General features: G+C 34.0%; 9 protein-coding genes and 1 pseudogene across 15 annotated transcripts in view; 6 read left to right on the forward strand and 4 right to left on the reverse strand.

Moving 5' to 3' along the window:
- Positions 1–2103, reverse strand: part of LOC115953979 (protein WUSCHEL-like) — a 2166-nt gene extending 63 nt beyond the window's left edge. Inside the window, exons 1-3 of the mRNA XM_031071818.1 lie at positions 1344–2103; positions 1098–1192; positions 1–494 (exon numbers count right to left, since the gene is read on the reverse strand). The exon at positions 1–494 is cut by the window's left edge and continues 63 nt beyond it. Coding sequence (XP_030927678.1) covers positions 99–494; positions 1098–1192; positions 1344–1743 — 891 coding nt within the window. The 5' untranslated portion in view covers positions 1744–2103 and the 3' untranslated portion in view covers positions 1–98. The remainder of the gene's footprint in view (positions 495–1097; positions 1193–1343) is intronic.
- A 15159-nt stretch (positions 2104–17262) lies between these two features.
- Positions 17263–18467, forward strand: LOC115951817. Its single transcript, XM_031068960.1, has 2 exons — positions 17263–17611; positions 17710–18467. Exons 1-2 carry the CDS (start codon positions 17263–17265, stop codon positions 18465–18467), a joined length of 1107 nt encoding a protein of 368 aa, XP_030924820.1.
- Positions 18468–18470: 3 nt separating this feature from the next.
- On the forward strand, positions 18471–19530 carry LOC115951818. Its single transcript, XM_031068961.1, has 2 exons — positions 18471–18826; positions 18930–19530. Exons 1-2 carry the CDS (start codon positions 18471–18473, stop codon positions 19528–19530), a joined length of 957 nt encoding a protein of 318 aa, XP_030924821.1.
- A 2083-nt stretch (positions 19531–21613) lies between these two features.
- Positions 21614–25509, forward strand: LOC115953549 (50S ribosomal protein L22, chloroplastic-like). 2 transcript variants are annotated; one of them, XM_031071276.1, is made up of 7 exons: positions 21614–21781; positions 22124–22300; positions 22559–22650; positions 23097–23264; positions 24209–24319; positions 24868–24934; positions 25007–25509. In XM_031071276.1, exons 2-7 carry the CDS (start codon positions 22180–22182, stop codon positions 25291–25293), a joined length of 846 nt encoding a protein of 281 aa, XP_030927136.1. In that variant the 5' UTR covers positions 21614–21781; positions 22124–22179; the 3' UTR covers positions 25294–25509. The 2 variants fall into 2 exon arrangements, with proteins under 2 accessions (XP_030927136.1, XP_030927137.1); XM_031071277.1 differs by having other exon boundaries at positions 21615–21781; positions 22568–22650.
- A 1850-nt stretch (positions 25510–27359) lies between these two features.
- On the reverse strand, positions 27360–30042 carry LOC115953550 (dihydroneopterin aldolase 1-like). Of its 2 annotated transcripts, none has more exons than XM_031071278.1 (3): positions 29812–30042; positions 28465–28669; positions 27360–27879 (listed from the first exon to the last, which is right to left on the reverse strand). In XM_031071278.1, exons 1-3 carry the CDS (start codon positions 29828–29830, stop codon positions 27675–27677), a joined length of 429 nt encoding a protein of 142 aa, XP_030927138.1. In that variant the 5' UTR covers positions 29831–30042; the 3' UTR covers positions 27360–27674. The 2 variants fall into 2 exon arrangements, with proteins under 2 accessions (XP_030927138.1, XP_030927139.1); XM_031071279.1 differs by lacking the exon at positions 29812–30042 and adding an exon at positions 29459–29680.
- Positions 30043–34685: 4643 nt separating this feature from the next.
- On the reverse strand, positions 34686–53221 carry LOC115952307 (ubiquitin carboxyl-terminal hydrolase 8-like). Its single transcript, XM_031069411.1, has 13 exons — positions 52807–53221; positions 51797–52003; positions 46077–46215; positions 43747–43806; positions 43549–43644; positions 40825–41181; positions 40571–40711; positions 40310–40480; positions 39357–39614; positions 38921–39066; positions 37502–38029; positions 37000–37273; positions 34686–35668 (listed from the first exon to the last, which is right to left on the reverse strand). The coding sequence occupies exons 1-13, from the start codon at positions 53154–53156 to the stop codon at positions 35552–35554; spliced, it is 2844 nt and encodes a 947-aa protein (XP_030925271.1). The 5' UTR covers positions 53157–53221; the 3' UTR covers positions 34686–35551.
- Positions 53222–58178: 4957 nt separating this feature from the next.
- Positions 58179–68369, forward strand: LOC115951819 (annotated as a pseudogene).
- Positions 68370–71988: 3619 nt separating this feature from the next.
- LOC115953848 (pentatricopeptide repeat-containing protein At3g61360) lies at positions 71989–76399 on the reverse strand. 2 transcript variants are annotated; one of them, XM_031071666.1, is made up of 2 exons: positions 76107–76399; positions 71989–73680 (listed from the first exon to the last, which is right to left on the reverse strand). In XM_031071666.1, the coding sequence occupies exon 2, from the start codon at positions 73592–73594 to the stop codon at positions 72047–72049; it is 1548 nt and encodes a 515-aa protein (XP_030927526.1). In that variant the 5' UTR covers positions 73595–73680; positions 76107–76399; the 3' UTR covers positions 71989–72046. The 2 variants fall into 2 exon arrangements, with proteins under 2 accessions (XP_030927526.1, XP_030927527.1); XM_031071667.1 differs by lacking the exon at positions 76107–76399 and adding an exon at positions 74773–75889.
- Positions 76400–76604: 205 nt separating this feature from the next.
- On the forward strand, positions 76605–93826 carry LOC115953847 (nucleolar MIF4G domain-containing protein 1). Of its 3 annotated transcripts, none has more exons than XM_031071665.1 (14): positions 76605–76744; positions 76820–76950; positions 77233–77327; positions 77434–78253; positions 78335–78402; positions 78860–78942; positions 82696–82795; positions 82953–83038; positions 83830–83912; positions 84218–84345; positions 84436–84537; positions 90959–91252; positions 91539–91664; positions 93410–93491. In XM_031071665.1, coding segments are annotated over exons 2-14 (1992 nt in total). In that variant the 5' UTR covers positions 76605–76744; positions 76820–76949; the 3' UTR covers positions 93416–93491. The 3 variants fall into 3 exon arrangements, with proteins under 3 accessions (XP_030927525.1, XP_030927523.1, XP_030927524.1); XM_031071663.1 differs by having other exon boundaries at positions 76606–76744; positions 93298–93826; XM_031071664.1 differs by having other exon boundaries at positions 76606–76744; positions 76825–76950; positions 93298–93826.
- Positions 93827–101195: 7369 nt separating this feature from the next.
- On the forward strand, positions 101196–114156 carry LOC115951351 (U11/U12 small nuclear ribonucleoprotein 48 kDa protein). Of its 2 annotated transcripts, none has more exons than XM_031068565.1 (5): positions 101196–102415; positions 105254–105365; positions 106525–106632; positions 109952–110952; positions 111056–114156. In XM_031068565.1, exons 1-4 carry the CDS (start codon positions 101460–101462, stop codon positions 110852–110854), a joined length of 2079 nt encoding a protein of 692 aa, XP_030924425.1. In that variant the 5' UTR covers positions 101196–101459; the 3' UTR covers positions 110855–110952; positions 111056–114156. The 2 variants fall into 2 exon arrangements, with proteins under 2 accessions (XP_030924425.1, XP_030924426.1); XM_031068566.1 differs by having other exon boundaries at positions 113697–114156.
- Positions 114157–144179: the final 30023 nt, after the last annotated feature.

Raw genomic sequence — 144179 nt, forward strand, 5'->3', positions numbered from 1 at the left:
ACCCTTAATTAGCAATTTAGCATAGACATTGGCAAAGCCAAGTACGTACATAGTAGCAAATAAAGAAAACAAACAGTAATAACTTTGGTGGGTCTAATCTAATGGTAGGGTGAAGATCTGTGAGAGTAGGAGTTGAGGCTAAGCTCGAGGGAAGTACGAGACCCATTGATTCCATCATCTGCAGAGCGATAACAGGTGGTGTAGTTGTACCCATTATTGGTGGTGTAAGGGTTCATGTTACAGAAGCCATTGATGTCTTCAGCATGCATGGGGAACAGTGGGAGAGTTTCTTTCTCACCTTCTTCTTCTTCTTCTTCTTCTTCTTCTTCATCATCATCATCTTCTTGTACTCCTAAGTTTTCTTCCATTAATCTTCTCTTATCAAAGAGGGTACTGTAGGATGAAGAATAGGGATCAACCCCTACACATCCAAAGTTTTGCCCAATAGATCCACCAACACCACCATTGTTACCTCCATTTGATATTGAGCAGTCCTGTTTGAGACAAATATGCATTAAAGAGAAGAGTCTTAAAAAGGCTAGCAAGAGAGAGAGATATATATAAATATATATATATATATATATATATATAAGATTATAAAAGGACTCTAATAAATAGAAAAGTTGCTACTTTTTTTCAAAATATATTACCATTTTAACTATAGTCTTAGTGCACTGCATTGTTTTTTCCTCTGATTAGTTTAGCCCAAAATGAAATTGATTTCTCTTCTTGAAAGCTTTAATTTTTTACCGTTTTATAAGAAGGAAACTGAATAGATATTCTTCTTTTTATAGATATTTTAAGGGTCTGAAGAAGGATTGTCTAGCTTGTCTCTCCCTTTTATTGAAACCAGATACCAAAAGATGCTGTCTTGTATAGTACTTGGGTAGATCAAACTTGCACTATATATATATGATCCACATGGTCTCAAGTTTTAATTATGTCGGTTTCTTGCCATTTCTATATGTTGCAACTTGCAAAAGAGATGATTTAAACTACAAGAACTTGTATAACTCTGAAAAAAAAAAAAAACCCTTAATAACTCAGTTAACCAATTTCATCATAAGGGACAAAGTGCCAAACCAATAGATACTTACCCTAAAGCTTTTCTCCATAATCACCGATCCATATCCATAATTCCCCATATGCCCAACAGAAATCACCCCAGATGATGAAGATGAAGCAGAGACCCCTGCAAACCACACCCACATCACAGAAAATCAACCACAAATAACTAGTAAAAAAGGTTCACCCACAAAAAGAGACCTTTCAAACTAAAATAGGATATGAAAAAAAAATTATATATATATGGAGAATAATATATAAAGTAGTGGCTGGTTCACCAGAGGTTATGTTGGGCAAGGGGTACTTGGCGTGAATGGATTCTTCAGGTGTACTATTCCAATTAGTGTTACCAACCCCAACTCCAACCCCTCTTTGCATGGGCACATCAGAATTTAACCTTTTCTTCTGCCTTTCACGAGCTTTGTGGTTCTGAAACCAATAAAAGACATTCTTGCCTTCAATCTTGCCGTACTGTCTGAGTCTAGCTGAGATCCTCTGAATCTGCTCAGCACTTGGGGACCTAACTCCATTGTTGTAGTAAAGGTCTTTGAGAATTCTTATCTGGTCAGTTGTGGGAGTCCAGCGTGTACTGCTTGTCCTGCATAGATATCCCCCTTTTCCACTGCTACCATCCTCGTTTTGTGCTTGTTGTTGTTGCTGTTGATTTTGAGGTTCCATTAGATTTCAAACAAAGAACAAAACAAAGAGAAGCAAACAAAAGAAAGAGTAGAGAGAGAGAGAGAGAGAGAGAGAAAAGTAGGTGAGAGTGAGAGTGAGAGTGAGAGTATAAGTAAGAGTGCATGAAATGGTGAGATGGGGTGATGGGGTTTTAATAGTGAAGAAAGCAAAGGTGGGCACATGGAGAGGAAATCAGAATAATATCTGGGAGAGAAGGACTGAAGTTGACAGACAAGGGTTCATAAAAAGGGTAGGGACAAAAGATGGCTTAGAAAGGGAGGGTATCAGTGGAATTACTTGAATGAAAAGGCATGTCCAGGTATGAAACTTAATTATGATGCACTTTAATGTTGATGTGTGCGTATGAGAGAGATAGATAGAGAGAAGTGAAATGTAAGAATATAAGGAATGAAATGATATATTGGATGGAAAGAAAGAAAGAAGATAGACTTTTGAATGAATGAATGAATGGGCAATGTATGTGATTTTCTTCTTTTATGTTGGAGATATTCTAGTTTTTTTTACCAGGCCCAAAAGCCAGATATTCTTGTACTTACGTTCTCTCTCTCTCTCTCTCTCTCTCTCTCTTTTTTTTTTTTTTTTTTTTGCTGAGTTATTCTTGTACTTACTTATGAGTGACATAGAACTGTAAATGACTTTGATGATGAACTCCCTTTAAATTACATTACATGGTCCCAAACTATGCATGAGGCTTTTCTATTAGGGCTTCTGTTTTTTTGTTCTGTTACCCTATCTTAAGCTCGTATCCTCTCTAGGAATTTCAGGAATTCGAGCTTTTTCCTGGTTTTACTATTGAGGCAATTGGGGGATTACCTAGCGGTAGCTGCAGTGGAAGGCTATCTGTATGGAAAGTACAGCCTTGAAATTAAATAATTGTATAGTGCCCCCCCAAAAAAAAAATGGTATAGTGAGCTTTCATTTGCCGAAAAATGAAGTAACTTTCACTATCCCTAGGGCCACTTTTTCCTGAAAAAGCAGTTCTGGAATACTATGCTCAATGTCTATAAAAAAAAATAAGCTAAAAATGCAAAACTGACTTTCTAACTTTCATAGTTTTTCATTTCAGTCCTCTAACTTTTATTTTTGTCAATTCAGTCCTCTAACTTTCAATTTTTTATCAATTCAAGGCTCCGTTACTGCTCAATTACTGTTTCCATCAAAACCACTAAAACAATGCCTTTTTGCTTGTGGTTTTTTTTTTTTTTTAATTCGGAATTAAAATAAGAAAAATCAGGAAAAAAAAAAAAAAAAAAACATTAAGGCTGAAAATTAAAAATCATCATTCTGCTACACTGAAAAATCATCGTTCTGCACAAAATGAACAAGAGGTCGAATCATCATCATCCAAAAAAGAATAACCACTATGCTCAAAATCAACCTCAATCCAAGAAGAACTAGGAACAGTGGGTAGCTCAGGTTCATCCACGCCGGCGAGAAAGGGATGATCCAAAAGCATCTTAGCCGTGAACTTGAACATGGGTTTCCTCACAAGACAGCCTTCAAGAAATCCCTTACCTCCTTCAAAATCCCACTTGGAATTTTGGGCAATACGCGCTCATTGCCTATAACCCCCAAAAGCTCCTCTGTATCCAACTCTTCCTCTCTATCCCAAGGAGATTTCCCAGTAAGCATTTCACACACCACACACCACACACCCAAAAGCCCAAATATCATATTTTGGGTCTTGCACACTCTCAATCACAGTTTCAGGTCTTGTAGTATCGATTTCACGTAGTGCTTAACATCGGACTCAGGCAATCCAGACCCACCAGATTTTGGAGTATAGGGATTCTAGGTCTCAATCTCTGCAAATCGGTCTTCATCAGAACTCAATATTTCGGTCTCAATCTCATACTCGGTCTCTCTCTCTCAGTCCGACTCAATTTCTCTCTCAATCGAACTCAATCCCTTAATGTTTTTTTAAAAAAATAAATAAATAAAAATAAATAAACTAAATAAAATAAAATAAAACCACAAGCAAAACGGCATTGTTTTAGTGGTTCTGACGACAGCAGTAACGGAGCCTTGAATTGACAAAAAATTGAAAGTTAGAGGACTAAATTGACAAAAATGAAAGTTAGATGACTGAAATGAAAAACTGTGAAAGTTAGAGAGTCAGTTCTATATTTTTGCCAAAAATAACTTGAATTCTATCAATTAACAAATCTAAATTTGGATTACCAAAAAAAAAAAAAAAATCTAAATTTGAAAGAAAAGTCAAGTTCAAGTCCATGAGGACCATGACATGCATGTTATATCCACCTGGTCAAATTCAATATGTGTCCACTAATTGTAGCTAAATTACAAGTCTTCAATGGAATTTAATTTAGGACAAAGTTTAACTATAAAATTGGTTGTAACCTAAAACTACAATTTTACTCAATACATTTTTATTGGAGGTAAATTTTGATAAATCCATCATTGGATTATATCTTCTTCTTATATCCTCTATGCTTGCAAAACTTCTAGAAAATTAAAGATCAATAGTTATGTCATCAATAAATTGTTTAAATTGCAAGTTTTTGTGATTTAAAATTATACATAAAATATAAACTTATAGATTATATAATAAATAAAATTCAATTGACGAAAAATTTGACATGTGTGTTATGGCTGTAAAGAACAGACAATTTAACGGTTAAATTTTCAAAATATGTAGTAATATTTATTTTATAACTAAATTTTGTCCATGACAATATGCTCTAAAGTAAGCAAATTTTCTTTTGAGATCTAACTAGTTCTCAAGGTGCCACGATTAGAGCACTCAAAAAAAAAAAAAAAAAAAGTTGCCACGGCGAGCGTGGAGTTACTAGAGTATGCCAGTTTGGGTTATTACTTATTAATGACGCATATATGGCATTCTTTTTCAACATGTTAACATGACAGCCAATTATTGGATAGTTTTATTGGTTTTTAGTAGGAAAATGATACTGTAATACTTAATCATAGGATTTTAGAGATAAATGATAAACTTTTGTTCTCTTCATTGGAAGTTCATTGGGGTTATAGGTTATGGCAAAGATTTTTTGGGAAATCAAAGTCATGGTTTCAGTTGTTTTTTCGTGTGTGTAAAGGTGTGTACATTAATGTATGTGTAATACACACATCATACTTTAGGTTTGTTCTATAATGTTTAATTGTTTTTTTGTTTTTTAATCTTAAGCCAACATTGTAATAGACAAGACTCCTTATTTAAGGATAAAAACCATTACTAGTTAAATTAATTGAAATCCATTTACCATTTTCCATGGTATAAAATTGTAAAATCCAAATCTATTATGATGCAATAAAGATTTTATTAATCAAATTATCTGATATTCACGAATAATTACCAAGTTTCACTCGTAATTTTTTTTTTTCAATAGTAGCTTACACATGAACATCATCACATTATATTTTTGAAATTTTGGATGTTTGGATGGATCAAAGATAAATACAAAATAGATAATTGTTACCATTGTTCAAATTTTCTAATTTTGACTTTGATAAATTTTTTTTGGTGTAGAAGCAAATGATTTTTTCTTGATGTGGAAGAAATATTTTTTCTATGTATGAAACCAAAGTTCCTTCTTGAAAAAGTAATTGCATGAATATGTGGGTTTGTGAGGTTTGGTTAAAGGTGGTTGTAACCCAGAGAGTGAATTTTGATTGGCACTACCCATAGACGTAGACTTAGAATTGACTGAACCATGATAAATATTGTTATCCTGTGCCATGTAGTTGTTTTATTTTATTGTTCATCAAAATTAAGTTTCGCTAATACCAAATTACATTTAAATAGTATAAGAATTCAAGATTGATCTTAGTAAGAAGGTGACGTTTGTTACATACATGCAATTGATTTGAGACCAAATTTTACTTTAGTCATGAAACAACAATTGTCTTCTTGAAAGAAAGCTTGTTTGGATTAGCTCTAACTTCTAATTTAGTAAAATGACAATCAAACTTGGATCATGATCTAACATTAATACTAGGAACTCTAATTTGATTCTCATCTCAGATTTCATTCCTAATTATGAATTATCACCTTTAATCTTTCTCCTCCGGTCTTCATGATTCATGATCTCATGGGGAGTTTCCATTAGTATAATAAAGAATTTCCTCAAAGTATAGGAAGTGTAACAGAAATCCACCAATAATTGAGGACAAAGGTGCAATAAGAAAAAAAATCAGAGTCATGATTGCCTCTAGTCCTTTATGCTAAGAGCACGCGTCCCAAAAATAAATGCGAAAGCCTTTAATAGGGGGGTTGTCACGGTTTCTGGAGGTTCTACTTCTATCTAGGTTTGAGATCAATCATCAAAAGCTTCATCATTCTTTGCCCTTTCCCACTGCCGCTTTGTATTGTACCCTTTCCAATTCCCAAACAAACACAGCTAGCTCCAATGACCCATAATTCCTTCTCTTCTCTCTTTATTTTTCCTTTTCCCCTCTATAATTCAGTGAGACAACAAATCAGCAGCTTTGAAATCAAATGAAAGATTGGACACCAATTTAATCAAATGAAAGATTTATAGCAGTTATCCTATCCCTAGTTACTAGTGCTATACTACAAGATAATGAGCCTAGGTACTAGAGATAAATTCTAAAGCTGTTGATCAAAAACTTTTTTTTAAATAAAAGATAGAGTAATGGCAGAAATGTTTTCAATTTAAAAGAAAATAATTTGTACAAGAATTTTGTAGTTTAATTCACACTTCTTTATGCACAATGTGTTTGGAGTATAAGAGTGGAAATGTTCTAGTTGTGAGATTAACAGCATATTGTTACTATCTTTAAAAAAAAAAAAAAAAAAATTGAGATAAAGTGAGTTGAATGTTAATTTTATAAGTGTTTAAGGGACTATTTGGATTTGTTGTTTCCATAACTCATAACTCTGTTTACATAACACATAACTTAAAAATGGTGGGATTCATGTCTGAGAAGTCCGTTTGGATTTTGTTTCCAGTTTTTTTTTCCATCACTCAATTCTCTGATTTTTGAGTGATGAGTTATGGAAACTGAAAACACATTTTAGGTGTTTTCAATTTTCAAAACTCAATTTTCAATGGCATTTTCATAATTAAACCCACATACATGGGACCCACTATCAGTGCAAAGTCACATCAAGTGCACCTTTTTCTTCTTCTTTCTTTTTCTTTCTTTCTTTCTTCTTCACAGACTCACTCCAACAGCCCTTTTTTTCTTCTTCTTCATTCTTTTTCTTTCTTTTCTTCTTCACAGAAACACCAAATATACTTTATAAAAAAAAAAAACACATTGGTAACAATTTCTCAAACCTAGAAAATCAAACCCATAAACACTTGAGTTAGATCATACACACTAACACAGAAACACAAACCCACAAACATGTTCACCATGGGTCTGACTCCATAGCCGCCGCTGCTTCACAATTTCACAAACCCACAACATCCTTCGTGGTTGCCACCCTCTCCCTCGCCGCCGCTGCTCCACAATTTCACAAGCTTGACCTCCCTCGTCGCAACTGTTCTAGAGAAAGACGAAGGGAAAAAAAAATAAAAATGGAGAACAATCACTTCGATTTCATGAGCTCGACCTCCCCGCCACAGCTGTTCCAAAGAAAGGCGAAGGGAGGGAAAAAAAAAAAAAAAAAAAAAAAGGAGAGGCAGGTTGATTTCACAAGCTTGACCTCCCGATCCCACAGCTATTCCAGAGAAAGACAAAGGGGGAAAAAAAAGGAGAGAAAAGTCTTCTTTGGGTCAGTGTGTGGGACTCACAAACAGTTGAAAAATATTGAGTGATGATAAGTCAGTGATGGTGCCAAATAGACTTCGTGTAGGGAGTTAGGGTATTTTAAGTGATAAGTGATGAGTGACGAAAATTGAGTGAGGAGTGATGAGTGATGAAAAAAAAATCCAAACAGGGCCTAAGTCAACTTAAGAGTTACTCCAATGATTTGTAACTTAATTGGAATTTCCATATACAAAGTGTCTGTGAATTTAAGGAGAAAAGAGTTCAAGTTACGAAATTAGTAGTATATTATAAATTTATAACTATCTCAAAAAATAAATGGTTGGCTTAAGGTATAAAGAAGAAGATTTTATTATAGATAAACTCTTTTAAAAACATATTGACATGCCATTTAATTTAAAAAATTTGTGTTTCAACTTCAACATTAAAGATAAGAATAATTTAAATATCCTAATTCATTTTGAAACCACACTTCCCTTATTAGAGTATAAGAGCATTCACATTAGAAGTGTTAAAATAGATAAAAGGTTGTTTTAGTACCTCAAACACCAAAATATGTACTACATTAAAGGTGTTAAAGCTAGAAAAAATTAGCAACTAGCTATAATAATCAGTTGCTACTATTTTGTTTCTCTCTCTCTCTATGTACTACATTAAAGGTGTTAAAGCTAGAAAAATTTAGCAACTAGCTATAATAGTCAGTTGCTACTATTTTGTTTTTCTCTCTCTTTCTTTCTCTGTCTCTCTCTCTCTCTCTCTCTCAGGAGTGGAGCTATGTACATGGGTGTGCCCCCTAAAATTTTGAAAATATATATATATATATATATATATATATAATTATTTTAATGTTTTCAAAATTTAGCTTACAAAAATAAGAGCCCCCCCCCCCCCCCACCCCCAATTATTTGAATTAGTCCAATAATTCTCTTAAAAAATAATTGGTTTAATAGTTATAGGGACATAACTTTATTTTTCGCAATTTTATTTTTTATTGTAAAATGTGCTCTTATATATGTTAAATATTTGATAAAATTTGGCACCAAACATGTTTGATCTATCTTTTTTAACTCATTATGTGGCAATTAACAAGTCATTGATTCATTAAAAAAATCTTGCCACTAAAACTACATATGTAATGTCTCTTTAATTACCACATAATGGATTAGAGCAAGATAGTTTCAAATATGTTTAGAACCTAACTTATTCCTCCAAGTTTTGGATCATTCATGTTTTTTAAAATTTCATTAGTTCAATTGAAAGTTTTTTTTTTTTTTCTTACTTTAGTATTAAATTTGATAATTTGTATCGAAAATGAAACTTTTTAAAATCTTCACTATGAAAATGGTAAATATGAATTTTATTTTATGAAAAATCATCATCAAACATAATTTTGATTGAAAATACTAAACTTTTTTTTTTTTTGATGTGTGTATATATATAACTTATCAAATAAAAAAGTGTGTGTATAATAAAAAAGTGTGTGTGTGTGTGTGTGTGTGTGTGTGTAATAAAAAAGTGTGTGTGTGCATGCACGCATGTGTGTATATATGTGTGTGGAGGTTGTCTTAATAAATATATTAGTGCCGCAACTTGGCCCCCCCAAATAAGAATTCCTCTCTCTCTCTCTCTCTCTCTCTCTCTCTCTCTCTCTCTCTCTCTCTCTCTCTCTCTCTCTCTCTCTCTCTCTCTGGGTGTGTTTGTGTGTCTCTGTGTTAGTTTGTATGTGTGGGTGTGTTTGTGTGTAACAGAGGAAAAGGAGAGGAGAAGTCTAAGCTCGTTTTGCAGATAGAGAAGAGAGAAAAAAAGAAGTGAAATTGTAAAATTAATAAAATAATAGAATACACAACTATAGTAACTATGTATATTTAAACAGTTAATATAGCAAATGTGTAAATATCATGGTTTTCAAAACTAAAAACAAAGAATCGAAAAGGAAACTGCTTATCGATTCTCTAGTCTGACCAGGGTCAAACCAATGGTTGAACTGATAATGTCATAATTAATATAATTTAAACTATTTAAATAATTTTATATGAATTTTAAAATTTCATAAATTATACTAAGAAAAAAAAAATAGAAAGATTTTTTTTGGCATAATGCTTTTCTTTTTTTTTAATTAGTAATTGCTGACAAAGTATAGTTTGCAATACAGGTTTTATATTTTGGTTTTTATAAATAATAGTTCAATCGTTTAACTTTTAACTATTTATTCAAAAAAAAAAAAAAAAACTAAACTATAAGTAAAAACAAAACCAAAATAAATAGATGGGGATGGTCTAATCGTCATTGATCAACTTTTAGACTTTGAATTTGTAGTCTCTCTCTCTCTCTCTCTTATCCAAAATCCTGAGATGCTTACCTCATAAGAGGATTGCAAAGCCGCAGTGGTACACTCCCAATTCTCACGGGTAATCATCCTCATTGCCCTTATTTTCTTCCCCCAAATCTCTTTAAACACATCACAGTATCATTTCCATATCTCTCTTTCTCTTTCTCTCTCTACTAGACTGCTAGTTCTCTCTCTCTCTCTCTCTCTCTCTCTCTCTCTCTCTCTCTCTCTCTCTTATTTTCCTTTTGCTTGCTGTCTTTACCAAGTCTAAGACTAAGATAATGACCGTATAGAGCAAACCCTAGCCACAAGTTTTGCTTTCTTTGTTTTCTTCTTTTCACCCCCCACCCTTTAATTTTATTTATTTATATTTTATATGCGGTTTTGAGGATTAAGATCAATAGTTTTATATCAGCCATGGATTAAATCTAATGCTCAGGATATTGGCACGTGTCATATGTCCACGCTGGCGATTTGCATGCTTCCAATTTCTGCCATTTCTCTTCTTCAGCTTCCCAGAAAAACTCTCTCTGCATGGCCCAATATCCATGGCTTCAACTAGTCCCACACCACCACCGCCACCACTGGAGCTCTCTCTCTTCTCATTGCTCCCACACCATTGCCCACTGGTGGCAACTGGGTCCCCCCTCTCTCTCTTTCTCAAATATCTCTCTCTTTATTTTTCTTTTTGTTTCAGTTTTACTAATTATTTTGATGACTAGAGCTGTATGATTTTGCTTGCTTGGGTTTGAAAAAAGGGTACGGCAATTTGCTGTGATTGAAGTTCTGTTTGAAGGTGATCAGAGCTTGTGTGTAAATATTTGTTGTTGTAGTGTTCTAGCTTTTGTTTGGGAATGGAGTTTACAGACTTGGTTGATGTCAAAATGGCTTTTGATAATGAGTATGTGTTTAATGTGTTATTGAGTGTGAGTGAAATTTGTATTCTCGAGTGTGATTAAATTAGTCTAAACGCATAGAGTAGTTGGGGATATTATACAATCCTCTGGTGGACGACTCTCACTTATTTAAAATTGTTGAAACAGTAATTAGTTTCTAGTTTAAAAAATTTCTAACTCAATAATTTTAAACAGCTGAAATCCTTTTAGTAGAATGACGGACCATGTCACTTGTTCACCATAAGGACTTTATAATTTCTAGAGTAGTTGAGAGTGCAAATTTGGGTAAGCTTTGTGTATTAATCTGGGTAAGTGTGCTTAAATTATTGTAAACAAATCCATTAATATTTTTATATATTTGTTAGTGCATGCCCTTGGGTAAGTTGTAATAAAATATACAACGGGCAAAAATTCACTTAAATTAGATGGTGCTAGCACTTTAATCAATTGTGTTCTCATATTTAATTTGTTTTTGGCAACTACACTTTAGTAAACCAAAAGAAAAATTAATACTTAACAAATGAAGAGAATGGTCAAATTTTAAAATCATTCCTACCATCCCATGGGTCAAAAGAAAACAAAAACAAAATTATATTGAATTGCACACGTTGCTCAGCCATAATAACAAGAATTTTATTAAAATAAACACTTTAATTACAAGGTCATAATAATATTATAATTGACAATAAATAACTTTTTCAACCCTCACAATACATATTTTCATTAGAAAAGAGGGAAAAAAAAGTCTTTGTGTGCTTAAAGATCAACTTGTTGAAAACTTCGACTTCGTAGCAATGGTACATTCTAAAACTTGCCTGTGTAGAACTTGTCCATCTGTCAAGGACAGGAGAAGAAGGGACACAAGTTAAAAGCTTCATAGTCATGAAAATCTACCAATTATGTATTTATGTTGATAATTTTTTTTTTTTTAAAAGAATTTCAACCTTTGGCGTCCGCTTCTTATAATAGCTCTTTATTATCAGACCAAAACACCAATCAGTTTTTGGTGTAGGCTGAGATTGAACCCTAGATCTTTTATACAACCATCAGAAATTTTACCAATTGAGCTAACTAGAACCCATTATGTTGATAACTTGGTAACTAATAAGAGTGAAGTCATTAAAGTATAATAAGGATTAACACCAAATTTCATAAAAGTACTAACCATCATGGGCATAAGAAAATTAGTTTCAAAGCAAAGTAATGAGCTATGGAGGTTGTCAGTCCAGTTGTGGAAGTACTGCAAGTTAAAAAGAAAAATCATGTAACCAAAGTTACTAAAAATTAAATCCATAAGGACTAACATTACAAATAACAAACTTCATGGCCAATAATCTACATATGTAGCTGGGGATGCCACGGGAAGTGAAAATCTGAAAAAAGTCAATTTTGATTTGTATAATTTTGAATTTGAAAATCTGTACAACCCAAGTGACACTCAATATGGATCATTCAAGACAACAAAAGCATGTATTTTTTAACGGGTTTGGTTTACCTCCAATACTTTTTTAACTGGACATGTCCTTTTATTTTAAATATACAATTGCAAGTAATAATGAGTTTTAATCTCCACATTTTATTTAGTTAGTATGTGATATGACAGTCTCTCATTAAAATAAAAGGAGATTCCAGTTAAAAAAGTACTGAAGGTAAGCCAAACCTTTTTTTAACAACCCGTCTACAAGAAGTCTTTAAAGTCAAATTTGCATAATTACCCCCCAATGCAAGTTAAAAACTCTATTTAGTTTCTTCTTTAAGTATCATGTCTACAAGAAGTTAGATGTTAGATGCAACTACTAACTATTGAAAGCATGTTTTTTTAACTTGTGATGAAATATATGTTGTCAATTTTAATTTGTATAATTTTGAATTTGAAAATCTGTACAACCCAAATGACACTCAATATGGCTCATTCAAGACAACAAAAGCATGTATTTTTTAACAACCCGTCTACAAGAAGTCTTTAAAGTCAAATTTGCATAATTACCCCCCAACGCAAGTTAAAAACTCTATTTAGTTTCTTCTTTAAGTATCATGTCTACAAGAAGTTGGATGTTAGATGCAGCTGCTAACTATTGAAAGTATGCTTTTTTTAACAACTTTTGATGAAATATATGTTGTCAAAATTTTTTCCACAAAAGTCTTTCTCAATGTGTTGCACATTCATTTTTTGGTCAAACGCTTAAACAGCTCCACAAGATTCGAACTTTCATCATTAAGAACCTAATAATAATCCATTGAATGCAAATTTACAAAGATTTAAGCATTTTTATACAATAGACAAAAAATGCAGGCAATATAAGAACTTAATTTTAATTAAAACTCATAAAATTCCAAACTTAGAACTCATAATAAGCATAATTTTGTAATCATTACATTTCCCATTACCCAAAAACACACTAACAAAACCATATTATTAGATCCTTCACATAAGCATTATTCAACCATATTATAGATTTTGATCTGGTCTTCTATAGGGTAAATTTGAAAGTATGTGTTTGATGATTGAATCAAATTTCTTGATATAAATATGTAGTTTATAAATTTTATTTATATAAGTTAGATTATATATCTTTCTACTGTCTTATGCTTCTTTCTTAAAAAAAAAAAAAACAGTTGTGTGTAGCTCTGTGGATTTCAAAGCAAAAAGTTTCTATGTACTTTGATTAGTTGAACTTGGACATTGAAGCTCAAGATATGTATATGTATGAATACCTCCATCTTTGAGACTTTATTAATTTTTCATGTCTCTCCTCTTTTGGATAATGATTTAAAGGAACATAGAGGATCTACATTTTTTCACGTCATTATATATAAATATTCTAGAGTTATTATAATTTATTTATTTATTTTTCAATGGTTAGATTTACAGTAACAACCATGTTATATATATTTATATGAATTTAATCCGTGCATTGTACGGATTACATTTTAGTGATAATATTAAATAATACTAATAAAATTGATATCAATAATGGTTTATGATAGCTCAATTGATTAAGTCTCAACTTGGTTGAGAATGATTATTTTACACAACTACTCTCGAGAGGCAAACCAAATAGCTCATTGCACAAAGGAAGCAAAGAATGTGGTTGATTTTTCAGTTGGTTATAGGAAGCACCATGCTATCTTAATAGTTAGCTTAAGATGTAGCAATCATAGCTCAAAAAATAAAAATAAAATAAAAATAGCTCAGTTGGCCTCTTTTCATTGAATAAAAGACATTAATTATAATCTCACTTACACTAAAATGAAATCAATTAATGTCTTGGTATGATGGTAAAGAAAAATTATCATGAAATAACTACCACAAGTTTAAATCCAATTATATCTCTATATAAATAAAATGGTATCAATAATTAATGAAAATATACAAGAAAATCATTTAGTCTTAATACTAAATTGAGAAAATGAAAATTGAGATAGAAGACTCAAGAATGTATTTTTACTTTTTTAGTACTTTTCCAAATACCAATTGTTTAAGAGAAGTGTTACGTCCACAACATTTTCAAAACAAATTATAGGTGGGTAAGTTGTTATTGGTTCTAATTTAAACCAACCACTGAAATTATTTTTTTTATCCACTGATAACAACCATAATAACTTGTCACTTATAATTTATTATGAAAATATTATGAATTTTTTAAAGACAAATAAAAAAATACTATTAAATTTGACAAGATAAAGATTTAAAATTTTGGGCTAAATTTACAATTACTAGTCCTCTCCAATATCTGTTGTGTTGGGTTTCATTATTATATGGCCGACCCGTCAATATGCCCATTTTTGGGTTGGATTCCCGGGTCGGTTCAAACGCACCCACTCTGCCTAGGACCTTAGGCTTATGCAGTTTTTCATTCTTTGCGAAAGCTCAAAAGGACTGTTCAGAGTTCACTGCTGTTCATTCAAGTAAATCTCACGTGCTCACTCTCTGTTTGGTTCTCGGGAAACCCCAGGAAAATAAGGAAAAGAAAATTACTGGGTAAATATCACTTTCTTATATGGTACTGACTTTGAGTGAGTTTGAGCTGATTACTCATTCCTTTTCCAGGTTTAGATTTAGGAAAGAGTTTAATTGCTTTTGGCTTTTGATTGTTCCGAGAAGTTGTTGGTAGTACTTTTAAATTTTTGAGAAGCTTGAAATCTGAGTGAGAAAGTGCATATTTTTGTGAATGTAAGAACAAACTCAGTTTATAAAACCCTTGTGGGTTTAAGGGTTAGGAGGGTTTATGTTCAGAAATACACAACTTTTGTTTTGTACTGTTTTTTTAATGTAAAATATGTTTCTCCAAATGGGTTGGTCCTAAAATGAACTATTTGATTTGAACTGAAATGTAGTCTATTATGGACCAACATTTCAATTGGGTTATTGAAAATTTGGATATTTTATGTAAAAAATTGAATGACTAGTGTTTTGTGCATTGTTGTGCTCAAGGGCGGTCCTAGACATTTTGGGGCCTAAGGAGAGAACTAAAAATGTATGTGTATGTGTATATGTGTTTATGTATGTGTGTGTATGAGTGTGTATGTATATGTGTATGTTTATGTGTGTGTATGTGTATGTTTGTTTATGTTTATGTTTATGTGTATGTGCATGTGCATGTGTATTTATGTTTATATTCATTATGTTTATGTATGTGTGTATATTTATGTATGTGTATGTGTATGTTTATGTGTGTGTAGGTGGATATTTATGTTTATGTTTATGTGTATGTGCATGTGTGTTTATGTTTATGTTCATTTATGTTTATGCATGTTCTATGTATGTGTATATGTTTATATTTATAAATATAAATATAAACATAAACACACATACACATAAACATACATAAACATACACAAAAACAAACAAACATAAACACACATACACATAAACATGCATAAACAAAAATAAATAAAAACAAACAAACATAAACACACACACATAAATATAAACATACATAGACATAAGCACAGATACAGACTGAGAAAAATTAAACCCTCATATAGACTGGAAAAAATTGCAAACTAACACCAATCTTTAAACAATTTCGTTAGTTATTTTGATGTGCTAAATCGAGCATTTATGTGTGTTTATGTTTATATGTAAGTTTATGTGTGTGTATGTTTACGTTTCTGTGAGTTTATACGTGTTTATGTGTATGTGTGTTTATGTTTATGTGTATGTATGTTTATGTGTATGTGCATATGTGTTTATCTTTATGTTCATTTATGTTTATACATGTTTATGTATGTGTGTATATTTATGTATGTTTATATTTATAAACATAAATATAAACATAAACATAAACGCACATACACATAAACATACATGAACACAAATACAAACAAATATACACAAAAACAAACAAATACAAACAAACATACACATAAACACACATAAACAAACATAAACAAAAACAAACACACATACACATAAACACACATACATAAACATAAATATACATAAACATAAACACACATACAGACTGAGAAAAATTAAACCCTCATATAAACTGGAAAAATTAAACTCTCATACCAATTCTCAAATAATTTCGTTAGTTACTTTGGTGTACTAAACCGAGCCTTTATGTGTGTTTATGTTTATATTTAAGTTTATGTGTGTGTATGTTTACGTTTATGTGAGTTTATACATATTTATGTGTATGTGTATTTATATTTATGTATATGTATATTTATGTGTATGTGTATGTATGTTTATGTGTATTTGTATATGTATGTTTATGTATGTATGTGTATGTATTTATGCGTGCTTATGTATGTGTATGTGTATGTGTAGGTTTCTTTGTCTTTTTCTAGGCTGCATCGACATGCCATTTTTGGCGTCATGTTGATGTCCGACACGTGTCGGACACCGGAACGGGATGACGCGCCAGATTTTGGTGTCCGGTGGTGTCCCTTTTTCTTTTTCTTTTTCTTTTTTTTTTTTTTTTTTTTTTGACATGGCGCCGAGCGTGTTCTGACGCGACCAACACACCAGCATAAAAAAATAAATAAAAAAATAAAAAATAAAAATAAAAATCACAGATTTTGACAGGTGGACTTACCAATACTGTTGATTCTGTGATAACCCTAAAACAATAAAGCATATTTACAGTCTAAAAATTGAAAGTTGAAACCACACATCTCAACTCTCAAGTTCTTCTCAACAGTCAACCCACCCTCCCTCTGTCGCTGTCGTTGCCTTCTATCTCTCGCCGGAGTTAGATCGGGCCGATCGACGAGCTCCGACGTCGACGCCGTGCCCTCTGTCCCTTCCGATCTCTATCTCTCTCGGCGCGGATAACAGGTCCAATTCTCTTCTTTGTTCTCTCTCTGTTTTCTTTTTCTTTTTCTTTCTTTCTTTCAGATGTTAATTTTGATGAATGGGTGGGTGTACTGTTACTTATTTATAACGCATTTTGTTTGTTTTTTTTAACTGCTATTGTGGCCTGTCGGTGCCCTCTGTCCTTTTTTTTTTTTTAATTAGTTATAACTTATAATTTATAAATTTGTTTTTGTGTGTCCTGTTATAGTTTTATTTATTTATTGAAGTTAAATATTGTAGGTGATTTTACTAAAATGAATACTGAAAATGAAAGTGAGAAATCATCAGCTGAGATAGCTACTACTCCTCTATGGAAATATGTTACTAGGTTAGAAAAAGTAAGTGTTGGTGGTGGGAATGTTTCTTTCAAATGTAATTATTGTGAAAAAACTTTCAAGGGGTCTTATTCAAGGGTGAAGGCACACTTGTTAAAACTGCCTAAGTTTGGAATACAAGCATGTGCCAAGGTTGGAGATGAGTATCATGATGAAATGCAGAAATTAGAAGATGTGTTTGAGGAATCTTCGCGTAGATTGAAGAAGCCTAAGCTAGTATCTTTACCAACTGATTCTCCTACTAGTCTTAATTTAGGCAGTAGGGAGAGTAGTACAGCTACAAGTCATCCCATTTTTCCAAAAAAAAAGGGGTTGTGAATTCTCCTTTGGAGAGGGCTTTTAACAATCAATGTCAAGAGCAATTAGATTCTCTTATTGCTAGGACATTTTATTCTACTGGTTTACCCTTTCACTTTGCTAAGAACCCGTATTGGATTGAGATGATCAAGTTTGCAGCTAATAATAATTTAGTGGGCTATATTCCTCCGAGTTACAATAAATTAAGAACAACTTTGTTGCAAAAAGAGAGGGCACATATTGAGAAGTTGTTGAGGTCAATTAAAGACACTTGGAAAGAAAAGGGTTTAAGTATTGTAAGTGATGGATGGACAGATGTACAAAAAAGGCCACTTATCAATTTTATGGCTACATCACAGAAAGTGCCACTTTTTATCAAATCCATTGATGGTACCAAAGAGTACAAAGATAAGCACTTCATTGCTGACTTGCTTCTAAAGGTCATTGGTGAGGTTGGGCATCAACATGTTGTCCAAATTATTACTGATAATACGTCTGTTATGAAGGCTGCAGGATCTATTGTTGAAGCTAAATATCCACATATATTTTGGTCACCTTGTGTTGTGAATACCCTCAATTTGGCTTTGAAGAATATATGTGCACCTAAGTACTCTTTGCAGAATGAGGTTGCATATAATGAATGTAACTGGATTGCACAAGTTTCAGATGAGGCAACTTTCATTCGTATTTTCATCACAAATCATTCTATGAGATTAGCAATTTTTAATTCATATTCCCCTTTGAAGTTACTTGCTGTTGCTGAAACACGATTTGCTTCAATAATCATCATGCTTAAAAGATTGTTTCAAGTAAAACAAAATCTTTGAAATATGGTCGTTAGTGAGGAATGGATGTCATATAAAGAAGATGATGTAGGAAAAGCTCAAACTGTGAGGGATTATGTTTTGAATGATTTGTGGTGGGACAAGGTTGCATATATTCTGAGATTCACAAAACCTATTTATGAGATGCTTCGAGTGGCTGACACGGATGCACCTATTCTCTATAAGGTGTATGAAATGTGGGATTCCATGATAGAAAATGTGAAGAAAGAAATATACCGGCATGAAGGCAAGGAAGACTATGAGGAGTCTCCATTCTATGATGTGGTACACAATATACTCATTGAACGATGGACTAAAAATTGCACACCACTTCATTGCCTAGCCCACTCCTTGAATCCGAAGTGATTTTTCTATCTCTTTAATCTTTTCGTTTATATTCTTTAGGCATTTCCAAATAAATAAACTAAACTCATTAGTTGTACTTATTTATTTGCTTTTAACTAGGTATTATACTAGTCAATGGATTGAGGAAGTCAGAGGTCGTGTTGCGCCATATAAGGATGCTGAAATTTCAATGGAGAGAAACAAGTGCCTTAAAAGGATCTTTCCTGATCCTGATGATTGGCAGAATGCTATTATGGAGTTTGATTTGTTTTCAGCATTTAAGACTTATGATGAGGATAACATGGAGGATAGGTGGAAATTCGATCCAATGCTTTGGTGGTCAACTTATGGGTCTAGTTTACCACTGCTTCAAACTTTAGCTCTAAAGCTTCTTGAACAGCCTTGCTCATCATCATGTGCTGAGAGGAATTGGAGTACATATGGCTTCATCCATTGTATGAGGAGGAATAGAATTACTCCTAAACGTGCTGAAGATTTAGTGTTTGTTCATTATAATCTTCGACTTCTTTCAAGGGGGAGGCCCGAGTACACTATAGGAGAATCTAAGAAGTGGGACATTGGTGGTGATAATTGGGATGAACCATTTGGAGGACCTGGGTTGTTTGAGATTGCTTATCTCACACTAGATGAGCCAGAGATGAAGACAAGTATTGTTGAGAATAATGACTATGTTGATGACGATGATGTTGTTGTTCTGTGATAATCTTGAAAGTTTAAAACTTGTTATCCTTTTATGTTTTTAGTTTGATGTTGAACTTGTTATCCTTTTATGGTTTGTACTCTAAACATTTTATGTGTATTATTGTACTACTTTGGGTGTTAGTTTACTTATTTGTAGTTCTTACATAATTTGAATTCTAGACATAAATGTATTTTATGTCTAAAAATATTTAAAAATGTGCCTAAATATAAAATTTAATTAATTATTTAACCATCGTGTCGCTACTGTGTCGTGTCCTTATTTTTCAAAAAATTTCGTATTCCCGTGTCCGTGTCCGTGTAACATATGTCATTTTCAAATTCAGGTGCAATACCCTGATACAATTGTAATTAATGGCTGAGATTAAAAGTTGAAAAAACAACTTTCAATCTCAACCATTAAATAAAATATATTAAAGGAGAGTTAAAAAGTTAAAAAAAAAAAGAGTAAGAAATGTAAAAAAATACCTACGACAGTGCACTTGATCTCAGTCCGTCTTTCTTCTCTCACCATTTTTCTTTTCTTCTTTTTTACGCGATGCTTTGTTCTTCTTCCTTTTATTTCTCTTTATACGTCACCTAGGCTAACAGGAGAGGAGTGAGGGAAAACCACGTCAAGAAAGGAAATCGAAAATTGTGCTGTTGAGCCAAAGACTATGAAAATCTCTTCCTCTCAACTCAGACGATCCTCTTAGGTGAAATTGTTGCTCACGAGGCTTCACCGGATTATGGTGTGTGATTTTTGGTTATTTATTTATTTATTTGAGATTATGAAGCAAATAGTTTTTATATTTTGCTTACCCTTTCTATTTTCTGAAAACATTTTTCTGGGAAATACCATTTTTTTTTGTTTTGCTTTCAGTCTATCATTCTTGCTTGTGGTATGTGTTTGATTAATTTGGATATAAAATTAGTTTAACAAGATGATTCTTCTTCTATAATATAATAACAAAACCAATATATGTTTTTTTAACGGTGGGTTTTCATTTTGTGGGTTTTGTGCTTTGATTTCGGTGGGGTGTGATTTGATTTGTGATTTGGTGGGCTTCTGGGTTTTTGTTGCGATTTGATTTTGGCTGGGTTTTAGCCGTGGTGGTGGTCGTGATTTGATTTTGGCTGGGTTTCGGCAGTGGTGTGTGATTGGAGGTGATGAGCTTGAAAACTCTGGCCATAGAGGTTTAGAAGGAGAGCTTGGTGGTCAGCCATGGAGCATGGTGTGACGTGGGTTGAGGCAGAGAGAGGATGAGAGGGAAACAGGGGCGGCCCTAGACATTTTGGGGCCTAAGGCGAGAACTAAAAATTGGGCCTTTTTTATACTTATATATTAATTAACTTAATGTTTATTTAATATTTTTATATTATATTTTTCATCATTATTTTCATTTTCTTCTAAATTATTTTGAAGTTCATTATCAAGATTTGTTGTATTGCAAAATTGAACATCATTTTCTTCTAAATTATTTTAGTGAATTTCTTGCTCATTTGTGATATTTTCATCTAAATTTTGTGTTATATTTTGTTTATTACTAATAACAAATTTATCCATTGATCCTTTTTGAAACTCAATTAATTAATTAATTAATTTTGTTTTAAGTTTTTCATATCCAGATGCATATTTTCTAGTATACATTTCTAATCAAACAATATATTTATAAAGACTAAAATAAAAAATAACTTTCAAGTGTAGAGCAAATGAGAAATAGAACCTGATTTATATAAAAAGTATTGTTGTAGTTTTACTAAATAATAACAAGTTTTTAGTAATCTCAACCTGCATAAATTAAAAAAAAAAAAAATTAAGCACAAGCATAACAAAAATTTAAGCACAGCCATAACACTGACACAAGATTTATTAATAAGACCCACCCACAAAAAAAAAAAAAAAAAAAAAAAAAAAAAAAAAAAAAAAAAAAAACCTATCTATAACCAAAAAAAAAAAATGCAGGCTTTTTAAAAAAAAAAAGGAAAAAACTTGAAGGCCCAAACTTAACGCCCAGTCCAGGGAGGGTCCAGGCAGCCATAATCATAAACTGATAAGTGATAAACAAATTTACAAAACCATCCAGGGACAGGGAGGGCCCAAATCAACAAAGTTATCTTAAGTTCTTAACAAAAAAAATGGCCCAAATACCTGAACCTCAGAACCTGATACGGTGAGGTGAGCAGTTGATTCTTGAGAGAGGCGGAGAGCAGAGAATCAGAGAGAGGCTGAGGACAGACTGAACAGTGGAGACTGGAGACTAGAGAGAAAGGTAAAATTTTTAGGGTTTTGAGTGGATTTATTTGTTTTGATTTGTGGTTAATCTCTTAGTTAGACCGGATTTGTTGTTTATCTGGTTGATTTTTGGTCAATGATTTTGTTTAGAACCAATGTTTAATAGGATTTACCAAAAATTTTGCTTTTTTGGTTAAAAGGATGTGCCAGATTATTTTTGTAATTCATTTGAAACTAAATCCTCTACTACCCGGTTGGTTCTTTTCTAAAATTTTGGGACTTGGGGCCTTAGGCAGTTGCCTAACTCGCCTAAAGGAAGGGCCGGCCCTGGTTGTGCTCTTGATTTTGACTGTCTAATTGTGCTACTTTTTCCTTGCAGATAATTTGATATTCTTCTAGCAGAAGATTTTGTTAGTTGAATTAGCTTTTGTGGTCATGGTGGGCTGGCAGAGACACATACACTTTGTACTTAGTCGTGTTGGGAAAAGAGTGGAACATAGTTACAATTTATCTGCCAACTTTTCTTCTTCTCGCTTAGAATCTTCTTTTTCACCAGGTTAGTCTCAGATTTTCCTGGGTGGAAATTTTTTTTTGTCATATATGAAGTTTAAATTGAAATTTAAACCTTTAGTAACAAAAAATGTCAAGTAGAATTTTTCTTTTTTCAATGTTGCAACTGCCATTTACAACCAAGTTGTGTGCTTGAAATCTCTTTTCCTATTGTTGTTGTCTTCGGAATCATATTTATTTCAATGGCTATCAGTGTTTTTTGGCATATTACAACTCAAATTTGAGGACTGAATAGCACAGGCAGCTTTTGCAGGTGAATTAACTTATCTTCAGAGACTATGGAGACCCCCTTCTGCAAACATCTCAAGGCCCTTTTATCAGTATTTTCAACAATTGGTATTGCTAACTTATCCTTGCCTTATTGTTTCCCCCTGAATCTTGAACATTTTCCTTTTTGAGTTCCTCACTTGTCCTCTAGTTTAGTAAAGTTCTTGTTTTTATTGTATGTAGCATGAATATTTTATAAGAGAAGCTGTGTACCATGGCACACCTCCAACACACCTGGGCATATATTGTAAACCATTTGCATTGTCTAGAATTCTAAAGTAAATTTTGTCACAATGTGTGTGTACCTGAGGCACTTCCTACTTGATGGGACCAATCTTGAACAATACCTCTGAATTTGTTGTTCAGTGTATTGGCAATTCTTTTTATCAGTGGAAATTATTAGACTCAAGAAGAGTTGATGCCAAACATTCTCCTTCAACTTAATTGATTGTATGTTTGTGTTTGTATATATACTTTTTACTATCATTATTAATTTAAATCTCTTACTGATCCAGGGAATTTCCAGTTCGAGGAAGTTACTAGCAGAATCATCTGAGGAAAAAGCCATTCCATCTCCATTGACTCCTGTATTGGCAATAAATAGTGGAAAAAGCGAAGACCAGAACCAGAAAGTTGTCTCTAAGCCTTCAAAAGTTCAAGCTATATTGAAGGGCATTAAACAGGTATGAGATACCACATTTTTTTTGCATCGGTCAGTCTCTTCTGGGAATATTTATGGGACAATTGAATATCTAATTCATTTTGGTTTCAGTCTTATGTGATCATTAGAGCCATTAAAATTATTATATTGCTTTTGATTCAGTCTTTCCGATAAGTACTTATCAGGATAGAAACAAATGACTATGTTTGTACTTTATAATTGGTGAATAAAGTAATCTAAATGTAACACTAAGGTTTTGAGTGTTCAAATGCTGCACAATTTTATGATTCAGTTACCATGAATGCCTAAACATCTCCCATTGTAATGAGAGAGGGGGTTTAGAACAACTTACTAAGATTTACTTGTCAAAAAACAACTTACTAAGATTTCATCGTAAGATCTGGCCCAATTACACTCCACATTGATGTCATCAAGCCAAAGCCCTGGGACACTTTGCAAGATATGTTATTCCCATAGTGGGATATGGTAGCATTTATTTGTTGTTTTGGTCAATACTAAAGCCCCGGTTTAGCATATGAAGTAACAGACCTATGACTATGAACATTCTTATACATAACATCTTTCTTGCTTCTTCTTTTTTAACTGATACTACTGTAAGAATTCAGAGAACAAAAGGGAGATGCATTTAAATAAGGGGAACAAAAAGTCAGAAATAATTGGGTTAAAACCTATGATAATTTAAGTAATCCCTATTACTGCACCGTAGTCAGCTGTTAATTATCCTAGCAGTTGAAATTTTATTATTTCATTTTTAACCAAACTTTAGTTGCTTGAAAAGGATGATATAAAAGCTTATGTGTGTGTTGAATCAGATTTTTGTTAGTGCAGTTTAGACATTAAACATAAAGGATTTCTTGGAATGGACATTGAATATGTGTTTACTCTGTTGCACCTGAATGGCATCTGTTTAAGTTTGATATGCCCCTTAACTTAATGCGTTTTCAGAGTCCAAAAAAGGTCAATTTGGTTGCTGCATTAGTTCGTGGGATGCGAGTTGAGGATGCACTGTTGCAGTTGCAAGTAACAGTAAAGCGAGCAGCAAAAACTGTGTATCAGGTTATACAAGCACTCTACACTGTCAACATTACCAATTAGAAAGGGTTATAGTATCTTCATTCATAAATCTCTCTCTCTCTCTTTCTGTTTTTTATTTTTTATTGTGCATTTTCTGGTACCAGGATCTGGACTTAGTTTTCCTTGTAATTCTTTCTTAAAGATGTCATGCAAATTGTTGTTTATCATCATATAAATGATTTAGCACATGCCAATGAGCTCTACCCTAACTGTCACCTCCTAACCTACTAAGTGCTACTTGGAGAGTGAGGTTGTGAGTTCAAGATCAATCAAATGCATGTGTAACTCACTAATTAAAAAAAAAGATTTAGTACTTGGGTTTTCTTGCTTGTTTTAGTGCTGGGGTTTTGAAATGACATAAATCTATTTGATTTATGTCATAATGCTTATGACTTTCACAAGATAATATCCTGAAACTTGGTACCTGAGTCTTGAAGGTGTGTTAGAGGTACCATAGAAGGAAGAACCTTTTTTTTTTCTTTAAATGAATTGCCAATTTACATTATGTGATAAGAATTTGTTATCTGCAGGTTATCCACTCAGCCCGAGCAAATGCAACTCATAACCATGGATTGGATCTAGACCGTCTCCTTGTTGGTAAATGATGCAAGTGAAATTCTTCTCTTTATTTTATTTTAGCTTGCTTATTTTGCACTCTCTTTCATACAGCTGAGGCATTTGTTGGGAAGGGGTTCTATAGAAAAAGAGTTTCCTATCATGCTAAAGGAAAATGTGGAGTCAAAGAGAGACCCGAGTGCCGACTAACAGTGGTAGTGAGGGAGATGACTGCTGAAGAGGAGGCCGAGATAGCTAGACTTAGAGTCCACAACTTCCGCAAGCTTACTAAGCGAGAAAGGCGGCTTGTACCTCATAAGCTTATTGAGACGACTTCTATCTGGAATCGCAAAGGCAAAGGCAAAGCCAACAGTCATGAACCAAGTGGTATGGCTACATGAACCAGCTTTACTAACATGTGCCACAATCTAAAAGAAAGTTCTGTAGAAGTGTTGAGAGAAGAGTCTTCCTATGTCTGCACTGCAGTGGAAATTGTCTTGTAGAAGTGTTGAAGCAAACTTTTTGCAGTCAGATAATATTTACATTGAAACATTTTTATTTTAATTGTGTCCTATTTCAAGAATGAAAGTTTAAATCCACCAAGCCCTTTGATACTACTTCTGAGTTTTTATCTCTCATTTTCTGTTGCTTAGGCTAATACAGTTCATGGTCGAGTAAACCAATACTTGGATACCAGTTGACAGGGTCCATCAAGCTTGGCTGAAATTGCAATTGGGTATCACATGAAAGCTGTGATAACTCTTAAGGGAATTGTATGAAACACGATTGTGGTCCTTAAACTATAAATAATAGAAGACTTCAATTTAATTCTTTGTTCCAGTTTAGTGCTTGGAAGTTTAAAAATGCTTCGACATGACTCTTATTATATCTTATATGGCTATTATTCGAATTATAATTGTTAATGTAGTAGACTATTTTTTGTATAGATCTTTTTTCACACGACTTTATAATGTTAACACATGTATACAATTAATATATATATATATATATATATATATATATATCATATTAGCAATTACACATTCTTTAGAGCATTCTCATCAAGCCTCCTAAATGCTATAAATCCTATTTTTAAGCAGCTAAACCCAAAAAACACTCTCCATCAAAACTGGTAAATGCTATAAAATTTACAATCCTGCTACAGTGCGTTCTCAAAAAATTGTAGCTGTATTGTAAAATAAAAAATGGTTTTTTATTCACCAACGGCTTTTTCTCATTTCTCACTCTTTCCTCTCTCACTTCTTTCATCTCTGTTCTCTCTTCTCTCTTCTCTCTTCTCTCTCTGTGGTTCATGATCCATTGTGCTCGTCGCCGATCTCTCTGCTCTCAGTCACTCGATCTCTCTCCTCTTTGTCCGCAACGTCGCCAGGTCGCTGATGGTGGCTAAGATTTGGTCCGATTTTGGGTTTTGTAGTGTTGTCTTCAAATCTTTGGTGGTGGATGTTGTTGTTTTTCTGGGTTTTGTGGTGAAACTGTGGTCTCCGTCGGTCACCGATTTTGGGTTTTGTGGATGCTATTGTTTTCTAGGTTTTGTGGTGAATCTCTGTGGGTCTCCGTTGGTTTTTCTGCATCTGCTAGTGTTTTTTTTTTTTTTTTTTTTTTTTTTTTTTTAGTGGTGGTGGTTGGGATGGATATGGGTTTGCTAGGTTGAGATGGAAGAGTATGAGTTTGTTGGATAGATAGGTGGGTATGGGAGGTTAGTGTTTTTTCCCGGTGGTGGTTGATGGGGTGGGTATGGGTTTGCTACGTTGAGATGGTCAAGTTTGCTGGGTTGAGAGTGACAGAGAGGAAGAGAGAGAAAGAAATATAATTGAAGAATAAAGAAATAATAAAAAAAGAATATTTAAATGAAATGGTAAAAAATATAAAATGTTTGATGTTGGGAGTATTGTAAAATGAGTTGTTAAAAGCTAAAATTTTGGGTTTTGAGGTTGTATATGCTAAAAATTTTACTCACCTTGATGGGAATGCTCTAAGCCAGGTTGTGCTAAACTGAAAAGCTATCAATACTGGGGCTCATCCTCTGAAGCTTCCTAGAACAGCCCGGCCAAACATCGTGAGCCCATGGACACCTCCACAGGCTATGAACCACTGCATCCTCCTCCTGCCTACAAATTTCTCATAATGCATCGTTGGTTATCTTTCTACGGCACAATTAAGTCTAGACAGTTAAAATATTTCGGCAATCATTTTTTTTACCCCATTGAGGAAGGAGATTTGGACTTGATTCTCTCCTTGAAGAAGACTAAATGATGTCATTGAGCTACAAGGTTTTTTTTTGTTTACCATATTTTGGCAATCTTAATTGAGCATCTTTTCCATGTTTTTTTAATTTTTATTACTGGATATGTGTCTTTTCTATGCTGTATGCAAATGATAATGAGTTATAATTAACTGCATACCAATACAATACCAACTTTCATTCATGTAAAGCGCAATCCCGTTAAAATCTAGATACATTTCCCAATCCCACGTACGTATGATCTCTTATAGAAAACTGATCCAAATGTTGGTGCCAGGAACTGCGAGACAAGGGACTAGATAAATTCCAAGGTGGAGGCCAAGTAAACAAAGAATGAAAGAAAATACATAAAATTTAGGTAGGCACTAAGAAAGAACTGCAACCTCATAAATCAATTGCTAGCACCAATTCAAACTCAGGCAAGAAATTTTAAGCAACACATGCAACATCCCCCTCTATTTTTTTCAGGTCTCAAAAAGGGAGTCGGGGACAAAGGGAAACTGTGTATAAATAATGAGTTCAGTTTGATGCATCTACACTTCTGTATCTAAGAATCTCAACACCCAAGTAGTCAACAGAACCAGGAACAGCAACATGAGGCTTTCCAACTTTCACACGAATAGCAGAGATCTGGGGGTGCTTCGTAAAAGTGGCAGACGCAATGCGTTGAGCCACTGACTCTAGAAGATTCTGAGCAGGTCCTTCCACAATTTCTTCAACTATTCTGCATTTCACCAATTCAAACTATCAAATGTGATCTCGTATCAAACAGGGCATGCATAATGTCACGCCCCAAACCAATTAAAGGTTTAGTGCATAGAAAACTACAACCCCAAAGCTCCTGTAAATTAACATTCCAATACATTTGAGGGTTTTTGCTTTGATGAAAAAAAAAAAAATCCCTACAGTTTCTCTTGGTGGTTCGTTTTCTCATATTTTGGACCCTTTTGGGTTTGAGGTGTGACACATTACCTACACAGATAGCTCATAGAATGAAAATATTCATCATAAGCTACAATTACTATTATCTATTAAACCACCTATATTATGCAAGTTAGTTTTGTTAGATATTCGCTAATCATATACGATCTCAGCCTTATTATTGCAGTTGCCATAAAAATTTACGAAATTACGAAATTACAAAGTTGGTTTTATTAAATTAGAAAGTTGGTTTCTTTAAATTACGAAAATTAAGATGAAATTCTTCCAATCAAAGCAAATTAAAAAAGAAAAAGAAAAAGAAAAATGAGAGAGTATGACAAGTCACGGTTCAAGGTATTATAAATGAAGGTGTACAATTGTGGCTTACCGGTAAATATCAGTATAACTAATAGTATCTGACAAGCAATCAGATTTACCAGCCTGCCGAAGGTCCAACCAGGCATCAACATCCACCAAGAACTTCTGACCCAGCGTCCTTTCCTCTGGCTTCACCCCATGATACCCATGCAACTTCAACCCCCTCAATATGAGTTTGTCTCCCTTTGCTATTGCAACAACATCCATCCTTGCTCCTGTCAGAGTCATTATTCATTAGGCATACACTTGAAAGGGTGGAATGGAACGATGACTTGAAGCACCAAACTAAACATGTATAATTCAGGGGAACTACATAGATGCTTAAAAAAAATATGATTTCCTATAACAACACTGATTTCTTATGATCAAACATTATAACATCAGTAAAAAAAGCATTCAATTACACATTCTTTTGATGCAATTCGACATCTATAGTCTTAACATCACAGTTCATATATGTATTGGTTTCATCAATCTGTTCATGTGTATCATAGAAGAGGTAAAATTCAACCTATAATTGTGTATAACTATGACTCACCAAAATCGACAGCACCACAACATCAATATCTAAAAGAAGCATTCAATTACACATTCTTTTGATGCAATTCGACATCTATAGTCTTAACATCACAGTTCATATATGTATTGGTTTCATCAACCTGTTCATGTGTATCATAGAAGAGGTAAAATTCAACCTATAATTGTATATAACTATGACTGACCAAAATCGACAGCACCACAACATCAATATCTAAAAGAAGTTAATCCTGCATCATGGTATACCTCACATAGAACATTCCAAATTTCCAAACTTAAAAAAAAAAATTCTATGAAATATATTTTATCAAGGGAACTTGATTCACAGGGAGAATAAAAGACCCTACAGTGTTAGAAAAAACGAAATTATGAATTAAAAAAAAAAAAATCACAAAAAAAAATTTTCATTTTGCCAAATGGAAGCACATCAAACTAAACATGAACTATGAACTTCAACATCGAAAGACCTCTGAGACAGCTCTTTGCATGAAAGAACCGAACTTTCAATTATCAAACCAAACTTTTCTGACACCCATATAAAGTTAAGAATTCTAAACACTCTTTTCTTTAAATTCTTTCTCTTTTTTTGTCCCCTAATGACACACTGAAGCTAAATGTTCCCAAAGCAATAAATATTTTCCGAAAAACAAAGAAAAAAACAAAACCATCAAGAATTCACAAGACTACACTCGCTCTAACAACTAGAACAAGCAAAAAATCACAACTTTGTAACTGAGATTCGCATCAAATGTGAAGGAAGCAATTCAATAAAATTAAAAATTTTAAAAAAAAATCCAAGAAACTATGAAAAAAAATTTACCGCTACTGGGTTTTTGCATGACTAAAATTCTCGCGATAACTGCTAAGCAGGCGCTGGAAAATTTTGCAGTACTGAGAAAGTGAGAGAAACAGTTATAGACCAATCTATGTTATAAAAAAGGTAACTAGAGGATTACATTTGTGCCAAATATGTACAATTGATATTAAACACATTCATGAATTCTTAAAACTGGTGGATACACAAAATGTTAACTTTGATTAATGCATAATGACACATATCATATTCTGTAACTTCTTTCATCTCTTTTTTTATAACAATAACTTCTTTCATCTATTTGGTATAATATTCATTTATTTGCTATGATATTGTTGCCTGTCAAAAAAAAATTTCTATGTGTCAACAATAAATAACCATTCATTTTTTTTAGAAGAAAATAATCATTCATTTATGAGTGAAGTATTCAAAAGTAATTCATTTAAGAGTGACTTAATATATTATTTAATGTTAATAACCATTTTTGTCATGTTTACTCTCAAAACATTAAATATATTTTATTATAAACATTTTTTCATAATTATATTTCCTAATTACAATAAAATTTTAGCAATACATTAATTTCCTAATTATTATAAACATTTTTGTCATAATTATGATTAAAGTTTAGCAATACATTAATTTCTTTCCATTTAAACCAAACAATTTCTTCTAATTTCCTATTTTTGATCACACACATTTTGTATAGTTTTGAAATAGGGATGGCAATGGGGCGGGGTGAGGCCGAAGGATGGGTTCTTCGTCCCTGCCTTGCATGGTTTTATCTTGGCCCATCCCTGCCCCGCCCCACATGACGGGAAAAACTTTCTCACCCCATCCCTGCCCCTTAGGGCCCCACAAAACCCCACCACATCCCGTAAAACTCTACTTTTTGTTAATTTGCCCTACAACTAATACAATTTTTTTTAGTGAAACCTATTTCATTAATAAAAATATATTTAAAATTACAACTAAATTTATCCCATTAAAGCAAATCAATTTTTAGAAAAATTGAGTAATGTATCAAAGTATTTAACAAAACAATCACAAAAAAAATCTCATAGTATAACACATAATAAAATAAAAGCAGACAACCCACATTGGGTAAATTAAAATAAGCTAATATTGATATGTTTGTTTAAATAGTAGGGTTTTAGGGTATGAAAAATTTATAATTATAACCCTTAACAACATGGGGCGGGGACAGGGAGGGGCAGGCCGAGATGGGTCTAAAAAGTCTAAACCCATCCCCACCCCGTCCTATGGTGCAAGGCTAAAATCTTGCCCCATCTCTGCCCCACTACCATTGCAAGGTGGAGAAAACCCAAGCGGGGAAGAGCGGGTTAAGTGAGGCGAGGCAAAATTGTCATCCCTATTTGGAAGTATGCATAATTAGACCACTACACACCCTTAGCGTGATAGTCACTCTACAAGTATAAGTGTTAAGTTTCAAATCTTCAAGAGTGAGTTTCACACACAAATACACTTACATTAAAGTATGCAATTAGATACATTTTATAATTCTTACATAAGCTAAATATGGTCACTATTATATTTTGTTAACTTTTAAAAAAATTCTTTTGTAGAAAATGCAAATTTTTCATGTTTATGTATTTTATTCTAGGAAAAAAGTATTATTTTACTTCTAGACATAATTTTTGTGATTGTGATGCAATAAATTACAAATTAAGTTTGTTAATTATAGTTTTTGAAATATTTTATTCTTGAATTATCTTACTCATTCAAAATAGTACTGCATCTTTTAAATGATAAGGTTCTTTAAAAGAAAAAGGGAAAAAAATAATAAATAAATAAATTTAAACTAAAAATTCAATATGCTATAGAATTCTTATATTTAAAAAAGATATAATTCTTTTTTTTAATGGAAAAAGAAATATTTTTTTTATTAAAAGTGGTATCACATTTAATTCTTTAGATACATTTTATAATTTTTACAAAAGCTAAATATGGTCATTATTATATTTTATTAACTTTTAAAAAATTCTTTAGTAGAAAATGCAAATTTCTCATGTTTATGTATTTTATTCTAGGAAAAAAGTATTATTTTACTTCTAGACTTAATCTTAATTTTTGTTGTTGTGATGCAATAAATTACAAATTAAGTTTGTTAATTATAGTTTTTGAAATATTTTATTCTTAAATTATCTTACTCATTCAAAATATATATACTCCATCTTTTAAATGATAAGGTTCTTTAGAAGAAAAAAAAAAAAAAGAGAGAGAGAGAGAAATGTCTAGTTGTCTTAAAATAAATAAAAAATTTAAAACTAAAAATTCAATATGATATAGAATTCAAATATTTAAAAAAGAAATAATTCCTTTTTTTTATGGAAAAAGAAATAATTCTTATTGAAAATGGTATCACATTTAATATAAAAACTAACAAAACCCTCATTGTTGCCATGAGTAATAAATACTTGCATAAAAATTAAGAAATTGATTTAACACATGACACAAAATTACCTTATTAAAACTCAAAAGTAGAAAAAGTTTTGTATTTACCTTATTCTTATTATATGGAAATTATGTTTGAAAATTCTTCAAAATTAGTGAAATTAAACTAAAATGTACTTATTACTTAGCAGACTTTGTTTGTCATTGGGGACTTGGAAGGTGGTCAAGTGGTTGATGCAAATGATTTATTGGGTCAGTGCTACCATTCAACACTTAAGCTCGACTTTCGATTTAGTTGGGAAGTATACCACTTCCTTAAACGTATAATAGTCATTGATGTTTATATAGATCACTCTACATTTGCATGAGCATGGTTGGAAATGATTTATATTCGTTGAAGAGAGCCCATTTGTGTCTTCTTGCTTCGTGAGCAACTGAGCCATGCATGCATGCATGCACACCTGTCAGTAGTCTCCATGAGAATTTGATCTTAAAGCCACCTCTTGCTGGCTACATGGTCTACTGGTTCTCTTCAAAGTGCCAGAGCCCATTGTTTGTTTCACGTGGACTTGGATACAGAATTATGAGTAAGAGAAGTCAATTCATTCAGGCTTAGGTCTGGAGGATTAATATTCATATTTTAATATTGACCAAGGCCTTTGCTCCCAGGCGCTACAAATATCAGCTTCATGCTTAAAGACAAACATAAATGTGGTCTTATCTACTACTACTACATTAACTTCTACTTCATTTGTTAGGTTCCAAGCTTTAGTAAGAATGTCTTTGACAAGCCAGCAAGAAAAGTTTTTAGATGACAAAATCTTACCTACTAACGTTAATTTGGAGCTTTTTGAAGAGCATGAGGCCCACATCGACAGTGATTCTAACCTTATTTCAATCTGGTCTCTCCTAGAAGTCCAAAACAATGATGGTTTTATATATATATATATATATATATATAGAGAGAGAGAGAGAGAGAGAGAGAGACACAGAGAGAGAGAGAGAGAGAGGGATTGTAAGGAATGGATTTGGACGACCCAAGTCCACTAAAAACAGTGAAGGTCAGCCTAATAAAGCCCAAAACAATATATTTGTAAAAGAGTGGATTTTATAAGCAAACTACAAAATCATGTAAGTTCAAGTTGATAGAAGTAGATGCACAATTTCAATAAAACGTCTTCCTCAAGTCAATCCGAGTACAATATGTTCTTATATTAATCAAGTTGTTTCCGTTTACAAAGTGTTTTTCTCTCTCTTTTCTTTTTTCTCAATCTTGCATGTCCGTTTTTCATGAAGGCAACTTCCTTATATAGTTCCCCCCAATACATCTCAGCCTTCCACCTGTTCAACTTCTAGAAACTCCTTTGGATGCTTGTCCCATCAAGGTCTCTTTGGAGATAATAGGAAGGGCTGTGAGCTAGAAAAATACTGTTAAGGTGTCATTTCTCCATAAATGCAGTCAGTTCAATTGGCATAGTGCATTTAATGTGGTGGTGACAGTCACCTTCACAAATATTTCTTCCTTTTGTTACTGATACGGTTCTGTTACTTTCCCTGGAGCTCATCCTTCTAGAGTGGTTGACTTCCTAAAGTGCTCCTGAGTTGCCTTTGTTCCTCAGGAACCTCAGTTACCACATTGAACTCCTCTTTCCTCTTCAGCCTTTCGAACCGTGTACGTATGTATCTTTTAGCCATCCTCGAGTATTTGATCATCCTTGAACAGGGGCCGCAGCCCCAAAAAAAGGTGCTCGGATCACCTACCACCCCCCCTCCCCCCCCCCCCCCCCACACACACACATATATATATATATATATTAGGAGAGAACACACACACACACACACACACACACATATATATATATATATATATATTAGGAGAGAAGATGATAATGATTTTATTAATTTTGTATATCTAACTTTATGATTTTACACTTTTGGGAAGCTCTATTACAACAAGACTTGTTGATACCGTTTAACGAGGGGCATCAGAATTCAACATCATAAATATTAAATAAAACACCGCATGCATATTCTTCTCTAACCTGCTGCAAACCATGTTTGTGATCAAACTGGAGAGCTCTAATCAATACACTAAAGCCATGACTTGAAGAAGAGAATCTCCATACGGAGCAGTCATTCACCTTCTGAGAAACCACCCGCACCTCCAACACTCCATCAAGATTAAGCTTGAATAGGAGGTTGCCCCTTCGCAAAAACTAGACCCCTTGTTATCAATTTTGTTGCTTGTGATTTGATAAAATTAGTTGCACATCTTGCTGCTCGACTAGATTTTTCAAGTTCCATTCCTATGAAACTAGAGCATAGTTAATTATGTTAATATTAATCAAATTCAACTGGATGCTTTTTAGAGGAGGAATTAAATGAACTTGTGAAGGGGTTTAGAAACCTCAATGTTTTTATAATTCCTCCAATTTGGCAAATTTGGAATGGAAGAGATTCAAGTATAATGAATTTTTAGAAAAAATTCAATTTACATCCCTTTAAGGCCGTGCTTGTTTTGGCGTAACAGTGTTAAGGTAGGTTGACAAGCTAAAATATTACAGAATCAATCCCTTTCCCAATCTAAAAGCCCATCTCTAAAATCAATTCTATACATTTTCTGGTCAGCCTTTCCCATCAATAATGCCAAAAGGTGTTTGTTTATATACAGTCTTATCAGCCTTCCCCTCTAGTAAACAAACAATGAACATTTATTTGAGTCTGCAGGAGACTTCCTTGGAAAGTTACCCCATCAAGTCGTCACATAGCTTGCATTGTTGCACTTATTCCCGGCACATGTATTTGGTTCACCATAGCAAGGTTAGTGAAATGTAGCTTCGAAGTAGAAAGCCCCTAACAGCTTCATAAGGATGGTTTGTTGTAACTTCTATAACTTGATGTACAGTGCCAAGACTTCAATTGTCAACCCATGATACTAAATATTTTTTAACTATTATAATTTAAACAAATGCAGGAAACAAAATATGTACCCAATAAATTTTATTAAGTGATATACTTATGGGGAAGCTCTTCCATCTTAAAATTGATGGGTCTATCAAGAATTCCCTCTGTATGAACTATGAAGCATATGTACATTTAACGACAAAGCAGTTGAAATATTCTACCCCAGTCCAATGGCGCCCATTTGAAGCTGTACAGTAAAATCCTTTGTCCTTTGTTCATTTCCTCTATGTGTATCCTCTCCAATTCCAAGCTGTAAGCAAAATGAGGATGCTCCCAAAAATAACTACAAAATGGTTTGGGAGAAAAAGAAGGTAATGCTTGGCCGAACCTGTTTTGCAAATTGTTGCAACTGTACAATTATGTTGGATTATACATCTGGGACTCTCCTGTAGAAAAGAACATAAGCAGCAGAGGTCTTTATCCTGTCTTCACTGACAGGATCAACCTTCTCATCATCAAACTCATACCACATTCCATATCCAAGCTGCATAGGAACAAAGAGAATTAGAGCACCTATAGTATATAGAAATCATGAGTATAATAGAAAAGATATAAAGATGTTCCTGCAAGCAATGTAAAATCTAAGTGCTTTACAGAATTGTTGAGTTAAAAATCCCCAGATTCTCACTAATATTTAGCTTGTATCTTTATTTTATGACATTTAAGCCACTCCCATATCAAGTAAGTTCACAAAAATCAACAAAGTCAAAATTGTAATGGGATATACATGTGATGGAAGGGGTACAAGATGGGTTACCATTCCTACAGAAATGAAACATTAAAGAAAAGACTACACACACACACACACACACACACACACATGTATATATATATATAACTTTCATTCAGATACCAACAAATAAATTCAGCAATTACGTAGGAAGATTAACCACAACACTACTAGGAAACCATACGTTTAGCACACTAATTATACATCATATGATATGTTATCAATGCATTTTCAATTTAATTATAGGCTAAAATGCAAAACTTACCCTCTTAAGTTTCTTCAGAATTCATTTTAATCCTCTAACTTTGCTTTCATTCATTTCAGTCCTCTAAGTTTTAGATTTATTCAATTAAGGACTTTTGTAAACTTTGGTTAAAAATTTTTGAAAAAAAATATCTAGAAAATATTCTTCAATCATTAATTGAATTTTTTTTAATTTAAAAACCTATAAGAAAAATTTTAAAAATTGGAAAATTAACCACAACATATAATAAAAGTTGATGGAAAAGTCTTAATTGAATAATCTTGAAAGTTAAAGAACTAAAATGAACGAAAGCAATGTTAAAGGACTGAAATAAATTTTGGTGAAACATAGAGGGTGAGTTTTGCATTTTAGCCTTAATTATATAACAGAACTAACTTTTTGGTGTTACCACTTACCCTCTATGACAACCCCCCATAGCACAAATTTTCATCACAAAATTACAGTTGATAATCTTGATACCAAGCTAAAAAAGGATCTGTGACTCTCCATTAAACCAGTACTCCCTGAACTTACAATGTTGCCGACTCCACCTTAACACTGGAACTTGCAACTTATTTCAAGTAATGGCATAGATAGCATGTCAAAAATAGTTTTCATTTCAGGATAACAGATTGGACGGGGGACTGTCCTCCACTATGATGAATACCACATCAAATTGAATTTATTTAAGTCAAGTAACTCTGGACTAGCATCCAAATTTTCTCCAATAATCCCATATTTAGAACATTACACTGATTCCAAACAACAAATTCCTAAATAAAAGGTACGTATCAGCAGGCAATCGAGTAAAAATTCCTACACTAAAAGAAACACCACTTACATTAATAGATGCTGTATAGTGACCGCCACCCAGACCTCCATAGTGATTACTAATTGCATACAGTATGTAATGATTAGAAAACTGGCTATTCTTGTGGGCAATGTAGGTTGAGAAATCCAGATAATCAACTGGGAAGTCAACAAATGTTTCTAGCTTGTTCTTAAAATATCGGTTGTATGAGAACCTCTTCAAATGAATAACAAGAATCTCAGGCAATCTCCAAAGATCTAGCTTTTTTATTGCTTGTCGAGGCTCCTTGCAGCTAGGGCAGTACCTACAAATATACACAGTTGCAAAGTAATTAGCAAGATGAAAGTGACAACTTGATTTTTATATGAAAAACATTAGTCAAAGAACTATAGTGATGGCATAAGGACCAAAACCACTTCAAGCACCTTAAAGCTCTAAAAAACACTTTCTTTCCCACTCGTCAAATTAAGTCAAGAATGACCGGCAACAAGCAAAAAAAATTTAGAGACGAAAAATGAGAATAAGCACCAACCACATATCTTCTGGTCCTAAAGGTTCTTCCTTCAAGAAGGCTTCAAGGCATTTGTACAGAGAAACAGACTCTTGAGGCCTCTTCATGAACGTCTGAGGCTTAAAGACCTCTGGAAATGAGCTAAGAATGCACGTATCGTACTTATCAATCATCTTATCTGACCATACAACATGCACCTCCAACTCCTTTGCCAAACCTGAAACTTGAAATGGCTCATCCATCTTTATCTCAGTAGAAAATGGTCCTATCTGGAATTGGAAGTCAGTACCCAAATGTGTCTCATCCAATGTTTCACTGTCTGAGCCGGCATCTGTATCCAAAACTGTAGGGCTAGTGGCATCCAACATATCAGAATCTTCATTGCCAGAACTTCCTTCCTCATCATCATAGTCATTTAATACATCTTCAATGGGCATTAAAAATGGATTGAGTAATTGCAAAAACTTTTTGCGAATATCAGATCCACAAGAAAGATCAGGCAACCTTGCCACCAGTGGAATACCAAACATCTTCAATTTATAAGGCCAACTGCAAACAGACCATATGGATAATTTCATTTATCATTATATACAACCCACAAATTTACATAGCAGCAACCTTACATATTGTCTTACAAATATAACATGTTGAACCTAAACATTTATATGCATATGGCAAGACATTGATGACCATGATTGTGATACATGTCCCATGGAACAGTTAGTTAAAAGCCTCCAAATATTTCAGCAATTACCCAAAAAATCTATTGTGCAGCTCAATGATTAACAACACTTGCAAATGAAAAACTACTATATTTGTTAAAAAGAATAATTATTATAGAAAGCTGCCAAGATGACAGTGCACAGATATTGAGCAGTAAGATACAAGAACAACAGATGTATTATAACATCTAATTTGAAATATAGAATGTTTAGAGAAAATATTTCTTAGAGAGAGAGAGAGAGAGTAAAGATGTATCATTTGTTTGCCATATCCTTATATACTTACAACCTATAAGGGCGCACCCTTTTTCTTTAAACTATGAAAGCATTTACAGTATACAACATAAATTACAAAAATTCTATAATCAACATCCTAATTTATCAACTAATTTGATAATTTTTGGACAAAATAATGAATAGTGGACATTGTAAATGAACTCAAATATGGATAGTAGAGAGTCTGGAAATGCACTTGAGAGACTTATCATAATGAAATCTATCTAATGCATTCCAGATGTTTCAGTTGTCACACACATTATCTGATGTCACTCATTGAGTTATAACACTTGCCACAATTTCTTAAACATGAAAGGAAAGGGAGAAAAGAAGGCACAGAATATAGAATATTGCAGAAAAATCAAATTGAAGTCATAATTTGTTATACAAATGCAACCATAAAAAGCCTCAACAACCATAATAAGAATTTAACTTAACTTACTGCTCAATTTTTTTATGCTTGAAGACAACCAAGGGGGATTTCTCACAATCTTTTGGTAACCGATAAGCAACAAGTTTGTCATCATCTCTGATCAAGGCTATCAAACCAGATGGCTCCAGCCAACTCAACATACGATTCATGTATACCTACAATTCACTCCACAAGGTCAGAGTTCAAAGAAATTTCCACCAACACAACACAAAGGTCATATGAGGTCAGGCACTGTGATAGGTCCCCGTATCATCTCAGTTTGCAATGTTACTTTGAAAAACTTAAGTTACACTACAAAAGCCAGTAGGAATTTCACTCAAGTCATCTAAATAATTGGTGGCAGATCCCACACCAATACTGAGTGCACAGGATAGACATAAGGGTGACTATTTTTTTGTTAGTAACTCACACACTAATACTCAAAAACATATATGCAGTAACAAACCTCAGCCACTAACAGGGTTTCATCATCTCTTAAAGAACATGCAGCACTTAAGGCCAAGATAAGATCCGTGAGCTTCCCACAATCTGGTACAGTTATGGTATAAGTAGATGGTAGTGTAATCCCATCAGCGCTCATGACTGTCAATGTCATAGTCCGCATAACTGTTGAAGGTAATGGCAGCGATAGGTACATAAATGGATCAAATGTGACAGAAACCTTCTTGCAAAGAGGGCAAATCAGTGTTGACCGAAACTGACCCTATAATGTAAGAAAAACAAAGCCAATTATTTTAAAATAAGCGTCGTTTATCCTATAAGCTTTCTTGTTATTAAAAAAAATCAACAACAAATAATTAAATACAGATGCAACTCTATCTCATCCTACAAAATAATCAAAAGCTCTAACCACTTTCCACATTTAGCCATAAGAGGGCATTTATCATATTAGCATCAAAGACTTCCAAGTAAGAAGAATGCCATACTATTAAGTACTACCTCTGTTCCATATTGTTGGTCATGTTTAGAAGATCCAACTTTTAAAAGGAGCATCATTTAATGCTTTTTCTTTTAGTTTAAAAAGTACATATTTCCAAAACTACCCTCATTGATTTAAACTCTAGTGAAAGAATAGTTGACTTTTAAATAAGTACAAGGTAAATTTGCAAAATTTATTTCGTGCAATTTCTATTTGATTTGTTTGTATTTGTTTCAAGTACAGCCTGTTCCTCATCATGAACAAGATGTACTTTTTTTTTAATGAAAATATCTATTACCTATCACACAAAAAAAAAAAAAAATTTCGAAGCGGCCTACATTTTGGGACAACCCAAAATGAGGGGACCAACAATTTGGAACAGAGCAAGTACTGTCACATGTAAAAATGAAAAACTATACATAACTAGAAATCAGAATTTTCCAATCCATGCAAAATGGCGACCTCCTATAACAACTCACTTGGCAAGAATCAACAATGATGGAGTCATTACGAGCAAGGTGATTCTTCCAATGTTCCTCTGCTGCTTCCTCATCTGGACGGTCCTCTAAGCCCTTAGCTTCGATATACGGCTTGCATTTAACACGATTTAAATCTTCATGGAGTCCATCCAACAAAAAAGCAAGAAATTCCTAGATCATAGACATTTTTCTAATATTATGGAAATATTTCTTACACGACACAATAATAAAAATAATTTAAAGAAAAATAATTACACTAACTTGGGAATCATGCTGATTATAGCCACTGAATTGAGGAGCAAAATTAGCAAGTTTTGACTTGAACATCCTTGGAGCCACAGGCCGAGCTCCCGGAGCCCATAGCTTCCTTAATAAATCTCCAAATGCTAAAGCAAGCTCCCCCTGAACAAACATATTTAACAAGAGACGAGGTTCAGAAAAAAGCAAAGATGCTAATTTAAGACAACGCAACTAAATAAAAAGACTGCATATAACATAAATATAAATGTGCGTACTTTCATTCCCAATGGATTATCGTAATTTATCTCTTTTGGGTAGTCTCCAAGGAAATAATCAACAAGCTCTGGGGTATGCACCAAGCACTGGATGGCACTGTTCATGAAACAAGTATTCCCAAGATTTTGTAATCCTGTCAAGCCCAAGGAAGCAGCTCCCCTATAGCTACCACCACTTTGTGAAGAACTAGTTAAAGTTAATAAAGAGCCTACTTTGTCAGTGCTCCCATTCATCTTAAGAGACCCACTGCAAAAGGGAACTTCCATTTTGGACTGTACTAGAGCCATCTCATTATTCCTCTCATCTATACCCCTTAGAGTATCTGAAAACCCATAGACTTGCAATTCAAGAAGAATCTGCATGGCCAACATGCAACAAATGAGCAAATATATTGACTAAGCAATTGGATTTTCATGAAGAACTTAAATAAATTTAAAACATGGAGTTAAAACTCATATTTACAGAATATTTTTACTGCAACAGTTACATAAGAGAATTGTTAAGTATAGACCAAGCTCTAAGGCAATCAATCTAACACCCTTTTCAAGCCCATGTTTTAAACTGGTAAATAACAAGCAACTATGAAATTAATGAGGCAAACTGCCAGTAAGATTACTAATTTAGAATGTAATTTGTAAATAATCAAACATTATCAACTTATTTCAACTGCATTAAACAGCCTCTATGTTTTATTAACAAAATAGGTATATTAACTCTTTGGTCATGTAATTTTTTATAATCTGTAAGACCTATTAATACAAAGTCAAAATGACTGATGGAGGGCACTTTATCGCATTTAAACTAACTGTTGATGCACGCATGGAACACTGAACCTTGGGCCCATTCTATTTGAGATTATAACAAAATTACCAACAGTTCCATTCAAAAAATTCAAACATGATCACCCATAATGGAATAAAAACCTCCAAAGACAAGATAAGTAGATCATTTTTTTTTTCTTTTTATTAGTTGAGCAAGATTAGAATGTTCTCCCCCATATGATTGTAAAATATAAGCAGTTGTGATGAGAAAGCATCTCCCAGAAAATACAAATGCGTCTAGATCCTTTCCTCACAAGATACTCATCCATAACCATTATGACATCAAGGAGCAAACAAAGTGCAACTAAACAAGTCCATAAGCTATTAAGTGTTGTATTCACATATATCTTTGTTGATAATTTTTATGCAGAAACAAGCAAAAGATGCTAAATGATAATTACACAAAATGACTCTTAAAGAAGGATCTCCTCCTGAATCCTGAGGAGGCCAGCAACTAAAACTAAAGAATCAAGAAGGTCCACATCATGACCAGACCATTTGAAAGCCTCTTTAAGATCAGATATTCATCTTCTAAAGGATTGGTCTATAGTGATATTCTTGTCCTGATATCAGTATTCCACACATTAATAAACACAAAGCAAGAAGAATTTCTCCACAAAAACCACACACACACACACACACACACACACACACACACATATATATATATATATTTGGTTTGAAATAAAACCTAAAGATCCTGATTCAGAAATTAGTAGTCTTATTTTTCCCCAAATACATATTTGGGAAGGAAAACAAGCAAAGCAGGATGCTTAATGGAGATGTAAAATCCAAAACCCCCTAAGGCACATTAAAATCCAAATTGGAAGGAAACCACCCCCTCCCAAAAACAAAACGTCCAAGACTCAATTCAACATTACATCAATTCTTGAAAATCTGGAACACAATATGGTAGGCACACACACGCATACTAATTTTTAATTGAAAATATTATTTACAAACAGTAAAAGGCATAAACAGGTACAAATAATAGAACTAATTTTAAACCTCTATATAACAAAAGAACACAATTATCCATGTTTGACATTTATAGAGACTTGTACTATGCCCGTGAAAGTGACGTGTTAGCAAAAGATCATATGTAAACTAAAAAAAAAAACTTAAGTTACCTGGTGTAATAGCATCATGTAAAACCAGGTGTTTATCAAAATTAAAAAAATTTAATACATGATTAAAACTATTTAAAATAATGAGTGAAACTTATTTTGAATTTCTTCTTTTGACAGGCAATATACTATTTTTGCTTGCAATAAGTGGGTGTGGGGGATTTGAACCCAGGTTCTCTCAATAGAGAGAATGCAAACAAGCTACAAGGCTCTAGGCTTGAAACTTAGTAAGAGTTTCACACATACTAAATTATCTTTACTGATTTTAGCGTATTAATAGTGAGCCACATGGCAAAAGCATATCATACAACATGTGATGCTTACATTGAATCACATAACTTAAGCACAAATGCCTAACACAGCCCCTAGCAGTATTCAGGGGTTATATATAAAAACTCTTACTTGTCCTAGTATTAGAATTCCTAGTAACTTGGAACCAAAGAAAATAAACCTAAGATACTTAGGATCTCCTAGAATATTATGGACTCAATTAAATTACCAAATGCCCAGAAAGTATAAATTTGCCACTGAATATAATATTGACTATAACTAATAACATTGAAGCCCAAATAAAAAAGACTGTTTTAACCCTAAAAGACTCATACCTAGACCTTTAAAACCACCCAACTATCACTTCAATTGGACTTCACATGGGACCCCATACAATAATTCTTGAATAGGCGAATTTGCCAAGTAATAGCAAGTTAATCTTCCACGGCTGCACCAGAACATGAAATTTTAACAAGATGGCAGTATTCAAATAATTTAACCTTACCTCTCTCTGTGCTTGTCCAGAAGATTCGTTAAGCAAATTTATTTTGTTTTCCAAGAAAAATTGTGTTGTCTGCCCTGAGAAGTCCCAAATATTTAACTGTGCAATCAAATGACACAGCCAGTAAATATCATTAAGCTAAATCACCATCACCCCCCCCCCCACCAACACATTCACAAAATAAAAAGAGAGAGAACTCACAGGAGCAGACTTGGAACTGAAAATTTTGCAAGCTCTCTTGTAAAATTCAAGTACATTGTCCTGAAAAATGCAGTCTAATGTCAAAAACAAGAGGAACTTTATTTATAATACTCCGGTGGTATTAAAAAGTTAAGACATACAATGAAAGGTAAATCAATGAATTATTGGGTAAAGTTACACCTGCAATTAGGCAAAAAAATCAATGTATAGTTCTGGTGCAACTAAAATCTATGCACTAGATCAGAAATTGCAAGGCTTAGTGACTTAACGGAGATGAATATAAAATATAAAAAATAAAATAAAAAACAAAGTGCTCACAAAATAAATGAGTAGAAGTGTCGAATTTTTTTAATTGATAAAGGTTATTTTTATGGAAAAAAGAGAGGATTTTTTTATTGATAAAGAATATTAACGGTGAGTTTGGATACCGCTTATTTTGTTGAAAACTGAAAAAAATAAATAATAAAAATTTTACTGTTCACCAAAGGGTTACTGTAGATATGCCTATTTGCACTGTTCATAGGAGGCGCTGGTTTAAAAAAAAAAAAAAAAAAAAAAAAAAGGCCTGAAACGTGTTTTGCATCCAAACGTGGATGCAATAATCGGTACCCAAACGGTACCTAAAAGAGGAAAAGAGGCCAACGCAAACCTAAACAGGAGAATGGATTATTAAATAAATTTGCAAATTTTCAAGCAAGAAGTTCAACCTTTTAAATCATCCATAACAATTATATTAACAAACATGCATCAAACCGCATCATTCCCATTGTTTTACTATTAATCCTTTTTTTTTTTTTTTTTTTGGGATAGGTAATCAAAGATTTATTTCATAAAAAGGGCATCATGTTCACAATGGTGAACACTCAGAACTTAAAACGAATACAAGTACCTCAGGAAGAGATACAATAGAAAGAAGAAATTCAGAAATGGAAATACATTGTGTAAAACCCCAAATTTTACCCCACTTAAATAGTGTCCCAACTAGTATAGACTTCAAAAGATCTATTGATCTCACAATATCTTCAAAAGTAAGATTATTACGCTCCCGCCAAATTAAGCACATCAAACAAGCCGGAACCAAATTAATCCAAATATATATATGTGTGTGTGTGTGTGTATATTGCAAAGTTGCAATTATTAATATGTTAACTGGCCATCCACACAAATTTGACTAACTTTCACCTAATTACCTCCATTCAAGAGCTTTGAAATAAGCTACTACTAATCCAGCCAGGATATATGTTGTATTGTATAGACTAATTCATCCTCGCTTGATTGACCCTTGCATTCAATCTTTGTAGATTGATGATGAGGCCCAAAATTATAGGAACAATTTTTAATGATTAAGAATTCATTAGAAGCAGGAGCACAACCCATGAACATGAAAAATATTTTTCATTAATAAGTTACACATGACCTAGTGGGTGTTAAAGAGAGAGATTCTACTTGAACTAGGGCTAACCAACCTGTATGTAAATACTAAAGAAAGAACAAAAATAAAATAAATACAAGGCCAAAATAGTTTTTTGGTCCTTAAAGTTTATATTGAGTGCTTTTAGTCCCTGATGTTTCAAGAAAGTAATGTTAGTCCCATAAGAAACGAGCATTATTGGTCTCTCTATCTAGTTTTGTTAATTTTCTAGAGTATGTAGCTAACAGAGCAAAGATGTGGTCAATCTGTCTTACTTCGAATATGATTACACAGTGGAATCTTCAAGTACACACAATTTCTAAATTCAACTACTAGTATAATTAGAATAAAGAGGTAACATCAGCCTACAAAGACTATGCATCAATGCAGAGAGAATAACAGCAGATCTTCCTGCAACTTTGATACTTTGCTATAATGCGTGATTGGCTTCCTTCCTATAGCTTAGGATTGGCTACATTTCTATTTTCTTCTTCCTCTCTTACATTTCATTTAAAAAGTATCTAATCTGCTGCCTGCAACAGGCTAAACCTCTACCCATTTCACTTATAAGTTTAAAAAGATCCATGATTCAATAATTTCAATTCCAAAACACTCTTCTACTAGAGCTTCCTATGTTAGACTACAAAGCTAGACGCCATACCATGGGGGTTGGAAGAAACCGTGGAATCATGAAGAAATTAAATAACACTGCTTTTAAAAGCATACCTAGCTTGTATGCCGATGAAAATTATATTTGTTAACAACAGCTGGTATAATGAGCTCTGAAAAGCAAGGTTTATCCAACTTTGGCAAAGGATCCAACCATTCACCAACCAAAATCCAAAAGGCACGTACAAGACTACTATAACAGGTGGAAGGCAGTGAAAACAAGAATAGAAGAATATTTTGCAAAACTGACCTTTTGGCTGATTTTCACCACCAATGAATTTGTTTCCCACAAAACAAAAAGCCTAATTTGTATAGGAAAGATATCCTGCAAAGAATCTCCATCACCACAGAGACTACCATGATATACTGCTGCGCTAAGATCATTATGCCTACAGAAAAAGTTGAATGAATCATTGTCAAAATATCATACAAATTTCAATGATAAATTAAGATAATGATGTTGAGAAATTTTCCAGAAGAAATAATGATGCAGCCATGGAAGATGGATTTGCTTTTATTTTGCAAATTCCCCTATTCAAGAATTTTTTTTTTTTTTTTTTTTTTTGATAAGTAAAAAGATATATTGATATAAAGGGGACACCCTAGTGCACAGGGAGTGTATAAGGGAAAAGAAATCAAATACAAAAATTGCAAGAGTCTAGGAAATCAATAAAAGAGGGGAAAGATTTATCTTGCAAAGCAAACAACCAATCCCTTAAAGTTCTAAAAAAGAGAAGCTTGAGGTCAGGAATAGATTTCTCAGTATCTTCAAAACATCTACTATTCCTATTCAAGAATTATTTTATTGGGTCCATGTGTGAAGTGCAATTGAAGTAAAAAAAATTTCATGGTCCAAGTAGGAGTCTTTTAGGGTTTAAACAGTTTTTCATTTGGATTTTCATTTTATTAGCTATGGTCAATTTTATAATCAAGGACAAATCTGTAGTTTCTGCAATTCCTATGAATTAAAGGTATTTGGTAATTTGGTTGAGTCCAAAATCTTCTAGGAGATCCTAAGTACCTTAGATTTATTTTCTTTGGGTCCAAGTCAAGTATTTATTAGGTTTGGTATACTAGTCTACTGTATAACCCCAGCTAGTATACTTCCTATGTACTTGTTGATTGTTTTTGAATAAATATTATTGCTTATCAAAAATATATTGTGCTTGATATATTCAAAGGAGATGGAGAGTTGATTAATAAAATTGTTGAATATTTTGAGCATGGAGGCACATTGACCTTTGTGGGTTCTCTCTTCTCCTTTTCTCTTCTTACTCCTCTTCTCTATTTTTTTTTCTTTTCTTTCTCTAAATTACCGTTCATGAGTGCTGTTCATACAGCCCCTAAAACACCATAAAAACCTCTATTATCTTATTTCATACAATCCCATAATCCTTCTTAAACGTTTCTAAACCTAGATCTACAAGTTCTCATAACCCTAAGCCCACCACAAACACACGTAAACAAGTTCTTCAATTTGTCCTGCGTCATATCATTGCTATATTATGCAAATTTTGAAATAAAATAAAATAAAAATAAAGAAAGAAGAAGAAGAAGAAGAAGAATTCTATTGAAGATGAAAGAAAGAAAAAATAGGTATAAATTTATAATATAAATCTCTCCTCTCCAATCTCATAGGCAATCACGAATACCTAAGAAACCAACATAATTTAAATAGAACGTTAGCAACAGCATGATACATGTGCAATAAACACTGCAAACAGCCTTGTTGTTATAAACATGAAGTTTTATTAAAAATGAGAACTACTTTGTGTTCACATGATGAACACAAAGTATTTAAAAATTTCAAACAATTATATAGAAGGTCCTAAAGAGTTTTGGAACTCAAAAATGGAATTACAAAATGTACAACCCCATGTCCTAGCCCAATCAAACAAGGTATGAATCAACAAAGATTGCAATTGCTCAAGGGATCTCTTGGCATCTTCAAACATGACTATCATGTTCCTTCCACACTAACCACATCAAACACGCAGACACAGGATTCTAGATAAACCAAATAACCGATAAACTGTACTCCAAAAAGCATGAGCAACATCACAATGGATCGATCAGTAATTCACCAGTCCCCAAAATGCCGACACATACAGCACCAAACCACTAATATGACCCCCCCTCTTCTTAAGGTTATCAGTAGTAAAAATCTAATCCCATGTGGCTAGCTTCCCACAAAAAGAATGACATTCACTTAGGGACCTTTTTTTTTATATAGGTAATAATACTGTTATTGAAAAAAACTGAACATCATGTTCACAATGGTGAACTCTCTAAACAAGGAACAATTACAACCAAATCAAGAACTAAAAGGAAGGGAAAGTAAGAATTTAGAAATTGAATGAGCATTCGCACCACGGATAACCTGGTAATAAGACTGAACATCAAAAGTACCACTCCCATTCAAGCACCAACTTATCCTATCACCTCCTTCCCCCCTAGGTACCTGAGAATAAATGAGATCAAGGAAGGAATACACTGACTCCAACTCCTAATCATCAAAGTCTATGAAAACGCAAATTCCACATCCCTTCCACCCCATCCGACTGATATTTCAAGACATCGGAGACTACCGCATCCTTATTCGCCAAGCACTCAAACAAAGTCGGGTATAGGTCCCTCAAAGGTGGGTGACCACTCCAAGGATCAAACCAAAACCTTACACAATTGCCATCACCTACCTGAAATACCACATGTTGGAAGAAGCCATCCCAACTTGCTTTGATCCTTTGCCACAAGCTACACTTGTGAGTTCCTTTACCAACTCTTATATCCGACCCCCCCCCCCTCTCTTTTCCTCTTGACACTTAGATTCTATCACCCAACACCACAAGTGTGAGACTTCTTGGCCAAAATGCCACAACCATATCACCAATAAAGCTTTGTTAAAGTTCCTTATTTTCCTAAAAATTAAAATCCAATCCACCCAACTCAACAAGTGTACAAACCCTATCCCATGCCACCAACCAAAACTTAAACTTGCCCTCCGAGGTGGATTAGAAATTTCTCTGAATCCTTTCCAACCTATCCTCCACATGCATGGGGATGGTAAATAAAGGTAATATGTTGGAAGGCTCGAAAGAGCACTCCTTAACAAAGCAAGTCTGCCAAAGATTTTCTAACGTTGATTTTTCACAATGCCGCAATCCAAACCACCAAAAAATACAACAATACACAAAAACCTTGTCCTCCATATATTTCTCCATGAAAACCAAAGCTCCCAATTTGGTCTCAAAGCTGCATAGTAGTTATAAACATCATATTTTTCAATACATGATAGGCCCCACCCTAGTACCCTACCTTATCCTCCTGTCACCAAATGGAAAATGAGTGTATACAAGGTCAAAAGAACTTAGCTACTAACTCCAATTCTCAATCCTAAGAATCACTTACAAAATAAGATTCCAGCACTGCACTCCTCCCTCCAATCTTGAGTCTACTCATATATGAAGCAACAAAAAATCCACATCTATAGCTAAGCAAACAAACTCAAAATTTGTTCTTGCAAAGAAAAAAATCCACACTATACATCATACCAGAAGCAAACAAGTGACCCATCGCTCACCATATGCTGCTTAACGTAGTCTAGTCCCTTAAATGGTGCTCAAGCAACTTTAAGAGATTAACACTTTCAAGAGAATTAAAGTTGCCTCCCTCTTTGTTGTCCACTTTCTCTTCTCTCTCTTTGCTTACTTTCATTGATAGTTGTTCTATGTCTTGACAGTTCTTTTTCTTTCTTAGTATATTTCTTGTATACTGAGATTCATCAATAAAAATATTATTATTCATCACAACCTCCCCCCCCCCCCCCCCCCCCCAACACGCACACACATCAAGCAGAGGCAGCACAAAGTACACTAGTTTACAAGTGAGAAGAACTAGTGAAAAAACACCCCAAGTTTTGGAGAAACAACACTGACTTCCCAACTTGTTATAACAAATTCACCCTTTTCTTTATTGGTTGACACAAGATTAAACAAAAACAATCCAACAATAAAACTGAAGGACATAAAATAAAAGATAGGCAATCTAGGAGTCAGCAACAAGCAAGAAAAAAAAAAATCCTTAGGAGTCAGCACCTAGGGTTGCCTAAAGTTAGCACCAGGCCATTAGGAATATATCTCAATAGGGAGAACAATGCTATGCTAATATAGACTGCTAGACCCTAATTCTAATTCTAATCGACTAAGGAAACCTAATTCTAAATGACTTGGGAAATCCCAATTATTGAAGGACAAAGTTTAGCTCCAACCATGTTTGGGGCTATCTTTTCCATCCTACTATGAGCAAAATTATAAGAATATCCATGTGTATTATTTAAACAAGTCATGACATTAAAAAAGTCATGTGACTAAAACTACATATCAATGGTATCTTCAATTATTACATGGTAGGTTGAAACAAGATAACTACAAGCATGTTTAGAGCCAAAAATTTTCCATTATTGAATTACAAAAATAAACTGAGACTCTAGGAACTTAATTAACTACCAAGACTTAAAATATACCAACCTCTTAGAAAATAAACAAGGAGAAAAACTAAACAGAACTCTTCAGGGGAAGGATAGAGGGACATTAAAAAAAAAAATACTTCAACTCTGCAACTTAGTTACAACATATATTAAAGCTATCTAAAATCTAAACAAATACTTTCCACCCCAATCTTCTTGTAAATTATTATTCCATACTGTAAGAACCATTTTAATCACGTGATAGCTGCTTATAAAAAACTTTAGAAACAGAAGAAATCAAATTCTCTTTTTTTTTTATAGGTAATAAGAATATTATTAAAACAAACTAAAAAACAGATGAAAGCCAATACAAGGTGTTCATGATGGTGAACACAAGGAAAAGCAATAAACAAAATAAACAGCAAACAACGAAAAGGAAAAACTTAAAAAGCAATACTAAGAGAAGAAATAAACTCTAAGATAGTGGAGCATTCCGAGAAGCCCTAACACCTAGACCAATCAAATAAAGTCTTCTGGCAAAGAGCTTGTAATTGAACCAAGGATTTATCGATGTCCTCAAAAGAGCGTCGATTTCTTTCCGTCCAAACAATCCACATCAAACAGCCGGGAATCAAATTCCATATGTCTAAATTAAATTTTCCCAGCCAAAAACTCCAACAGTACACCAAGCTTTCCACAGAGCCTAGCATGACCCAACGTATCCCAAAGATCTGAAGCATATAAACCCACAGAGAGTAAACTACCAGACAATGGAGGAGAAGATGATCCACGGTTTCCTCATTCCGATGGCACATACAACACCTATTCACCAAAATGCGCCCCCTAAGCATAAGATTATCCAAAGTAAGGACCTGCCCATAAACCGCTGTCCACACAAAAAAAGCCACCCTCCTAGGGATCTTAGCTTTCCAATCACCCTTCCACGGAAAATTGGAAGCAGTTGCACCCCTAATGATATTGTAATAGGACCGGGTATCAAACATGCCATTCCCTTTGAGACACCAATGAGAAGTATCAATCCCACCACCCCTAGGGATCTGAGATTGAATGAACTCAAGGAAAGATAACGCAGCCCCTAATTCCCTTTCATGAAAATTCCTATGAAATCTCAAATTCCAGATTCTATCATTACAACCCTCTTGGTAGCATAAAACATCATAAATGTAAGCTTCCTTGTCGTTAGAACACACATACAACTAAGGATAGAGCCTATTAAGCGTGTTATCTCCAACCCACTTATCAAATTCTCCTAATGCATTATCTCTTGTGAGTTTTTTTTTTTTTTTTTTTTTTTGGGATAGGTTTAAAAAATTGGTTAATTCAATTTGATTTTTAGACAATTTCCAAAGATCCTATGATTTTTTTTTTTAAGAGATAGTTTCAACCTATAGTTGCTATTTATCATCAAACCAAGTTCTTGACCACATGCATTTCGGAAAAAGAACAAATCAAAGGGACGTAGAAGCAAATGTTTGCACGCTCACCGTTTGAGGGCCCATAACCACATTGGTTTAGGGAGCAAGGCATACTCACGGCCTGAAAACCCTTCTTCTTCCTTTTCAGCATTCCTAGAATCCTCTTTCTTCCTCAAATCCAGTACAATTTCTGACTCAATGTCATCGTTCAATGACGCAGAGTATAAAACACCTCCTATTTCATTATCATCATCACGTTGAGCCTCCTTCCACCACCTGAAAATTCAATACACAATTGAATTGAGGAGGCCACATAATAAGACATGCTCCCTACTGGAATGCATTGTTACAACAAAAACTTTTCCGAAATGCATTATTTCGCTGGATGCTCTCTCTTAATATTAGAATGAAATAAAATAGAAGAACATTGCATAAAGACTACCTATATTTAATTAAAAAAAAAAACAATCTTTTTAGATTAATCTTGGTTTATTGATTACCTTTTCAAAGAGTTTATACATTTACACCACAATTACCAAGAAGCTGAATTTCCTTCACCAAATTAACATAAAAAGCTACTCCTAGACAGTAAACCTATAAAACATAAACAATTATAAATGCAAAAGCAATCAATAGCAACTCAAATTTCATTGCTTAAAGCACAAGAAAGCACACCACAGACAAATTTACTTACCAATAACCACTCACCACATAAGCTGTTCGTAAAAAAATTTGTAGCTCTAGCATTTTCCTTTCTCTAATTCACCAAATTCCAAAATCCAAAACCTAACCTATGGTAAACCAAGTAGAGCTTATACATTTCATAAAGCCTATTCCAGAGAGTTTATACATTTACACCATAATATAAAGTAGTTAAATTTCCTTCACAAAATTGACCCCCCCCCAAAAAAAAAGCAACATAGAGAGAGTACAAATGCAAAAGCAATAACAGTAATACTCAAATTGCATTGCTGAAAGCACAAGAAAACGAAGCAATCATTCCCCCTAATTCAGCAAAATCCTGAATCCAAAACCTAACCTAGAGACTTTCATTTTCGGCGAGCGAGTAGAGAATATACCTGTAGGGAACCAAGTATAGCTTGTCAATGGCGGAATTGGAATCGGAGGCGGAGGCGTCGAAGTCGTAGTCGTCGTCGTCGCCGTCGAGAAGAGTACGGAGGGGGCGGGAGCGGTAGTTATCGGACCAGGGGTCATCGAGGGAGGAGAAGGGGTCGTCCATGGAGGAGAAGAACGCTAGGGTTTTGGAAGCGAAGGCACGTGCGAGGGACTTGCAGAGTTGGAGCGTGGAGGAGAGAGAGAAGAAGTGAGGGAGTTTTAAAGAGAGGAAGCGAGTGAGTCTGGAAGAAAAGAAGAGTTGCTGCGAATGCGATGATAAGAGTCGGAGCTTTTCATAGAGAAGACGAGTCATAGCCTCATTATGTGACCGATGCGTTATTGCTTTTTGCCCCCACACCACACCAGTCACGCACACACACACCCACAAAAATGTTCCCTTATTTTATTTTTATTTTTTTTTGGTGGTGTACGTTGAAATTTGACTTACTTTTTTTTTTTTTGGGTTAATTAAATTTGACTTACTTTGGCGTTGGAAATTGGACGCTGTAACTTCCCGTTAGCTTATCCGATAAAATTTTTGTTGTTAAATAAAGAATTTTTGGATTTATATAGAGTTGGATTAGTGTGTTAATTTAGTAATAGAGAATTATGCAGATTAAAATTCTATCTTATCTATATTTAATAAAATATTAAATTACAAACTAAACCGTGAAGTTTTAGAATTTGAATTTTATCCTTGAAGTTTATTTTATTTGCATCAGCAAACCCTTCATCTATATTTTTTATTAAGTACTATATAAGTTTGTCACGTGTAAGGTTGTCAAAATCGGGATCTTACATATAATCGGGGGCTGTAAGTAGGATCGTGGATTGTAGGATTGGATCGTAGATCGTAAGATCCTATATTATTTGAGAAAAAAACAAAAAATATACATTGGTATGTTAAATAATCACATAAAATATACATTCATTCATAAAAAACCAAAAATGTGCATCTATTTGATGTAATTACCATATATTCATTTGTAAGCATCATTTAAAGAGGAGAAAAACCTCAAAACGTAACACTATATTGGGATGTTATTTTTTATTTGGATCCAATTGAAACTATATCTCTCTAAATTAGAATAGCAAAACTTGGTCTATTGGGATGTTATTTTTCATTTGGGTCCAATTTAGTCTTTTGTCAAGTTAAAGATGATTACAAGTGTGGTGCCCAATAACTTACGGGCCAGGCCCATTTATCCGTGGGGAATCCAAAGGTCCAAACCGAGGAGGGCTATGGCCCAAGCCCGATAAAATAAAGTACAAGATAGCCTTGGGATACAGCCGAGAACAGTTCAGTCCTCGACAAAATCCAAAATCCCACCAGACAGAGGGACAAAAACGGTAGAGGACGGAGCTTGAAAGAAAATCTCAAAATATCCAGGGAAAGCTGCCCTCGCTGCCATTCAATGCTCTGCACCTGACAGAGCCGCATTCTTTGGCTTTTACAACCACTTCCAACGACTTTGAGTATGGACTGATGGGACAAGTATCAGTTTTGGAAAGTTTAAACTTACACGTGGATGAAGGACAGTGGACACAGGCTGGTATAAAAGGAAAGGTAAGTAATCTATAGAGAGGCTGGAAAAATGACCAAAAACCAGAGCCTCCCAACCCACCTCTAGGAGTAAGATTCCAGGGGTGAAGAAAACTTTACCATGTATGAACACCACGGAAAACCCACCGCCTGGTGACCAAGGCCTAGCCTTTCAAACCCACGCTCTACAAATGATATTATTTGGGTCTTTCTACGTGCGAACCCAAACTGTTACGGTTCGTTACGAAATCGTGTCCTTACAACAAGAAATCAGGATCATTTGGGATCGTCAGAATCGTATGATCCTACCAATCTTGAATGATTGCAAAGATCTTTGAAAGATTCAAATCGTTTTGGGTAAGTAGGATCGTAAAATCGTAGGATTGTAGGATCCAGATCGTGATTTTGACAACCTTGGTCACGTGTGTTTAGTTCATCTAATAAAATAATGTCATTATGCTATGTTATTTTTAATTTGAAAAATATTATGTTCACAACATTTTTACAATACTTTCACAACAAATCTTAAGTGACAGGTTATTATTGGTTATTATCGGTGGGCAAAAAAGTAATTTAAATTGTGAATTCAAATTATAACTAATAATAACTTGTCATTTATGGTTTGTTGTGAAAATGTTGTGGTTGTAGTACTTCTCTTTTACCACCTAATAACTTTTAAATTTTTTTAGGGTACAAAAATGATATAACATCATTCTATTTAAAAAAAAAAAAACTAAACACACAAAGTAAATTTATGTGACACTTAACAAAAAATATGGACGTAATCTATATATAAAATAATAGGTATAGCAGAGAGTGTGTGAAATTGAATTCCAAATTAGAACTCTAATTTTGTGCCATGTGTCTAGAATCTGAAATTGAAATTAAATTTTGCATCATGTGGCTAAATGTATGTGGACTCATTCTCATTAAAACCACTTCTATGTATCGGGTCAAGTGAGTTATTGTGCTAATTAAGTTTTTTCTTGATTTTGTAGTCAATCGTGAAAACCAAAGAGATTAATATCGGTGATAAGAACTTGGTTTGGGTACATTGCATAATTTCCAAAAAGATAGCAAAGCCAAAGTTTGCATCTTTGTTATAAATTGCTTACAAAGTTTGCATCTTTACATTTGCACTAAGTTTCAGATTAAAGTGTTTTCTTTTTGGTTCTGACACTGAGTTTTGTTTACTATTCACTTACAAAGTTTGCATCTTTACATTTGTTAAAAATTGCTAATATGTGATCAGATGCACATTATGCCTAAAATTCACTATCCTTATATTTGGCTTTTTGTTCAGGTTTAGCACCTATAACAATGAAGAAAGCACTGCTGTGGACCGATGGATAATACTTTTTGTAGGCTGCAAAGGAACTTAGTGATCAATGGAATCTCACGCGAATTGGAGAGGACCCGGCTGTAGATGTCTGAATGGCAGATGTGAGTCACTATGTTTTTAAAATGTTCAGAGAAGGTAAAGGTTATGAACAATGTAAATTTTCCGGAGAGAGATTTATTATTCTATATTGACGCAAGTTTGGTCGCCTTCTTGGAGTGGATCACTCCACTCTGTCTTTCTACTGGAATTTTTTATTCAGATTGTTACAATTTAATTCGAAATTTTATTTGAATTTTCCTATTGTTGTTACTATCATATATTATCATTCCAATTGTTCAATTAGAATCTGAAATTGGAGTCCAATTTTACTATACACGTGTACAATCTAATTATTTTTAATTTTGCTGTCATGTGCAGAAGCCAATGAGATGAAATTAATAACACATTAAACACTCATGCTTTGGGAATCGGTAGTACCAATCTAAATCCATTGGACCTGCTTCGTGATAATACAACTATGAAGGATGTATAAAAACACGCACAAACCCCTCTCTCTATAAAAAGAGATTGGAGAGAATTTCTTTTATCAGCCATAGAACTTTAGAGGTTTTTTCTTCACACAAATGCCCATCATGTTACAAAATGACCCATCGTAAAACTACAAAATGAGTACAACTCTGAAGGTTTTTTTTTTTTTTTTTAATTTAAAATTTTTTAAGCTGCGAAAATTTCAATCACCAATAGAGATTGAAGATTCAAAAGCGTGAATGGATTTTTTAGATAAATATTGTCACCAAGGTTCATCTTTCTATGTAAAATATATATACTGCTAAGTTTTGTTAATAAAATTTTCTGGTTAATAATATGAATTTAGACTTAACTGAACTTTTTAAACATGAATAAACTCATGATTAATAATATATCCATTCCCGTGCGGTAGCACGGGACTACATACTAGTGATTGTTAATGACTGATACAACCAAAATAAAATTTAAATGGTAAGTTCAAAATTCTTCGAAATGCAAAATTTTTAGGGGGCGTAATTTTTACTTTTCTATTAAAAAATAAAATAAAATAAAATATAGATTTTGCATTTGATGGTGATAGAGGAGAAGAGTAGCGTGCACGCGTTTGGGAGAGAGTACGGTGATATGATCTAAATGGTTCTTCTTGGTGGGTCGGATTACCGGTATCCGTTATGGAATTGTGGCAGCAGGATGGTCCCAGATTTGTTAGATCCACTTTCTGATTTAGCAGACGTGGCCAAGTACAAACCCAAGCGTCGTATAGCCTTTCAAGCTTAATTGTCCCCAGAGGAAAAATAAATAAATAAATAAAAGGTTATATGTTAATTTTAGTTTTTTTTTTTTTTTTTTTTGCTAAAGGATTATTTTTGTCCCTAAATTTTTTTTCTCTTAAAAAAAAACAAAAAAGTTTGTATTTCATTTCATCTCTAAAAATTTATGAATTTTGTTTTTTAGTTCCTAAACTTTTTAAAGAACTGTTTGTAATAGTTTAGGGGCTAAAATATGAATGACACAATAGTTAAAGAATGAATGGTGAAATGTTTGAATAGTTTAAGGATGGCAAATAAATGTTTTAAAATTTAGAGATGAAAAACAAACTCCATGCAAACTTTAGATATAGAAATGATTTTTTGGCCAAAAAAAAAAAAAAAAAACTTTAATCTTTATATTAATAAGTGTCCATTTGAGAACAGCTTATTTCTGATAATTTATTTGCATAATGTGAGACCAAAAAGAAAAAAAAAGTTAAAAGTTAACTTATTTCTAAAAAAATTAAAATTATATTATTAAAATCAAGTTAAGACAAAAGGCAAAAAGCACAAAGTTGTAACCATACTCATCATAAGTTGGAAAAAGTTTGGCTCTAAACATGTCTAAAGCCATTGATTTCAACTCCCAATAGGAAGATAATATGAGTCATTATCATGTATAATACACATGACTCACTTAACTCAACCAACCAAATGAATCATATGCAATGTCCATGATAGGAGCACATGTTATTTATTGGGGATTAAAGCCAAAAGCTCTAAACATGTTTGGAGCAAACTTTATAATACAGTTTGTGTTAAAAGGTCCATCCATGTTGTTAACCATTGTTTGATATTAAGTTGAGATTTGTAAGGTTCATATTTTATGTGATTGACATATCCTATAGGCAAAATGCACTTTTTATGTAATTGAGTATCAGTTTTTAAGTGTGTTCAATAAGACCTTGATTTGAATAACAAGTGGTATTATTGAAGATACAAGACTACTCAAGAAAAACTGAAACTGCAGGTCTTGATACCTTCTTAATACCTGTCTATCTATTGAGAGTTAATCAACCCCAATACATGTTCATGTGATTCTTAAACTTCCTTCCTTCTCATATGATGGATAAAAGATTATAAGGAGTAGATTATAAGTGGTAAAATCTTGAAATGCCTGAAGAATTAAAGGCTGAACAAAAGCAAGTCAAGTTTGCTAGTAAGATTAATGTGAGGATATCTTTGGATGGTGGGTACTAATGAAGCTCAAAAATCGCCAGTGAGCTGATCGCCCACACACGCTCCAATTACGGTACTTGAAGAATAAGAGAACAAAGAACCAACAAATAGAACCGGTAGGGTGCCAGCCAAAGACCATCCAAAGGTTAAGTTAGTGATAGAAGTATCTCCAAAAACTCAATAGTGTAAAAGCTAGGAAATTTCACGTACATTAAGGAAAAGGAGGCTTGGTACTTATATAGTGGCGTAAGGCATACCAAGATCCCTTGAATGTAGGATCTTTCCTTATAGAGAAGATTTAGAGTTAAGACCCCGAGATCTTAGGGCTTTTCTTCCTATACGGGGAAGATACGAATATGCAGTAGGGTCTTCGGATGTGAAGTGCAAATTCTTTCCATATTGGGATACATGAGTGGGGAACACACATATATTGTGGAGGACAAGTGTTCTTACCCGTCGATATGCTCGTCGTCCTCGTTAGTGTTAGGGATGGCAATTGTTACCTGACCCGCGAGTACCCAACTCGACCCTAATGGGTTGGGTTTTACTTGACCCGATAAATAGTAGGGTCAAGTCTGGGTTTTTAAAATAAAACCCAAAGTAGGTCCGAGTCAGGTTCAGGTTTTGGTAATACCTGGCCCGAACCCAGACCCAAACTCGACCTGCTTAAATGTAAAATTACCAAAAAAACCACACACACACACACACACACACACACACACACACATATATATATAAACTTATAAACCCTAATTTCCTCTCATTTCACTCAACTAGCCCTGCCGCCCATCTCACTCACTCTCCAGTCTCACCCTCAAGCTTTGTCACTACCAACCATCACTCAATCTCACCACCGGCCCTCAAGCTCTGTCACCGCCGACCCTCAAGTTCGTCACCGGTTCATTGCTCACAGCCCTCAATCTAATCCCTTAAGCTCTATGTTTACGATTTATTATTTATTGCATGAGAGGGGCTTCTTAGTAATTTATTTATTTTTTAATAATTTATAAAATGTTATTTTTAGTAAAATACTTTGCGATTAAATGCGATTCAATGTTAAAAACTAAGGGATTAGGTCACCGATCATATTGTTTTAGTACAATTTTTAGTTTTATGTTTTTTTTAATAACTTTAGGTTTGTTAATGACATCGTTGGGTATTGTTTTTTGATGATCATGTTTATTGTCTTAAATTGCATTTGGATTGTTGATGGGTTAGGTTTAAATTAGTCGGCCTTTGGGTTTTTTTTTTTTTTTTTGCTCTTAATTTCATAGATCAGAAGTTCAGAAACACAATTCTGATTTTGAATCTTTTTTTTTTTTTTTTTTTTTAATTTTTGAGAAACATAGATTCCGTCTTAATGGGTAATCTTGCTGTTTGTGTTTTTTAATTTGTGTTTGTAGTTGGTTTGTAGTTCATTGTAATGTTTAGGGCTGTTGATGTCTCAGTCACTCTCAAGTCAGTGTTTGAGTCATGTTTAGGGTTAGTTGGTTTGTAGTTGATTTTTTGGGTTTGTCTTACAAATTTGTAAAGGAAGTGATCACTATGCAATAGGGTTTTTGAGGTTTGAATGATTTTTTTTTTTTTTTTTTTTTGTGCTTATTGTGAATGCAATGGAAGAAATTGTATTTATTATTTTTTTTATATTTGTTGTGAATGCAGTGCCTACAAGGGAAATGGGAGACACAAAAAATCTAGTTCTCCCTCGCCAGGTGATTCTCCCTTGAGAACCACACTTTGTCCCTTACCAACTATGCGGTCTCCTTTGCCATTTTCACGATCACCCTCGCCATTGTCGCCTTCTGCCAACTCACTCTCAAGATCACCATCACCTTTATGCCCATTAAACAATGACTAAGTGTTTGAATTTGTAGTTAATCATGTTTAATTATGATTGGATTGATAGAATTTGTGAATATGTGTAATTATGAATTTGTGCCCATTAAATAATAAGTATGCGTAATAATGAATTTGTAAATATTTGTTTTGATTGATAGAATTCCTAACTCCTAAACTTCTGAACCAATTGGAAGTCCGAAAATCCCAATGGTGGACTTAGTGGTAGAGGACCTAAAGGTAGAGGGACAAGAAGAGACAGAGGAAGAGGGAGAGCAAGAGGCTGAAAATGAGGATGTGGATACAAGTAGAAAGAGAAATTGTACCTCAGATGTTTGGGAGTATTTTACAAAGAAGAAAGTTAATGGGAAATCTAAAGCCCAATGCCATTATTGTGGCAAGCTTTCCTTGGGTGATTTTCGCCAAGACACAAGTCATTTGTGTAATCATTTTGGAAAATATTCACGGTTAAAGTTTAATGGCCTATTTGGATAAAGGAGGAAAGGAGGGGAGTGAAGGGGAGTAGAGTAGAGTTGGCTAAAAATAAGCTAATTTTGTTACTCTACTCTACTCTACTCCTCCTCCCTCTTCCTCAATCTAAACGGATCATAAAGATATAAGGGATATGCAACAACAAGTGTTAATTAAACAACAAAATAAGGTGGATGAAATGATGAGTTCAAATCCTTACCAATATGATCGAGTCAAAGTGAGGAGTAATCTTACTTGTATGGTCATCCTACATGAATACCCACTTTCAATGGTCGACCATATTGGGTTTAGAGAATTTGTGGGTTTTCTTCAACCTTTGTTTAAACTTATCTCAAGAAACACTTTGAAGAGTGACATTCTTAAAATCTATGATAATGAAATGGAAAAACCTTTGAAGATAACAGACAAGAATGGAAGTAGGATAACAATTACAACTGATATGTAGATTTCGAGTAACAAAAAGAGATAGTTTATGATCATTTTTGCTCACTTTATTGATCACACTTGGATGTTGCAAAGCCTGGTTTTAAGGTAATTTTTTGATCAATGAATGTTAAATTTATTAAACCATATGAATTGTACCATATGTCATTGATCATAGTGTTTATTGAGTTATGTTATAATTATTCCTATTATTTTTCTAAGTTTGTTTATGTTCCTTCTCCACACAGTAAAGATGTTCTTGTTGATGTCCTCGTTGATTGTTTTTTAGAGTGGAACATTGATAGGAATTTGTCCACAATAACTGTTAATAATTGTAGTACTAATGATGCCATGATAAGACTTTTATTGAACAAGCTTGATACTAGTTCTCTTCTGTTGAGTGGATCTATGTTGCATATGAGGTGTGCTGCACATATTTTGAATTTGATTATTTAAGATGGGTTGTCTCTTATTGGTGCTGGTATTGAAAGGATTCGTGATAGTGTGATTTATTAGACTGGTTCACCAAAAAGGAAGTAGAAATTTGATGAAAATATACGTCAATTATGTGTTCAATGCACCAAAGAGTTGGTCTTAGATTATAAAACATGTTGGAATTCAACTTACTTAATGCTTTCTACTGCATTAATTTATAAAAATGTTTTCTCTCATTTGTCTAAACGTGAAGCATCTTATACTTGTTTGCCACATGATTATGATTGGGAGGTAGCTAAAGACATTTGTGGGAGATTGAAGTTGTTTTATAGTGTGACTTAGTTATTCTTTGGTTGTAAGTACCCCACAACTAATATATATTTTATTTTGGTGTGTGAGTTGAAAATAGCATTGAATGAATGGAGTTTGTCTTCAAATGAGATGATAAGTAGGATGGCAGAAAACATACTTGCTAAATTTAATTCTTATTGGGCTAATGTTAATGTTGTAATGACTATTGTTGCCATCTTGGATTCAAGATATAAGATGAAATTGTTAGAGTTTTATTATCCTAACATTTATGGTAATAATTCTGATTTGGAGATTGAAAAAATAGAGAATCTTTGTTATGAATTGCTTGATAAGTATGGAGATGTAGATGAGTCCCCTATAGATAATGAAGGAAGTTCTTATATGCCTGCAAGTACTTCAAATGATGTGGCACAAATTAAACGTAGGTTGAGTGGGACAATGTCATCTTTTGATTTGTTTGTCAAAAATAGTTCAAGTACTTCAAAGAAACATAGGAGTGCTATAATGGAATTTGATAATTTCATTGATGAGTGAGTGTTGAAAAGGAATGAGGACTTTGATATTTTGACATGGTGGAAAAGTAATGGTTTCAAGTATTCTTCTTTACAAAGGATTGCAATAGATATTTTAGCTATTCCTGCCACAACTGCTGTTTTAGAATCTGCCTTTAGCACTAATAGGAGACTGTTTAAGTCCACACCTTAGTCGGTTTCATCCCAAAACTATAAATGCAATGATGTGTGCTTAGAATTGGTTTTGGAGTGAAATCAAATGTTAGTAATTGTATAATTTGTATTTATAAAATGAAATCAAAATTGTATTTTCATATTTGTTAGTTATTATTTGATGAAGTTTATTCCATTTTTTAATTCATTATTGTCTTAGGTTCTTCAACTATGCTGGGAGATTATACACTTCAATTAATTCTTAATGATGAGGAACCTAATGAAGAGGATGATAGTTGTGTCAAAGCTGTGGAAAAGTAATGGTCTCAAGTATCCTACTTTACAAAGAATTGCAAGAGATATTTTAGCTATTCCTGCCATAATTGTTGTTTCAGAATCTGCCTTTAGCACCTAATGGGAAACTATTAAGTCCACACCGTAGTCGACTTCATCCCAAAACTATAGAGGCAATGATGTGTGCTCAGAATTAGTTATGGAGTGAAATCAAAGGTTAGCAATTGTATAATTTGTATTTATAAAATGAAATCAAAATTGTATTTTCATATTTGTTAGTTATTATTTGATGAAGTTTATTCCATTTTTAATTCATTATTATTGTAGGTTCTTCAACTATGCTAGGAGATTGTACACTTCAATTAATTCTTGATGATGGGGAGCCTAATGAAGAGGATGAGAGTTGTGTCACAGTTGTGGAGGATTAGACTTGTTGTATTAATAGAGTAGCTTTTTAATTTCATAGACTTGTTGGATTCACTTGTTGGTTTGTAATTATCCTAAACTTGTGGAATTTATTTTGTAGCTTTTTAATTTCTTGGACTTGTTGGACTTGTTCGATTAACTTCTTGGACTTGTTGGACTTATTTATTGGACTTGTTGGATTTATTTTATTTTTATGTTTAGCAGGTGATCTTAGATATGATTTATTGATTTATAATTAACAGGTGATTTATTGATTTATGATCTTAGCTATGATTTATTGATTTATAATTAACAGATGATTTATTGATTTATAATTAATAGGTTTGTAATGGTATTTGGATTGATTTGACATTTGGGCCACGTTATATGGGCTTGAATTTGGATGTCATAGGACTTGAATTTGGGCAAATTTTTTTATTTTTCCGGTTTGGGCGACGGTATAGGTTTCAATTCAATGTGTGTGTGTATGTGTGTGTGTGTGTATATATACACACATATATTTTTTTTTTATTGGGCCACGATTTGGGCCCAAACTAGACATGCCAGGGCGGGTTTGGGCGGGCATAAATACACTTGTTTATTAAACGGGCTGGATTCGGGTAACGAGTATGGGCTCGTAGGGCGGGTTCAGGCATAAAGAAACTTGCCTCGAACCCGGCCCATTGCCAATCCTAGTTGGTGTTCGTCCTTACTTGTCGATGTGCTTGTCATCCCATCGGTACCTTCATCCATCGGTATGCTTGTCTTCCCATCAGCATGCTTGTCACCCTCGTCAATGTTCGTCCTTACCTATTGATGTGCTTGTCATCCCAATGGTACCTTTACCCTTTGGTATGTAAATTGTCTTGCTAGTTTATCTTTGGGCCCAATTAGCTGCTGGGGCAACGGTACGAAAGGTGCCCTTGTGGTCAAAATAGGATTTAGGCTTGACATATATTCTTACATTGATGAAAGACTCAAAACTCAACAATTAAAAGAGTTAGAAAATTTCTTATGGTAAAAAATACCCCCATTAAATTCCCCATACTTTATTGCTTGTTAGGATAACTGGCGGGTCAAAGAGTATACCAAAATGTCTCATGGCCATTAATTGCCTTGCCAAGGGGTTCGTGCCACCTATAGGGGTAAAAGGGTCTTTTATAGATGCTAGGTGACACGTGGCGATCTTTGATTTGGTGCCTTGAATAGTTGTGTTCCTTCGTTTTTTGTGTCTCTTCACCCTATAAATAGTTCAATGCCTCTCCTAACCTCTTGTTTGTTGTTTCTCACTTTTTAGTGCTTAAGCAAAGATTTTTTCTTCCATCGACTTTTTGAGATCATCGGTCGCTTTAAAGAACCGTTGGTTCCTACCATTAGTCACTCACTCCGTGATCGTTACTATCACATAAGTTTATTTTTTGATTTACTTTACTTACCTTATTTTGATAAGTAGTCGTCGGTTTTATGTTTGGGAGACGTGTGAGTGGAATCTTAGTTTCCATTCATCACTTGTAGGTGAGGGAATGTCAGGAAGTAGTAAAGCGACGAGTGAGCGTTCATCATCAGTCCATTTGGAATCGGGCGACGATGAGGTCTACCTGCCGGGATAGGAATCTGTGTCAGATGACCAATCTAGCTCTGAGAGAGAGTCGTTGGCAGATTCACCCCTGGAGGAAGAGGGTATCCATTGGGGCGGGGTTATAGGAAAATTGTCCTTCCCCGAATTTGGTCAGTAAACAATTTTCCTCCAAAAATGACAAAGGAGGTTTTTGATAGACTCCGCCCTCACTTTTAGATTCTCGACGACATCCCCATTTAGAAGGCTTTTAGGGGGGAAAATGTTACGCAAGGGAATTAAGTGACATCGGTTTTTATGTGGCAACTTTCATTGCTGGGCTGAGGTTGCCTCTTGGTTATCTCCATCGTTAGTAAACAGATCACTTGGGTATATCCGTTCGTCAGATAACCCCCAACGCTTGGAGAATATTTATAAGGGCTGAAGTGTTGTGGGGACAGATGGGTGGAGGCTGTTGGGCCCTCTCTCTTAAGGAGTTTTTTATTGCTACAAGCCTCAAGAGATCTCGGCATTGAAGGGTTTTTATAACTTTGTGTGCCGTTGGGAATCGCAAAGGCAAGTAGCAAACATGCCCGATTCCAACCATTTGTGGAAGAGTAGGTTTTTCTTTGTCTAGGGGGTTAATTGGGTATGTAAACCCGACGAGTGGGAGAGTATAGGTGAGGCTTATGGCCATGCTTGGGATTATGGATAAGTCTGGTGAGTCTTAAGTTTCCCAGTTGTTTGCCATGTTACTTTAACCGTCGGTTTTGCTATATTATTGCTAACTTAACTTGGTGTGTTTTTTTTTTTTTTTTTTTTTTTTTTTTTTTTTTTTTTTTTTTTTTTTTTTTTTTTTTTTTTTTTCTGCAGCCCAAGCTCGCTTGATGATTACCCCTGAACAAGAAGACTTCCTTAATTGGATACTAGTGATCCCTTTTGAACAGAGGTTGCGGAAGGCCCTTATTACACTAGACATTCTCCATGCTTTTTGTGGTGGGCCCGAACCTTCACTTGAAGCCCGATGACTCAATTCCTTCTCTTGGACTCTTAAGTTTCACCTTTCGTCGGTTTTCTATTTAGTAGTTTGGTATGGAAACTTAATTTCATTTCTCCCGTTGATGTTTGGGTTTCAGAGATGGAGGCTGGGAAGAAGAAGCAAGCTGAGATTTGGAAAGCTGCTACTCTTCGTGCTTAACAGTTAGGTGGGTTGTCAGTTTCTCCTGCGAAGGTTGGCTAGAAGAGGAAACAATCGACGGACAAGGGCCAATCTAGCAAGAAGGTCCAAGGTCCTTATGACCATCTGGATCAGGAGGAGATGGTCCCAACAATGCCCAAGCCTCCTTGTCATGGCGTAGGTAAAGGCCTGATGACCTCTTAGGGTCCTACTATCAACCCCATCGGTACTCTCTATTGGTTCTTTGTTCTCTTATTCTTCAGGTACCCTAATTGGAGCACATGTGGACGATCAACTCACTGAGGATTTTTGTGCTTTATCAGGTACCGTGTTCTTGATGAGTGCACCTAATATAGCAATGACCTTAGGCCAACCGCAAAACCATTATAAAGACCTATCATTGGTGTTTTGCATTTAGGCATCTTGAAAGCTATTTGGGTTGTCAGTAATGAAGCCAATGGAGAATTGCATAAATGCATATTGTGTGACTAAATATGGCTCATAGTGGGTATGGACATTGGGATGTTTATGATCCATGTACTGTCATTCCAATTGGAGTTTTTGATAATGGTCATTTACAAGGAGTGGATTTAGTTCGAGGGCCATGGCATCAAAGGATTGGGAGGGTAAGGATTTGCCTATCCACACTTGAGATGAATCATGTTTATACACTTTCTTATCCACTTGTAGTCCTACAAGCTTCTGGGTTAAAAAAAGATGGGAGAAGTTCAATTGGCTATAAGATTTTCTTGTTCATCTTTGATTAATACAATTAATACTTATTTGCAACCACTGCTCCCTAAGATGCACTACTTAAGCCCACAATCAGTATATCAACTTGATGCTTTAAGGCAACAAGTTGTTTACTTGATCTCTTTGACTGTTAAATATTAGCATTAATACATCATGTTGAATATGCTAGTATGGATGTGGAAACGAAAGCATAAAGTATAGAACACAGTAACACATGAGAGTTACGTAGTTCAGCCTAACGGCCTACATCCACGGAGGAAACCCTAAAAGGCTACATCAATAATATATTAGAGTGTACCTGTGTTACAATAAAATCATAACATGTGTATATATAGTAAACTAAATCCTAGACTAATAGACTTCTAGTACAAGTAGGAGACTTGGCTTGCACACAAAATAGAATTAGGCTTGGATTTATGCTAATGGGCTAATATATCTCTAACACCCCTTTTCAAACTCAAGATGGAAGCTTGATGAAATCTTGAAATTTGATAAGGTTGAGAAGATTTATTGAATGAAATTTGGTTCTGTAACAGTAGTTTATGGAAGGCAATAGTCTTGCAGTGTTGATGCGACTTCTAACGATGGCTTGACTATACCGGAGAGTTTTGACGGTAGCAGTAGGAAGCCAAAGAAGATGAATGCTGCGAAAAAACACCGAGAAAGACAAAGATTGCTCTTAAATATACCGTAAGGACAAAAAACCATGGCCACAGGAAGGTGACTCTGATACCATGTTAAATATTAGCATTGATACACTATGTTGAATATGCTAGTATAGATGCGGAAGCGAATGCATAAAATATAGAATACAATAACACACGAGAGTTACGTGGTTCAGCCTAACGGCCTACATCCACAGAGAAAACCCTAAAGGTCTACATCAATAATATATTATAGGGTAGTACAAATCTTGTGTTACAATGAAATCATAACATGTGTATATATAGTAAACTAAACCCTAGATTAATAGACTTCTAGTACAAGTACAAGTAGGAGACTTGACTTGCACACAAAGTAGAATTAGGCTTGGACCTATACTAATGGGCTAATATATCTCTAACATTGACGTTAAGCAATTCTGAGCCACCATTAAAGAAGGAGGTCATTGAATACATGCTAGATGTTGGATCACAAATGTGGAGCATAAGGAGAAGCAAAGCAAATTATGATAGAGTCTCAACACTCTTTGACTGGTTTTCTTTCTATGATCAATTGGTTTAAGAAGATACGCAATTGGACAAATCCTGCTACTACTATTTTGATTTACATAATATTCCTATTGGTGGTTTGCTTTTCACAAGTAATATTACCTGGAATATTTATCTGCCTTTTCTTAACTGGGCGTTGGCACTATAGAAAGAGACCAAGACTTCCTCCTCGTGGATGCCAACTTGTCTCATGCTAATTCAACAAATGAAGATGAACTGGATGAAGAGTTTGATCCATTACCATCTAGGAAGACAGGTGAAGTTCTTAAATGGAGATATGATCGATTGAGGATCATTGCTGTGAGGATACAAACGGTGCTGGGTGACTTGGCAACTCAAGGGGAGAGGTTGCAGTCTCTGTTGAGTTGGCGAGATCCTAGTGCTTCAGCTATCTTTGTGTGTTTCTCTTTGATTATTTGCAGAGTGACATATATGACTCAATTCCACTATATGATTGTTCTTACAGGTACTCATGTGCTAATGCATCCAAGACTTCATGTCAACTTTCCTTCAGTTCCCCAAAACTTCTTGAGGAGGATGTCTGCAAAAACTGGTAGCATGTTTTGAGAACTCAAATATTTTCTACTAATGTTGGGATGTTCCATTTCACTTTATTTTTAGTGGATTTAGTATTGGAGTAAGCACAATTTACGGAAATATTGTTTTCTTTCTTTGGTGGTGGGTATTGTGCTTTCTTTTATTTTTTATGGATTTTGTATTGCACTTCCAACTATTATGCTTTAAATAGTCATGCTATTGTTTATTCATTTTGAGTGTAGTATTTAACTAATGTTGGCTGCTGCTTGAATTTACAAAGCAATTGCATACTGTATTTTTGTACTATATATAACCTTACAGTAACTCATTAGGAGATTTTTCAAAATTTTATCACTGATTTCTTGTGTTTTGGAGCTTTATGAACTATTTTAATTCAAATTAAATTTGAACTCCTCTTAGAAAAAAAGGGCCTATTTAGGGTACATTCTATATAGAATTTTAAAAATGATAGCGAACTTGCTAACAAGGACTCCAATTGCCATCTTCCTCTGCAATATTCAGGGTCCATTTTTACCTGCCAAGTTGCAAGATCTTCCCCTGGCTTCTATTAGTTTATACATCTGTAGTTAGATGTCCTTCCACAACTTCTCAATCCAGAGGAAAATAAAGATGTTATTAAATGGAAAATTTCAGGGAGAATGCATGTTTGTACTTTGTAGAGGTTCAATGTAGTTTTTAGGTGTTTTATTTGTGACAATTGAATAATTCGTTTGATAAAAAGCTTTATAGTGTTTTCAGCACCAAACCAATCTGGTTGATGCATTTGCATTGCAAAGCCACGAATGGCATTATTAGTACTTAATTCTCTTGTAATTTGAGCATGGAATAGACAATAAAAAGAAACATGAAAGATGCTCTTTGCAATATAAGACATTTAAGCTCACAATTTTCTTGTCCTCGCTTCATCTGTATTATCATCTATTCATTTGATTTTCATTCTTGTAATAAATACAGTTGCAAGGTACAACCACTTTGTAACATTTTGAGAAGCCAGGTTTGCAGGCCTTATGAATCATTCACGATTAATGCCAGCAAATGATAAAACAGTGAGCGCAACTATGCAGCATATGATAAAATTGATGGTAAACAGAGTAAGCTGTAATTTGCCAGTAAATGATAATTTATTAGCAAGCCAAGAGTTGATTTTTGGCAGTTATCTCATTTACCAACAACTTGCAATCTTTATTAGTCAATTTACTAGAGATAAGGGGCAATCCTAATTATTTCACAAGAATAGAGCCATCTTTAAACTTTAAAATTCCCAAAATTAGTCTTCAGCACCTTGGGCACATTAGAGAACAACACTTCACCCTTAGCATTTTACATGTTTCAGCCTTGTGGCCTGCATGGCTGCATCCGTTGGGACAAGCTCAAATGGTTACATTTTCTCATACTTCTTAATAATACATTAATGTCGAATTTATATTTATAATAGAAATTACATAAAAAAGTTAACAATACTTTGAATCTGAATTACATATTGATTGCTTCAATCCCATAATTTTCTTTTGCAACCAATTGCTTGACTTATTAACTAATCTAATGATTTTCTCTAGCAATCAGTGTCTTGCCACCATATTAACCACATTCACCATGAGGGGAATCATTGTGTGGACATTTTGGCCAAGGAAGGAATTTCATAATCCAAATTCCCTTGTCTTGCATCCTAGTCCTTCTTGTATTTTGTACCAACTTTTAGCTTACGCTTGGGGTGTTGTACACCCTAGACTTTGTAATTCTTAGCTTTTAGTGAAATTCTGGTTTACCAAAAAACCAAAAAAAAAAAAAAAAAAGGAAAAAGAAATGTATAGATAAAATTACCAATGTGCACAAAGAAGCAGAACTATTTACTACTAAAATTAGGAAGAAAGGGGAGGTAGAAAAATAAAGGAAGATTGACAATGTAATTGACGAGATTCAAGTAAGATCGACCCACTCTGATAATATGTAGAAATTTCTGATAAAGTGATAGAGAAAAGAGAAAGAGAAAACAAGATAGTTTACGTGGTTCGGCCTTGTGGTCCAAATCCGTGGAACCAGAGCCAAAAATGGCTACATTTTCTTGTTCACTTTTCTTGATAATACATTACAATAGAAACTATATTTATAATGCAGATTACACAAGAAGTCAGAATTTGAATTTGAATTCCATATTAATTGCTTCAAAGCCAAACCCACAATTTTTTTTCTAGCAATCTATACCTTGACGTATTCCTATGATTTTCTTTGACAATCAATGTCTTGATTTGGTCTTCAATGACATGAAAATTGAATTCTACTTTGCTAAATAGCTTGAACAGTTCCTTCTTTAGCAACTGCAAAAAGCATCAAATCTTTTGCAGAACACAAGCGAGATAGGGCTACTTTCTCACATCTAGGATGGAACCTTTGTTTCAGCCACCTTGCTCATCAGTTTTAAAATACTTGCATAGCTATGATAGAAAAAGATATGGTGACAATGGATCACCTTGCCTCAAGCCTCTTCTCCCTTTATATAGCCCACCAGAGAGAAATTAATGACAATTGGAAAATGGGGAGAGGTAATGCAAGCCTCAATCCATTCAAAAAATTTTGTGGGATGCCAACTTTAGTCAGAGTTTTGGGAAGAAACTTCCAATTTACTACGTCATAGGCCTTCCCTACTTTAATAGCACATTGACCAAGGTTCTTTATTATAATTCCTCACTAATTCCTGAGCTAGGACATTCTCAGCAATTCTCCTCCCAGGTATCAAGGCAGTTTGTGTGAAAAATATCAATTTATCAAGACAACTCTTCAATTTATTGACTAATATATTTGTAATGCATATGTATATTGTATTCCAACAAGAAATTGGTCTACATTCTGTCATATTAGAGGGCTCAGGGATCTCAAGAACTCAAAAGTAATTAAAGTAGCTTTTACCTCCCCAAGAAGCTTAGATGAAGAGAAAAAACTAATGAATGGCAGCAAGCACATCTCTCTGTACAATATGCCAAGCCTATTTGAAAAAATGAGCTGCATATCAATTGGGTACAAGAGATTTGTCTCCATTTAATGAGAACACAGCATGCTTAATCTCTGCATCAGTGATTCTTTGTTCCATATTGGAATCTCATACTGCATACTCTGAGCAACGGCAATAGAGTTAACAAAACTAGTAAGGCAGTACCAAGCACTTTCTAAAAGATACAGATATCTAGATTGCAGATTTCTTGCATATCCTCAATTTGATTCCCTTGGTCGTCAAAGAGGCATTTGATTGAATTCCTAGTGACTTTCACCATCCTATGAAAAAAAGCTTATGGTCCCCTAACCTTAGCCAATTGATCCCAGCTTTACAATTCAAAAAAGCCTCTCCAGCACCTAAATTTCTATGAATTCCCTCCAAAGTTTGACTGATTAAACTCCTCTGATATGACTTTCAAGAGCTTTAATCTCTTGCATAAGATGTACAGACTCCATAAATTTGATCTATCGACTGCCTGAGCACTCCTAAGGCAGGGAACAACATAATTTGATCTAATGATTTCTTCAAGGAGGTGGCAAGATAATTCTAACTAAGAATATATTAGGCATATATGTAAATACTTTACAGTATCTAAAAACACATTATTGAGAAGAAAGCAAGAAAAAAGTTATTCATCCATGAATTAAAACAAATTTTGATGAATCATGATAAGTATAATAGGGCATAACCATATTTATTAATGTATATCTGTGGAAGCAGTGATACCTACAGCATGCCCTATTGATGGGGGCAAAATATCATGTAGTTTTTCCATCATCCTCTGAAGTTTACTCAACTTGTTTACCTCACCTGTCTGCAACAAAAATCTTTCCAACATCCGAAATACTGCTTCACTTATATGCCTCCCCCTCTCCAATACTTGTTTGGAGCAGTCAAATGCTTCTTGCACCCTCCCCCGAGAGCACAATCCTGTCACCAGCAGATCCAATGCATGCCCATGAGGACAATATCCTTTTTCCACAAGGTAATTCCATAAATTCAAACCCAAATCAACCCGACTATTTTCACAGAAAATTTTCATTAACATCACTACTGTTCGTGTTTGGGGCACAAAATTTCTCTCAACCATCTTGTGGTATAGCTCACAAACACCCTCAATGTCATTTGACCTCATTGATCCTAAGAACATGATATGATAGGTCATACTGTCATACTTTATACGTTTCTCCTCCATTTCATCCAACAGAGCAACTGCAGAATTCAGATCTTTTGATCTAACAAGTGAGCTCAACAAAGCATTATAAACCCCAGTATCAGGGTGTAGGTTTCTCAAAGGAATTTCATCAAACAATTGCCGTGCCTTGGTTGTATTTCGGACAATTCCCGCTCCATGAATCAGAGTAGTAATTGTTTCCAACGTTGGCAAGCAATTCACCTGTTCCATTTCTTCAAGAAGTCTTAGACCATCACCAAAGCAACCTTTCTTACAATAAGCATCAATTCTGATATTATAAGTTATTCTATTTGGCTTAAAACCTCTTCGAACCATTTCATGATAAAACAGTTCTACTGCAGTAACATTGCCTGACTCCTTGAACCCCAAGAGCAAGATATTCATGGTCTTGGTGTTAGGTGGAAATCGAGAATGCATCTTTAGGAACACTGAGCGTGCCTCCTTCATCTGCCTCTGTGTGCAGTATGCTTGAAGTAATACATTGAACTCATCGGTACCAAACTTCCTCCCAGCAAATATATCATTCTCCATTTTTTGAAATGCCTCCAGGGTATCTTCAAAAGATTGGAACTTTGCAATTTTTGACAACATTATACTCATAGACTTAAGGGTGAGCAAGGAAGGATGTTTTTGATGGATTTCTTCCATCAGTTCCCAAGCTTTATCAAAATACCGCATCCGCGTAAGGATGTGTAGTGTCTTTTCAAAAGCATCTGGACTTGGACAGAACTGTGAATGATGGAGGTAAAATTTGAAGAATTCAAGTGCTTTGAGACCATTGGAGTGGGCTGCAAAGAGGCGTCCAAGAACATTCTCCACAAAGTTGTTGGAAAGTATAGGTGGAGGTGTGTACTGAAGAAGGGTAGGTTGAAGTGGTTGATCAGGAAATGGATGATCATTAATAATTCTGATAATCTTGTTGATTTCACTATTGGTTTCTGAAGATAGATTTGATTGTTTGGATGATTTAAAAGCAACAGTGAGCAAAGAGGCAAGCTTCCGAGGCAACTGGGTATGGTTGGATCTCTTTTGTCTTAACCAAAGGGTCATTCTCTCTTTCTAGAGAGTAAACACAGTGAGTGCAACTCTGCAGACACTTCTATACTCGGTGGCAATGCTTCATTGATCTCAATACCCTTGACATTCAAAGCAAGCCAAGAGTTAGATATAGACATAATACTGGAAATATCCAAAGCAAACAAGAATTAGACATCAATTCTACAACACTAAACTTCTAACCCATTTATTTTATTTAGGTATCATCAATTCTAGTAAGATAATCATTTGAATACCTACCAAACAAACCCTTTTCCTTTTGGGGGGGGTGGGAAACCTTACATAAGGCTTAATGGATTGAGAAAGCTGTTGTAATACATTGCAATAGTTCACAGAAGTACATATTCATGTGATATTCCTGGCACTCAAATATGATGGATTAGAAAAATTAACGTGCTCAGTTGATAGAGAGAGAAGGAAAAAAGGAGCAAGTTTGGTAATGCACAACTGCATGCTCTACCAAACATGACAGACTCTGACCAAAGAAAAAAAAAAAAACACATCTGACATATCCTTTGCACCCTCCTATATATATATATATATATATTATAGTTTTATTGAAAAGAAAATGCATTCACGTTCACGATGGTGACCACAGAATTCAAAAGATTACAAAGCAAAGCTAACAGAAGTGTAAAACTCAAAAACAAACGTAGAATTAGTAAAACCCCAAACTCAAACAAGGTACACAGCAATAGGGATTTGAATTGATCAAGGGATCTCTCAATATATCCCTATGTGCAAGAACTGCACTCCTTCCACACGAACCACATCAAACATGATGGCACTAAATTCCAAACTACTGAAGAGTGCTTCCAAACCAATTCCCTCCACCCAAATAATAGGCTGAACTCCAAGCTTAGAAGAAAAAAAAACACCACACCACAACGCAAAGCAACATCACAACGAAGCAATAAGCCAATATGAGTGTATCACCATTTCCCCACTAAGCAATAATCCCCACATTTCCGGCATATTACTAAATATTCCTGCCATGTGCAAATGGAATATGAGGCTCATACATCAACGATTTATTTCTCTCTTTAGTAGATGGGTAATTTGTTCAAAAGAAAAAAAAAATCGTATGGACAAAATTACACTATTGTAGTATCCAAATAAGACCTAAAAACTGTGAAGAATTCAAACACGAGACAGTGTAGTGTAGTAATTACCAGTGACGTTGAGCACGAACTTGGTGATTAAGAAGAGCTCCATTTGGATGGAGTTTGGTGTGGAAGAGAGATGGAATGAAGTCAGAAAAGGAGGGTGTAAATTTAGAAATTATGAGAGAGAATAAGTGACACATAGAATAAAGAAACATATAGAAACACTTGACAGCACAAAATAATTCTGCCCATTGGAGAGAGAGAGTAGAGACATGAGTTTGTGATTTAGCAGAGAGCGATGGATGAATCGATGGAAGTCGGGCGAGTAAAGCGACAGAGATGAGTATTGCTTTGTGAGGGAAAGAAGTGAAGAAAAGGCTATTGATCAATTGTTGTGAGAGGAGAGGAGACGATGGAGAGAGGTTGGAAAGAGCTGTGATTGTGTTTCTGTAGTTGTGTAGAATTCTGTGAATGATTCCCCTTTGGACCAAAATGCCCTTTTTTTTTCAAAGTAAATAAAAAAAAGGATCATTGTCCCCAAGTAATCAGTTTAGGGTAGGTTATTAGTACCACCAAGATTATTTGCATAATGGCAATATCTTCCAAAAAAATTTAAAATGTCCAAAACTACAAATTTTCCTTGGCAACTACTTTATATTTCCGCTTTTTTCATTTTTCATTTTCATTATACAAAGATGTAGGGATCACTAACTTCATCTCCTCAAAATCATTAGCTTTAATAGCCAAGAGCCTTTTGTAGCTCAGAGGCATTGCTTAATCTCCTTTATAAGGAGAACCCGGGTTCAATTTTCCCCTCCCCACTCGTTGTAAGTTGTAACAAATGATTATCAAAAAAGAAATCATTAGCTTGAATAGCCAAGAGAGCCTTGTAACTTAGTGACATTGCCTTGTCTCCTTTATTAAGGATTCAAATATCCCCTCTCCCACATGTTGTAACAATTGAAATATCCACACAGCAAAGGAAAAAAAAAACGATTGGCTTAAATAGTCAAAATTGAAGGCACACAACAGCACAATACAACTGAATTAACTAAAAACAACACTATATCAGAAGTGGAAGAAGCTATGAAACACAATGATGAAGTGGGTCTGGAACAAAGAAGCTCATATGATAGATAGGAACCAGTTTCTTTGAGTCTGGATATATCCAAATTAACCATTCCAAGCCCCAACACACAAAAAAAAAAAAAAAAAACCCGAGAATCGCAGCTTCTCCAACCCAAAGGCCAAAGCCAGAAAAAAAAAAAAAAAAAAAAAAGAAAAAAAGAAGAAGAAGAATATAAAGAAAGAAAACGAGGCAAAATGAAATGCAGAAGCAGAAGCGAAGCAAGGGCCGATTCAAAAATAAATGTAAAGGGCTTGGAAGTAGACATACGGACCTTAGAAAACTGGAGCCTTGCAACGAGAATAATAGAGGTAGAGCAAAGACCCACCGTAGGTATCCGGCGCGGTGGTCGGCGGCGATCTGGGCAAACCGAAGACTGCCGGTGCGGCGAGCGGTGGCTATTTTGCACTGTATATATATATATATACACACACAATATAATTTAACATATACTGTATCATATATCAGTGTATATACTTTTATGTTTCAGCAGAGAGAGAAGAAAACTTAGACAGACAAGGCACGAAAGCAGCAATAGAAGAAGAAGAAAATGGCGCTGTGGGTGGGCTAAAGATAAATGTTAGATTTGTAAAATATGTATATATATATATATATATATATATATATATATATAATCAAGCACTAAAACGACGTCGTTTTAGTAGTTGATATTTAATTTTAATATCAGTTATAAAACGACGTCGTTTTACTATCAGATTTAAAAATAAAAAATAAAATACTAATTTTAAACCCTCCTAAACCTCTAGGTTTATTAATTCGTTACCCGGCCACCTCTCTCTCTCGCGTTTCTTGGAGTTTCATTCACCGTCTCTACTCTCCTTTTTGTCAGAACGAGCTTCTACCTCAATTGCCTCCCTACCCGTGTGCCCCAAGCTTGGCATTGCAGTCCCTGTAAGTCTCTTATTCCTGCACTCAAGTTTCCAAACAGATTTTCATTAAAGTTTACCTTACGTTGGGGTTGTCCAGTCCAGCGCTGGGTCTTCATTAGTAGAACCTGAAGCCAACCCTTTCCAGTATTCTTATGCTTCCGCCACAATAGCCTGGATGGCTTTTCTGTAATCTGATCCGCCGCGACTCGACTCTCCCATTGCAATCCAGTATGTAACTATGATATGATTGATTTGCCCTTTCTCTGTTTTCTTTTCATTAGTAATCTTAACTTCTTCTTTTTTAGAGACAATCTTTTATTATTTCAATCAATCACACTCTCAAATCAATGTATTTTTGTGTGTAACGTACCGACATGTTTACTATGGTATTTGATTCTTCTTGTGTTTGTTGAATTTTGGAAAGCTTTTTCTTTATGTGTTAGGAGGGAGTGACCAATATCCTTTATGCGTTCGAACTTGGAAATTAAATAAATAATAATTATTTTGCAGTGACCAAATCAGAAGAGAGATCACGGCGACAAATCCGCAAAGAAGCTCGGTTGGAAAAGAAAGCTCAGATACATGAAGCTCGCCTCCAACATCAGGTCAAACTATATCTTTATATATATTGTTTTGTTTTTATAGTTATGGACTCAGATTAAATTTATTTATTTATTTATTTTTTTTTGTTTTTATTTTTTGTTCTTATAGAAAGCTCTAAAGCTTAAGAAAATGTCCAAAAATGTGAATAAATCTTCTGGTAAGATTAAGAAGAATGTAAAAAAGAAAGAATTTTTGGCACCAAATGGAAACTCTGAGTCTGAGAGTGGGAGTCAGAGTTTGGGGAAGGAGAAATCTAATTCTAACATCCTGCCAAAGGAAGTTGAAGTTGAGGAGGATAAGCCGCTACTGAAAAGAAAAAAGGGTTCTAAAGGAATATTGAAAAAAAAGACTAAGTTTGAGGAGTATCTTGAAATGGGCATGCACAATTCTACTCATTTATTAGCAGAAGAGGACTTGGAAATGGAAAGGAAACTTGCCAAGAAACTCAAGGTCAAGGATGGTGGAAAATTAAGGGGAGAGGATGATGGTATCAATTTCTTGTTTGATTCTTCTGGGGAAGAAGAAGAACTCCAACAGTTTTTCGGAAAGAGATCTGAAACTAAGAAACAGAAGAAGAAGAAGAATAAGAGCATTTCATTGAATCAAGCAGATCACTCTAGTATTCAAACTTCTTCTGAACCAGTGGAAACATGTGACGTACACATTTTGGAAGAAGTTCCTGATGAGGATGAGGCTTCTTCAAGGAAGAAGCATAAGAAAAGAAAGTTGTCGGAGCAAGAACAAGAAGCTGACATGGTGGTTGAGACAGCTGTTGTTACATCCAAGCCGGTCCAGTCTTGTGCTGCCAAAGAAGTTCCTGCTAATGCACCTGCAGGGAAGGGCAATGGAAAATATATTGCTCCTCATTTGAGAGCCTGTGCAGGAAATGAGTCAGAAGAGCATATCCAAACACGTAGACGTGTACGTGGTATGAAATCTATGCTTCCTAAGTTTATTAAGCTCAGTTTCTATTTTCTCTCTAAATTTCTGATCTTTACCTTTGTTCCAGGTCTTCTGAACAGGTTATCTGAATCGAATGTGGAATCAATAACGAAGGAAATATCCAATATTCTTCATGTATGCCATTCTTCATATACCTTATTGATTTTATATATTCTGTCTAAATTTTCCCCCATGATGTGTTCTGTATATTCCCTGACCATGGCAAATGGGAATAACAAAAGGAAAATCATATGAACTGCAACTCTTATGACAATAGACTAATTTGTTATGAATAGGTGGTAAACAGTCAAGGTGGGGTTAGCTCTGGGTTCTAATTTAACCAACAAAAATTGGAATACTGATATCTAGGTCAAAAGGGTTTACATTTTAAACATTTCTGACATCATTTTGTCCAATTTTTTTACCCTTGACTTATAAAAAAAAATTGATCCTTGAGAACTGTCATTGGAAGTTACAGTCTGCAGTTGCTTTACCGTCACTTATTTAATATTTCAGCACCTTGAAACTTACTATTGAATTATTATCTTGTCAATTTTTATCATAGTGTTCACCTTGTTTCAACCATCTGCAGTCTATTACTCGTGGTGCTGCTTCTCAAATTTTCAGTGAGGAGGTTTTGGCATCTTGTTCTGGAGGTCCTCGTGGCAATGAACAGTTAAGGGTTTATTTATTCTCTTTTGATTCTTTTTATTTACTTACTCAAAATCAAAATTTTATTAATTAATTTGTTTTATTTTGTTACTTAAAAATTGTTCATCTGTGTTGGGAATGAATCTATTCAACAGTGCTTTGCTTTGCATGCAAATGTGCTCCTTGTTAATTTTCTTTCCACCTGACCTTTAATTGAAATTTTACTACTCTGGTTTAGTAGGTCTTCAAGCCCTCAAAATTGTAATAAACAAATAATTAGAGAGAGAGAGAGAAAGAAGGTTGTGTAGGTGGAAGATGGAGCTTGGTAAGTGGTTATGGCACTTTGGGAAGGAAGTTCACAGGTTATGGCATCAGGTTATAGCAACCAAATACGGAGTGGGTATTGGGGGCTGGTGTACTAGGGATGTTCGAGGGACTCATGATTGTGGAATTTGGAAGAATATTAGAGTAGGAGATGAGAGTTTCTTTAGATAGGTGGAGTACATTGTGGGGGAAGCCCATCGTATTCGTTTTTGATACAACCCTTGGAGTGGGCCTGTACCTCTAAAGGATATCTATCCGAATCTTTTTGCTTACTTTGTGTCTAAAGAAGCTTGGATTTTTGATTTGGTTGTTTCTACTTTAGAAGGGGGTAATAGGCGTTGGAATTTACAATTCCGTCGAGCTTTTCTTGACAAGGAGATAGAGGGAGTATGTTCTTTGTTTGAGCATCTTTACTCCAATATGCCAAGGGGCGAGGGAAATGATACATTGACTTGGAAGTTGAATCGTTCTGGTGTTTTTGATGTTCATTCTTATCATAACTTTTTGACTGTTCTGGATGGTTCTTCTTCTATCTCTTTCCCTTGGAAGAGCATTTGGAGTATAAAGGTACCTAAAAGGGTTTCTTTCTTTTTATGGACAACAGCTAGGAGTAGTATTCTTACCATTGATAATCTTGTTCAAAGACGTCTGCCTCTAGTTAATTAGTGTTGCATGTACCACTGTGATGAGGAAACTGCAAATCACCTTCTACTCCATTGTAAGTTTGCTTATGTTTTGTGGAGTGAAGTTCTTTTGATTTTTGGGATCTAGTGGGTGATGCCAAAGAGAATAGCCTCCCTTCTTTTTGGTTGTTGGAATTGGTTGGGGAAGCATTCTTCTAATATTTGGAATATGGTTCTAGCTTGTCTTATGTGTTTAATTTGGCGGGAATGGAATAATCGAACTTTTGAAGATATTGTGAGAACTGCAAAACTTTTGAAGCTTATACTAGTTGGGACTTTATTTCAGTAGGCTAGAATTTGGGGTTTTACATAATGTATTTCCATTTCTGATTTTCTCCTTTCTGTTCGTATCTCTTATTGAGTTGCTTGTATCAGTTACAAAGTGTTCGCCATTGTGAACATGATGTCCTTTTTATGCAATAAATCTTTGATTACTTATCAAAAAAAAAAAGTTGGAAGATGGAGGAAGACTGAATTAGAAAATTTATAGGCACAACAAGAAAAAGAGGTTGATAATATGGAATTCACACACAACCATAAGCTAGATAAAGGGGAGCTATGCTCAACTGCAATGATAATGATCCTAATAAACAATTCAAATGGCATGGTCTAGACCCTCACTTCTAGAACTATATAGGCATGACACCAACAACCCTCCTGATTGCTTCATTGGAATCCATCCTTCATTCGAGCAGTGTATGATTAGGAGTTGTAATCCTTGGATTCCTTTTTGAAGAACTTGTACTTGGTTAAGATACATTGGTTTCAAGAGGATTGGATGACTTGGATTTTATGTAAGGCTCAGTATTTCACAATTAGAACTTATTATAGAACTTTGAGGATAGGAGGGATCAGTCTTTCCCTTGGTGAATTGTATGGTGAGTAAAATCTTCTCTGATATATATATATATATATATATATATATATATTTTTATGTGGGTAATAGTGAAGGGCAGGCTATTAACAACTGACAACTTACAGAAACAAGGTTTTGTTATTCCCATCTGGTGTAGCATGTGTAAGTCTGATGAGTAGACAGTTGATCATCTATTTCTACATTGTAGTGTAGCTAGAGTGTTATGGGATTCACCATTTTGTCTTCTTGGCATGAATTGGGTGATGCCTAGGTGGGTGTCCAACCTATTTCTAAGTTGGGCTGGTCTCCCTGTTAAAAAGAACTAGTTGAAAATACAGAGTGCGATTCTGTCTTGTGTGATGTGGACTTTTTGGAGTGAGAGGATTTTTTGCATTTTGAAGAACGCTCAGTACTTCAGTTTAAGTCACAGATGGTGGGCAATTTATTTGAATGGGATCATGCTGCTTTGCACTCCTCTACCTTTGCATCAGGTCTTTTGTCATTTCTGGATAGTTTGTATCTTGGTTTGCATGTTCTTTCATCTTTTCTTTTTCTGTTTAGTGTTTAAGAGTATACTCCTTGTGTACTTGGGCCTGGTCCCATTTTCTTTCTAATGAACTACTTATTTACTGATTAAAAAAAATCCATTTATTGTGTAGACACTTTTCAACACAAATTCAACTTCAAAAATAATCAAACACACAACTTTCAATGCTAACACAACTCATTAGACACAAATTATCCCTCTACATAAATTCAATTTTATTTTCAAGACAAGATCAACTTGACCAAAGCCATGTTCCGAAGCAAGCAACCCTTTGACTTCTGAAGCTATCATAACAACAATGGTTCAAATAGTGATGTTACCTGTTAGCTGTTAGATAACTTTGGTACTGGTATGATATCACCTATTGGTAACACATTATTCACTGCATTCACCTGTTTGATGTTACCCTTACAAGATTGGCTCATATGACGAAAACCTAGTCAACATTGAGCCCCCATGGCACTGCATCAGAGGGCTTAGAGTTTCAATTTATCTTCTTGATTTTCATGTTGAGAGTTGGGAAAAGCTACCAGAGGTGATGGTAGCAGTGGCATGGCAGTAGTGGTGGTGTGGGCTGTGGTGGTGGTGGCAGAAGCACAAAGGAATGGAGAGGGGTGAGGGCACAAGGGAATGACAAGATATTTTCCGCTTTGCTTAAAGGGAAATCATTTTCGGCCTCTTTGGAGTTATTTCATTGGCTTTTGAAAGTGTTTTCTGTGGACCAAAATTTTCTACCACACCATTGGCCAGAAAATGTGGAAAACATTGTTAGGAGAATATTTTCAATTGAAATGAACAGAATGTAAAAGTTTAAACTGCTCTTGGCCTGCAATTATATCTTAGCTAAGCTGTGTCAGCTATTTTTGGTTTTCTTAAATTTCTTTCTTTGTTTTGTTGATTTGGCAATAGCTTTTTATAATAAAAAAAAAATGTTTCTGTTTTTTTTTTTGGTTGATAAAATGATAATCTGTTTCTATTCGTAATTGTCTATATGCCGTTGCCTCTAAATTATATTTCAAAACTGTAGTTAATAATTGTCTCTTTTGAGAAGCTTGTGAGCTTCATTAGTTGAAAGACTTGGATTGCATATGCATCGATTAATTTTGCAGGATGAAGGTCTCTTTGCAAATCAAAAGTCTCTCTCTTAAGGCCCAGTGGAATATTCTGATCCAAAACTTGTATAATTAATGACACAAGATGGAATTTCATATTCCATTTTGCTGCAATTGTCATGTGGATGGAAAATATTTTCACTATGGTTATTAATCAAATTCTATTAGTCCATAGGTAAATATAAAATTGGGTCCGTACCATTGTTTCTCCTTCTTATAATTGTCTTAATAGTTGCTTGCGTGCTCTTTGTGTAGGTATGCTGCTGTTTTTGGTGCTTTTGTTGCTGGGATGGCATGTTTATTTGGAAATGAATTTAGTGCAAAGCTTATGGCTTCCCTTGCTAAATGTTTTGAGGTACACCTTATACTCAGAAATTTATTAGATCTTTATTATAGCAGGTTTTATGTTTGGATTCTCAAGATTAATTACTTGAGAAATTTTTGGCTTTAGGTGGCAAAAGCCTTTGCTAAGATTTTAGTAACTGTACTGAAATATCTGTTTTTGTACCCAGGATGAGTACCACAAAGAAGACAATCTTTCTTTGCGAAATATTACTCTTTTGCTCTCCTATTTATACATTTTTGGAGTTTGCTCAAGGTAGGTAACTTGTGTTTTCCTTGACGCTTTGTAGAAATATATTATAGTGAGAAGTAAAATAATTTTTCAAGAACTAAAAGCATATATCATACACTAGTTAAAGTGGGTTACTGGATGAGACAATAATTTTCTGGGCAGCCAAATTTCTGCTCATTAAAACTTTCTAGTACATATCAAGATACATGCTTTGTCAAGAATGGAGGGATGAACCATGAACATTTGCAAGTGCAATGTTCTTATGATAATGTGAACATCAGTTGCTTTACATTCATTAAAATTACTAGGTTATGGTAAGACGTGGTTGTGTATTCCATGACAGTGATTCTGAAATTGCTTCATTTTACTGAAACAGAATGGAAGGAATTGGAAATTATTTTGCTTTTCTGTTATAATGTAGCACTACACTTTAGGATGATGTGGCATGATGTAACCAAGGAGTTCTACCTCATATGAAACTTTCTTATCGCATAAGAATAGATGGAAGGTGAGGCCCTGAATTCAAAAATCACTAAGCGCGTGTGTAATGTAAAAAAGAAAAAGAAAAAGTCATGCTCAGTGAATCCATAATACCTAGGTTGCATTAATTAACCATTTTTTTTAGATGATGTGGCATGATGTATCCATGCAGTGAATCCATAATACAAGCAATCTTTGTACAAAGCAGTAGCTGCTTGATGAGTGTATATTTCTTTGCACAGTTCACTGACATCTGTTTCAATTAGTGTCTTTTAATTCTCTCATTGTACATAATGGCTCTATCTAATAGCTATACTTCTGATGATGCTTCCCAGTGATTTGATATATGATTTTCTGTTAACGTTGAGCAAGCGGTTAACAGAGATTGATGTCTCTGTCATCTTGACAACTTTACAATGTAAGCCTCTTTAAAATTTGGTATTTGTTTTTAGCATATGTGGTTTTTATGGCTTTTATAGATTCTTGTCAGAATTCTTCCAACTTTAAGCTTTTAAATATCAATGGAGATCCACTTTTTCACCAAAGCTTCCATATCAAACCAATATATATCATTTCTGTATTAGTATCGGTATTAAATATATTCCATAACCAGTTCATTTTTCTAAGTTTATTAGTGGCTTGATGTTACTGTTCTAGCTTTTTTATAGTATCATGATAGTGCTGGCAAGTCATATCTAATGTGAACCGTGGTTAACTATATAGGCTGTGGCATGAAAATAAGGGCTGATGATCCTGCTGCCATGAAAAATTTTATTCTCAATGTTCAGAATAGGGTCAATGAGTTGAAGGTCTCCTCTGGAGATGGCCAGGAAAATATACTTAGCAAAAGGGTAACCTTATGTAACTTTAAGTTTTATTTTGAAAAGGGTTCTTTTTGTTATTTCTTTTTCTTTTTGCATATAATTCATTAATTTTTGCAGATGGAATTTATGCTTGAAACCATTTGTGACATCAAGAACAACAAGAAAAGGGTTAAAGAGGATCCTGCTCATCACACACGGATAAAGAAGTGGCTGCAAAAGGTCTTGCTAGTTTATTTGTTCATTCTTATAACATTTTGTTCATCATGGTGACATGGTCTTTTTCTTTTTATAATTTTCTATCACTTTGTTTTATTTTATTTTGCCAAGAGCCTTTTAGTTCAATTAGCACCTCGTGGTGTTTCGAGCAAAGACGTCCGGGTTCAAATCCCCCCTTCCCCATTATAACTATTAAATATATCATTTTTTTCTTTTTGGGGGGGGGGGGGTGTTGATTTTTAAGGGGTTGGTATGTTTGATTTGGCTGGAATTTCATTATATCAATAGGAAGAGATGTTACCAGTAACTAGGTTAGCGTCACTGTGGAGTGTCTACAACTAACAAGAGCAAGGTTGGGGAGGCTTTTTTGTAAAGTTAATCTTGCCTCTTATCTTCAAGTTTCTTTGCACTGTTAATGTGTCTATATCTGTATGAATGGTTTTTATTTTTATATTTTTTTTAATAATTGGGAAAATTACACTTTACTCTCTTAAACTATACCCCTTTTACACTTAACCACCCTAAATTACGACAATGCACACTTAAACTCCCTAAACTATCACCCGCATAACACTTGCCCTAACCTATAAGAGTGCACACTTACCCCCTGAACTTTTAACAATGTAACACTTTGCACCCCATCCAATGGATTATAGTTTAGGGAAGTAAGTGTGCATTCTCATTGTTTAGGGTAAGTGCAAAAGGAGTATAGTTTAAGGGGTAAAGTGTGCTTTCTCATAGTTTAGGAGGGTAAGTGTAAAGGGGGGTATAATTTAGGAGGGTAAGTGTACATTCTTATAGTTTAGGGGGTAAGTTTAAAAGGGGAATAGTTTAGGTGAGTAAAGTGTAAATTTTTTTGGTTGTGTAGTTAATGTTGCCTCTTACTATCAAGTTTCTTTGCACTAGTAATGTTATTTTATTTGGGTTTCTTTCAGAACTAATTTTGGAGTCATGAAAACTTAAGACTCGTGTATGTTTGTTTTTTAGTTTTAAAAATCTGACTGTACTGGCTGGTCGGATCAAGTTAACTGAGAACTGGCCTCCAGTCCCCTTTTTAAAACCCAAAAAACCAGAAATCTCCTCTTTTTTTTTTTTTTTTTCCTTCTGTGAACTGTCTGAACTGCAGTCAAACTGCTTGGTTTTCTAAACCGGGCACAGGTTTGCCAGTTTTCTTCCCTGTAATTTCACTAAAAATGGATGGCAGTTGATCTCCATTGGTAGTTGCCAGAAGCCTAAGCCATTTTTTGCTCGTCGCTGGAAGCTCCACCAGTACTAGATTTCATCTTTTAATTTTGGTTAGAAGGGCTGATCTCAGCTAGGAAGCACTTGCATGGATACCGTATGGTGACATGGCAATTTTTGAAAAACTAGGACATAGGTATGGCGGGGATACATTTATTAATTAATTAATTATATATGTATATGTATACATATATATATATTTATATATAAATTTCAAAGCTTACAAAATTTGTTTTATAACAAAAATATTTTTTGTTTTAAAATAATTGTTAAAAATTATTTTAAACCCATAAGTGTGTGTGCGCGCGCGCACGTCTATTATCTAGCTAAGTAATGAAAATAATAATTGTAAAAGGATATAATTACTTGGCTTGATGGGATTTTAACTCATAAAAGACAAATTTAAAAAGAAGCTATTCACGTGTGGGTTGGTGGAGAAGATAAATGCAAAATAAAGATAAACACACACGTGGACAAACCAAGTGAAAAGGGCAAAAGGGGAAATCCTTGAGGAAAACAGATTTGAACTGAGTGAGAAGAAGAGATCGAATGAGAGGAGGAAGAAGAGGGAGGAGATCACCTGAGAGGAGGAAGAAGACAAGGGAGGAGATCATGAGAGAAGAGGGAGGGAGGAGATCAATCGGCGTGAGAGGTGTGTTTCAGGTTTTCATTTGTTTTTTTTTGGCCGAGACCGTGTCGCATCCAGCCACGTCCCTCATTTTTTTCAAGAAAAAAAAAAAAGGGCTGGGACATGCGTGCAGCTGTGTCGGACACGAGCTTGGCAATCCAAATGCCATGTTTGTGCTTTCTGGGATCTCAGTGATTTGTTTGTTTGGGGAAGAGAGATTTTTGAGAGGGGAGAGACACAGAGTGACTCAGTGAAAGAGAGATTAGGGTATTTGTTATGATATGTTTCTTTGGGAAAGTTAACTGAGAGGTAAAAGGGGGGGGGGGGGTTGTGGGGGAGACATGAGTCATGACTTTTACTATTCTTTTCAGTCTTATTTTGTATAATTATATTAGTATTTTGTATTATCATGTTGTGCAAATATTTTAAAATATTTTAATAATAAGAGAATATATATTTAATCTTTGTAATAAATTATGAAAATATCATCTTGTCTTTAATTAAGATATAATTTAAACCTCTTTATTAAATATTATTTTAGTTAAGATTGCTGAATTTTGAACATTTAACTTATTTATTTTCATATTAATTTATTACTAAAATATACGTCACGTTATCACGGTTTGAACTTCGGTTGAACCCTAATCTGGCCTTAAAACCTTGAAGCCATGTTCTTTCTAGTTCTTTTGGCAATTAGGTTTTTAAAACCTTGTTTTGTTGTCAAAGTCATAGTACTTGGTAAATGACTTGGTGCACTAGAGCTTGTAGTAGGGCTCATGGCTGTGGGTTATGGCGGAGTATTAGTGAAGGGTGGGATACTTTCGCTAAGCATTTCTTTTTTGTGGTAGGGGATGGTTTTCGTATTCTTTTTTGGCATGATAAGTGGACTGAGGATGTTTCTCTCAAATTTCTTTGTCCTCAATTATTTTTGTGTTCAACTAATGAGGAGGCTTGTACTTCTAAGGTGTTAAACCCTTTAGTGGATGATAATGACAGAGTGTGGAGTTTAAGATTTCAGAGGGAATTCAATGATTGGGAGTTGGCGGCTTCCTACTCCTTTCTTCATTTCATCCAAACCCAAATTCCTAGGGGTGGAGGGTGTGACAGACTTTGTTGGGATCTTAATGGCAGTGGGAAGTTTGATACTCGGTCCTTTTATCATAAGATTCGAAATGCAACTCCTTCCACTTTCCCTTGGAAGGGAATTTGGAAAGTTAAGGTTCCTAAAAGGGTGGCTTTCTTTATGTGGACAGCAGCCCATGGTTAGATTCTAACTTTGGATAATCTTATGCTTCGTGGTCGCCCTTTGGTGAATCATTGTTGTTTGTGCTGTAGCAACGCGGAATCTGTGGATCACCTTTTACTTTTTTGTCCGATAACTCATTCTTTGTGGATGTATATGCTTCGGTTGTTTGGGATTGAATGGGTCATGCCAGGTTCAATTGTGGACTTATTATTTTGCTGGTGTCATTGGCTTGGGAAGCATAGCTCTGATATTTGGGATTTGGTTCCAGGTTGTTTAATGTGGACTATTTGGACTGAACGAAATCAACGGACTTTTGAGGATGAGGGGAAAATTGTGGTTCAGTTATTAGAGTATAGCCTGCAGACCCTCTTTGATTGGTCTCGTTGTTGGGGTTATTCGGATTGTTCTGCCCTTTTGGACTTCCTTTCATCTATTAGAATAGATTAGGGGCTGCTCCTGTCTTTTTGTTCCTTTTTTTTTTTTTTTTCTTTTCCTTTTTTCACTACCGTGAACTCTTTGTGTTTCTCTTCCTTATCTTTAATTAATAATATTCTCTTCTTACGTATCAAAAAAAAAAAGACTTGGGAAGCACGGGTGATTCATTTTGGTCGGCGCACCCACGTTGGACTCTTTGAGGATGTGCCATGCAGCCTGGACGCGGCTGCACGCATCCCCTAACAATTTTTTTTTTTTTTTTTTTCAACACAGCCCGAAACATGGCCCGATATGGGCTGAAATCAGGGAAGCTTATTAAATTAAATAAAAAAAACTTTAATTATACATGGAACACTTGGTTTTGTAGGCAGAATTTAAAAGAAAAAACCCTACTATCTCACAGCTCTCTCGTAATCTCCTCTCTCTCTGACCCACGGCTCACTCTCCCAGCTCTTCCTAAAATCTCAAACCTCTGTCTTGATCTCTCCTTTTCTTTGCCTCACTGATGTTGCTTTTGTTTGATTGTCTTGAACGCTTATCTTTTATTTATTTTAAGTTTCAAACTTTCGATCTTGTATTCTAATTTTTGAACATCATGTAATGGTTATATATTCACATTATCTAGTATTGCGCTTAAATTGATATATGTTTACCATTATATGAAAAAAAAAATATGCTTAGCAATATATATAAAATTATATTTAATAATTAATTAATAAACGTATTCTGCCGCACCCGTATTCTATTTTTTTTTTAAATTGCCGTGTTGCTGTACTGCAACCACACCGGCACCCGCACCCGCACCCAAATTTGAGCAAGTGCTTCCTAGTAAATGACTCCTCCTTTTCTTTTTCTTTTTTTCCTTTGTTTTTGGGTGGAGGTGATCAATGATCTCTAGGTCAAATAGCACTTCTTCTCATTGTAAGTTACAAGACTTTACAAAGAACAAACATAATTGTGGAATGGTGATGCATGTGCAATAAAGGATGGAGGGACAATTGATCATTTACTTCTATATTTTGATACTGCAGAGAATTATGGTCTCTAGTGTTATGCTTATTTCAGGTGCAGTGGGTTATGCCTAATTAGGTAATTGATTTGTTGGCCTGTTGGAAGGGGCAATTAGCTAAGCTCCGAATGTGATTCCTTTGGGCATAAAGTGGATTGTATGGAGAGAACGGAATAGCTGGTGATTTGAAGGAATTGAATAAGCTACGATGGATCTGAAGATGATCTTTCTTACACATCCCTTGTATGATTGGATGGTTGCTTTAAGTGTGTTCATTCATTCTCTCTAATATGCTTGAGTTTCTTGACTGTTGCAATTTTTGTTTTATAGCATCCCTTGAGTACACAACTTATGTACTTGTGCTCTTTCTAGAAGTGTAATAAATTTTTACTTGTTAAATTAGAGAGAGAGAGAGAGAGAGAGAGAGATGGAGGGTAAGGTTGTGGGTTGGTATGTGTGTAATCAACCATTTTTTTCTCTCTTTTTTAGATTTTGTTTGTGTGTATTTCGGTTCTCACTGAATAATAAGAGAGCTTTAGCTAGGACTTTCTGATTTTATAAAATCCCTGTTTTTTTGGTATTTTGCTTCTATAGTCTATCAGAAACATGAGAAGTAATGGAATGGATAGTATTTTGGGTTCTCATGATGGGGTCCATGACTCCTTTGACTCTTCTTGGTGAGATACTTGGGGATTTGTATACATGTGGTTGTGATTTGTCAGGATTTAGGAGAATTTGTGATCCAGGGTTTAGAATTGCTGAAGGGTTATGGGGTTGTGTTAGGAATTAAAAGATGGTTTGATGAGTTATTTGATAGCTATTTGGTATAAGAAAGTATGTGAGGTTATAGGGTTTTGAATCTTTTGATAGGAAAAAGAAAGGGCTTGATTTGAGGTTTTAAGGATGAAGGGGAAAAAAAAAAAATTCATGGTGTTTAGGGGTTGTATGAACAATACCCATGAAAAGACCACAAGAAAGAGGAGAAGAAAAGAGAGAAGAGAAAGGAAGAAAAGAAACACACATAGGCCAGCATGTCTCAATGCTCAAAACACTAATATTTTGATTCATCGACTCCATCTACTTTGAATACATTGAGCATAAATATACATTAATACTCTTGTACTAGAAGTGTCAAGACTCCTAGTGGTCTTACCACTCTAAAATTTTATTTTTTTTATCTTTTAGGTAGAGTGGAGATTGGGTTTCAACTCAAGACAGCCTACTCTAATAGCATGATAAAATATAAATTACCACTCGTCCCAAAAGCTTAAACTGTTAAGAAATAGTGAATTTAAACACTGAATGGCTTAACCATTGTGTGGGGTCTTACAAATAGCAACAATCTTATAGAGTTTACAGAATCAATTCTTCTTTTTTGCATAATTTTTGTACTTCTTTTATGTTGTGGAGTTCTCATCATTGTGAGCATGACCTGTTTTTATTAATAAATTTTATTACTTATAAAAAAATGTATAACCATTATTCTAACAAAACCAACTCAATGCAATGCATTATTGTATATGAGTAAAGACTCTCCCATACTTCTTCACATTCTTTGGTCAGAGTTGACAAACTTTTTGGCTTAATGGAGCAAAAGGACATAAAGGGTAAGTTTGACTAGTGTATGACTTTAGAGAACCTTCTATCTTTCATTAGCCATTTAGACTATTATGCATACCAGGATGACCTGAAATAGTGAAATAGCTCATGAAAACTCAAGTCTGGGGAAGTTATGGTAACCTTTTTATTGTGATATGGTGTTTTTAGACCGGAATTGAAGTTCACTTTTAATTATTCACATGACTTTTATTATCCTTTTTTGTGCATGTGTGTGTAATATTGTATGTTTCTTGATTTTTTTCAGTTAAGAGTAGAAGGCATTTTAATTAGAGGGCTCAAATGGAGCAAGCTTCTTGATCCTGAGAAGAAGGGCCAATGGTGGTTGTCTGGGGACATGGCTTCCACAATGGACAATGTTGCAGAGATTGCTAGCACAATTGACAAGGAGGTTCTTGAAGCCCAGAAAATGCTGCAGCTAGCTGCTGCACAGCGGATGAATACAGAGGTCCGAAGGCAAATCTTTTGTATAATAATGAGTGGGGAGGACTACATTGATGCATTTGAGAAGCTTCTGAGTTTGGATCTACAAGGAAAGCTGGTGGGTGTTCTTCACCCTTCTTCTCCCCCCCCCCCCCCCCCTTTTTTTATTTTTTTTTTCTAATCCATTTTGATTGGTAAGTTAAATTGCACCTAGTGGGTCTTGAATCCACAACCCCACCCTCCACCTTGCTCTTATAAGGGGAGGAGGTGCCGTTTGAGCTAGAGTTCATTGGCAGCAGGCGGGTGCCTTTTTTTTTTCTTTTTTTGTGTGTGTGTGTGTGTACTTTTATTTTTGCTGATGTCTTCTCTCCTTTTCTGATAATTAATTTTCAATTTTTTTACAGGACAGAGAGATCATGCGCGTTCTTGTTTATTGCTGTTTACAGGAGGAGAAAACATTTAATAAGTATTACACTGTTCTGGCTTCGAAGTTGTGTAGGCATGACAAAAACCACAAGTTCACTTTACAGGTATATACCTTTACCCCAGTATACTTCCTGTATACTTGGGTGACTCTTTTTTTATGATTTATATAATTTTATTACTTATCAAAAAAAAAAAAAAGGTATATACCTTTCTCTCGATTGTAGGCTGTCTCTAGAATAAAATTTAAGGGAAAGCATGACAAAAACTTGTGGTTTAAATTTTGACAAATAATTTATTGTTTAAATTCATAGGATATATACCTTAGATATTCATTCAGCATGTTACAGTTATATCAGCTTTGTGAAATTTGCATAGTCCATTTATTGGACCCCTTTGCCTAATTTGTAGGCTGTTGTGTTACAGTTCTTGTGTCTTCTGCACATTAACATAGTTTTTCAATTCAATCATTTTATATGATAAATCCAATTTCTTGCACCCATCTGCGGTTTCATAAGAGCCTTTCCCTGGTTATGTTATCAACCTTGCTGGTGTGAGTTTGAGAGTCACCACTTTGTTTGAACTGGAGATTGATGGCCTTTGTGTGTCACAACTCACAAATAATAAACTAGCTTCTGTGTAGTTGTAGAAGATGTTGGGGTAGTGTAGAATTTTCAGGGTTGGGGTTGTAGCATATGCAAGTTATTTTGGGTTCTTAGAATCTTAGAAGCAAGTGATTTGAATTGTTTAAAGACATAGAATGCCTGCATTATTTTTAACTAATAGTTCTATTGCATTGGCCTCGGGATGAAGTCTATACTCATTTGTCAGATAAGCTGTTAAAACTTTCTAATGGTAATAGATAATAAAATTTATCAGCTTGATTTACCATTATCTAGCATGGGCTTATGTGGTTATTTTTCATATTAAACCTGAGCTGATGTGATTTTGACCCTTTGACTGTTTTCCTAGCTAATATAATTCTAATCTAGTTTTTCCTTTGTTGATGTGATTTGTTAGATAATCCACAATTATGAATTTTTTTTTCCTGCAATATAATGCAGCTTTTAGCTCAAAAACTTTTTGGATAAATGTTTAGCGCATCTAGATACTCTTGGCGTATATCTCCACTTGAATCAGATTGAGGGAGTTATAAAAATTATTTTAATACACCTTCAATTAGATTCTATGAATTGAAAGAGAAGAAAATACATGGCAATACAAAATCATTAGAAAAATAAATGTACTGTTATATTTGATTGTACCTTATTTCTTCCTTTTTAACTTGTATTACTCATGTTAAATTACTGATTATCCCAGAAGCTTGAGCTATTGGGATATGATAAATTTAATCATTTAACCGCATACTTCTAACAATTCAAAACACCATCAAATATATTGTATTACTCACCAATGAGTAAAAAATCATTAACCGTGCAATTCAATTGGCTACTTCTGAATGCCAGATTATGCCCTATAAGAAGCTGAAAAAGTTTTTTTTTATGGATGCTATTAGGATTATAACTTCAATTTTTTCTGAGGTACAAGGTTGCATTCTCATCATTTACATGCCATGAACTTTGTTTCATTATAAACTCTTTCAAAAGTGGCATCTTTTTTTTTTTTTTTTGGGTGGGGGTGTTAATTTCGTTTCTCTATTATTTCGAAAGTGCCTTATGAGTCTTGTCTTTTATGCTATTACTTTTAATTTTTAATCTTTGAATTGCTATAATTTCTCAGTTTTGTATTTGGGATCACTTCAAAGAGCTCGAGTCAATGCCGCTTATTAGGTCAATGCACCTTGCAAAATTTGTAGCTGAGATGGTTGCCTCTTTCACTCTCTCCCTTGCAGTTTTGAAGACTATAGAACTAGGTAACATGAAGCAGCTCACCCCAAAAAGGATTATGCATTTCAGGATGCTATTCGAGGCCCTTTTTGAGTATCCTGATAAGCTTATATGGAACATTTTTACACGTGTGGCCATCACCCCAGAGCTTGAAAGTCTTAGACATGGCATTGAGTTTTTCATCAAGCAGTATGTTCTGAAATCCAATAAAGCCATCTCTGAAAAATTTAAGGTTGTAAAGAAAGCCCTTAATAATGCTGAAGGAGTCCTCTTGTGAGTCCATTTTCAGTATATCAAATTTTGTTAGCCTAACTATTTTACAATAGCGAATTGCCAAACTTTATGTTGGAAGGCCCTTACATCTAATTTATCCAATGAGTTGAATTATTTAGATTAATAAGATGTTACATGCCTCTTATCTATGTCCTTTTATCATTTAAAATTGTATTTTTGTTATTAAGAGTCTATTTAGATATCGCTTATTTTGTTGAAACTGAAAATATATTGCTGAAAGTCCTGTAGATAAAAGTAAAAGTTAGTTGAAATAGTATAGGAGAACCCATGAATAGTAACAAAAATAAGTTAAATAGTGAAATAATTTATAATTTTAATTCACATTCAAATGCACACTAAGAGTTGAATAAATGGTTAAAGTTGGGATAAACTGTTAATCTTTTGTACTAGCAGTAGATAAAGATTGGGTTCCTTTTGAATTTGAATGTTAAGTTATGTTTTTCTTATAAAGCTATCTATGTATATTGCTTGATATAAATAATAAAATAGGCTGAGAAATATTCTTGTTAAAAAAAGTTCGGCTTTGGAGGTTTGAATTATCTTGAAAAGGCCCATTCGATCAAACTTGAAGGTCGTGTTTTCATCAAAAAAGTAACCAACAACAAAAATTTGTGCTCGTAACAATTGGTATCAAAGACATGTTCTGGACAACTCATATGTTGAGCTGGTAGAATACTAGAAGCTAAGCTTGGTGATTTCAATTTATGGCAACAAGGCATGCTCAAGGAGATGTGAGAGATGTACTTCTCTGTATTGTATTGAATACTCACCTTGATCAACTTGTGGGAGTGTAGGTTGTGATCAAGTTGAAGATTCAGGCGACCAAAAAGAATCAAGTTGCAGTTAGCCAAATTGTGATCGAGCAAATTTTTACAATCTAAAGAGAATCATGACATCTTAATGACCAAACTGGTAAAAAACCAAGTTGTTCATTCAACAAACTAGTGTGATTTTAAAAAATTGCATAGTTATTAATCCGTTCGAGTGTTCGTTCGGTTAAGTCTTCATTACATAAAGTTATACCATATCAAATTATTAACTTGAAATCAAATAATGTCCATTTTTAATCTCATATCATTATATGACATAACAAGTTATATATATATATATATATATATGTTAAAAAAAATATTCCTAATAAACAAGATATTCTTCTTTTTTAAACAATTCAAAAAAAAAAAATTTATACCTAATTTCACCCTAAACTTAAAAAAAAAAAAAAAAAACAACAACAACAACAACAACTCTTTATAAAGTTTGGGAATGAAAACTGATTTTTATTTTTATATTTTATTATTTATAGTTTAGGGACAAAAATGAAATTAATGCGAACTTTAGGGATGAAAACAATATTTTAGCCTAAAAGTGTAAACTTCTTTTAACATTCTTGCTTAAAGATAGTATAATTCAGCTTAAATTTTTTTACCGTATTTTATAAATATATATATATATATAAAATAAATTTTTTTTTAAAAAAAAAGCTAAAATAGTGTTTCATTCCCAAAAGTTTTGCAAGAATTTCATTTTTGGACCATAAATTTTAAAAAGTTCATTTTCATCCTAAAACTATAAATTGAACATGTGCTTTTGTCTTTTAACTTTAACAAATATTTTTTTCATCCCTAAACTATTAAAAATACTTCATTTTTTTTGTCCTTATTTTCATCCTTAAACAATTGGGAAAAGGTTCTTTAAAAATTTTAGGAATGAAAATGAACTTTTTAAAATTTTGGAACAAAAAATTAATTTATGTAAACTTTAAAGACAAACAATATTTTAGGGGAAAAAAAAGTATATTTTGGAATAAAAGCGTTAATTACTATTTTGGTCTCTAATGTTTGCTCTATGTTGCAATTTTACTTAGAAAGTAATTCAAGAGAAACAAATAAATACATCTACAAATTAACAATTATATCATAACTTCATAAGCATATGTTATAAAGATCAGCGGCAAGATGTAAGAAATTAAGTTTAAAGCTATATTTTTCCAACCTTCACGTGTATTTTTAGTCACATAACTCTTTTTAATGAGAATGTGACTTATTTTAATGAGTTAGAAAAAATAGTTCCAAACAAGTTTTTTTAATAGGAAATAATGAACTTTCATTGAAATAACTTAAAAGAAATCGCATCATTTGAGAGAACATATTCTATAAAAAATGGACTCTCCTCTTTCCAAGTCTTTGAGCATGTTTTGCTAATAAGTAACCCGATTGGTTACCGTTCCTTCTTGTATGTGAGACTTAAAAACTATGAAAATCATGAGAAAGGGAAGAAATACCAAAAACAATCGAAGCTATAGAAGATGGAAGAGGAGACATTCATATTCCAACCACTACATTTGAAACTACCAGATAATCTCCAAAGCCCCAAGCGATTGTGACAAATAGCAGCAAGTACCAATCCATGACAACCACAAACGATTGACCCCAATTCCAGCTGATTGTTAAGTGGAGAAAACAACACCATCAATGTTTACTTTGTAAGAGGTGGAATCCAACCATGACTAGCCATGGGTTTTGCTGGACTAGAGCCTTCATTTTGCATTTGAAAATCACAAATGTTGTGCACATCACTACACAATTGTAACCTCAATTTTTGTAGTACCAACATGTCTTTTTTCGTTCTTGATGATGTGCTGAAATTGTCAATAAGTTGTAGGCCTCAAGTCAAGATAATGAATACCTGTGGAGTGAAAACACAAGGACCAAACAGAAGGCACCGGTGTGATACCGGCCAAGAACCCTCCAAAGGTCAAGTTAGTGAATGAGAAATCTCTAAGAACTTTATAATGAGAGAGTTAGGGATTTTTTGCATACCTAAGGAAAGAGGAGGTTTGATGCTTATATAGTGGTGAGTAGTGAATGAAGATCCCTCAAAAATAGGGATCTTTCCTTATAAGGGAGATTTGATATTAGGGTTTCCGTGATTTTAGGGTGTCTTTCCATATGGGGAGGATATGTGAGCGTGATAAGGTCTTTGTGCGTGATGTGAAAGATATTTCCATACATGAATATTCATGAGGACCAAGCAAGGCTACGTGGGACCCATCAGCTTCTCCACCCCATTGGTCTTATGGTCACTCGTCGGCTTCAGGTTTTCCTATCGGTTGAGGGAGATGTACCCATCGGCTTCCGTGGTGGCATGGTTTATTGAAAGCACCGTCGGCTAGATGGAGGTACGTTACCTCTATCCTAGTCTTTCTGGGACCTCTGTCACCTACTTACAAAACCGACGGTCTCTTAGAGCTCGTTTGCACTAGTTTGCACATCAACTTTTCTTTTGTCAAAAATTCCCCTATTAGTTCTGATTAGTCTAAGCAAAGTTTTTCACTTTGTTAGGAATTTGTGGACTCCAAAGCTTCTTGAGTTGAGGTCTTCATTGTTAGAGGAGCTACTGCCAGACACAGTTCTAAAATCCATGGCTAACTTATAGGCGCACTTCTGATCGAAAAAAGTATATCATTTGCAATTGAGTTCCATATTAAAGAATCATCAGGAAGCAAATAGCTAAGAGGAAAACCCAATATAGTATCAATAAAAAAAATTTGCCGAACTAAATCAACTTTCCAAACACCCAAACTACTGTCAATTAAATCACTAACCAAAGCTTGAGATCACCAAGTGTGTTCTGAGGCGAAGTTACCTTAAACGTTGTTGGGGTTGGAAGCCATTTGGCTGACCATATCTAGATTTGATTACCATTCTCTACTCTCCGTCTTACAATATGCTTTGTTTTCATAATCATCCTCCATGTGTAGGATGGCTTTCTCCCAAGAGTTAGAATCCACAAAATTACAATCTATAAAAATTTTGGCTTAAGAACATGATAGGCAAGGGAATTAGGATTAGATTGGACTATTGGAGTTTCCATCCTTGCTTTGTTAATAAAGCCTAATTAAATTCCTTCAAGAGTTTAAAACCCATTCCACCTTGAGGATTTGAGATTTCAGAATGCCAATTTTTCCTATTAGAGCATTGGCATTTGGGGATGTAAAAAACATTAATTTTACATCCTCAAAACCTACTTTATCTATTTAACCATCTCATTTTGTTTAACTTATCCAACATCTTAGTTTCTATTTTTACATACAACTTATTAAAAATAATATAAACTACACCATAAAATAATATAAAAAACTGATTATCAAAAGAGAGAGAGAGAGAGAGAGTGAAAGGAAGAGAGAGAGAAAGTGAGAGATTAAAAAATATTTTTTTTTTATTTACAACCCCATGAACAGTAAGAGCATTAGCATTGGGGGGTATAAACACCCTCCAATTGCTATCTTACAACCCAATTCCTTAAAAGCATGCAATATCCTAGTTGCTATACTTAAAATATTATACCAACACAGTAAGGTTGTATATATACAGCCTACTGTAGCTAGTTGCTAAGAATTAGATATAATATTTTATTTTCTATAGTAATTTTCTCTCTCTTCCTTTAATAAAAAATATTCACTCTCCCTTTCTTTCTCTCTCTTTTCTCATTTCTTTGCCTCTTGTTTATATTATATTATTATTATTTGATGGGAGTAGTTTATATTATTTTAATGAGTTGTATGTAAAAATAGAAGCTAAGATGTTGGGTGGGGTGTGTGGTGGGCCTTTTGTGATTTTGGACTGGACTGCCTCCTGCTGTACTGAGGCCCAAGTGTTCTGGATAAGAGAGTTGGGACCGGTCCAATTGCAATTCACCTTGGTCTAGCCTGTGCACGAGCTATGCCTCGTTTACTGAAATTTTGGTCACATACCCATGGCAGACGAAGCTATTACAAGAGGGTTACCGCAGACACATACAATACGACAATAAAGGCAATATGCTTCCAGTTAAACATAATAAATGAGGAATCCTTAAGCAAAGTAGGAAAAGAACGGTATAAAAGACACGTTATAAGTGAGATTACAAAGGCGAGAAAGGAAATAATCTTGATAAACGGCGAAATCAAAAGGAAAAAGGTTAGTCTGCTGCGTTCAATTGGGTTACAGGACTAAGGCCAAGGAGGGGACCACTCCTTCAACGTGGATAACCTCATCTGCTGCATAAATTATCCACTTTGAGGGAACGGGCCTGAATGGCTCGTGCCGAAATAAATCTTTTATCCTTAACAGAGACTAGGCTTTTAGAGGGAGAGAAGAGATTAGTCTATTGGTGCATGCCTACTATTTTACACTCTGTTTTTTCCTCCTGATTCTCTATTTCTTCTTTGTTTTTGTTATTTTTGATTCTTTCTCTCTTCTTTTCTTTCTTTCTCAGTGCTTACCCATGTAGTGATGTTATGATTTTCTCTCAACGGTTACTATTGCCGTTATGATGATACTATGCACGACAAGGGTCTTTTATATACTGCCTACTGTGACTGGCTTTTACCATTTTAGCGCTTAACTACTTTTTTCTGGTCTGGGTGTCCTTGTCGACCACCATTGGTTTGTCAGTTGTCCAGCCACCACCACTTACTTGTACTGGCTGCGCTACTCCTTATCACTAGACAAAGACAATTATTTTGTTTGCTTGCTCACCATGACATTCTTATCTACCATAGTGTGGGTGTTCTCTCTCTATCCCTTATGGCATGCATCTAGTAGTTCCAACTCATCCTTACTTCTTTTGAGTGGTAAGTCATCACAGCAGGACATTACTCTCAAAAGAATCTGAGTAGGAATCTCATAATAGGTTTTCCATTCTCCCCATCGCTAGACTATACCCCTTCTTACCTCTGACTCATGACCTACCACTCTTGTATTGGCTGGGTACAGGTTGGTGGTGTCTGGGCCTTGCGCATGCTCCAATTCTGTGTATGTCCAAAGCTTGTTCGCTGCTCATGCATTTGCTGTGGTTTGGAGGCTCATTTGTACATTCTGCCGCTCATCCTTGACCTCTTATGACATGGACTGTTTTCTGATTTCTCATTCCTTACGGCTTGCTTCTCTCAAGGGCTGAGCCTTTTTTAATTGTGGGCTTTTCTTTCTTTAGCCTACTCTTTTGCTCCTTCCTTATTCTTGTTACCATTCTTGCCATGCTACTTTGCTATTCCTGCTGTAGTGTTATTTGATCCCAACTTGCCGGGCCTTTTTTAGGCCTACTGCATATTTCTCTCTCAATTGGCTATAATGACCCAGTATGGTCATTGGATTCATACTCATGTTACTTTGGGCTTTCTTGACCCATTACATTGCTTGTGGGCTCCTTTGTCTCATTTCTTTTCTCTTGGGCATCCTTGATCCATTTTCCAATTCTGCACTCCCATGAGCTTTTACTAACTCCTTTGAGCTTCCCAAGCCCAGTTACCTTATCCTTCATCTATGGGTTTCATGGGCTTTCCATCAACCTCTTACTTTTTTACTTCATTACTTCGGGCTTGCTATGACCCATTATTACTTTTCTACATCACATAATGCCCATGAGTTTACTACCTCTTTCACCGGGCTCCATTAGGCCTATTTGCTTTCCTCAAGGCCCATGTATTAACTTTATGGGCCTATGATCCATTATTCCTGTCATTCGGGTTTAATGGTTTTGCTATCAATTCACTAACTCTTCTCTGCCCATGTTGTTGGGCTTCTTCCTACTACTGGGCTTCCTACATCACACTTTTTTTTTTCTTTCTCTCACCATTCGTTCGTGCCTTTCTCTCTCTCTATTCATAATTTTGGGTAGCCGATCTAGTGGTGGTCGTGGTTGTGGACGTAGGACATGAGCCAAATTTGATCAGAGCCATGGTTGGTTTGGGTATTGTGAATTTTTTGTGGGTTTGAGTTTTCGTTTTGTGAATTTTCAGTGGGTTTAAGTATTGTGAATTTTCTGAGTTTGTTGTTGTTCATGGTGATAAAGGTATGTTTTTAGTTTCGATTTGCTATGTGGATGTTTGGTTTTGTTGTTGGGTTTTCGTGGTTGGAAGTGGGAGAGAAGAAGATGATCAATTGGGTTTTTTTGATTTCCTCTTCTTTTGTGGAACTCAAGTTTTCAAGACTCGAGTTTCACGAAGATTTTTTTTCCACCTTAACTTTGCTACCTTATGAAACACGAGTCTAACAGACTTAAAATGTTAGTTTCCTAAATAGTTTGAAAATCATGCTAACTAATGAATATGTTAGTAGTTTTTGCTAGTTAAATTGTAAATAAATCCACCAAGTTTTGTCCAAAACAAAATAGGTGCAAATTTCACAATCTAAGTTGGACTAAAATTGATTATCAAAAAAAAGTTTGACTAAAATTCATTTTCGTTTAATTGAGTTATCTAAGTTTCAAATTATTTAATTTAGGCATTTCGTTTAATTCTTAAAAAAAAAAAATTGCCTTTATGTATGCAATTAACTAATAAAAACTATTTTTTGAAAATAAATTTCACATAAATATTTTTCATGTGAGAAAGATATTTTTTTAACAAAATTAATAAAAACCTGAGTTTAATATTAATTTACACGAAGATATTGAATGCAAGCTAACCTTGTACCTGAATTTAATATTAGAGGATGCAAGCTAACCAAAATATTGAATAGAAGTTTCTCCAAAAAAAAAAAAAAAAAATTGAATAGAAACCTGAAGTTTGTTCCTCTTGAGTCCAACCCAATATTGCTGCGATGATTCTGATGTGAGTCGGTCATCATTCATTCATGAGCGATTTCATCCTTTCTTCTTCAAGAAAGAGGGCACCCCTGAATCTGATATATTGATCTCTTTGTCTGTGTGTCTGTCTATCTGTGTGGTTTCAAATCAAAACCCTAACCCTAGCTCCCCAAAATCTCAATCCAATCCAATCCAATGAACCCTAATTCGTTACTGACCACACTTGAAAACCTCATCCACTTCTCCCAACAAACCCTCCGTCACTCCCTTTCCCTTTCCATTTCCACCACTCTCCATTCTGAAAACCAAAACCTAATCCAATGCCCATTCAATCCCCACCATCTCATCCCCTCTTCCGCCCTCTTCCGCCACTCCCTTCGCTGCCACTGCTCTTCTTCTTCTTCTTCTTCCAATTTTTTCTATAACGATTGCCCCGCAGTCGTTCACTTCTCCACTCTACATACCGCAACCCCAACCGCTACTGCTACTCCTCTTCCCCCCTTTTTATCCCTTCACTCTCCCAACAACCCTTCTCCTTTCGATTTCGATTTCTCAATTCTCCCCTCCGACTTGCTCTCTATTAGAGCCGAAACCGACGCCTGGACTGATTACCCCACCGCCTATTCCCACGCCATTCTCCGTTCCCTTTCCCTCTCCCTTTCCGGGCTGATCGGAAATTGGGTGATCATGAGTTCCCTGCGATACGGCAGCATTGTCATTGATGTGGCAATGAGGGATCATATATTGTTGCTTTTCAGGCTCTGCCTCAACACTATTGTCACGGAAGCTCTACATAATTATTCTCAACAACAACAACAAAAATCGAATGAGCAGAGTGTAATGAGTATTTTCAAGTGTCCCGTTTTGGTACAGGCGCTGATGTGGTTAGCCTCTCAGCTTTCCATTCTCTATGGTGAAATGAATGGGAAGCTATTTGCTATTCACATGCTTAAGCAATGTGTATTGGAGGCAGCGCAATTGGGATTGTTTATCACCACCCAGACCCAGACCCAGTCCCATGCTGGCCGCGGAGATGAGGTCATTTCTGTGTCACAAGTCCAAGCTGCGGTTACTGCATTGAAAGAAAGAGCTGTGCTTCAACAAAACTTTAATGGGTTTCATGTTTCTCAACCGCTTACCAAGTATCAGCTGTATGTTACTATTCCCTGTTTTCTTTCTCTACTATGCTTGCTAACCTATTTACATTTGGCTAAACTCGTTCTCATTTTCATTTGTTGTGTTATAATGGTCTCATTCATGACACAAGAACCAAGGTTGTAGGCCACTAGCAGTGAAGTTTGTAGTTTGCTTTCTTTTTGGTGTTTGGATTCCGGAATTCTAATTTCAGTTTCAAAGTCTATCTTGATCCTCTGTGCCTTTTCTTGTCTCTGTTATATATATGTTGCCCTGTTTAATTTCTATGCTGTACAGCTTGTTCACTTTCAGTCTTTTTTAAGTACGAAGTTGGCCATTGAAAGAACTGAAAAGAATTATAGAAAGCTAGAAACTAATGTACTGAGTGTTGCACATGAGATGCGCATGGAGAAGGATTATTATTATTATTTTCAAATCAGATATAATAACAGATCCCTGGTTGCTTATGTAATAGAATGGATGTTTTGACATTAGAGTCGTGTCTATGTTGCATGTTTGTACTTCATGGAGACTTCTAATATGTATCTGATACTGCTAAAAATGAATCCTGAAAATGAAAGCTTTGATCTTAGTAGTTGTATCTGATACACTATTTCTTTTGGACATACGTTTAATGTCCCTTGACAATATGTATTATCCTTCCTGCTTTTTGAATAGATGGTTGACAAATATATCTATAGAAAGGAAAATCCATAATTAAAAACATAGGAAGGTTATAGTACATATATTTTTATGCAAATGAGATATATACATGATGTAGTCCTAAAGAATTACAAAGAATAAAAGTTACATGCTTAAAAGGAGAGAATCAAATCAATCAATGGAATCTACCATACAATGATTGTTTCTAGAACCTAGAATATGGGACCATTCAAACAATTATCTTATGAAAAGATGACTTTAGTTAAACAATCGAGGCTCGACATCTTCAACTCTACAATGGTTCCTCCCTCTTTAGTGTCCATAGCAGACATAAAAGGGGCTAGATTTCAAACAAGGGATGAATGTTTCCCAAACTAGTTCTTCCATCCGTGTAATAGATCACCAACACTCTTGGGAAATACGTTATGAAGCCCAATTATTTAGAAGATAAAAGACCACAACACAGGTAACAGCAAACGATCCATAGTCTCACCACAAGGCCCGCACATGCAACACCATTCTATTATATTAATTCCTTTCTTCAAGAGATTATCACATTTTAGAATCTTCCTCCGTGTTGTTGTTCACACAAAGAATGATTCATGAACCTAAATTTCACCTGGTTATATGGGCTATTGTTTGTACTACTCTTTCTTTAGGTGGCTTGGGGATAAGGAAAGTAAGACTTTTTAATGAGGCTTTGCTTGGGAAGTGGCTATGGAGATTTGCGTCTGAAAGGGATGCCCTTTGGAGGCAAGTGATAGAGGTGAAATATGGTGTGTATGGGGTGGTTGGTGTACCAGTCCAGTTTTTGGTCCATATGGTATTGGTTTGTGGAAAAATATTAGTCGAGGATGGCCTTTTTCTCGTTATATTCTGTATGATATTGGTGATGGGTCGGGGGTGAAGTTTTGGCAAGACTGTTGGTGTGGGGAGACACCTCTTGCTGTCTGCTTTCCTGAATTATTTAGATTTTGCCGAGATAAGGAGGCAAGTGTGGCTGAGCTTATGAAGTTCACTAATGGGGTCTATTTTTGGGTGTAAGTTTCTTTAGGGGTTTTCATGTTTGGGAATTGGAGCTGTGTCGAGTTTCATGGATACTATATATGGCTCTTCATTAAAGGGTTTTGGGGAGGATAAAATGAGTTGGAAACCAGATAGAAATAAGGGATTCATGGTTAAAGATTATTACATTCTTCTAGTGGGATCTAATGATTGTTGTTTCCCTTTGAAAAGTATTTGGAAGCAGAAGATCCCTTCTCGAGTGGCTTTCTTTGTTTGGATCGCTGCTTTGGGGAAATGCTTGACGATTGACCATTTACAAAAAAGGTAGGTTTGGATATTGGATTGGTGTTGTATGTGCAAGTGTAATGGTGAATCGGTTAACCATCTTTTCCTTCATTGTCTAGTTGCTATGGATTTGGGTTTATTTGGAGTAAGTTGGGTTATGCCTAAGTCAGTTGTGGGGCTCCTTGCTTGCTGGCAAGGCCGGTTTGGTCGTCATCGAAATGGTCATATATGGATAATTGTTCCCCATTGTTTAATGTGGTGTCTTTGGAGGGAAAGAAACAGTAGATGTTTTGAAGATTCTGAGAGATCTATTCCTGACCTCAAGTTATTTTTCTTTAGAACTTTTTTGGATCGGTTGTCTGCCTTTTGAAACCAATCACTCTCTTCTATCTTTGATTTTATTGAATCTTGTAAGATCTGTATTTGACCCTTGTACACTCCATGTGTACTAAGGTGTCCCTTTTTGATGTCAATAAATCTTAGTACATATAAATTTTATTTTTTATTTTTTTTTTTATTTAGTTATCTATTTATTTAAGTAGAGATAGTAGATAGATGTGTATGTTGATACTTGTAAATAGGCTAGCAGAGTTTGTTGTGGACCTTGTGGTCTTATCTATGATTTTTTTATCATCTACATAGTGTTGGTCAGATATGACTGGTTTTGGGGTTTATGCTACCTGCCAGCCACCTCTCCTAGACCAAGTGGGAGCTTTGTGCACCGGGCACGGCCTCTATGTAGTGTTGAATAGGGTGTCTTCATTTCCATCTCATGTTCCAACTTATTGGAATCATTCTTTTAGAATTTCTCCTATTTTTATGTGATGTAGTTTTATCTTGACAGACGTACCAGTTTTCATTTTTAAAAATAAATGCTGAGGTCTGTTTCTTTCTATTTGTAGGGTGGCTGAGCATGATTATCTGTCACAGAGAGCATATGAAGAGCGGAAAAGACGTCCAAACTATAGGCCTATACTTGAGCATGACGGACTTAGGCAACAGTCCTTTAGACAGGTATTCATTGCTTTGTATATCTCAGCAGGAAGTTAAATCTTACCAATGAGCTCTAGCTCAACGGACACCTCCCCCCCTTACAAGTGCTTGCTGGAGGGTGGTGAAGTATGGATTTAAGACCCATTGGGTGCATGTGTGACTTTGTTCCTGTTTGGTATTAGCTTATTTTTCAACTTTTTGAAACTGGGTTTTATTTATTTACTTTCTTCTTCATTGTATCCAGAAAAAAGTGAAGTTTAAAATAGTTGTTTTTTGGAAAAGTGCAGCTTGAAACCGCATTACTAAATGGGCGCCATGACAATTGTGTCTTGGGAAATTCAACCAAATTATGTTTGGTTCATACTAGTTTTTAGCTTTTTCAGAACTTTGATGGAATTTGTCATTTGCAGAAAATTAAATCACTCCTCATTTTTTAGGAATAACCTTTTTGTTGTTGGGGGGTTTACTCCACTAAAGTATGAATATGGATAGTAGCTTGTAGTGGTGAGGTACTGCTTTTAGAAACATGAACATCTCTGTTTTGGTTGAAGCAGCCACAACATTTTTTTTTTTTAGTCAGTTTAAAACACCTAAACCTAGTCCCCTTGCTGCCATGTTGATAAAAATTATTTTAGTTTTTGACTTAACCTGCCTATCTAAAAAGTTTGACTTGACCCATTGTAACATTCATATTAGAGGCTCATGTCACTTAAATGACGTGGCCGTAAAGAGTCATAAAAGTTGTTGGTCACTAGGCAGATTTACGAAAAGTCTTCCTTAGGCTTGGCAACACAACTTAAAGATAAAACTTCTGAAACACTTCTTTTGAGACATGTCACTCAAGATCGTTGTAGTTAGGCCTAAAGAAATAGAGTTTTTAAAGTAGGCAGAGTGGTAACTATGTCACACATTTGCTTTATGGTCATTTGGCATGAGAGAGATAATCAGAAATTCAATGGGATGGAGATCACTACAACATCCTGAAGTCTTCATTTTACAGTTGTTTGATTGGATGATTACTAAGTTTAGTCTTCTTTCTTGGATTTCTTGATTTGCATTTCCTCTCTTGTCAGCAATTTTGGTTATAACAGGCAGATTAACTAAAATCTTAACCTCTATTTATTTGGTGGGTAACTTAACTTTTAAATCTCATAGCTTCAAAATCTTGTGTATACATCAGGAAACAAACAAGACTAAGACTAGAGAGGAGTTACTGGCTGAAGAAAGGGATTACAAACGCAGAAGAATGTCATATCGTGGAAAAAAGGGGAAGAAAACAACTGTACAGGTAAAAAGCAGGTGTTAGTACTAGAAATTTCTTTTGTTGTAAGTGTATCGTCTTATTTAATATGGTCAGAAAATTATACATTATTACACTTGATGTTGATAACGTCGCTGTTATTTGGTGTTGGAGTAATATGGACGGTTTACAGGCTGATAAAACATCAATAAGACGTATTAACATGTCAGTAAGAAAATATTATACATTATTACACTTGATGTTGATAACATCGCTGCTATTTGGTGTTGGAGTAATATGGACGGTTTACAGGCTGATAAAACATCAATAAGACAATATTAACATGTCATTTGAATGTCAAAAGTGTGATTGAGTTTTGGTTATAAAGTGACAAAATGTTAATAATTATTCCTATATGAAGTCAATGAAGTGGGCAACGAGCTTTAGCTCAAATGGCACTTCCTCCTTCCACAACACAAGAATGGGTGGAGGGGGGGTCGATCCAAAATCTATTGGATGGTTGTGTAACTTACAAATAAAAGAATGTAGTAGTTGATGAAGTGAAATAGGGAGGCGACAGAGTATGATTTTGGATAGGATAGAATTGCGGAAAACAATACTTGTGGTTAATCCCAATTAGATGATAAGGATCCATAAAGCTGATCATAATTAAATTGAAATTAAGGTGCTGCAACACAAAATTCTTAATGGAAGTTTTGACTAAACAAAAAGTACAAAAAAGATAAACTGAGGAATAAATTTTGAGGATTGCTTGGAGTTGGCACTAAGTGGTGGAAAGAAAGATAAAACCTAAGGGTCTGTTTGGTTGGAGGGGTGGAAAAATGGGATGATAGAAAATGGTGGGAGGATGAAAAAGTGGGAGGATAGAAAAGATTTTAATTTCCCTCATTTTTGTTTGGTTGGGAGTGAAAAAGTGGAAGGATGGAAAAAGTGAGTTTGTATAAATTTACGCATATACTCTTGTTAAAAAATGATGCCCAATTAAAACCAAAAAAGGGATAAACAACCAAAAAAAAAAAAAATCAATCACCTAAATTTATTAAAAAATAAAAATCATGTCTAGAAAAAAAAATCACATCTAAACAAAAAAAGAAAAAAGAAAAGAAAAGAAAAGAAAGCAAAAGAAAAAAAGAAAAAAGAATATGAGCACTGGACGTGTTGGAAGCCTGCCCAGTAAATCAAAAAAAAAAAAAAAAAAAAGAGGGGAGAAGAGGCAACGTCTAGGAGGAAAGAAAAAGAAAAAGAAAAAAAAAAATGAAGAAGAGCAACTTGGACAAGCCTATGTGCAACTGCACATGGGCATTTTTGTCCAAAAATGATGTCCAATTTTTCCCTTCAGTTTTCTCTCTGTTTTGGAGAGAGAACTTTTTGGTGGGTCCGGAGAGACAACACCTGGGTTCCACCATTTATTTTCCTTTCTCTCCTCCCAACCAAACACATTCCAAAAAGTTTTCCTTCCCATTTTCTCTCCAAAGTTTTCCATCTACCCTATTTCACCTCCAAACAAACACACCCTAAGAGTTGGCACTTAGAGTTGCCTAGAGTTAGCACCAATCCATTGGAAGAAAATTTCAACAATAATTTTATTTATCCAGCAAAATGTACCAATACTGAATTTTGGCCTTATATAGGGTTCCCAAGTTACACCAAGGAAAGAAAATATATGAGTTCATAACCAAGTAAGGAAAGGAAATAACTTGTACTAATTAAATTAAATGTGGGAATGAAATTAAATAACATTAAGTCCAAAAATTCAAATAAATTGAAATCCAAAAAAGTCTGACCATCCATCAGCATCAATCAATATTGATTGGGTCCTCTAGGTAGTGGTCCTCCATCGCTCTGTCATGTGATCTGGGGCTTGCATCTGGTGTCCACTGCGTAAGGGTTGGTTCAGTGGAGTTGAGTATGTGAAGTAGTGGAGTTCGATTATAGTGTTTCAATTATGTATTTTCCTGTTTTGCATTGTATATGATTTTTTTTTTTTTTTTCTAGAACTGTGTTATAAGATAAAAAAATTATTGAATTCATTATACATAAGAGAGTAACAAGTCATTCAATCATCTACTAAATTAGCCATTGAAATTATTAAGCATTTTAGGAATCTATTATTAGATGCAAGCTTCAATCTCTAGAGGTCATTCATCACATAGGCCATGTGTGTAAGCACTTTGTAAATGACAAAAATCTACAAGTTATGTTGCAAGTCTGGAGAATAAATATAACCTTTATTATCTTTTCTATAATTTTGAGCCTACGGATTTATCTATTTTTTTTTTTTCTCATATTCCCAAATTTCACACAATTCTTCACCGTTTGGTATATTTGGGAATCATAGAGGAGAAAGAAGGGGACCAAGTGGTAACTGGATCTAAGAGAGTGAAGTTGCATGTATGTTACTTATAGAGGTTATGTGGCTTTGCAGTTGCTGAGGAAGGCAATTGCTGTTGCCTTAAGTGGAGAGAAAAGAGGGTGAAGAATGAGCTGTGATGGGAAATATGACTAGGTACTGACAATGCTTCAAACCTGAAAACTGTTAAATTTCCCATCTGCTATCAGCAGCAGCAACTTCTTCTTATTCTGCTTCGTTTGAACAAAATGAGGTGAAGGGGCATTGAAGATGTCAACCCCCAATTGATTTTTGGATGTTTATCGTAAACTCTATCTTTCAAAAATAAATAAAATGAAAGACATGTAGTCTTTTAGTTTCCATGATGAACATGACTTGTAATTAATTTGGTGACTTGTTGTTAAGGCTCAATGTGATGGTCTTTCCCATAATGATATCTCCTTATAACTGTGTCCTTAATTGACTATCATTGTTTATTTCTTGGGACGAAAACTACTAAGTATTGCTTTATAGTATTCTAGTTATGATCATAGGCTTGTTTTGGAAGGGATCAACTCTTGCTCCTGTATCTACTTGTGTTTATGCACTTTGCTCTACTGACTCAACCTTTGACCAAGTGTACCATATTTTTCCCAAAATGTTTATTATTCCTTTGTTGTTTGCATATAACAATATGATGTGGAAGATTGTGCCTAAGAAAGAAGTTTGTTACCTTTTGTGGTTCATACTTTCTATGAAGAACATGTGTAATTGTGAAAGTCTGAAAATAGGTCCTTCAGTTATTGAAGACTGTGGACCATTTGTTGACTGTTACTGCATTGTTCTGGTTGACATCTGTGAACACTTTGGTGAAAAAGCTAAACTGAGGTGTCACCAATTTTGACAAGATCATTGTACAATTGCATTAGTTATATGTTGTTTACAATTGCAGCTCAGTTTGATACCTAGTTGATTTCTTCCCTCATTAATGCCTTTATTTTTATGTGCTTTTCAAAGGTTACAAGGGATATAATAGACGAATACATGGAGGAAATTAAGAAAGCTGGAGGAATTGGGTGTTTGGTGAAGGGAACTGAAGATCAAGGAATGTTTCCATCTGAATCATTTTCTGCTCATGACAGCACCATCACTGTTGATGAGCCAAGAAAAAGTGATTATGCAGCACCCAGAGGTAGCCAATATAATTATAGGGCACACTCAAACTCTGATTATGGTAAGAGATCTAATAGTTTGAAAGATGCTTCTCTTAACGAGCACCATGAATGTGTAAATCAGAGATTTTCCAATCGGAACAAGCGTGATAGGGAAATTTATTCAAGAAGCCCCAGCAGAAATGATAGCACCATCACTGTTGATGAGCCAAGAAAAAGTGATTATGCAGCAGCCAGAGGTAGCCAATATAATGATAGGACACAGTCACACTCTGATCGTGGTAAGAGATCTAAAAGTTTGAAAGATGTTTCTCTTAATGAGCACCATGAATATGTGAATCAGAGATGTTCCAATCGGGACAAACATGGTAGTGAAATTTATTCAAGAAGCCCCAGCAGAAATGATAGTCATCGTAGGTCACATGTGCGAAGTAGTCATCGAAGAGAGCGAGATGATCTGGAGGTGTCCAATACCAGGCACCATGAGATTAAGCAGCCATCTTCTGGCATGTTAAAATATCATTATAGTAGATCATCTTCTTCTAGGTCAAATTCTGTGAATGATTCAGTTGCAAAAGAAGACGAACAGAAATCAAACGTTGAGGATAGAAGGGGAAGAAAAACATATGAAAATCATAGTTCAGACTTTCTGGTACAAAATGCTTTTGAGGATCGATACATTCCTTCAGAATCTCGTGATATGTATGAAGATGATCTCTCCACTGGCAGCAAGCATCAGACCAGATAAATTGTGTTACAGAATTGCTTGACCAAACTAGCATCTACTCTTTCAATAAGGAACTTTCCTGGCTACCATGATAAATCTGAGTAGCTTCATCTTTTGAAGTGAGTAATTCTAGTTTTTTCTAATTTCTATTTTAAGCATGATTTTATCTTTGTTTGAATGTGTAGTTAGCTTTTGACATTGTTTATTCGCATAACTTTGCAGTACAAAGTCATCAGGCTTCAGCAATTCTATCTACACTTGTATCCTCCTTTGTATCCTTGAACTGTTTTCTTATATGTTTGCTGTTAAGCTCAGTGTGATTTCTCCAAACTCATCTAGATCCTTGACACTATTTGTTTTGGCATAAAATATTTTCCAGAAGTTGTTTTGTAATAATTGGTGCAACTGAAAATTGTTTGTCAACAGAATGTTTTCATGATCAATGGAATATTACTGAAAAGGAGCTGAAAATTGCTCATGCAGTGTGAATTCATAAACAATTCCTAGACCAAGCCTTTGATGTCCCCACTCTCCACCTCCCTAACCCTCCCCACTCCTCTGTGTTACCTCAATCACCTCCTTGCTCCCTTCCCAACTTCTCTGTGCCATTAACCACATCCTCCCTCCCTCCTGGCCTCCTCCTTGCTCCTTTGTTTCTGCTACCACCACCACCTCCTCCACATACACACATCCCCAAAAAAACCATATTCCTCCTTGCTGTTGCCAGCACCTCCCTTCTATCCCCTGTGCCCCCATGATGACCACCTCTTTCTCTCCCCCTCCCACTGTCACTGCTACCACCATAACCACCACTGCCTATTGACTCCAGTGATTTTTTGTTGGTTTTGACAATAGATATTTTTGGTGCACCAAACACTGGAGAAGTAGTTCAGAGACTCAACCAACCAGTAGGCAACAAATTATTTTCTTTGAAAATATTTTCTACTGAAGATATTTTTTTCCTGGAAAATGTTTTTTTATTTTTTATAAAACAAATGGAGCTTTTGATTGCCTTAAATTGCATCATGATATGACTATTAGAGCATGTTTGGTTTAGCTTATTATTTGGCTTATGTGCATCTTTTAAAGCCTCATTGTTTATAAATACAACTATTTTTATCCAGCCTATTTTTTAAGCAACTGCATTCTTGCCACCTGTATTAACATCTGTGCAATCTTTCTTTTTAGATTTAAATGAAAATCCTTTTGTTCCACTTTGTGGACCTAGGTCTGACTTCTTGAAGTTGTGCATGCGTGTGTGTGTGTGTGTGTGTGTTTTTTTTAATTTTTTTTATTATTATTATTTTTTATAATTAGGTCTGACTTCTTGAAGTTCAGAGAGGATTGAAATAAATAGGGGCAGAATTACATAATTTTTCATTGGGATATAGAGGCTTTTAATAATTAGGAGAATTCTAGTCTGAAAAAAAGAGGAAGATATTTTACTCTTTTATAATCTGTATTTTACAAACATACGTGTGTGTGTTTTTTTTTGGGGGGGGGGGCGGGTGTGGATATTTCAACTGACAGATGAGTGCATCATCATGCACATGATACTATTTTTTTCTGTTACTTTGGCGTAGGCAGTCATTTGAATTCAAGCTCTTATCCTTAATACTACTTTGTTAGGTTCTGTCATAAGTGTCATTGATTTTGTCTGACATAAATCAATGACAGTATCATAAGATAAAAGTTATATGACTTTTAATATAATTGTCAATTTTTATCAACAAAAGACCACCTTATTGATACGGCATTACTCTAGTACACAGGATGTATCCTATATGTAGGTCATACATAGTACAAAAAACTCCCACTTTTGCAAGGTATTGGAGAGGTGACTGGTAAGCAGCCTTATGCCCCCCTCCCCTTACTTTATTTTTTTGGGAGAGGTATCCTAGATCAATGTAATTATCAATATAGCTTAGGCTAATATATTGTGGTAGCCAATAAAAAATAGGAAAAATTATTCTAGTAGGGAATGAGCATTTTTATTAGGCTTGGATATCATACAGAATTGATTGGTTATTCCAAAATTATGTAATCTTGTCCAGGGTCAACCCTAAAATGGTTCTGATATAGACAAGGCTTTTGACTGTTATTGGGTTTTGGACTGGAAAACAGACTGCAGTTTGTATATATGCAGAGAGCAATATCTATTGCACAAGTGTGTTGTTCCTTTACCCACAGAATTTTAAATATTGTTCGTAGTTCTCTTTAAGTTGTCTGAAGGCAAATTATGAGCTACACAATGGGGTAGCAGCCCCTCCCCCATGTGCATAAATCCTTCCTACCTTGATGGAGGCATGATTTGATCTATAATGTTGAAAATAGGACCCACTAAACATTACCAGTGATTAGCTTACACCTTCCAATAATATTTTATGATTGATTAAACTTCTATAATTACATATTTGAAGCCAAGAAAATAGCATTTCACATATAAGCTAGTACCACTATTGAAGCAGTTATCCTCCACATTGTAACAAAATTTTATGTTACAGTTCTGTTTTTTGCCATAATATAAACTGTTAGTTTTCTTTTTCTTACAATAATATGTACTGCTAGTGATCTCTGGTATATGTTGTTTTGCTATGTTCTTTAGACCAAAAAAATGTACATAATATTCACTGATGGCCACTGGGTCCTCAAGAAGACAAAAATGGTAGAACCAAGGGCCAAATAGTAACTGTGGTATTGCAATGGATTTCCCTAGTGAGCATCCTTGACATTTCAAAGAGAAAGCTGAGATCTATTAGACATTTCTTGTGCTTAATTGAGTTGATAAGTTCAGGGCTTTCTGTCTTCATGTTATGTTACATGCCTGTTTTAATTTTCTCATAGCTAACCTTATTTCTTATAGATTTCGAAAATATCCACAACTTTTGCTGGAGATTCTAAGAAGTTTGTTAGGATGCATGAATGTGGGGGTGTCAGCTCCTACAACAGAAACAATGTGGTTAATGGGAAGTCTGGACACCACGTGTATTGAAGATTGCTAACGAGGGAATGAAAACTCTGCAATTTCAACTTCCTCGTTTTTCTAGTAAACATTGATGGCATGTTTCAGCTTCTCCATTGAATTACACATATTTTTGTGTACCACGTGAGTAGATATTTTGTATTGACAGTTCTTTTATTTTTATTTTTTTATTGTGATTTAATGATCAAAGATATGTTTATATATGTCTGTTATATGTGGATTTTTGGTTTCTGTTTGGCTATGTAGCCTGCATTCTGGATCCTATCTTTGGTTAAGGGCTTACGAAAAATTGTCACTTTCATTTGACATTTTGTTATAGGTTCTAACGTAATTAAGACAATCTGTCTTGAAGTCTATTTCTCAATTGTCAATTCAAAATTTACAAAAAGGTTGGTATTTTATTTTTGGGTTAATTAAATGGGTTAAGCAATTGACTTGGGTTCCCAAAATAGTTGTAATTAAGAAAAAGAAAAAATGGCGACAGTTAGATTAACCTTCATGGTGTTTTACTGTTTTTAGTGGAATCTTTTAGATGTCAAATTCTCTCCTCTTCATTGTAATTATTGAGGAAAAGGAATAATTATTGAATTAACAAATGAGAAAAAGGAAAAAGGTGGGAGCCCAATGGTGTGCTTAGTTATAAAAAGAAGCAAAAGTCTCATTCTTGTTTAAGGAACCCTACAAGGTTCAAAGGTTAATAGGGGTAGCCCGGATGGGGTGACTGTAATACTCTCGTCTCCACTCATTTCTCATTCTTGTTTAGGGAACTCTACAAGGTTCAAAGGTTAATAGGGATAGCCCGGATGGGGTGACTGTAATACCCTCGTCTCCGCTCATTTCTCTTTCCTTTTTGTTGCTTCGCTTTGAACGTATCTGATAGTTTTGGGAGGTGCTATTATATATAAGTCAATATTTTGTAGTTGCTTCGCTTTGAACGTATCTGATAGTTTTGGGAGGTGCTATTATATACAAGTCAATATTTTGTAGTTGTGTTTGTAAGATCATAATGGAGAGGCTCATTAGAACAAAACGCTTAAACCGTGGATAATCGGTTTCTGCCACTTATACCTTTCAACTTCTTTGCTACACCTCAAGTTCAAAAAAAAGAAAAAAAAAGAAAAATTGTAGCCTACAGTGTCCAAAGATTCAATTCAACTTTAATGATAACTTGGATCGAAAGTTATGCAGTTGCATGGACAAATTGCATGCATTCAATTGGTATGTAGCTTACATGCAAGCTCAAAATGGGTTTGGGTTGGGCATAAATGGGTGGAGTACATAAAACTCTCTTACCCGTTATAACACATTCTACTAATTAATTATAAGTCAAATTCCGCCCAATCCAATTATTATAGGTAAAACCCATTCAATTAAATTACCAAAATATCCTTAAATCTATAAAATTACCAAAATGCACCTAAATTTTCAAAATGACCAAAATACTACCCAAGACCCTTTAAAATGACCAAAATACACATAAAATCTAAAAATGACCAAAATACCATTAGAACCTTAAAAAAAATATTATAGAAATGGCCCTGAAGCCTAAAAAATGACTAAAATACACTTAGAACCTAAAAAATGTCTAAAATGACCCCCAAAACTTAGAAATTTACCGAAATACCCTTAGAACTTAGAAAATGACTGAAATACCTTGAAAACTAAAAATGACCAAAATAACCCTGAAACCTAAAAAAAGACTGAAATACCCCCTAAAACTTCCAAAATACCCATAAATCTAGAAAATGATCGAAATGACTCTGAAACCTAAAAATTAATTGAAATGCCCATAGAACCTAAAAAAAAAAGAAAAAGATTGAAATACCTCTGAAACTTAAAAATGATCAAAATACCCTTAGAACCTAAAAAAATAATTGAAATATCCCTGAAACCTAAAAAATGAAAGAAATGACCCAGAAACCTAGAAAATGACCGAAAACATGTTTAAAGCCGTTGATTTCAACTCCTAATAAGAAGATAATATGCGTCATTATAATGTATAATGCACATGACTCACTTAATCCAACCAACCAAATGAATTATAGGCAATGCACATGACAATAAAAGTTGACACATCTATTAAGGGTTGAAGCCAAAAGCTTTGAACATGTTTGGAGAAAAACTTTATCCTAAAGTTTGTGTTAAAAGGTCCATCCATGTTGTTAACTATTGTTTGATATAAGTTGAGATTTGTAATAGTTATATTTCATGTGATTGGCATATCCTATAGACAAAATGCTCATTATATGCAATTGAGTGTTTGTTTCTAAGTGTGTTCAAGAAGACCTTGAGTTTGAATAACAAGTGGTATTATTGAAAACACAAAACTGCTCAAGAAACTATTTAAGAAAAGCTGAAACTGCAGGTTCCGATACCTTCTTGATACCTGTCATCAATTGAGAGTTAATGTGATGCTGTTCATTTTTAAATCTATCTGTTACTAGCTTCTGTTGTATAATAAGTAATTTTTTATTTTACTTTTAATAGCCTTTATCACTTGTAACAAAAAGTTAGTTAGCTGATAGGTTGTTAGTGATAAGTGCAATAGCCTTTTAGTTAGTTAGAAAAGTTAGTTAGGCTTTGACCAAATCACATGGCAGTCACATGGTGGGTTCTTATAACTAACTCAACAACTTGCTTATGTAACCATAGTTGTCAGTATCGTACGATACGCGATACGTATCGTACGATACGTATCATATCGTGTGTAAAAAGTTCCGTATCGTATCACGTATCGTAAGTGCTCATGAATCATACGATACAATGTGTGTATCGTATGAATCGTATCGTATCATAAAATTGTACGTATCGTACGATTCATAGACAAATACTTTAAAATGAGATTTTTTGTTAAAATTTGTATTTTTATTTGAATCTAAGAAGTTGTTAAACTTGTTTTTAACACAAAATTATTAGTTTACTTAATTTAGCCTACTAAAATAACATATTCATAAAAAAAATTTCCACTCTTTCCTACAATTGGACTACACAATACACACTTATCCTTCACTTTAATATTTACAAATTTATTTTATATACTATGAATAAAATATTAATTGACAATATACATTTTTTATTTTTGTCATTATTGTTATAAGTCCAAGAAACTAGAATGTCAAACAAAAAAATTTATTAAAATAAAAAGAACAAGAAGAGATAGTAAATGTTAATGAGGAATGACAATGAAGAAAATTTTAATGAAGAAATAAGTTGGCAAAATTATAAACATGATGATAGCATTGACTTAGATGGGGTTGATTAGGCAATTTAAAGAATATAATGAAAATAAATTATTATTTTTGGGTCATTTGTAATATATTATCACTTTTGAATGTGAATGTGTATGTTATAAACACATGCTAGTTTAATTATTATTTTTGGGTCATTTGTAATATATTATCACTTTTGAATGTGAATGTGTATGTTATAAACACATGCTAGTTTGATTTATTTAGTTAGCTTGTTAAATATTATTACATAAGTTATGAATAAATTAGTCATTAGTTAAATATATTCAAAATTTCTAATGAATATACCATTTATATATGTATATTTATAATTTTTATAAATTTTAGTAAGTATTTGTGTATCTTACGATACACGATACGATACGATACACGATACAAAAAATTAAAAATCGATTTACGATACGATTCACGTTTTGACAACTATGTATGTAACTATAAATAAGCAAGGCTGCCTTCATTGTAACTAGTTGAATTTGAATCCAAGAAATCTACCTATGAGGTATTATTCCAAGAGTGTGTCTCTTGAAGAGTTAGTGAATTCTTTCTTTTCTCTAAGCAACTTCGCTTTCTAAAACATCTTTCATTTTCACCATTTTTTCCTCCATCATAATTTGGTATCAGAGCTTGAGATCCTTAGGATTCAAGTTGGTTTGCAATTTGTTTCATCATTTCTGTCATAAAAAACCTATCAAGATCCTATCTTGATTTCATTTTCTTATCCTCTACTTGTGAGCCTAAGAATTTGTGAAGATGGCATTGATAGTTTGCAAAAGAAGGAACAAGAAAGGTGTTGCAGTACATGAACCTGAGGTGCAGGTTCAACCTAGGTAGCAACCGCAACCACACCAAGGAGAACCCCAGGTGACATTGGAGCAGATTGTGGAGCTGCTAAGGGGGCAGCTTGCTGCCTTGATTGAGGAAGTAAGAAGAAATCGGCGTTATCATCCTAGAAATGATGATGAACCTGCTGAAGATGCTGAAACTGACAGTCACAACAACTTTAGTAACCCAATTGGTTAGCCTAGAAGAGGTGTTCCAAGGCAAGTGCCTAGTCTCTAAGGGGAGAACCAAAATGGGAATCTAACTTCAAGATTGAGTTACCTGAGTTCTATGGTAGCTAAAATCATGAAGAATTCATGGATTGACTTAACCAAATGGAAAGAATCTTTGATTTCCATAAGGTGCCAGATTCCAAGAAGGTGAAGTTGATCTCTATCAAGCTGAGGGGGAGAGCTTCAGCTTGGTAGGAACAACTCCAAGTTCAAAGAGTTAGGAGAGGTAAAAGAAAGATCCGAGATTGGTGCAAGATGAAATAGAGAATGAGAGACCAATTTCTTCCTTTAAATTATATGTAGTCCTTGTACAAACAATTGCATAATTTGAGGCAACATGGTAGTGTGGAAGAGTATACAGAGGCATTTTATCAACTGGTAGCTCGAGTAGACTTGAATGAGAGTGAAGAGCAGATGGTTGCAAGGTTCTTGAGTGGTCTTAAACCACCAATTCAAGATGCTTTATCTTTGCACCAACTGTTGTCTGTTTTTGAAGCTTACAATAGAGCCTTGATGTTTGAGAAGCAACTTGCAAGAAAAGCTTTTGTGCAATTCCAAGCTTATGGTGGTAGTAGAAGTATCTAAGTCAGCACTCAAGGAAGGCCAACTACTAATAGTGCACAACCTTTCAAGATTGAGAGTGTAGGTTTGCCTTCAATTTTTGGTGTAGCCAAACCAGTCCCAAAGAAGCACAAAGTTTTACATTTAAGTGCTACAAGTGTGGAGAAGTTGGGCACAAGGCCACAATTTGCAAGAAAGGGGGAGTTAGTGCTTAAGGCAAGGGTAAAGCTTTGATGATTGAAGGTTGTGAAGATCAGGAAGATGAAGAATTTCCAATGTATGAAGAAGGAATTGTTATAGGTGACACAAATGAGGAAGAAGGCCCTGTTAGAACCAAAATAGGAGGAGTAGGAGGATTGGTTGAGGAGCAACATTTTTCACACCATTTGTAATATTGGTGACAGGATTTGCAACTTAGTTATTGATGGGGAAAGCTGTGAAAATGTGGTTTCTGAAGAAGTTGTAGATAAACTTGGTTTAAAGACCGAGGATCATCCTTACCCCTACAAACTGACATGGCTTAAGACAGGCAATGATATAAGAGTTTCCAAGAGATGCATGGTCTCCTTTTCAATTAGGAAGAAGTTCCAAGATTTAGTTTTTTGTGATGTAGTGAAGATGGATGCATGCCATTGGCTGTTGGGAAGGCCTTGGCAGTATGATAGGCACACCAACCATGATGGAAGGAAGAACACCTACAACCTATACAAGGATGGACTGCATTACACCTTACTGCCCATGAAAGAAAAGGTGATTCTTAAAACTCCTACTATTGTATAGCCTAATTCTTTGCTTGTTGTCAAGAAATTTGCACAAGAAACTCTAGCAACTGGTGTGGTTTACATGTTATTGACTGCATTAGAGTTAGATGTTATGATAGTGCCTCAATCTATAAAGGAGTTGATCAAGTCTTTTGAGGATGTCTTCCCTAATGAATTACCTATTGAATTGCCTCCTATGAGAGACATACAGCATGCCATTGATTTCATTCCAGGTTTTGCATTACCTAATAGGGCAGCCTATAGGATGACACCAATGGAAAATGATGAACTTAATAGGTAAGTGCAAGAACTATTGGACAAGGGATATATTAGGCCAAGTATTAGTCTATGTGCTGTACCAACCCTCTTAACCCCTAAGAAGGATGGTAGTTGGAGAATGTGTGTTGACAGTAGAGCCATTAACAAAATCACAATCAAATATTGGTTTCCTATACTTAGGCTAGATGATATGCTTGACTATCTAGCTAGTTCTAAAATCTTTTTCGAGATAGATCTTAGAAGTGGCTATCATCAAATTCGGATTAAGCTAGGGAATGAGTGGAAGACTGCCTTTAAGACTCATAGTGGGCTATATGAGTGGTTTGTCATGCCTTTTGGTCTTACTAATGCACCCACTACATTCATGAGGGTAATGACTCAAACATTGCAGCCTTTGCTTGGTGTATGTGCTGTAGTTTACTTTGATGATATATTGGTATATAGTAATACTTTGAATGATCATGTGAATCATTTGCAATCTGTGTTTGAGTTACTAAGAAGGGATAAGTTCTATGCAAATACCAAGAAATGTACCTTTGTAGTAGGTAAGGTAGGTTTTCTTGGGTATGTGGTGACTGACAAGGGAATTGCAATGGATGAGGGGAAGGTTGAGGCCATTCTAGATTGGCCTGTTCCAAGATCTGTGGCTGAAGTAAGAAGCTTCCATGGGTTAACATTTTACAGGAGATTCATCAAAAGGTTTAGCACAATTGTAGCACCACTCACTGACACTCTCAAGTTGTCTACTTTTGCGTGGGATGAGGCTAAGTAGCAGAGTTTTGAGTCCTTGAAAGCTGCCCTTACTACAACATCAGTATTGCAGGCTCTTGACTTTGAAAAGATCTTTGAATTGGATTGTGATGCTTCTGGAGTTGGCATAGGGGGTGTTCTCAATCAAAAGGGCAAGCTAGTGGCCTATTTCAGTGAAAAACTCAATTTAGCCAAAACATGGTGGTTTTAAACCATTTATATCCATTTATATCCTAGAGGTTTAAAACCTGGTGGAAAATCCACTAGTTCCCATGTATGATTTTGTAAGATGGATTCAACCTCACTATTGACAGCTTCTTTCCAGAAAGGCGCCTCAGGTGTATAAATAGCTTCCTTGAAGCTTTGAGGTTCATCTTCTAACATATAAGTTAGAAAATTCAGACCAAACGATTTTGATGTTTTAGCCCTCTTACTGCATCTAGGCTCAACCTCATTCCTCTCTTCCATCAACTCTTGATCATGAGAGGTACTAGACATAGACTCAAAGTTTCTCTTATGAGAACTTGATTCTTGTGTGGATTTGTAAGGAAATATATGTTCAAAAAATACAACATTCCTTGATTCAATAATAGTATTCGTATTCATGTCAGGAATGTCAGATTTATGAATTAGAAACCGATATGCACTGCTATTATGAGCATAACCAATGAAAACACAATCCACTGATTTTGATCCTATATTTATCTTTTTAGGAGTAGGGATAGCCACCTTTGTTAGACACCCCCACACCTTTAAGAATTGATAGGAAGGAATTTTACCTTTCCATAATTCATACGGCGTCTTCTTGGTTTTCTTTCTAGGCAATTTATTAAGAATATAATTGGCAGAAAGAATAGCTTCTCCCCACAAGTTCTGTGGTAAAAAACTAGTTAATTAGTAAACCCTAATTAATTAGTTAATTAGGACTAGTTAATTAGTTGTTATACAACAAGCAAGATGTGCTAAACTATAGGACTAGTTAATTGGTTGTTATACTACATGTAGTTTCTAGATAGTTAATTTATCCTTGTAGAGTTCACACGTATTTTGCACACGTGCAGTAACTAACTTCCTGATAGTTTGGGAGTTAGTTTTTCTTCTATTGCTTTATAGTTATAAGCTCTTGTACAGTTTCATTCATTGAGTGAAATACAGACTTACAGTTTTCAATGTTTTCCTTCTGTATACCCTTCATTCAAATTGTGTTGTTAATTCCGAAAAATGATGTGGTTGGCATTTGATTTTATTTTAATAAGTTTTTTTTTTATAACAATTATTTTAACAAAAAATAATTTCTCTATATTTTTAAGATTTAGAAACTGAGGGAAAAAAATGGGCCGTTTAAAACGGCATACTTAATAGAATTTTTTGACCATGTGAAATTGAAGTTGAGGAACAAAAATGAAAAAAAAAAATCAAAACTTTAAAAAAAAATAAAAATAGGCCAATTTAGAGAATGTAATTTGTAATTTAGAAAAAAATAAAAGCCCTAATTAGATAAGAGGACAATCTCAATCCAAATATTTTTGTGACTACTGTATTATTATTATTATTATTTTTGGTAATTTATATTTCTGTAGTTGGTTGCTGTAGTCTGGGCTTTGGTGGTTCAAAAATTAAAATGGTGCCTCAGTTTCTATACGTTGTAGAACAATCTCACTCTGTCAACAAAATTACATACAGCCTATTGTGGCCCAACCCAAATATATTTGATTTCAAGTTGACTTTTATTGGGGTATGCTAGTTTGGTAGGTTTATCACAAGGCTTTCTCTAGTAATAGGTTATTGTTACTTTAGATGGCTTTGGTTCATGCTTCACATATAAAATTACAGGCCTCATGATTTGGTTTTACCTTGAGAAGATATGAGTAGATATTATGTGATAGTATTTTCTGACTTTCAAGTTTTAACTACCTCATTTCAACTAGATTTTGAAAGATATAGGCATGTTGAGAGTTAGACCATTAGAGGAGACAGTATGGGACCCTTAACACGTTTTCATACCAATTTATTCACCTTTCAAAAATTTAGTCAACTTTTTAGTGCATTAGGTGTAAGAAACCAACATCAAAGCAATTTGTAATGGCGATATGTGTCTTCTTTCACAAATTGTTGAATGCAATTTCCATTTCTATGCTAAAATAATATGAATTATTGATAACCTGCTAGCTCTAATAGTAGTGTACTGCTTTGACATCACCATTACTCTGTCTCAATCTTTTGAGAAATCTAACACGCTTAAAAGCAATTTCCATTTCCATTCCAAAATAATATGTATCATTGATAATTTGCTAGCTCAAAGAGTAGTAGCTAGTAGTGCCTTGACATCACCATAATTCCTTGTCTCAATCTTTTGAAAACCCAACATGCTTTGTACATGTCTACAAACTAAAATAGTAAAAGATAATTCTTCTCAACAATCACCGCTTTAATTTTTTGTCATGGTGGGACTTTGTCTAGGCAAAATGGTACCCCATAGGGTTGATTTATACCATCACAAAAAAGATATGTGTCTTCAGAATTGTAGTTACATCTCTTTTCAATTTCCATTCAAGAGTTCTTATGAGATGTGAGGGCATCATTTCTGGGATTCCTTTATGATCCACCTGAGGAGCAAAATTAAAGTGGAAAATGTGGCCCTCATTGCCTTTATGGGGGTATTTTGGTCTTTTTAGGCATCGGGGTAGTTTGGTCTTTTTTAGGCATTGGGTTAGTTCAGTCACTTTCTAGATTTCAAGTGAGATTTGGGTCATTTTCTAGGTTCGGAGGTCTTCGGTCATTTTTTACATTTAGGGGGGTATTTTGGTAAATTTTAGGAATAGCCTCTTAAAAACAAAAGAAAAATAAAATGAAAAGGCCACACGAAAAAGAAAACGAGTAAAACCTATTACAGCGCTTTTAAAAGTGTTGGAATAGGTCACTCACATAAGGGAAGGAGTAAATCCTATTTCAGCGCTTTTAAAAGTGCTGGGATAGGTCACTCACATAAGGGAAAAAGTGAACCCTATTCCATCGCTTTTAAAAGCATTGGGATAGGTAAATTATATAAGGGAAGGAGTAAACCCTATTACAGCGCTTTGAGAAGCGCTGGCATAGGTAAATCACATAAGGGAATCAGTAAACACTATTCTAGCGCTTTTAAAAGCGCTAGGATAGGTCAATCACATAAGGGAAGGAGTAAACCCTATTACAGTGCTTTTTAAAGCGCTGGGATAGGTCAATCACATAAGGGAAAGAGTAAACCTTATTACAACACTTTTTGAAGCGTTGGGATAGGTAAATCACATAAGGGAATGAGTAAACCGTATTCCAGTGTTTTTGAAAGAGCTAGTATAGGTCAATCATATAAGGGAATGAGTAAACCCTATTACAGTGCTTTTTAAAGCGCTGGGATAGGTCTTAAATATCAGTAAAGGAGTAATACCCTGTTATAGTGCTTTTAAAAGCGCTAGAATAGGTCTTCAATATTAGCAACCTATACCGGTGGTTTGAAAGTGCTGTAATAGATGTTTTAAGATTAAAAAAAAAAAAAAAAAAAAAATTATTGTAAACAACCTATCCTAGTAGTTTCAAAAAGGTTGGAATAGGTTTTACATATGAAAAACCCTAAAGCAGCGGTTTTAAAACCACCAGAATAGGCTCTTTACAAAAAAGAAAATAATTAAAAAAAAATCGATATTTCTACCCTATAGCGGCGGTTTGAAAACACTGTAATAAGTTTACCTATACCAGTGGTTTCTAAAACCGCCGCTATAGGACCCCTATAGCAGCGGTTTAAAAAGTGCCACTGTTGAATCGCCGTGATAGGGCAACCTATACCAGCAGATTCTGAAAGTGATGCTATAGGGTGACCTATTACGGCGGTTTTAAAAAGCGCTGGGAAAAAAACGCTGGTGTAGGACAAGTTTTTTGTAGTGCTATAATCATAGCTTCCATTTAATAGGTCAAAAAATTCAACCCATCATTCTTTCTCCATTCAAAGAAATAGCATTCTTTTCTTGAACTTTCAAGCAGTTGAAATAAAAAGTTTAAGAGACACGTTGAATATATATCAACCAGCAGAAAATAATTAAGACTGTAGCTTCAAATGAAAAAAGCAATAAAGGCATCATATATATTGGGTGGTATATGCTCTATACTTCACACTGCAGCCACTCAAAAAAAAAAAAAAAAAAAAACTTTCAATTTCTTTTGCTTAATTGATTTGTTATGGAACTCTACGCGGACTTTAAAATTAAATTGCTTGGTCCTTTCCTTATTTGTCAAGTTCTGTTTGGCCCAATTAAGTGTGGCTTTTTTGAGTTGTCAAATTAAAAACTTTGTACCAGCTCTGTAAATAAAATCAATGGATTACATTCCTCAAGGTTGCAATCAATCACATTGCTCCAGTAGTGTTTAAGATAGATAAATTTGTGGAAACCTGTTGGGACCATTTCTTTCTATGGACTATGATGCCTTTTGTTGACAAACTTTGGCTTTTGTCATTGGAAAAGACATTAAAAGAAAGTGCTCTTACTATTGTGTGAGAGAAATTTCATCATCTTTTCTCCTTGGGAGGAATGAGGGGCTGATTTTCTCACACATTAACACAAGAAATTTTCTTCAAATTGATCATAGTGAATGTTTTTAGATATTTTTAGGAATAATTCAAGTTCTACTTCCGTGTTAGTCTTGTATTGCTTTTTATTTCTAATCACCTAGAATCTTCTTCAACATCTTTTTCTTGGTTTGAGAGAGATGAGGGGCTGATTTTCTCACACATTAACACAAGAATTTGTCTTCAAATTGATCACAATGAATGTTTTTAGATCTTTTTAGGAATAACTCAAGTTCTGCTTCTGTGTTAGTCTTGTATTGCTTTTTGTTTCTACATTTTTTTATGTCTAATCCCCTAGAATCTTCTTCAACATCTTTTTCTTGGTTTGAGAGAGACAAGGGGCTGATTTTCTCACACATTAACACAAGAATTTTTCTTCAATTTGATCATAATGAATGTTTTTAGATCTTTTTAGGAATGACTCAAGTTCTGCTTCCGTGTTAGTCTTGTATTACTTTTTGTTTCTACATTTTTTTTTTATGTCTAATCCCCTAAAATCTTCTTCAACATCCTTTTCTTGGCTCGAGAGAGACAAGGGGCTGATTTTCTCACACATTAACACAATAATTTTTCTCCAAATTGATCATAATGAATGTTTTTAGATCTTTTTAGGAATAACTCAAGTTCTGCTTCCGTGTCAGTCTTGTATTGCTTTTTGTTTCTACGTTTTTTTTTTATGTCTAATCCCCTAGAATCTTCTTCAACATATTTTTCTTGGTTTGAGAGAGATGCTTTAGGATCCACTTGGTCCATGAATTCTTTTTCTATTTGATTTCTATTTTCTAATTCAAGAGTTTTTTCATTCAATAATGTAAAACTTTTTTTATTCCAGTGATGCTTTACTGTTTATTAACATTTTTGTTTACATTAAAATTAAAAAAAAGGTAATAGATTAGATTTTCTTTTGAGTTTTAAAGTATGTATTAAATTGACCATTTTGTCAACGGAGTTTTGTTAATGACTCACGTTTGTGATGATATGTACATGTTACGTACCCTTGAAAACTAAGATTATTAAATATTAAGGGGAATAATTTTCAATTTTTAAGTTAGGATATTTTATTTTTATTTTTTTATAATCACATAAATATAATTTATGTGTGTACTTTCACCTACAGATATCATTCTTGCTTATTGATATAAATTTAATAATAATTGTGAACTCATCAGCGAAACTAATGAATTGGGACATCCTTTAAATTTTTAGGAATTATGTTTCAACTGTTTTGGGTTGGTTTGGTGACCCTCAAGTCTCAATCGGAGTACTGTCTTGTGAAGTGTTTACTTGAGTATCCCTTACGAATTTGTTGATTGCTCTCAAAGAACACTCAAATAGCTTGCATTTTAAAGACCCTAGCAAGTAGAGGCAGTTGAGCTTGAGTGGTAATGATTTTTGTTTTTTTAAGTGCATTTCGAAGAGTTACTATTACTGAATGTTAGTCAAGTCAGAAGGTGAACAAATACTCATGTCTTTACGAACTACTTTTTTTATTTTTTTTTATTTTAACAAACTACTTTTTTCTCTTTTACGCAAGAGAAAATTTCAACTAAGGTATAAGTTTTTGTTTTGGGGTAAACTTAACTCTCCATTTGTTACGCTATAAAATACTTTTAGATGTTTAATATAACAAAATAAATTTAAGTACAAACTAACAAAATCGGTGCCTCTAGCTACTGAGCCAACGACCTCGACTACCAGATTTGAGAAGGGAGAGCCATTGTGTGTTTTTTATAAATTATTTTACCAAGTATTTTTAGTAAAACGTTTTGCAAAAATATTTATGGTCAACAAAAAAACATTTTCAAGTTTGAACTAGATTTTACAGTGAAGCATAAAATAAAAAACTAGAAATATTTTACTGAAAACATTTTATAAAGAAACTAGTGTACGTGGCCTTGAGGGAAATATCAAAGTAGACTGAGAATTTTTTTTTTTTTTTTTAATTTTAATTTTTGGATAAGTTTGTGTTGAAGATATGGATTAGTAGAAGAGTATACTATTTTATAAACATTTTACGTGGAGTTAGAGATATATTTTTATCAGGTTTTTCTCAAGTTTTGTCCTTATTAAGCGTAGAGTCTAGGGGATTTTCAAACCACATAAAAGTTTAATTCAAAGATAAAAATTCTCTTATAGATAATATAAATAGAAAAATCAGCGAAAATTATGATACTACAGTTTATCATACTGACATGTAGTGTGTTAGCTGGATTGTATTCTAATCCTAAGTACTCAGCTGGCAATTACGTTGGTTTTACGTGGGATCTATTGGTCAGTCTTGGTCCTCTTGGACCACACAAAAAACTTGTATAGTATAATATATACCCACAAATCTGCACATAAATGAAAATTTTAATATTACTTTTAAAGCTGGACGGAATAAACTAAGTTCATTATGTAGAAAATAGTATAATAGTTAGGTAATCACCACGAACTAATGGTAATGACCCATATAATAATATTTTATCGGTGCGGGCCATATTCTTCTTATCTTCTATTGTCTGCTTCTGTTGGATGAGACACCAAGTAGAGGTTCAAAGTTCTTCTCAAAAAAAAAAACGGAAAGGAAAAAAGAAGAAGTAAAGGTTCAAAGTGATTTTTTATATTTGCTTAATTACACTTCTACACAAAAACTATGTTATTATTTACAATATTTCTATTGAGTTGAAATTTGTAATTAATAGCCAAGAGTCTTATATGACGACTATAACTGTTGATGTTTTCAATAAAGACATCTCCAAAGTTCAAATTCCTCTACTTTTAACTATTAAAATTTTATATTTAATACTATCATTTGAAATTTATTTATAATATTTATTTACCGAATACTCCAATTTATATTCAATTTTTCTCTAACTTTTCAAATGTAATTATAATATGTCTAAATGTGAATTTAGGGTTTTTTTTTTTTTAAATTTTATTTTTTGAGAAACAAACACACATACACACAAAAGGGAGAGGGAAATGAGTTTTAACACAAAGTGCAATTTTATTTTTGAGAAATGAATTTTAGTTTTTAATTCTATTTTTATTTGTGTTATTTAGTTAAAATTAATAAATTAATTTTTTAAATTTATATGCTGATGTGTCATCACTTCAACTATTTCTGTTAGTTGACTGATAGAAATGACGAAAATAACACGCGTTAAATTGGTTTAGGGACTAAAAGTGGTAAAATTAAAATGTAGGAACTAAAATGAAAAAAGTCAAAATGTAGGGACTAAAAGTGCATTTATGCCAAGTTTTTATAGAAAATCGAAAAAGATATCAAAACAGTGAATTACTTTTTCGTTTATTCATAAAAAGTTTCCTAAAATGGTTTACTAATATATGCCCTAAGGGCACACATTAGTAAATTCCATGTAAAAATGTAACTCCTTATTTCTTTTTCTTCTTCTTTTTTTCCCCCCCTTTTTTTTTTCTTGAATCTGATTGATTTTGCATTAAATTATGCAATAATTTACTTTTTAATCTATATGTAGTATAAAACCGAAGCATTTGATTTTTTGTTAACTTCTTCATGTTGTGACACATAAGTTTTGGAGCCTCCACAAATTTCCACATCATAATCATTATATATTAAAAAAAAAAAAAAACCGATAGCATTGCAAACTTAAGTTGGTAAAAGTAAAACACAAAAACCCTAAACATGTGCCTCTTCCCTTGCGTCTCTTTTCTTTTTAATCTTTGGCTTAAAACACTTTAAAACAAAAAAGAAAACGAAAAAAAGAAGAAGAAGACAAACACAGTCATTTTTTAAAATCAAACAAAATGATACCGTAACACATTTGAAAACGCGGCCTAAAAAAAACGCAGCTATAGGCCAAATCGTCCTATAGCCACGTTTTTCTGACCTATAGCCGCGTTTTAAAAACTTGGCTATAGAACTTTTTTTTTTTTTTTTTGGTAGTGTGTGAAGAACACAAGGAGAAGTTTTTTTTTTTTTTTTTTTTTTTTGAGGAAAAACACAAGGAGAAGTTAGGTGACCAATTTAGTGTGCGTTTGGGAGAGAATTATTGTGCGTTAGCGTTTTTTGCTGAGTCCCACGGCACTGTTCATGGCCTAGCCAAAAGCTAAGCAAAAACGCAGATAAGCGGCATTGTTTACCTCCCACGGCACTATTTATCATTAAAAATTATTTTGTTACAGTGTTTTCAGTAATAAATTTTCAGTTTTCAGCAAAATAAGCAATATAAACGACCCTCAATATTATTTTTAGATTCTTTGGTCCAATTTTTCATTTTTGGACCAAGTATTTATTTTATCCAAAATTTCAAATTTTTAGTAGATGATGGTCCCACTTATTTATTTATATTTTAAATAAGAATAGAATATATTAAGAAGGCAAAAAATGGGAGATGACCTAGAATCATCTTTTGAACCCGGGGAGGATATCCGAGCAGAGAGAAAAGATGTTTAAAGCCCCATCCCACAAACAATGAGCAAGGTTGCAGGCAAAGTCCCACTTGATTTAACAACAGTTCCGTCGTTGTGTATGTTGCAAGCAAATAGAGTAAGAAAACCACAAGTCCACTTACCTTGGAAAGGAACTTTCCCCTCTTCAACGAGATTTGAAGTATGCATAATAGTCCACATGCCATGGGAGCCATGAGTTGGAAAAGTAATGATTGGAACCCCAAGCTCCTCAGCAACATCAATAGCGAAACACATGAGTCCATTGGCTATAATACACGTCGGTGGAGACCTTTCTGTCGATTGTCGTAGTGATGTCAACAATTCTCGGAAAAGTGGCTTGCTCACTGTCCTAGTATTAAAGAACAATTGAAGTATAATAGGGCCAAGACATGGTTGATCAAGTGGAAGACCATCAGAGATGGACACAAATCGAAATCCCGGACTGCGATTATAGAAGGCCGAGATGTCTATGACACGCTCAAGACGATCATGGTTGTAATCGGAGTTAACAGAGGTTATTAGAAAGCCGGCATCGCAGAGAAGCTCGGCTAAGGTGAGCATGGGTTTAACGTGGCCTGAAAGTGGGAGGGGCAAGATATATAACAACGTGAGGGACTTTGTCTTGATCCATCACAAGGCCTTTTGTGTTTTGTTTTTCTGATAGGAGTACACAAATTAATTAGTATATATTAATATGATAATTATCCCTAATAATTTATATGTTTATAACAATTTCACAACAAAACCTAGATATCAAGTTGGTAAAAAAAATAATGTTAATAATAGATCAAAATGAGAATCAATAATAATTTACCACTGAACTTTGTTGTGAAAATATTATACCTATTTAAAAAAAAAAAAAAAAAAACAAGATTCTAATTTTTGCTCTATTTTCATTGAATAACCTTTAAGCTTTGCACTTTTGAATTTGATGGCAGGAAGATCTCTTCTTTATTCTAGAAAAATCACTAGCCACATAGTCGAACATCTCCGGCAGATCTACATCTGAACAGATTCTAGATAGGTAAACCCCAGCGTCACCCATCACAGGTACCTCTTTGACTCTTTTCTTTTTCCGATTCTCTCCCTTCTCTCTCTTCTCTCTCTCTATTTGTGTGATTTCTTGATCTGGTTTGTTGTTTTATTTTTTTTATTTTTATCTTCTTTAGTACTTTGTCCCACGGTCTCAAATCCTAGCTATTATGCCAGACGTTTAAACTTAAAGACTTGAAGTCTAGAGAAGAATTTTTTGACAAATTTAAGATTACAATTTGGCCCATGTCCTATACATGTATGGTTTGTCTTCAAAAGCAAAAGCATTATTTGCAATAGCGTAATACTTTTTTTCAAGTCTCAATACTTTCATGTATATATGACTTTTCTACAACTTGTCATTTGTTATTAAATTAATAATATATAAATATAATAAGGACTGGATTTGAGTCCCTAGCCCAAAAAACAGATGGACTTAGGCTTAAAAAGCCAAAAACAATGAATTGTAGAGAGTGGGTTGGAAAACTGGGCTAAAATGAGTTGGACAACAAATGATCTGGATTCAAATGACAAGAACAGGAAGATAGATTGATTTAAACTAAAATAGATCGTCCTCGGCATAGTCCGAGGAGATCAGTTCTTATATATTTCTCACAAGTTTGGTTACAAAATTGATTCCTGATTGCTACAGTGTTTCTCTCTTGATTTCTCCCTCCTTTATTCCTCAGGGGTCTCTTACATTATATATCTCCCTTTCAATGATCTTGGCCTTCTAGTTGTTGATCATCCAGGGTACTATTTGAGTGCTTGTCCCATCGGACACCCCCTCTGGCCTTCTGTGAGTTGGGGTAGCGAAGGTAGCATTGTTCAGGGGTCTTCTCCACATAAATGCAGCCAAAAGTTAGCTACAGAGCATTCAATGCGGTGGCAGCAATTTTTCCTTATATATTTCCTAGCTTCCATTCCTCTAGCACATTCGAAGTGTATGTCTTTATCAATAGAACCTCCCGGAATGTAACCTTGGATGATAGGAGGCATATCTTGATCTTTGTTGCGTTTAGTCGAGGGCATATTCCTCCTCGGACAACCTCTCTTAGCCATTACGGTCATAGTTTACTCATGAAGTTCGAAGTATTATGTCTCTCTTGCTATTGATATATTCTCGAACCATTGTGCCTCCTCGGACAAGCCCAAGGCTCAATATATATTTGGGCCTGTGTCCCCACAAATATAATAAATGATTATATGTGTAAGTGAGTGTTTTTTTTTTTTTTTTTTTTTGGGTGAATAGGTAATGGTTATTATTTAATGATTTTGTACTTATTCAATAATTGTTTGTTATTTTTGACAAATTGGATAATTATAACAAAAAATTGGAAGATTTGAACTTATAGATGTATCTGTTAGAAATACCATGAGATGCAAGTTAAGTTACAAAACTTTTGATAATTTATTTTTTCTTATAATTCTTTTAGCAATCTTTAATCATCTCATTCAACTATTATACATAGTATAGACATATACATATAGTATGGTTAGGAAAAATTATCTTATTATGTTCGCCCCCCAAAATACAAATTCCTGGCTCGCCACTAAAGATGATATGAAGTAGTATTACATGGGTAACTAATTCTAATTGTATTCAATTCATATACATTAATTGCACATTAATTTGCCTTTTAATTTTTCTACCAAATCACAACATATATAAATATATATATATATATATATATATACATGAATTAAAATCTTTTGTCCCATTTTCTCTATACCACTTTATATACCATAAAGCATTACATGTCATATATACATTTATTTAATTAAACTCTTATTTTATGCATTTTTCTTATTTCACTTACCTAAAATAAATTTTAAAATCCCACCCATCCCAACACCACCATTGACCTCTACTGGCACCAGTCACCGACACCTTCAATGCCAGTCACAACCATTCTACCACCGAAATACCCTTAGAATCTAGAAAATGACCGAAATACCCTAAAACTTAAAAATGACCAAAATACCTCCAAAACCTAAAAAAAGACCAAAATACCCCCGAAACCTAAAAAAAGACCTAGATACTCCCCAGAAGTTCCAAAATACTCTTAAACCTAGAAAATGATAGAAATGACCCCGAAACCTAAAAATTGATTGAAATGTCCATAGAACCTAAAAAAATGAATGAAATACTTCTAAAACCTAAAAATGATCAAAACACCATTAGAACCTAAAAAATAACCAAAATATCCCCTAAACTTAAAAATGACAGAAATAACCAAGAAACCTAGAAAATGACCGAAAACATGTTTAAAGTCATTGATTTCAAGTTCCAATAAGAAGATAATATGCGTCATTATCATGTTTGGAGCAAAAATTTATCCTAAAGTTTGTGCTAAAAGGTCCATCCATGTTGTTTACTATTGTTTAATTTTAAGTTAAGATTTGTAATGGTCATATTTTATGTGATTGGCATATCCTATAGACAAAATGCTCTTTATATGCAATTGAGTGTTTGTTTCTAAGTGTGTTCAAGAAGACCTTGAGTTTGAATAACAAGTGGTATTATTGAAAACACAAAACTGCTCAAGAAACTACTTAAGAAAAGCTGAAACTGTAGGTCCCAATACCTTCTTGATACCTGTCATCAATTGAGAGTTAATGAGCCTCGATACCTAGACATGTGATTCTTAAACGTCCTTCTTTCTCAAATGATGGATAAAAGATCATAAATAGTAGAGTTAAGAAAAAATAAATTTAGAGTTGGTTATAAGTTTAGACATATATCTAAACACAAATATAGCAATAAGATGAAAAACATAACTATAAGCACTACAATGGAATGGATTGACATTTTAATTCAATTTTATTATCATTTTTTTATAATTTTTTTAACATTATTAATTAATTATAAAGTATCAAATTAAGTAACAAAGTATAGAACAAAATAATAAAAATTTTGAGATCAAACATTTTTTGTTATGGGAAGACATTTATATATAGATAATAATTTATTAATGTATGCTAGTATACATGAATAATTGAATAATGTACACATATAATGCTAAACACACACCTTATAAGTGAAAATGATAGTTGAGTTTCGTAGTATATTTGGCAACGCAAGGGATATGCAACTAGTTCTTCCACTTAACCTGTAATAATATAAATCATGAATTAGTATATTTTGAATATTAAAATAGAGTTTAGTGAATTACCATATCCAATGTAGTCTTGAGGCAACCATGATGATGTAGAAAACCTTGAAACAAATGTTTGCCATTAAAATATTGTTTTTCCTCCCTAACTTATAGTTTATCCTCTATATTAGAAATAAAGTTGATGTCACCATTTGGCTCTAGTGATTTGGTTGTTTGTGTTCATAAATTATGAATAAATTTTTTTTTTTTAGTAAAAATAGATGCATTCTAATCCTATACTCACATACATATGTTTTTTTTTTTTTAATATAAATAAGAAACTACAAAAAACAATTCTATCAATATTTGAGTTAGTTAGGCCTTATAAAAGTCAAATATATTGAATATATGTAAAAGATGCTTAAGTTTGAGAATTTTCTCCAAGCAATCTTTTGTCTCCCTATAAAACAATTGGACAAATTCCCCCAATATTTTTTAAATTAAATAATTACTAAAAATCTCTTAAATTTCTATTAGATTATTATAATTCAGGAATGTCATGATTGAATCTAATTAATTTCATTTTTGTTTTATAATTGTAGCTTGAGTATTAAACATAATTGGCTAAATTAATCTTTCCTTACATTATATTATAACTAGTGTTCTTAGGGGTGTGCATGGGTCGGGTTGAGGGGATTTTTTGACCCAACCCACCATGGTGGGTCAAAAAAAATTCAACCCGACCCAACCCATCATATAAGTTCAACCCAACCCAACCCAACCCACATGGGTCGGGTTGAACCCATGGGTTTGACAAATTTTTTTAGTATTATTATTAAATTGAGTAGAAAAAAAAAATATTAATATATTAAAAAAACCTAAATATTAGTATCAATGTAACTCTTTAAAGGCAAACAATACTAATAACAAAACAATAATAGTAATTTATTAGGATTTGTGTGAACTAATTGACTTTTATATAAGATAGGAAGAACTGGCTATTTGAAAAAATTTATTAATTATATAATATATTTTTTATATATATTAAATTAGTATTAGTAGGAGGAATTGAGGAAATGCTGCTCTACAGCTGTTTTTTTTTAATTATTAAATATAATATATATATATAAGTGCCCTACAATTGATTTAAAAAAATTATTAAATATAAAATATATTTTAAATATATATTAAATATGGGTGGGTCGGTGGGTCGGGTTGGGTTTGGCGGGTTTGTAATTTTATGACCCAAACCCAACCTGACCCGCCATAAAAAAATTTTTTGTAACCCAACCCAACCCACCAAGCCTTAAAAACCGACCCAACCCGGCGGGTCGGGTTAGGTTGGGTCGGGTTTGGCGGGTCGGTAGGTTTTCTGCACACCCCTAAGTGTTCTTTCCATATATCATTAAAAAAAAAAAAAAAAACACTCTAAAAGGGTTAATAGTATATTGAAGTTAATTTTTTTTTTTTGAAGATAACATTTAAATAAAATAATGATAACATAAATATAAATAAGATAATAATTTTGTTTAAGGTAAATAGTATTTCCATACTAAATTTTGATTCTTAAACTCTACCCCTTCTCATATGAAAGAAAAAAAAACGTTATAAAAAGCAGAGTTGAGAGAAATTAATTTGAACTTAAACATATATTTATCTTTAGATATAAATACAACAATAAAATTTAAAATAGAACTATAAGTACCACAACACTTGACTGCAAGATGGTTGGTGAGAAAGGACAACCTTCATTCATTGCAACCATGATCTTTCCATAATGGCATTGTATGATGAGTAGGTATCAATTGCTTAATTTGAATTTATGAACAAATTTTATATCAAAATGAATTTCAAAATGAAGTTTTAAATTAAATTGAGTAAGAGATAAATTGGTTGGAGGCAACTTTTGTAGCAGCTATGCGGCATATATATGACAAAATTTCTTTACTATTCTTTGATTTGCTTGGCACAAGCACAACACTACTATGTGTTGGTACTCGAAAAAAAAATCTAGCTCCTAGAATGCCTAGGGAAAGTTGTAAGTTTATATATATGAAATAAGAGATTAAATTCAAAAAGGATGTGGTGTAAAACTCAAGTTTTACTTATCCAATCCCAACATACCACATTATCATATTACATTTTAAAGAATAGATATAATCGCAGTCAATTAATTCTAATACCCATTTTAAAATTCAATTTAACTCCACCATTGTACACCCTTGGTGCGATGGTTACTCCATAAATATAAGTGCTTGTGAAGTGTGGGGGATAAGGGCCGGGGTTCAAGTTTTTGGGAGGGAGCTTCACACACATATACACTTAGATTAGGTTAGAGTAGAATTCTATCTTGTATATATAAAAAAAAAAAAAATCCAATTTAACTATGAGTTTATTGAGATGTTATTATGTGTGGTAGGATATATTGAGTTTTAAGTAAAAAACTGACGTGACAATCTTTTATTGGATAGTATAAAACATGAGTTTTACATCCCATCCTTACCATATTCAGACTCATGAAATAAAACACAAATTGATTGTTGAAGTCATTTTACAAAGAATGTTAACCTTGCAATGGATATAAACTATATTTTAGCAACATAGTAAAAATTAAAGGGAAACAAAGAGGAAAAAAGAAACAACTTAATTGGCTTGCATTCTTACCAATGAATGCACCAAATATTACAAAAATAAACATGTAGATTGAAGATATGACAAGAAATTAAAGGTAGGAAATCATCAAATAAAGTACATTGGCAAGCTCATACATTATCATCATGATTGTTAGTCTATGTTGTTTCTCATAAACCAATGATCTCAACGCAACCTACATTATTAAGCAAAATGTTAAAAATATTTGTAACCGTAGTATATTAATATGAAAATCTATAACAAAAAAAAATAAAATAAAATAAAAAGAAGAAGGAGAAAAAAAACTTTAAAATAGAAAAAAAAAAAATGGAGAACAAGGCTTAGGTCCAATTAATATTGAAAACCTAGCCTCCACCTATTGTACCAGTGAGTTCAGAAAATAAAAGAAGAGGATATTTTTGGCAATGGTGGAGCCAGAAAATTTTCTTAGGGAGGGCCGGTGGATACATTGAGATTCCTTATACTTGTAACTGCTTTTTCTTTATTAGTGGATTCTTTGGGAGTGGTAACCTAAAATCACTTAGTGGGTTTTTGCTTACGAGGGTTTTCCCCATTGTGCTCAAATCGCTATGCCAAATTTATTTTCCGCTGCACTGTATAGTTTGTTGATTTGATTGTGCCTTAATCTAATTTGCATGTAATTTGATTAATTAATTAACTTGGGTAATTTGATTAATTAACTGGGGTCAATCTATAACCTAATAAGAATGTTCCTCAAAAATCCTAAAAAAAAAAAAAAAAAAATTGATAGCAACAAAGGAAATAAGAGATTGGTCATTAACATGCTTTGTTTATTCCTTTTATACACACATAAAAATAAGAGTTGAATGTTAGTACCTTCTTGACATAAACTTAAAACCATAAACACTAAAACAAAACATTTGAGAGATGGGACATTATACAACCATTTTGAAACATGAACAAGCATTCAAGATTAAAATTTAAATATGTAATTAAATCAAAATTTTGAAAAAGAAAATAAAATCAAACTATCCGTCATCCTCCGTTTCGTTTGGAGTTTGAGACATTATACAGCCTGAGCAACTGTTAAAAATTGGCTTATAATGAAAGAGGGAAGTTCAAATACATAACATAAATTAGAGATCATAACACTCAACGGCCCGAGGGTGAGACTTATTAATTTGTGGGAGGATAAGCGATAATTTTAAGTGAGGCTTCATATTTAAATATCAATTAAATAAATAATTTTATGAATTAATACTACCTAAACTAAAGCTAATTTCATATAGAGAATCAAATATTATTGTTTAAGAATAAAAATTTCAACAAAAAAAGTATTTTGTTTAAACAGAGGTTTACTTTGAACAATTCATTGTAATATATTTTGATTTTTGTATTAAGAAAAAAATATAGATTGTGTGTAACCATGTGAAAGACTACGTGAGTAATGTTGACAATCTATTGTGCAGAATATTTTTCAATTGAATTGAGTTTATGATGGTATAATATTTTGAAAACCTTTTTGGAGGAAAGAAAAATAGTGCATGATTGTTTTTTTGTTTTTTAGACCATCATACAATCTTAAAAAATGCTAAAGGTGATTGCTAGACTTCAACACCTAATAAATGAATTTTGTGTGTGTGTGTGTGTGTGGTGACACAAAAATTAGTAATATCCCTAGTATCTTTATACAATTTTGTGCCTTTTGAAATCTTTTAAAAATTAGGGCCCTTAGCCCTAGGCCTTAAGCCGCCCTTGATTGTAACAGTGAGACACTACAAATTCTACTCACAAAGTCATGGCGTGTCCTAGAAATAGGACCCATGGTTTTAACAAGTTCTACTTAAAAGCCATGGCTTGCCCTAGAAATAAAACCCATTACAATTTCTTGTACCTAGCCACCCATACACACAAAACAAAGGCACCCACTTGCATGGACTCCTTTGGAGTTTGGACAAAGGATTGAATTAACAAAAACAAAACCCTAAGAAGCAGAGATCTCATGTGGGAGAGCAGGAGGTTTTGCCCTGTGGCGCATTCTATAAAGAGAATTGAAATACACTTAAGTCATATTAGGGGGATTCTAGATTTAATACACTATCTTATACTTTTGTGTTACACACACCTATTTATTACCAATTATGTTTAAGTTTTATGTGAAAAAATGAATACAAAATAAAAAATACTGTGATTTATGTCATTTTAAGTTAAAAAAAAAATGATTTACGCATTTAAATTTTAAACATCATACAAGAATTAATATAGTATTTGGATACATGTCCTTTTGTATTACAACCCAAAAAAAAAAAAAAAAAAAAAAACCTGTCAATTTAATGGTTTGTAACTCATAACTCTTCGATTTCATTAATAAATGACAATTACACTATATTTAACAAACTACATTATGAATTCCAATTGCATACCTCAAAAAAAAAAAAAAAAAAAAAAATTCCAATTACAACAAAAGTATCCTCACAAATGCACGACAACTTATATTTTTATGTCAACTTTTCCTTTTCTTTTTCTTTTTTTCAAGTTATTTAATATTTTCTTGGTATTCTATCAATCTTCTTTTCATTTTTGAAGCTATTTTTCTATTTTATTTGATGAAGAAAATAAATAGAAAGTAGTTAATCTCAAGGTTGTTGTTGATGATGTTCTTCATATATAGGAAGTCACCGAGAAATTAAACAAATCTTGAAGTCAGGTAATAGAGAAAGACATGGAAACTGTGGGATTCTGTTGGTATGTACATTTTTTTTATACAAGATAGAAATTCTACTCTAACCTAATCTAAGTGTATATATGTGTGAAACTCTTTTCTGAAAACTTGAACCCCGACTCTTGCCTCTCACACTCCACAAGCACTTATACTTGTAGATTGACCATCGCGCCAATGGTGTGCGGTGATCCTTTTTTTTTTTTTTTTTAGTATATATAAATGGTTAATTGAAAATTGGTCAGTTGATTTTCTCATTCTATTATTTACAATTTATGCCTTCAAAGGGGGGAAAAAAGTAATCAAATTTAGTCCCAAATTCAAAGAGGACAATATAAAATAATAACAAACGTTTAATAATAATAATAATAATAATAATAATAATAATAATAATAATATTTTCTTTTAAATGAAGAATACTTTTTTTTTTTTTTTATAATGATTCTACTTATAATATATATAAATGAATAAATAAAAAAAAAAATTTTGGGAAGCACAGGTCAATAACTAGTTTAAAGTAAAAATGGAGGCCTTGGAGGGAGGGAGTAAAGTTTTTTTTTTTTTGAGAAACCAGAATCTCTGTCCGGGACGAGTAAAGTTGAATATTAAGCAAAGAAAATAGAAACACTAGTTTGGGCCGTGAGACTATTGGATCCATTTACCTTTTTTTTTCTTATTCTTTTTTTTGGGGTTTGAACAGAACATGGGCTGCAAAACAAGCCTTAAGAGCTACAGATCAGTCGTGCTACAATTGTCATGAGCTAGATGTTCACTGTTTGGATCACATTAGTGGGCTTCATCATGCCTTTCCTAATCAGATTAATCCAAATGCCCCATGTTTCTGGACCTTCTTTTCCTCATCCCAAAAAATAAAACCCATTTTTTTTCTTTGTCAATTACGTTGCTCAACTTTATTCTGTTTTCAATGTTTCCCTTCTGTCTACCCTTCATTCAAATTGTGTTGTTAATTCCAAAAAAAGATATAGTTGGTATTTGTTATATACTAATTTCACCTTCGATTTCCTGTGCCAAAGAGGACTGTTTGTGGTGGTGGCTTGTAGTTGCCATTTGATTTTATTTTAATAAGTTTTTTTATAACAATTATTTTAACAAAAAATAATTTCCCTATATTTTTAAGATTTAGAAACTGAGGGGACAAAAAAACTGGGCCGTTTAAAACGGCACACGCACATTTAATAGATTTTTTTGACCACGTGAAATAGAAGTTGAGGAACAAAAATGAAAAAGTCAAAACTATATGAAAATAATAAAAACAGGCCAATTTAGAGAATGTAATTTGTAATTTAGAAAAAAATAAATTCCCTATTTTTTTTTTTTATAAGATAAATGCCCTAATTAGATAAGAGGACAATCTCGATCCAAATATTTTTGTGACTACTACTGTATTTTTGTTTTTTTGGTAATTTATACCACTGTATTAGGTTGCTGTAGTCTGGACTTTGGTGGTTCATAAATTAAAAAGGTGCCACAGTTTCTAAATTTTGCAGAACAATCTCACTCTATCAACAAAATTACATGCAGCTTATTGTGGCCCAACCCAAATATATTTGATTTCAAGCTGACTTTTATTGGTTATGCTAGCTTGGTGGGTTTATCGCAAGGCTTTCTCTAGTAATGGGCTATGGTAATTACTTTAGATGGCTTTGGTTCATGCTCCACATCTAAAATTACAGGCCTCATGATTTGGTTTTACCTTGAGCAGATATTATGTGATAATGTATTTTCTGACATTCTAGTTTCAACTACCTCATTTCAAGTAGATTTTTAAAGATATAGGCATGCTGAGGGTGAGACCATTAGGGGAGACAGTAAGGGACCCTTAAACACGTTTTCATGCCAATTTATTTACCTTTCAAAAAGGCAGTCAACTTTTCAGTGAATTGGGTGTAAGAAACCAACATCAAAGCAACTTGTAATGAAGATATGTGTCTTCTCTCACAAATTGTTGAACGCAATTTCCATTTCCATGCTAAAAAATAATATGAATCATTGATAACCCTGCTAGCTCTAATAGTAGTAACTAGTACTGCTTTGACATCACCATTACTCTCTGTCTCTCAATCTTTTGAAAAATCCAACATATATGCTAAAACGCAATTTCCATTTCCATGCCAAAATAATATGTATCATTGAAATTCTGCTAGCTCAAAGAGTAGTAGCTAGCAGTGCTTTGACATCACCATAATTCCTTGTCTCAATCTTTTGAAAACCCAACATGCTTTGTACATGTCCACAAACTGAAACAGTAAAAGAGATAATTCTGCTCAGCAATCACCACTTTAAAATTTTGTCATGGTGGAACTTTGTCTAGGCAAAATGGTACCCCATAGGGTTGATTTATACCATAACAAAAAAGATGTGTGTCTTCAGATGTGAGGGCACCATTCCTGGGATTCCTTCATGATCGACCTGAGGAGCAAAATTAAAGTGGAAAATGTGGCCCTCATTGCCTCTCTCCACTCCACTAATGCCCTCTATAATCATAGCTTCCATTTAATAGGTCAAAAAAATTCAACCCATCATTCTTTCTCCATTCAAAGACATAGCATTCTTTTCTTGAACTTTCAAGCAGTTGAAAAAAAAAGAGTTTAAGAGACACGTTGAATATATATCAACCAGAAAGAATTAAGACTGTAGCTTCAGATGAAAAAAGCAATAAAGGCATCATATATATTGGGTGGTATATGCCATATACTTCACACTACAGCCACTCAAAAAAAAAAAAAAAAACATTCATCTTCTTTTGCTTAATTGATTTGTTATGGAACTCTACGTGGACTTCAAAAATTGCTTGGTCCTTTCCTTATTTGTCAAAGTTCTGTTTGGCCCAAGTGTGGCTTTTTTGAGTTGTCAAATTAAAAACTTTGTACTGTGCTCTGTAAATAAAATCTATGGACTACATTCCTCAAGGTTGCAATCAATCACATTGCTCCAGTAGTGTTTAAGATAGATAAATTTGTGGAAACCTCTTGGGACCATTTCTTTCTATGATGCCTTTTGTTGACAAACTTTGGCTTTTGTCATTGGAAAAGACATTAAAAGAAAGTGCTCTTACTATTGTGTGAAAGAGAAATTTCATCAGCTTTTCTCTTTGGGAGGAATGAGGGGCTGATTTTCTACACATTAACACAAGAATTTTTCTTCAAATTGATCATAATGAATGTTTTTAGATAGATTAGATTCTCTTTTGAGTTTTAAAGTATGTATTAAATTGACCATTTTTGTCAACGGAGTTTTGTTAATGACTCACGTTTGGGATGATATATACATGTTACGTACCCTTAAAAACTAAGATTATTAAACATTAAGGGGAATAATTTTCAATTTTTAAGTTAGGATCTTTTATTTTTATTTTTTTATTATCACATAAATATATTTTATGTGTGTACTTTCAGCTACATATATCATTCTTGCTTATTGATATAAATTCAATAATAATTGTGAATTCATCAGCGAAACTAATGAATTGGGACATCCTTTAAATTTTTAGGAATTATGTTTCAACTGTTTTGGGTTGGTTTGGTGACTGTTAAGTCTCAATCGGAGTACTGTCTTGTGAAGCGCTTACTTGAGTATCCCTTACGAATTTGTTGATTGCTCTCAAAGAACACTCAAATACCTTGCATTTTAAAGACCCTAGCAAGTAGAGGCAGTTGAGCTTGAGTGGTAATGATTTTTGTTTTTTTAAGTGCATTTCGAAGAGAGGCCCCGTTTGGTATGCGAGTTTAAACACATGTTTTCAGTTTTTAAACAACATTACATATATTTTTATACACTTTTTCACCCACACGTATTTCTGAAAAAATTGAAAAATGTTGTTTAAATATACATACCAAACAGGGTAAATTGAATGTTAGTCAAGGTAGAAGGTGAACAAATACTCATGTCTTTACGACCTACTTTTTTTATTTTTAATAACAAACTACTTTTTTCTCTTTTACTCGAGAAAATTTCAACCAAGGTATAAGTTTTTGTTTTGGGGTAAACTTAACGCTCCATTTGCTACGCTATAAAATACTTTTAGATGTTTAATATAACAAAATAAATTTAAGTACAAACTAACAAAATCAGTGCCTCCTAGCTACTGAGCCAACGACCTCAACTACCAGATTTGAGAAGGGAGAGCCATTGTGTGTTTTTTATAAATTATTTTACCAAGTATTTTTTAGTAAAACGTTTTAGAAAAATTTACAAAAATATTTACGGTAAGAAAAAAAAAAAAAACATTTTCAAGTTTGAACTAGATCTTACAATGAAACAAATAAAATAAAAAAACTAGAAATATTTTTCTGAAAATATTTTATAAAGAAACTAGTGTCCCTGGTCTTGAGGAAAATATCAAAGTAGATTGAGAAGATTTTTTTTTTAATAAATTTAATTTTTGAATAAGTTTGTGTTAACGACATGAATTAGTAGGAAAATATCTTATTTTATAGACATTTTACGTAGAGTTGGAAATATACTTTTATCAGGTTTTTCTCAAGTTTTGTCCTTACTAATTAGCGTAGAGTGTAGAGATATTTTCAAATCACATAAAAGTTCAATTCAAAGAAGGAACTAGATGGATAAATCAGCAAAAATTCTGATACTACAGTTTATCATACTGACATGCAGTGTGTTAGCTGGATTGTATCGGATTGTATCCTAATCCTAAGTACTCAGCTGGCATGCAGTGTGTTAGCTGGATTGTATCCTAATCCTAAGTACTCAGCTGGCAACGTTGGTTTTATGTGGGATCTATTGGTCAGTCTTGGTCCTCTTGGACCAAACAAAAAATTGTATGGAATAATATACCCACAAATCTGCACATAAATGAAAATTTTAATATTACTTTTAAAGGTGGACGGAATAAACTAAGTTCATTATGTAGAAAATAATATAATAGTTAGGTACATAAGTTGGATGCTAATCACCACGAACTAATGATAATGACCCATATAAAGAATATTTTACGCGGACCAGATTCTATTATCCGCTTCCGTTGGGTGAGACACCAAGTAAAGGTTCAAAGTTCTTCTCAAAAAAAAAAAAAAAAAAAAAAAAAAAAAAAAAAAAGAAGAAGAAGAAGAAAAAGAAACAAAGAAGTAAAGGTTCAAACTGACTTTTTATATTTGCTTAATTACACTTTACACAAATACTATGTTATTATTTACAATATTTCTATTATGTTGAAATTTGTAATTAATAGCCAAAAGTCTTATAGCACAACTAGTACC

This window comes from Quercus lobata, chromosome 7, assembly GCF_001633185.2.
Source record: "Quercus lobata isolate SW786 chromosome 7, ValleyOak3.0 Primary Assembly, whole genome shotgun sequence".
In the NCBI taxonomy this organism is placed as follows: Eukaryota; Viridiplantae; Streptophyta; class Magnoliopsida; order Fagales; family Fagaceae; genus Quercus; species Quercus lobata.

Excerpts from the sequence above, each read along its gene's own strand:
- LOC115951817 (XM_031068960.1), top strand. The coding sequence starts at position 17,263 with ATGAATACTGAAAATGAAAGTGAGAAATCATCAGCTGAGATAGCTACT. Across the intron at positions 17,612-17,709 it reads TAATTTAGGCAGTAGGGAGA|ATTCTCTTATTGCTAGGACA; the intron begins GTAGTACAGCTA and ends AAGAGCAATTAG.
- LOC115951818 (XM_031068961.1), top strand. The coding sequence starts at position 18,471 with ATGGTCGTTAGTGAGGAATGGATGTCATATAAAGAAGATGATGTAGGA. Across the intron at positions 18,827-18,929 it reads GCCCACTCCTTGAATCCGAA|GTATTATACTAGTCAATGGA; the intron begins GTGATTTTTCTA and ends GCTTTTAACTAG.
- LOC115953549 (XM_031071276.1), top strand. The coding sequence starts at position 22,180 with ATGGTGGGCTGGCAGAGACACATACACTTTGTACTTAGTCGTGTTGGG. Across the intron at positions 22,301-22,558 it reads AGAATCTTCTTTTTCACCAG|CTTTTGCAGGTGAATTAACT; the intron begins GTTAGTCTCAGA and ends TAGCACAGGCAG. Across the intron at positions 24,935-25,006 it reads TCTAGACCGTCTCCTTGTTG|CTGAGGCATTTGTTGGGAAG; the intron begins GTAAATGATGCA and ends TCTTTCATACAG.
- LOC115953550 (XM_031071278.1), bottom strand. Across the intron at positions 27,880-28,464 it reads AGTTATACTGATATTTACCG|AATAGTTGAAGAAATTGTGG; the intron begins GTAAGCCACAAT and ends GGTGAAATGCAG.
- LOC115952307 (XM_031069411.1), bottom strand. The coding sequence starts at position 53,156 with ATGACTCGTCTTCTCTATGAAAAGCTCCGACTCTTATCATCGCATTCG. Across the intron at positions 52,004-52,806 it reads CTATACTTGGTTCCCTACAG|GTGGTGGAAGGAGGCTCAAC; the intron begins GTATATTCTCTA and ends TTGAATTTTCAG. Across the intron at positions 40,481-40,570 it reads ATAATCAGCATGATTCCCAA|GAATTTCTTGCTTTTTTGTT; the intron begins GTTAGTGTAATT and ends TCTATGATCTAG.
- LOC115953848 (XM_031071666.1), bottom strand. The coding sequence starts at position 73,594 with ATGACCCTTTGGTTAAGACAAAAGAGATCCAACCATACCCAGTTGCCT.
- LOC115953847 (XM_031071663.1), top strand. Across the intron at positions 78,254-78,334 it reads AACACGTAGACGTGTACGTG|GTCTTCTGAACAGGTTATCT; the intron begins GTATGAAATCTA and ends CCTTTGTTCCAG. Across the intron at positions 78,943-82,695 it reads GGTCCTCGTGGCAATGAACA|GTATGCTGCTGTTTTTGGTG; the intron begins GTTAAGGGTTTA and ends CTCTTTGTGTAG.
- LOC115951351 (XM_031068565.1), top strand. The coding sequence starts at position 101,460 with ATGAACCCTAATTCGTTACTGACCACACTTGAAAACCTCATCCACTTC. Across the intron at positions 102,416-105,253 it reads CCGCTTACCAAGTATCAGCT|GGTGGCTGAGCATGATTATC; the intron begins GTATGTTACTAT and ends TTCTATTTGTAG. Across the intron at positions 105,366-106,524 it reads GGCAACAGTCCTTTAGACAG|GAAACAAACAAGACTAAGAC; the intron begins GTATTCATTGCT and ends TGTATACATCAG.